Raw genomic sequence first — 139,751 nt, forward strand, 5'->3', positions numbered from 1 at the left:
TTGAGAAGACGTTTGCAGAAGAGAGTGCGAGCAGCTGCATCCGGCAAAGCCTGGGAAGCGCTGACGTTAGACCTGGTTCTTTCATCCCCCACGGGCACCGAGCACCCTCCATGTGTCAGGCCTCGGAGCTCGGGTAAACACACACGCTAGGCCTCAGCTTGGGGCTGTCCCCACAGGGAGGACCCGGAGAACGGAGCTGGGATTAGGGGGGTCAGTGGGGACAGTCAGGACTCAGGGTTCAGAGTCCAGACAGGCGAGCAGGGACTTCCTCACAGGACTGCGGGCTTGTGGCTTCTCTTACCAACCCCAAACCTTGTCCTCCTTGTCCTGACTTGTCTCCCCCTGCCCTCCCCAGCCCCCCAGCGGCACTTGCCTCCCTGACTCGCTACTTCCTGTTCCCAAGGCCGTGCTCAGAGTGAACCAAGGCTCAGCAGACACCCCTGAGGGTGGGCGCACCCCCCCCCCCCCCCCCGCCCAGAGCCTGGGGCTCCCCTATCATGAAGGCTGGACCAGGGCCCTAGACTCCCAGGGCGGGAAGCTGGAGGTGTGGCACTGTGGGAAACGGCGGTGAGGGAAGGGCTGGGAAGGAGATTAAGAGCCGGGACAGAAGCACAAAGATTAAATGGCAGGGGAGAAACCAAAAAGGTCTCAGAGACAGAGAAGGCAGCGAGGAGAGACAGGAGAGTCTGAAGAGAGGGAAACTGAGGCAGAGACGGAGGAGGAAAGGCAGAAACCGGCCGCTGGGGAGCTAGCCGGGGCAGACAAGCTAGAGAGGAGGCGAAGAGGGACACTGACTGAGAGACAGGACACCACGGACATAGACTGCAGCACAGAAATAAACAGGGGGACAGAATGACCCACAGACAGATGGAAATGAGGATATTCAGAGAAACAGGAGACCGGCTGGGAGACGGACAGAGACAGAGACCAGGAGAAAGCAAGAGCCCGAGGAAGAGGGGCCCCGGGAGGGGGACAGTGAGAAGCAGGGACAGGGCCTGAGCGGGGAGGGAGGGGCTCAGCAGGGCACCCAGCCCAGGAGCCGAGCAGAATTTGAGCTGCAGCACATCTGACATCTGACTTAAAATACCAATATTCCTTGGGGCGCCCGGCGGGCAACGTCAGTTAAGTGCCCTGACTCTTGATTTCGGCTCAAGTCATGACCTCCTGGTGGTGAGGTTGGCCCCAGGGTCCCGCTCCGAGCTGAAGAGCTGATGTGAAGCCTGCTTGGGCTTCTCTCTCCCGCTGTCTGCCCCTCCTCCGCCCCAGAGAGAAGACGGCTGAGTGAGAACCAGGAAGCGAGTTCTCCCCAGACACCTGACTTTCCGGTGCCCTGATGTCACGCTTCCCAGTGTCCAGAACCACGTGTGATAAATATCTGTCGTTTATAAGCCACCCAATCCACAGGGTTCTGTTATCGCAGCCCGAACAGACCAAGATGGAAGCTGACTCCCTGTCCCTTTGGGACCCGAAGAACCTACCAAGGTTGCTGTGCTTTTGAAAGCAGGACAAAAAATAAGTCAGTGGGAGATCGTTCCCGAATTATGTTACACAAAGAGGCTTTACGTTAAGATACTTTACACAATAAAAGAGATAGCCACGAAACAATTAATAAAATGCTCCCTACAAAAGAAGAGAAGATACCAAGATGCACGACAAGAATACTCCTCCACTTATCCTGCCATCCACTCTCGGGAGTGAGAGGTCTGCAGCAACGAGTCTGTGTGCGGATCAGAAGCTGAAGCCCGATTCCTGGGAATTCCCTCTTTCCAAACAAGCTCCGTTCTCCTGTCCAGAGGACACGTCCGGGAAGGAGGTGGCCGCGCAGGGAGTGGCGAGGGTCCGGGCCCTCAGTCCCCACCCCTGGCCTGGCTCCGCTGTGCCAGCCCAAACCAGGTCTGCAGCTGCTGGGAGATGCTCTGGGGAGGGGACAATTCTGGAAGTCAGACTCCGGCAGTGGAGGGCAGGGGCAGGCAAATTAACGCGCAAATGAATGCGACTAACCCAGCGCGACCGCCCTCTTACCTGGCGCCCCCGGCGGAGGCTGGGGGAGTCTGACGGCCTCTCGGGGGCCATGTCCATGCAGTGGGAGGCTCCGGGGATGAGAAGGGCCGACGCCGACGGTCCCGAGGCTTGTGTTACGCTTAGCGCGTGCCAGGGGTCTGTGTCCCCTGGAAAGAAAGGAAGGATGGCGTGCCGCGCCGGGGTTAGGTGCCCACCTGGGGCTCAGGTGCTGAGGGGCGCTCACCATTAACGAACAGCACCTGGGTGGCCCCCGGGGTCTGGCCGCCGTAGTAGGAGTTGGTCTGGGTCACGGCCTGGGCTACGGAGGAGGTGGAGAGCCCGAACACCTGCTGGCAGAGCTCTAGCTGGGAGGGCAGTGCCGGGACCCGGGAGAAGGGGCAGCTGGGGTCCTCACAGGTGACATCTGTGGGGGGAGACATCTGTAAGTGTGGGGCATACAGCCTTTAATCCTCACCATAGAGTCTCCCCTGGTGATGACCCAAGCAGCCCCATACCCTCCCTCCAGTGAGCTCACAATGCTGTCAGAGAGACCCCACCCACCCACAGTGACAGCCCAGACTGGTCATGGCTGGGAGGGAAAAAGACCTGGGGTGGGAGGAATCCCAGTTGGCATGAGAGGCTCCAAGACAGGAACCTGCCAGGGATAAAACCTTACGGAGTGAGGAAGACAGAAAAGAAAAAGCAGCCTAAACAGGGGAAAGAGCAGGCGCACAGGTCCAGAGAGACAAGGGAGCGTAGGAACTTAAAGCACAAATTGGACCACGTCTCCCTTGCTTAAGATCCATACCTCCCCAGTGCCCCCAGGCTAAATCTAACTCCCTCAGCCTCACATTCAGTCATTCCTTGCTTCACCAGGCATGGAGCACCTACCGTAAGCTCACATACATGGTGACCGGCATTGGGAACGCAAGACGGTCCCAGGCTCTGTTGTCACAGAATAATTAGTACTTAGGGAGTACTCACTGTATACCAGTGTTGTTCTTAGCATGCTACAGATATTATCTCCTTTAATCCTGGAAACAACCTTATGAGAGGCACTACTGTTATTCCCATTTTACAGCCGTGGAAACTAAGGCACAGAGAGAGAGCTTAGGTTATTTGCCCAAGATCACATAGCTATGAAATAGAGCTGGAATCTGAACGCTTTGCTTTAAACCATATCCTCATCGCCTGCGGGAGATGGGAAAGGATTTGAACTTAACTCTGGAGTAGGGGACCCAGATTAGCAAACAAAATTACAGGATGTCCAGGTAAATTTGAATTTCAGTTAACAAATACTTTTTTTGGTACGTCTCATGCAATATTTGGGACACACACTAAAAAAAAAAGTTTTCTCAAATTCACATGTAACTGGGCATCCTGTATTGTATGTGGCAACCCTGCCCAAGGGTCACTGAGAAGCCATGGGAGGAAGGACAAGGTCATATTTAGAAAAAGCTCTCTCGGTGAGGAAATTGGATTGTAGGGGTGAAATGAAGGCCTGGAGACCAGAGAGGAGGTGGGGTCAGGGATCCAGGCAGGAGGGGGTGGGGGCCTCTACCAGGGTGGCAGAGCTGGGAATACAAAGGGGGTTGGGGGTGAACCGGAGGGCTGTCCAGGATGAAGAGTGGGCAGGACTCAGTGGCTGACAGGCTATGGGACAAAGGGAAGGAGGCATGTAAAATGTGCTAGGGTTTCTAGGCCGGTGACTAGGGAGAGAGTGGGGCCACTCCTGGGACAGGGACACATATCACTCATGTGAGGACTGTGTGCATGAGGGATTCTGGCACACTCTAGTACAGCTATGTACCTTCCAGCCCCACACCTATGGGTAAAACCAGGCCCAGCAGTGTGGCCAGGGTCCCATGGAAATGGAAACAAGTCCAGACCACGTGTGAGACAGCCTGTCTGGGCACAGTGCAGAATGTACGTTTCAGGGGTGAGGGGTGGGCGGGTCACTCACAGAAGCCGAACTCAGTACAAGTCTGGTACAACCACTGGCGGTCGCCCACACCGGACACTTGGGACTCTGTGACCTTCAGCTGTGCCACTGTCTCTGCTCGGGAAAAGCTTAGACACCTCTGGCCCAGGCTGTGTATGACGACCTAGGGGACAATACACACACACACACACACACACACACACACACATTACTCCTGTCCCTGAGAGTCAGGGCCCACGGCCTGAAAGCATACACAGGTCCCTACAAGTCAAAGGTCAGAGGTCAGAAGAGCTACAGAGTTCTCCTGGGAGTCGGGGGTCAGGGCGAGTGGGTGCCTGGGTCCCTGTGGGTTAGAGGTGAAGGCACTAGGTGACTGTGAGACCCTGGGCATGTGACCATCTCTTGGAACAGCTGTTTCTAGCCGTGGATCCCGAGGCTGGAATCCCGGTCTCTAGGGACGCTATGTCCCCAGGGCTTCTTTCTTCCGTCAACGCTACCGGAGCACCTGCTGTGCGCTAGACTCCGCTGCAGGCCCGGGAGTGGACCGAACAGGAAGCGCAAAATAGGGACCGGTCGTAGTCGCTAACACCTGCAGAGCGCGCGCTTGCCCTGACCCGCTTCTCCGCACCTCCCCCGGCCCTGAGGCGTCACCCCCGCTTCACAGACCGGGAGACCAAGGTCAGAAGGGGTCACGCCCACCGCAGGACACGCGGCGGAGCAGGCGCCCCGCCGGCGGACTCTCCCAGGCCGCTCACCTGCACTGCCCGCCGGAGCCCGCGGTAGGGCGCGGAGTGGCTGCGGTTGCCCCCGCCTTGCAGGAGGAGCCCGCACAGCCGCCGCACGCTCAGCGGCGCTCCCGCCTGCGCGTCGTACTGCGCGGCGCCCCCCACCAGGGCCTGCAGCGCCCCCAGCAGCTCCGCCCGGTCCTCCGCGCGACCCAGTGGCGCGCAGGCGCCCAGCTCCGCCCGCAGCGCCGCGCGAGCCGCCCCGCCCGCGAGCAGCCGCCGCTCCACGTCCGCGAAGGCTGCGGCCGCCGCCGCCCGGCACTGCGGGGAGCGAGGGGCCGCATTGGCGAGGACTCGGGGTCCTGGGCCTCGCCTTTACCGGCCCAGGACCCCGAGTCCTTCCCCCCAGCGCCCCACTTCCTCAGAGGTCCCGCCCGAGGCCCCGCCCCCTGACCGTGCTCCACCCGACCACCTCCCCGGGACCCGCCCCTGGAGGAGCCTCGCCCTTCTGATAGGGTTGTCCCCTTAGGCCCCACCCCGCGCCCAGTCTCGCTCTCCTGATAGGGTCGTCACCCCGGGCCCCGCCCCACGCTGAGCCTCGCCCCCTTTACGAGGTGGCCCCGCCCCGCGCTGAGTCTCTCCCTTCTGATAGGATTGTCCCCCCGTGGTCCCGCCCCCAGTAGAGCCTCGCCCTCCTGATAGGGTCGACCTCGCCGGGCCCCGCCCCATCCCACGTCCCCAAATCCGCCCACCTTCCCGGTCTCGGTTCTTTCTCAGACCCGGCCACCTTGCCAGCTTCCCCGGTTTTCTCTGCCCCCCGTTCCAAGTTCTCCCGTCCCCATACCCCCGCGGACTGGCCCCATGTGCTACCTCCGGGGAGCCGCCGACGGCCGCGCTCGTCAGGCTTCGGGACACCACCTGTGGAGGGAGCGCGGGAGGAGGTTTCAGGGGACTCCCTGCACCAAGGACCTCGCCCCCCGCCCCGCACCCGCCGCCCGCCGCCCTCACCTCGTTGTACTCGGAAAAATCCAGCACGGCCCGCACCGGAGCAGAGGAGGCGACGGAGGCGAAGATGAGGTGGGGGAACTGAGGGAGGACAGCCGTCGTCAGCCTGGGGGGCCCAGGCCCTAGGACCCCGCCCCCGCCGCCCCCGTGTCACCGCCCGCACTGCGGTCGGGGGCAAATCCCTCCCCTCTACACGTGGACCCTGGAGACGACAGCTTGGGGAAAGCCCTTTGGCGGAGCTGCCCTCCGCCAGTGTGTGGGGGGCGCCTGGGGGGCGGGGGTGCCCTTGCCGCCTGAGACCGGGACCCACCCCAGCCCGCCCGGAGAGTCCCGGGGACCTTGAGCCGGGCCCAGGCGGCCAGTGAGCCGGCGTAGGAGCCTCCAAAGCAGATCCAGGGGCTGGAGGAGGAGACGTTGAAGAGGCGGCCGAGTGCGAGGCGGGCGGAGGCCACGTCAGCCAGCCTAGGGGCAGCGGGGAGGTCGGTGGGCCCTCCTCGCCGGGAATCCCCGAGGATGCACCCCCCGCCTCTGCACGGGCAGGGGTCCAGAGACCCGAATGGGGCGGGGGGGGGGGGTCTGGCCAGAAGCCCGGGCTCTTGTCACGGGTGTGTGTGAGCCTGATCTCAGCAAGTGCCCACCTGGGCCAGAGGACCACTCCCCCCCCCCACCACCGCCGCCAAGCCTCCACCCTCTTCACTGCGGGCTATAGGGGGGAGGAAGGGTCTCCTAGGCAGCGCGGGCAGAAACCTGGGGGATACGGGGAGGGCTGGGGCGCTGGAGGAAGAGGAGACACCGTCAGAAAGGGACATGTTGCCATGTGGCTACATCCTCTTTTCTAGGTGTTTCCGTGTCTTCCCGGACTTTCCGAAGCAGGCTGCAGTTAGTGCCTTCCTAGGGCACTTAGAACCCCGTACAGCTTGTGAAAACGTGGGGAGACAGAGAAGTGTGGAGGCACAGAGACAGAGGTGGAGATAGAGATGACGGAGGCGAGAGTGAGATGGAAAAACGCCGAGACTGACACAGCCGGAGACCAGGAGAGGTAAGTCCTGGGGCCGACGGCAAAGCAGGTGGGACGCACTGGGGTCTGGGAAGAGCGTCTAGGGAAGGAGGTGAGGGAGACAGCCATACAAATACGGGGGGGGGGGCGCTCCCCGCAGAGAGAAAAAGGCTCAAGGCAGCAATGTGCCTGTAAGCCTTCACAGCAGCAAGGACGCGGGCGTCGCTGGAGCCCAGTGAGTGTGCCGAAGTGGGGGCCAGAGAAGTAACGGGGACCCAGAGCCAGTAGGACCTCGTGGCCCCCGTGAAGGTTTTGACTTGACTGTGAGGTAGGTGGGAGACCCTGGGAGATGTGAGCTGGGAGAGGGTGGTCTGGTCTGTGCTCTAACAGTCACTGTAGCTTCGTGCGTACAGTACACTGACGGGCTCAAGGGCAGAAACCGAAGACCAGCGGGGAGGCTGTGTCATCCAGATGCTGCTGGTCTGGACCGGGAGGCTGCAGTGACACAGGAAGAGATGAAAATGTGGCCGGAGAGAAAGAGAGGGAGGGACAGGGACCCAGGGACAGAGAGAGAATAAGACACTGAAAGAGAGAAGGAAATGTGGACCAGAGACCCGGAGGTCGACCTTGGGCAGTGGCGGAAAGCCACACAGATGCAGAGGTGCCCGGATACAGACGGTCTCAGCGCCATGACCCCGAACACTCCCCCACCCTCACTCACGCGTGGCGGCTGGACAGGAAGCGGAGCTGGGCCACGTCCAGGCCCCCGGCAGGTATACTCAGGCCATAAAATCTGTGCTCCAGGCCTATCACGAGGGCCCCCCAGGCTGGGGCCAGGGCTGCGGGGTGCCCTGTGAAGAGTGTCCGGTTGGGGTGATGAGGGAGCCCGGGGCAACCTGAGGGCAGAGTGCGGCCTCAGGGCACCCCCACCCTCAAGGTGGGATCTGTGTGATAGTCCCTGGACGCTCCAGGCTACCCCAAAACAGGAAAGGACAAAAAACCAAATGGTTGAACTGATAAGCGTCTCCACCAGTTTAGGAGAAAAAGGCAACCCCATCAATAGCCTGAAGCCCGGCAAGTCCCTACTGTCTTATGTTAATGCTTTGCTAGAGGGAGAAACAACCTTAGCTTGACCATAGCTGGGCCTCCAGTAAGTCTTGAGCTTGTGAAAGTCTCTTTGGAAACTTCCCTTTTGACTTTACCTCCCCCAAGTCCATGGCGTACAACCAGCCCTTCTACACGACCCCAGTGCAGCTCTCCCCGCCCACGGGTCCTGTCCCCGTGCTTCAATAAAGTCACCTTTTTGCACCAAAGACATCTTCAACAATTCTGTCCTGGCCGTGGGTTCCGGACCCCGCGAACCTCACCATCACCCCAAAACTTCCTCAGGGGGTTACAGCCCTCCCGCCTCACCGCACCACAACACGGGGCGCCCTTCCCGGCCCCCGCCAGCTTCCCAGCCCTGCTTCTTACCTCTCGTCACTGAGCCAGGCCTGAGGCTGCCCTCGCCCCCCAGATGCAGGAACACGGGTCCATGCCGGCTGGCCCAGTGTTGGTCATTCACCCAGTACCGCTGAGAGGTGGGGTGGAGAAGAAGATGAGGATTGAGAGTTCTGACCTGTTCTTTATTCCCAGTTTGCTGCGGTCTCTTTCCCTTATGGGTCTTCCTTATATACTTAGTAGTGTGTGAACTCGGCTTGTGTAGTTATGTTCCTTTCTCTCCTGTTAGTCTCTTCAGCTAGAATGCAAGGTCTGTAGGAGCAGATAGTTCATCGACGTTTTTACCCTTGTGTCCCCAGGGTCCAGGACACTGGCCAGCGGCGGGGGCCCTGGCTGTGTATGGAAACGCTAAGCCGAGGATAAGTGACGCGTGCAGACCAATTTGGGAGCAGGGCCTAGGGGAGCCGACCTGCACACACTGTGCACACAGGAGGTGTGAAAAATGGGGCAAGTGTTCATCCATCAGATCCCTTCCAGTTCCTCTCGTGAGGTAGGTCTGCCTCCAAAGCTGGTCCACACTTCTGCTATGTATTGAGCCCTACATGTTGCTGGTGGATTTGCTGTTCAATCTGAAGGACAGGGAGGAGGGGGTCAAAGATGGCGCCTGAGGGACAAGGGAAGTGGAGGCTGAAGAAAGAAAGGGCGGCCCGGGGATCAAGGGCACACTAAGGACCAGAGGGGCTGACCGGAGGCCACGGGGGCACGGGCAGCGGGCACAGGATGAGCCCGTGGGGCCCAGAGACTCAGAGACTGAGGGTAGAGTTGGGGGAGAAAGCGTCAGCCTCGCCTCCCCCCTCCCCCTGGCCTCACCTGCAGGAAAGATCGCTGGTCGGATGTGTTGAAGGGGTCCAGTGGCTGCTCCAGCCAGCCTTGTTTTGGGGGGACCAATGCATTTGGGCCGAAACCCAGGCCCAGGCCGGAGCCCTCCTGAAACCGCTCAATGTGCTCAGCCAGGCGCCTGAGGAGGGGGGCTGTGGGACACAGACGGGGAGGGAGTCAGCCAGGCCCCCGCAGGAGCCCCTGCCTGACCCGCGGCCTCTTCCTACCCGGAGCCGAGGACCCCCAGAGGGAGAGCAGGAGCAGAGGGCCCAGCCGTGGGGGGCCAGGCCTGCCGGCCATGCTGTCCGCTCCTCTGCGCTCTGTTCCCCCGCTCACTCAGGACCTTTATCGTGTTCTGGGGCTGGACTTTGAGGTTGTGGCCTTTCACTGGGAGCTCGGGTTTCTTTCCAGATGCCTCTCCGGGGACAGGCGTCTGTGAGAACCAGTACAGCGGGGCAGGGACGCCAGAGTCTGTACACGGGGCCTGCGGGTGTGGTGCCTGAATATCCAGTTTCCCTCTCTGTCCCGTGACTTTCCATCCAGCCATCCCTCAGGCTCCCCCTCTCTATGCCTTAGTCTGCGTTCTGGCCTCTAGTCTCTGGGTCTCCACGCAGGGACCTCGCCCTGCCCCCTCCCTCAGCCCCTTGGTCGCCCCGCTGCCCCACCTCGCCCTCTCTTTGTTCCTCGGTCCCTCACCCTCTGTCGTCTTCTCTACTTGAGTGACTCTCTGTCCAGGTCTCACCCTGTCTGCTTCCTAGTCTCCCCGTCTGTCTTATCACCTTATCACTGCCCCCCCCCCCATCCCCTGTCTCACCTCTCTTAAAAAAGCCTCCTTTGGAGAAGAAGAAGGATTTCCTTTAGTTTTAAAGAGACACAAGCACGTCAACACCCTTTTTACCCTTTTAAGTAAAAAGGAGGTCTGGCCAGGTGGCTGGTTGGCTCAGGCAGGCAGAATGTGGCACCGACAGCCCGACGTCCGTGGGTTTGATCCCCAAACAGTCCAGGAAAGGCATCCGTTCTTGGGCTGGAAACAGCCTCTCCAACATAAAATTGAGACTAAAGTTGACTTTACTTCCTAATCCTCAGCAGAGACACCTACCTTCTTTGTCCCCCTTTCCAAGGGGGGTGGTGGGGGGGGAAAAACAGCAACTTGAGAAAAAGTAGCTTAAAGCCTTGAAACGGAAATTTCAGTAAAGAGAACCAGGGCACAAAGCCAGGGGTTGGCGCTGGAGAGACATGTGACCATCCGAGCGCCCTTGTCCCTTTCCGTGTGGCCCTTCTGTGCTTCATGTACCTGATTGTGCCTGCCTCTCTGCGCTGCCTCTCAACACTGTTGAAGTTGATATTTCTTATTGTTAAAAAATCAAGTTAGACACAGTGCATACTTTCCTTTTTAAAAAGCTGCCAGTTTGCTTCCACCAGAATTTCCTTCCATGGAAACAGGTTTTGTTTTGCTTTGTTTTGTTCTCTGGATCTCTAAGACCAACAACAGTTTTGAACATACAGCAGGCATTCGGTAAATCTTCGTGGAATGAATGTATGAAGCTTTTCCATCAGAGGGTGTCGGTACTTTGCCGAATCTGGTTAACACACGCTACAAAGGAACCGAGGCCTACCCGAGTCACTGCTTATGACAAAACCGTATGGTTGTGAAGGCCACACCGCCGCATCCGACACCCAAGAATATCAGCAATGGAAAATGAATCAAAAATGTAATCCCAGCAAAAAATGAAATTGAGGTGTTTGAGATTCGATGAAGGGGCTTTCTCAAAGGATGGTGAAACCACCACCCACTACTTGAAACACAGAGCCAAAACTCATTTGGGGAGGGAGCTGGGTTGGTAAGGCACCGGCCCCTGAGAGAGCTGAGGGGTGGATGATGTTTTGGGGGAAGGGGCTCAGGGAAGCGAGGATGTGCTCGGCTGAGCGGGTTGACCGATCTGTGGAAGCATGACTGTTTGGGAGAGACTGGTTGGTGGCGCTCAGGGGCCTGTTTGTTGGAGCAAACCCGTGTCTGACTGGCTGACCTTCCGAAGGCAGGGGTTGACAGTGATCCATTGCCTTGAAAACAGTTATCGCTGATAGATTGAGTGGGTGGCTGCTGGTCTGGCTACAGAATAATCAGTCTCTGTTTTTTGGAAGTTTGTTTATTTATTTTGGGAGAATGAGAGTGTGTGCCTGCGTGAGTAGGGGAGGGGCAGAGAGGGAGGGAGAGAAAGAGAACCCCAACCAGGCTGGGCACTGTTAGCGCACAGCCTGACAGGGGGCTCGAACTCACAAACAGTGAAATCATGACCTGAGCCGCAATAGAGAGTCACGTGCTTAACTGTCTGAGCCCCCCCCCACCCCGCCCCACCAGGGGCCCCGGATCAGTCTTTTTCTAAGTTTGTGATAAGTTTATGTTCTCAACATTTACTTCGACCTAATAGCAACATTTCTTCTTCCTTCCTTCCTTCCTCCCCCCCTTCCCTCCTTCCTGTCCCATCTGTTTGTTTATTTTAATATCCAAGTAATGTATAATAAAAACGATTTTTTCTCTGAGCCTCTCTATCCATCTTGGACACAGTGACGAGATGACCAGCAGAGGTGGAGTTAAGGACACCGTGAGGCATGGGGGGGCTTAGGAATGCTGTAAGTGGCAGGGATGGTCATGATCGTGGGGTGGGTGGTGATGGAGTTAGAGTGAGAAGCTAGACTACGTGGAGCACATGACCAGGTTAAAAAAAAAGGCGATTTTTATTTTGACCTTTTTGCATCAAAATAACTGGAAATAATTCATTACTGTGGTGGGTTTATTGCATTAACAACCCCAGCTCTTCTCCCCTCCCTTTATTCATGGTGTTCTTCGTGTGCCCTTGTCGTGCCTTCCCCCTTTCTTTTGGCCGAGCCCTGTGACCGATGTTGGCCAACGCAGTATTAGCAAACTTGACAAAGAAGCTTCTTGAATATGCCCTTTACTCTTTCTGCTTGCTTGTTTTGGTTCCTGTTTTTTTTTTTTTTTCTTTTAAGTAGTCTTTATTTAAAAAAAAAAATTTTTTTTAACATTTATTTATTTTTGAGACAGAGAGAGACAGAGCATGAATGGGGGAGGGTCAGAGAGAGGGAGACACAGAATCCGAAACAGGATCCAGGCTCTGAGCTGTCAGCACAGAGCCTGACGCGGGGCTTGAACTCACGGACCGCGAGATCATGACCTGAGCCGAAGTCAGCCGCTTAACCGACGGAGCCACCCAGGCACCCCTAGTCTTTATTTTTTAGAGCAGTTTTAGGTTCACAGCAAAATTGAGTGGGAAGTTCTCATATACCCCCTACCCCACCACACACACAACCTCCTGCACTATCAATGTCCCAAATCAGAATGGCACATTTACTACAACTGCTGAACCTACAGTGACACATTATTATCATCCAAAGTCTATAGTTTGCATTTGGACTCCCTCTTGGTGGGCATTCTGTAGCTTTTGGCAAATATGTGATGTATGTCTACCATTATAGTATCGTACCGAATAGTTTCACTGCCCTAAAAATCCTCTGTGCTCTGCCTGTTCCTCCCTCCATCCCTCCTAATCCTGACAACCTCTGATCTTTTTACTGTCTCTATAGTTTTGCCTTTTGCAAATATCACAGAGTTGAATCATATAGTGTGTGGCCTTTCCAGACTGGCTTCTTTCATTTAGCAATATGCATTTAAGGTCCCTATATATCTTTTCATTGCTCAATAGCTCATTTCTTTTCAGTGCTGTATAATATTCCATCGTGTGGCTATACCATGGTTTACTTATCTCCTCCTGGAGAACATCTTGTTTCCAAAGGTTGGCAATTATGCATAAAGCTGCTATCCACATCTGTGTGCAGGTTTTTGTGTAGGCGTAAATTTTCAACTGATTTGGGTAAATACCAAGGAATGTGGTTGCTGGATTGCTTGGTTGCTAAGAGGATGTTTAATTTTGCCAGAAACTGCCAAACTGTCTTCCAAAGTGGTTGCATTCCCACCAGCAACATTGTGAGAGTTCCTGTTGCCCCACACCCTCCCCAGCATTTGGTGTCGTCCGTGTTTTGGATTTTGGCCATTCCAACAGGTGCGTGGTGGTGTCTCATTGTTGTTTTTATTTGCATTTCCATGACGACATGTAATGTTGACCATCTTTCATATGCTTATTTTTTTCTCCTATGTTATCTGCTAGGAGTTTTATAGTTTTGTGTTTTACACTTAAGTCTATGATTCTTTCTTTTTCTTTTTTGCATGTGGACATGTAATTGTTCCGGCACTATTTGTTGAAAAGGCTGTCTTTTATCCATTGTATTGTTTTTGCTCCTTTGTCAAGGATCAACAGGTTAAATTTGTGTGGGGTCTGTTTCTGTATGCTTTATTCTGTTTATTCTTATCCATTTATCTGTTCTTTTGCCAATAACACAATGTCTTGATTATTGTGATTTTATCATACTTCTTGAAGTCAGGTAGTGTCAGTCCTCCAACTTTATCCTTCTCTTTCAATATTGTGTTGACAATTCTGGGTCTTTCGCTTCTCCATATAAACCTTAGAATCGACTTGTTAATATCCCAAAACAATTTGCTGGGGGTTTGATTGGGGTTGTGTCGAATCTATAGATCAAGCTAGGAAAAACTAATATCTTGTCAGTGTTAAGTCTTTCTATCCATGAACATGGAATATCTATTTAGTTCTTTGATTTATTTCATCAAAGTTTTATAGTTTTTTTTTTTTCCTTGAGAGAGAGAGAGAGAGAGAGAGAGAGAATATGAACAAGTCAGGGGGTAGAGGGAGAAGGAGAGACAGAATCTCAAGCAGGTTCCATGCCCAGCACAGAGCCTGACACAGAGCCTGATGCAGAGCTTAATCCCACAACCCTGAGATCATGACCTGAACTGAAATCAAGACTCGGATGTGTAACCAACTGAGCCACCCAGGCGCTTTTGTACTTTTCTTCACGTATAGACTTTGTACACATTTTGTTAGAATTGTACCTAAGTATTTTATTTTGGGGGTGTAAATGTAAATCACATTGTATTTTTAATTTCAAATCCCAAATTTTCATTGCTAGTATGTCGGAAAATGATTGACTTTCGTATATTAACCTTGTATCCTACAACCTTGCTATATAATTGCTTTTTAGTTCCAGGAGGGATTTGTTTAGTATTTTTTCCTGGTTGTTTTTGCCTTGAGAACTTGCTTGGGTTTAGCATGCTGGAGACTATGAGATGTGTGGAGATTGTCTGATTGTTTATTGTTCACCAGATATGTGAGTCAATCCAGCTGGGACCTTAAACAGTCTAGTCAGTCCTGACCTATATTAGTTAACCACAGGCTAGTGAGATAAATAGATTCTAATTATTTTAAACTACTGAATTTGGTTAGTTTGTTAAGCAGTAGATTTGTGGCAGTAGATAAGTGTTGTGTACATTAAAATAGCATTCATTTTACTCCAGCAGAACTAGCCTCCTTGGTATTCCTTAAATACACAAGGTAAATTCCGTATCAGGCTCCCTGTGGGCACTCTATCCTCTGTCTGGAATCAATTTACCTAGACAGCCCCAAGGATCATTCATTTTCTTCCTTCAGATTTTTTGCCCAAATGTCACCAATAATCCATTTAGAATTTGAAAATAAAAATTCACCCCTAATGTCCTTCTCTCAATTTTTTTCCTTAGCATTTATTGTCACATTGTATTGCATTTTATATGTAACTTTGCTTTTAAAAAATTTCTGTAATCCTGCTGCTAGAAAGGGAAGAGATTTCTATTTTGTTCATAGGTGTTATCCCGGTAACGAATAGTGTATGACACAGTATATGCGTTCAATACATATCGATTGAATGAATGAGTGATTAAGTTCTTTGTTTAAAGAAAAGAGGACATAGGCTTGAAGAGAGGGGGTGGAGAAAACCTCACCTTAACTCCTTCCATCGCCTTTCCCTCCTTTTAATATCTAGGGGCTAGATGAAGTGGAAATTACCTAAAGAGGATTTTAGGGTAAGATCATGTATACTCTAGCTGGAAGGGTCTCTTAATTTAGCAAGATCCATTGAGGGTCTAGATTAATCATCTTGATGTCATTCAAGGGCAGTAGTTCATTGACCTCTATGCTGGCAAATAGGGATTAATGTGACTCAGTAAATCAATGTAATTTTCGCTTTGAATCTATTATGTCTGTGGCATTATTTTTGCTCTTTCCAGTTCTAATTCCGCCCCCCCCCCAAAAAAAAATCCATCTAAATACGTGACCTATCTAAATACGTGAATCATTTTGGGGCAGAGATTTTTATGGAGGATCAGGTTATAGGTCTCCTCACAGGTCACGTGCCAGCCCACGGATTGGCTGCCTTTGAGAGCTCTGACCTGGAAGTTGAGCGTCAGCATTACACGTGACAAAACATGGCTGTCCTCCAAGACCATGTAGCACTTTCGTGATTGCGGGCTGATGGTGGAGCGGTACCTATCCAATGAGACTGAAGACGTGGCCAGCTAGTGGATTGCTAGTCAATTACTCAGAGGTGGACATCTCATGGTTTCTTCAACTCTTTTAAATGTTAGCATAGTTCCAGAACCAGTCTTCATATATCTTTGTCCTGAAAAGGGAAAATAACAGAGAAGAGAAAGATGGAATCAAAATCTACTTGTGACCTGTTGCTATTATCGAACTCTGGAATATTCTTCAGTCTCCTCAGGGAAAGGAATTTTTTTGTACTCCTGTCAAAATTTTTTTGTACTCCTGTGTTTATATATATACACACACACAATGGAGTATCACTCAGTCGTCAGAAAGAATGAAATCTTGCCATTTGCAATGATGGGGATGGAACTAGAGTGTATTATGCTAAGTGAAATAAGTCAGTCAGGGAAAGATGAATATCATATGATTTCACTCATACGCGGAATTTGAGAAACATAACAGATGAACACAGGGGAAGGGAGGGACAAATAAGAAAAGCAGAGAGGGAAACAAACCATAAGAGACTTTTAAATACAGAGAACAACCTGAGGGCTGCTGGAGGGGAAGTGGGTGGGGGGGGGGTGTGCTAAGTGGGCAAGGGGCATTAAGGAGGGCACTTGCTGGGATGAGCACTGGGGGTTGTATGTAAGTGAAGGATCACTAAATTCTCCTGAAAGCAATAAAAGATACAAGTTAGCATGTCTAAAACAGAACTTCTGGAAAGAGCCTAAATGTCCATCAACTGACGAATGGATAAAGAAATTGTGGTTTATATACACAATGGAGTACTACGTGGCAATGAGAAAGAACGAAATCTGGCCCTTTGTAGCAACGTGGATGGAACTGGAGAGTGTGATGCTAAGTGAAACAAGCCATACAGAGAAAGACAGATACCATATGGTTTCACTCTTACATGTATCCTGAGAAACTTAACAGAAACCCATGGAGGAGGGGAAGGAAAAAAAAAAAAAAAAGAGGTTAGAGTGGGAGGGAGCCAAAGCATAAGAGACTCTTAAAAACTGAGAACAAACTGAGGGTTGATGGGGGGTGGGAGGGAGGGGAGGGTGGGTGATGGGTATAGAGGAGGGCACCTTTTGGGATGAGCACTGGGTGTTGTATGGAAACCAATTTGACAATAAATTTCATATATTGGAAAAAAAAAACAACAACAGAACTTCCAAGTTTTCCCTGTCCACGCTGCTCCCTCCCGACGCCCCCATTTCAGTTAAGGGCAAGCCCGTCCTTCCAGTTCTGCAAAAAACCTTCAGGGTCATCGCCGATTCTGCCTTTTCTCACTCTTCCCATCCATTTCCTCAGGGATTTCTCTCGCTCTACCTTTAAAGTACAGACCGTAACGACTTTCCAGCAACCCCACAGCCACCATGCTGTCCAAGCCACAGTTAGCTCTGATGAGCCGCCTGATGACAGGGGCTCCGTAGTCTCCCATTCTCTTCTGCATGCAGAATATTCTCCACAGATCTGGCAGAGGCGTCCTTCTAAACACTTACGTCGTGTAGCGTCATTTCAATGCTTAAAACCCGGCGCCTTCCTATTTTATCCGAGTGAAGGCCGAAGTCCTTAAACAGCGGGCTAACAAGGCCGCCCTTGACCTGTCCGCTCCTTGCTGCCCCCTCTCCGTCTCCTGGAAGTCCTCTCCGCCGGGCGCCCTGCTGCGGTTGTAGGGGGCTTCTTGATCCCCCCCCTTGCGTGGAGGAGCCACACTCCCCTCCCAGGCCTATCCCCTCCGGTTTCTGCTCCAGGCGGATGCAGACGCCCGCCCCGCTGGACAGCCTCCCTCCTCCCCCCACCCCCCCACCCCCGCAGGCCCGCAGAATCTTCCCCCACCCCGGTGGTGAGGATTCAACAGTGTCTGGTTGAACAAGGAGAGGAAGCGAGGCTCAGCTCTGGGCTTGTTTCTAATATAATTCTTGTAATTAAAAGTTCTGGGCTGCAAAGAGAGCACAAAGATTTGAGACTGGGTGGAAATGTGAGTAAATTTAGGTAGACGATTTCTGGAACAGAACTTGGGGGAAAAAGAAAGCAAGCCCGCTGTTTCCGCCCGGTTTCGAACCGGGGACCTTTCGCGTGTTAGGCGAACGTGATAGCCACTACACTACGGAAACCCGCTGGCTTGTGAGCTTTACTTTCTTGAATTGGTTAAATTTAACCTTAAACTTAGCCTTCCCTGGAGGCTGTACTCTGGGTGGAGGCAAATGTTTTCCACTCCACACTTTCCAGTTCTTTGACCCCACAGCGTCTGCACTGGATAATTCGGAGCCAGGCCGGTGTTACCCCAGGGCCCAGCTACTATGCAGACACCTGGCGGGGAAATCCTGGGCCGACTCCTGGCGGTGTCCTCATCTGCCATTGGCTCCTGCCTCTGACCTTGTAAGACGCTCTGACCTTCACCTCTCCACGACTGAACCGTGTCCGGTAGGAGCCGGAGCCGACTGGCGAGAGGACGCTCGTCTCCGGCCACGGTGGCGTCCACGTGGCCAGCACGCCCGCGCTGTGTCTGAACCGCTGGGCATCGCCGCGCAGCCATCGGTCCGGGACAGGCTGGCCTCGCTTCCGCCGACCACCTGGGAGAGACAGGTACCAGACGTCGTCTCTGTTGCCAAAGGGGCAAACGGCCCCACGGCCTCCTTGCTCTGTGGAGCCGAGGGGCCTGGAGAACTGAGATCCCATCAGACACGACATCCACCTGAGCGCTTTTCCTTCGCGCTGGAGGCCTGTCGGGATCCTGGCGGTGAGCTTTGTTAGACACCCGCTTTAAACACTCCCGAATGAGACACTTTACCCAGGTTTGAAAACAAAAGACAGGGCAGTGTTCGTGCAAAGATGTACAACAAGAAATACATCGCCTGGATGGGCTTGGGAGAGTGTAAACACGAGGCAGAAAAAATTAATCCGTGGACTAATCAGCAGTGAGCTAATATGTAGATCTATTTCTCCCACTATGGATTTATTATGGTTTCGTGCATATATTGGCAGCTTCCTCATGCATAATTATCTCAGCTTAGCTTTGTGAACCATATCCAGCGGTTTTTACCGAGCCTGAGGAATGTTAATAAAAAGTTCTCCTAAGTATGGTTATGGCTTTCATCAAAGAAAGACATATTTAATCAGCTTAGAACTGAAATGTAAGTTCCCCAAGGAAAAGGATGTTTTGTCTCTTGTACCCACTGCTTTATTCCGAACTGTTCAACAACGCCTGGCTGGTAATAGGGGTTCAATTGATGTTCCTTGAATGAGTGAATGGATGACGGATGAATTAATGAATGATTAAGCAGGACCAAGTAAAAATCAAGAATGGAATTTCGGACCTCTAAGCCTAACTTCTCTCCCAGTGTATTCTAAAGAATGGGCCTTTCACACACATGCCAGATGAGATGCTTTTAAGGTTCCTCAGCACTTAGAATGCCCTCCTCACTTGGCTTGTGATTAGACCGTCCTTGGACCTGTTAGCTGTAACCAATTTTTTTTTTTGTCAGCTTCCTGCTCTTTCTTGCATTTGTGCCTGTCCTCAGCAACGACCTCATGTCCTAATGTAGTGGCTGTTACCTGTACTTTGCCTGAAGAAGCCTCAGTTTTGTTCCCCACATCCAAAATAAACCAACTGCTGATTCCTTGTCCTGCTTTTTTATTTCATAACAGAGAGTCCAAGCTATTATTTTACAGTCTTTCCCATCCAGGGGATGTCTGCTCCACTGGGCTGCAGGGGTCTGGGGTCTGGCAGACTTTTCCATTTCCTTATTTCTTTCTGGCTACCCTAAGGATAGCCACCGAAAAAGCATTTTCAACAAAGCCTGAGCACCTGCGACTGGCAAATACTCTCAGAATACAGAACCAGGGGCACTGATTTGGGGGACAATTGTAGAAGCTATGGAGATATAGATGCTGCCAGCTTTAGTTCACAAAGGATAGCTACACCAGCATAAGCTTCCATCAGCAGGACGCGAGGATTATTCTGTCCTCGTTCCTGCGGTAAAGAACACATGCGGTTTTCTGATTTTTCACACTTAACATATGTAGAGTCAGATCTCATTTTATTTTGCATTTGCATACATTACTAGCAATATTAACTGTTTAATATCTTTGTTAATCTTTTCAGATTCTTCTTTAGCTTGGCTTTGATGAGCACCCTGTTCCTTTTTTTTACCCATCATATGTTGAATTTTCTGTCTGATTTTGCTGATTTCCACGACTTCTTACTACATAATATAGAGCAGTTTTATTTTTAAAAATTTAAAAGTTTATTTATTGATTCTGAGAGAGAGAGTAAAAGCAGGAGAGGGGCAGAGAGAAGGAGAGACAGAATCCCAAGCAGGCTCCGCGCCATCAGCACAGAGCCCAACGCAGGGCTTGAACTCAGGAACCCTGAGATCATGACCTGAGCAGAGATCAAGAGTCGGATGCTTAACCAACTGTGCCACCCAGGTGCCCCTAAGCTGTCATTTTTAAATGTCTCAGTTATCTTTTACTTTAGTCATACCTGTCCATTTACTGTCCCATTGTGGCCTTCGCTTGAACATTTGATTTGGATGAAGTAAACCATACCAACCGTTGACGCCTTTGCGTTTTTTTTTTTTTTCCTTAAGTCCTCCCTGACCTCCAGGTCATAAAGACACTTTTCTACATACATTTCTATTAATTTTTACCTCTCACATTTAGGTATTTACACTCTCTAGCTAAGTATGTTTTATAAACCCTACAGACAATTCTACTCTGTGTTAAGAATCACAATAATCGCGGCAACAAAAGCAAAAATAAACAAGTGGGACTACATCAGATCAAAATCTTCTGCACAGCAAAGGAAACCATCAACCAGTCAACAAAAAGGCAACCTATGGAATGGGAGAAAATGTTTGCAAACCACGTATCTGATATGGGGTTAGTATCAAAAAAATTATAAAGGACTCATACAACTAATAGCAAAAAATAAACAAACACGCACACACGCACACACACACCAAACAATCCCATTTTAAAATGGGCAGAGGATCTGAAGGGCCATTTTTGCAGAGAACACACCCAGACGGCCAACAGACACGTGAGAACGTGCTCACTCATCATCAGGGAAATACAAATGAAAAACACAATGAGATATCACCTCACACCTGTTAGGATGGTTATTATTAAAAAGATAAGAAATATCAGGTGTTGGTGAGAATGTGGAGGAAAGAAAACTCATCATGCACCGTTGGTGGGAATGTAAATTGGCGCAGCCCCTGTGGAAAACAGCACGGAGGGTCCTCAGAACTGCCGCGAGATCCAGCAATTCCCCTTCTGGGTATTCATCAGAAGAAAACAAAAACACTAACTTGAAAAGATAGATGCATCCCACGTTCACTGCGGTATTGTTTACAATAGGCAGGATGGGGACACAGCCTAAGTGTCCCTCGGTGTGTGAACGGATGAAGACAACGTGGTAAATATACACGAGGAATATCGTTCAGCTGAAAGGAAGAACGAAATCTTGCCGTTTCAGACAACACAAATGGATCTGGAGGGCATTATGCTAAGTGAGATAAGTCAGAGAAAGACAAATACTGCATGACCTCACTTATGTGCGAAATCTTAAAACGAACAGGCAAAAACAAAAACAAAAACTTGAGTTCATAGATACAGAGAACAGATTGGCAGTTGCTAGGAGGTGGAGGGTGGGGGGGGGTGGGCAAAATGGGTGAAGGGGGCAAAGAGTACACATTTCCAGTTATAAAAGAAATAAGTCATGGGGATATAAGATACACCACGGTGACTCCAGTTAACGATACTGTATTGCATGTTTGCAAGTTGCTAAGAAAGTAGATTTCAAAAGTTGTCATCACGAGAAAGAGAATCGTAACTGTTTGGTGATGGACGTTACCTAGACTTATTGTGGTTATCGTTTTGCAATGTACAATATTTAATCATTAAATTTTACACCTGAAAATAAGGTTATATGTCAATTATGCATCAATTTAAAAAATTGGCAACAAAAAGAATCACAATAGTAGAAAAATATAAAAGCCCTCGTGTGTGCCAATGTGTGGGAACCCCTTTCTCCGACATGCCCTTTGTTGCACCCACCACTCACTCTTCCCAGTTCAGCTCTGACCCAGGCACGGACTTGGCATTGACCCAGCCTGGATCTCCCTCAACAGGCAAAGGCAAGAAGCTTCTAGGCCATCTCTTGGCTCGCTAGCACAGAGTATCTAAAAGGCCAGAGACAGAGCTCTGAGCTGATGGGCCAATGAAATGAGTGACACATTCCTTTCTCGTGGCTTTACCAGCCAATACGGGACATGGTTTTGAACTTGGTGAGCTCTGTGCATTGCCAGCAAAAGCTGGACTCTTTCTGCCTCAGTGGTTTCAAGCCGGAGGAGGGCGGTGCTTAGACCTTTCATGCTTGTGTGGTGCAGCTGACAATCTTCTCATATTGCAGTTTTTTCTCCAGGTAACCAAAAGAGCACAGGAGTATTTATTATGGTGGCTCTCAATAGGTGTTTTATGATGTTTGCACATTAATTCTATTCCAAACCCTACATCAGGATTAATTTCATCTCTGATTCCGGAAGCCTTCACAAACTTTCAAGACAAGCCCCCAAGTCCCCATCTGGAACCTGCTTTAATGAGTTCTTAATCAGCCCACTACCTGAAGTGTCTTACTGACTTAGTATTACGTGCACCTGGCTCAGTGCCTAGTGCACAGTAGGTACTCAGGAAAGAGACTTCATCAGCGGAGAGTTGGAACTCTCGGTTAAAACACTTCCTTTATTAGAACCAATGTCACGTATTAAACTCCAAACTCCATGTGTATGCGGTAGGGTTTTCTAAACTTACTCCAAGGGTAGGTTGTCTCAATATTAACTATTCTCTGGTTCCAGACCTGAAACCCTCACCTGGACAGTTAGATCCAATGGGCTCGGAATGGGGGCTGAGATTCAGCAGGCAAAACAGTGTTCTCTGATGAGTAATGAAAAGTACAGATACCACCTTTGTAGAGTTAGAGACATAGTTCACGCAGCTGCATTCTCCTCATTCCTGTTCTCTTTGGTTTTCTTTCCAAATCCACTAAAAGAAGGGTCTTCTCTTGAGCGTAAGTGGTGACAAAGCGAGTTGAATCTGATGAGTATTCCTGTAGCATCCTGTGTTTTTTATGTCATAATATTTCTCATTTTGATGCAGGTCCGTGAGATCAGGCATATTTCAGTCTTTCCCTAACACCCGCCGTAATGTATGGTACAAATTAGTGATTACGTAATAGTTGTTGAAAATAAACATTTTCATTAGTTTTCTTTTACCCCCAAGAAGCATTATAAGGAATTGTTTCCTCTCGGCATGTTAAAGCCTGGTCACAGATTTCCCAGGTATATTCATAACTTTCCAGGAATTAGCAATTCTAATTAATTCTAATTCAGTAATTTTGACATCAGAGTTTGCATGTGCCACCGGGATGGCCGAGTGGTTAAGGCGTTGGACTTAAGATCCAATGGGCGTGTGCCCGCGTGGGTTCGAACCCCACTCCCGGTATGCATACTTTATGCGAGATAAAAATTCCCTCCTGGGGAGTCGGTCCAGTATTGCAGCTGGGTCTGAGTTTCTATTATCCAACTTGACACACTCTAATCAGTGGATTCAGATAACCTACATGTGACGTCATCGCTGACATGTTGGTGTTAAAATCCACTGTCTCGTTACCCTGTTTTCTAGGTGTTCCTTTCCTTTATCTTTCTTCCTGTCTTTGACACTTCGGAGCACTCTACGTGATTCAATTTTATCTTCATTATGGCCTTACTGTTTGCCTTTGAAGACAACCTTGACTGGTTTCCCTGGGGTTTCCTGCACCCAGCTGCAATGAACCCAGGTCCACTTTTCAAATGGCATCATGCTGCTTCTCGAGGGGCTCCGAGTTTGCAACAGCGGGCTCCTGGCTCCTCTCTCCTCTGTTGTGTGTTCTCTGTCCCACGCCTTGGCTCTCCCGTACATTCCACAGCTCATCAGCACGATTGCTTTATGCAGCCGGTGGTATTTAGAGTGATTCAAATTGGGAAAAAATATTCCTTTTATGTACCTTCTTCACGGGGTAGCCACCTCCTTGGATATTCACTCTTTCTTGTGTCTCTGGGCTCGTATTCCTTCTCCCTGAATTCCTCCTTCTCACGACGCCTCCTGTTGCGCAGGTCTGCTGGTCATCCGCCCTTCAGATTTTGTGTGTCCGGGCAGACCTTAATGTCTTCTTCATGGTTGAAAAATATTTTTTGCGTGATAGAGAATTCATGGTCAAGAGTTTCTGTTCTTTTGGGGTTTTGTTTGTTTTGTCTCTCATCACTTTCAAGTGTCATTCCCTTGTCCTCTGGCATACTTAATTTCTGGTGAGAAGTCTGCTGTAATTTTTATCTTTTTCAGCTATATATAATATGTATTTCGTTCTTTGACCGCCTTCAGCTCTCTCTTTTATTTGTTTTCAGCAGTATGACTATGCGGTAAATAGAGTCCCTCCCACCCCAACCAATATAAAATGCTTAGGGTTCTCTGATCTTGGAGCCGGGGTTGGATGAATTTCATTATCTTGGGAAAGTACTCAGTCTTTATCTCTTCAAATATTTTTTTCTATTTTTTCTCTCTTTCTTTGCCTTCTGGGATTTCAACAATAAATATATGAGACTATTTGGCATTAATCAATAACTCTTTAATGATCTTTTTTTCCCAGTCTTTTTTTCTTGGTGTTTCAGGCTGGGTAGACTCTACTGACCTTCCTTCAACTGCCCCTCAGACCAGAGTCTCCTGGGGAGACATTAAAAGCATTCTTTATCTCTGTTACTGTGTGTAGGTTTTTTAAAAAAATATTTAGCATATGTATTTGACTTTTAGTTTCCAACAATCTACTGAAATTTCTCATCTGCTAACGTACGTGGTCCATTTTTCCACTGGAGCCTTTAACATAATAACCATGAGTACCTGAAATTCCCTTTCTGACAGTTTCATCATGTGAGACACATCTGAATCTCATTTTGCTGCTTTTTCTCTTGGCAGTGAATGGTTTCTTCTCGCTTTTATGAGCATCTCATAATTTTTCACTAGCTGCTGGACACAGTGTTAGGGCTGTAGCCAGTGAGGTTAGTAGTATCTAAGCTGGAGACTGATATGTCCCTTCTACTAGGCTATTAATGTGTCAGGTTGAAATTGAAGCAGGAGTTGAGATATGTTTGTATTTTATCATTGCTATATTTTCCATCAGAGCACAACCGGCTTCAAATTCTTTTGGCTCTTCTTTGGGTTTGGGGTGAGGCTTAATTTCTTGCTTTTTCAATGTTTTTGCTCTACCCTCAGCTGTATGCCTTCTCTGTACAAGTTTCAGAGAGGGCTTCTCTCCTTGGGTTTCTTGCCTTCCCCCAGCGCTACACTTCTGTTTCTTGATAACTAGCGCTCGCTGGTCTAGGGGGTCGTGTGGGAGGCTTGAGCCCCAGTCTTCTTGTGCTCTGTGATCCTGGGGCTCTGGGGTGTGACTTTCTCAGTCAGCCTGCTCGCCCCCCACCCCCCACCCCCCACCCCCCGCAGCTGACATTCTCTAATATTCTGGGCCCAGTATGGTTTTCTGACACTCCCCCGGGGCAGAGATTTTTATTCTTTGATGCTTTCTTTAGTTTCTAACCGTGTTTGCTGTTTCTCTGTCAGTGTTTAGGAGTTTTGCGGTTGCCAAAATAAAAGCCCGGACTACTGACGGAGGCTTTCTCTGCGCTCTTGCCGTGCCCCCGAGAGTGCTCCGTGAAGTGTGGGTAACAACCCCCCCCCCCCCCCCCCCCCCCCCCCCCGCCCATCCAATACACTGGTCCCAGGGGTCCCAGCCCCCTGCTGGCCAACACTTGGGTTTCAGCAATTCACTACGAAATGATGAATTTTAGCTGGACTTTTCTGACCCTCTTGCCTGGAGGCCCCATCTTCATCCCACTGCTTTTGGGTGAGACAGTGCTCATGTCCTATCTCTGCTGGAGGCAACTGTTTTCCCTAGATTGCGTACTATCTGGTCGCTCTGAGACCTCAGCTCTTCATGGATTCACAGAAACTTATAATTTTTTTAAATGATCTGGATTTTTGGTTGTTAGATTAGGAGCAACAGTCTTTCCAGCTCTATTCATGTTAAGTGAGGGCTGGAGTCCTCTAGGATTTTAATCTGAACATAAATGACGCCATACTATTCATTGCCTATGATATTATTGTACTGATCTTTTGCGAATCCAGCATGATAAGAAATCACAGTAAGTCAGAGATAGATCTACTTATAATGATGGCGTGGTAAAAATGAGCATTTGATGTCTCTCTATCCAAAAATCCACTAAAAAAAGAAAGAAAGGGGGGTGTTTTTTACAGCAGAAACACACAAGGACAATCATAGGAAAGTAAAGGGTGGCACCCAAGTTTTGAAAACCAAATGGCAGAAGGACTGGTGAGATACACGAGGAAAGGTTTGTTTTAAGCCAGAATTGGGAAAAGCTGAATAAAAATACAACCTCTCTTGTGAAAACTGACCTCCTAAACTTAAAAAATTGGCAGCTGCAGGGATTTATATGTAGACAGTGAAAGTAAGAGTGAGAATAGAATTTGGCTGAATGTCACTTGCAAGGAATTTAGAACTGCAGACCCTCTCCCTCAATTTCAAGATATGGCGGGGGGGTACTACCCCTCCAGACTGTGTCGGGACATCTGGAGGATAATTTCATTGAGAAAAACAGAGGCTCACCTGCCTGGAAGACACCAACAAATTGGAAAGGTGTATTCCATGGTACAAACCAATGGAATTCTATCTTATCTTGGCTCCGATTCATAGTCAGGACTATCCTATCCTGCAGCACACTAGAAGGTTTGTTTCTGAAAATCTGCCCAGCCCGCTTACGGACGCTGACGGGGAAGTTTCCCAACCAACTGGCCCAGCCATATCAACCGAAAATGAATTTCCCCTTTAAGAGCTCCACCAAATGCTCTGAGCTTCTGGTCAGGCAGGAATTGGAGGGAATGGGCCTAGATACTGCCTACTAAGTAAGGGTGAAGGTCTCAAGTTACACCTGGCCTTCTCCAACACCACCTTCCTTGCTGGTCAAAGGTGGGGGTCTGAGCTGTCCACTGGGTCCTTTCAGATGGTGAACGGGAGGGTGGGGGTATTGGGACAGTGTTTCCTGCGGTGTGTTGCTGGAGTAGAGTTTTCCTGTCTGAAAGTTGTCTGTCTTGCTCAGCTGCTCTCTTCCTGATCATTTGGCTAGAGAGAGATGGCTTTCCTGTAATTTCCTGGGTGATAGGAGTGTCTTTGGTCCTACTGAGGTGCCTCCGGCTGGGCTCCTGGTGGCTCCCGGATGAGGGTCACCAGAAAGACCAAGCCATGATTAGAAGCTGGGAATGCTCAGCCCTGCCCCCAATTCTCTTAAGAAGGGAAAAGGACTGAAAATGGGGTGTGTGATCAATCACATCCACATGATGAAGCCTCCATAAAAATCACCGAAGTGTAAGATTCAGAGAGCTCTAGGTTGGTGAACTCAACTCACTCAACTCACTTGAGTTTGTACCTCAGTGTACTGGGAGGGTGACCTCCCCCTGGCTCCCCAGGGACAGGCACTCCCGTGCTTGAGATCCTCTCAGACCACACCCCACGTCTCTCCAGGTGCCTGCCCAAGCGTTTCCTTTATCAGACCCTTTAATAACCTGTTAGATGTGTGTAAGTGTTTCCCTGAGCTCTGTGAACTGTGCTAGCAAATAATGGGAAGGCGCTCATGGGACCCTCCAATTTGTTGCCAAGTTGGACAGAGTTGTGGGTAACCTGGGGCCTACAACTCGCCTTTGACATCTAAAGTGAGCACAGTCTCGTAGGACTGAACCCTTAACCTGTGGGATCCGACACCAGCTTCAGATAGAGAGTGTCAGAATTGAGTTACACCCAAGACATCCAGCTGGTGTTGAATTGCTTGGTGGGAGGAAAAACCCCACACATTTGGTGACCACAAATGTAAAGTGTTCTGTGTAAGTTGTAAAGGAGACACGCAGGAGAAAAACAGTTTTTTTCCCCCCTAACACACTTCTCAGCCCAAATTCCTCCTTTTATTTTTTCCTTTTTTTAATTTAAATTTTATTTAGTTAACATGCAGTGCCATATTGGTTTTTGGAATAGAAGTCAGTGATTCATCACTTACATACGATGCCCAGTGCTCATCACAACAGGTGCCCTCCTGATACCCATCACCCATCCGGCCCATCCCCCCCCCCAACTATCTCCATCAACCCTCCGTTAGTTCTGTATCTTTAAGAGTCTCTTTATGGTTTGTTTCCCTCTCTTCTCTCCCCCCCGCCCACCACTTCCCATCTATTCATCTGTTTTGTTTCTTAAATTCCACATATGAGTGAAATCATACGGTATTTGTCTTTCTCTGATTGACTCATTTTGCTTAGCATAATACACTCTAGCTCCATACGTGTCATCGCAAATGGCAAGATTTCATTCTTTTTGACGCTGAGTAATATTCCATTCATCAGCCAACGGACATTTGGGCTCTTTCCATACTTTGGCTATTGTTGATAGTGCTGCTATAAACATGGGGGTGCATGTGCCCCTTCGAATCTGTATTTTTGTATTCTTTGGGTAAATACCTATTAATGCAATTGCTGAATTGTAGGGCAATTGTATTTTTAGTTTCTTGAGGAAACTCTATACTGTTTTCCAGAGTGGCTGCACCAGTTTGCATTCCCACCAACAGTGCAAGAGGGTTCCCGTTTCTCTGCATCCTCGCCAACGTCTGTTGTTTCCTGTATTGTTATTTTAGCCATTCTGACAGGTGTGAAGTGGTATCTCATCGTGGTTTGCTTTGTATTTCCCTGATGGTGAGTGATATTGAGCATCTTTTCATACGTCTATTAGCCGTTGGATGTCCTCTTTGAAAAAGTGTCTATTCATGTCTTCTGCCCATTTCTTCACTGGATTATTTGGCTTTTGGGTGCTGAGTTTGATAAGTTCTTTATAGATTTTGGATATTAACCCTTTACCCAGTATGTTGTTTGGAAATATCTTCTCCCATTCCATAGGCTGCCTTTTAGTTTTGCTGATTGTTTCTTTCTCTGTGCATAAACTTTTTATCTTGATGAAGTACCAATAGTTCATGTTTGGCAAATTCGTCTTTTTAGACAGCTTTTTGAAAAGGGATCTGGGCCTTAAAATGTTTTTCCTTGTAGAGGCACTGAAATTTTGACAGTAGAGGGCGCTGGAGAGGCACTGCAGGAGGAAGAGTTTTGCTTCAGTTCCTAAGTTCCTACAGCCCTCAGCCTCTTCCAGCTCTATTGTACTGACTTCCAAAAAAGTGAAGGAAGGAAATTGGATATTCACTGATCCATTTACAAATAATTATTGGACATCACATATGGTGACTACTCCAGGATACAAAAAGAATTAATTGTAGTTGTGGGGATCATACAAAATCAAAAAGGGTTTCCGGTAACTGCTGGAGCTCTGATTACAAGCTCTCAAATGTAAAGTCATAGATCAAGGACAAAATATCCAATTATTGCAAACCAAATCACTGATAATCTCATTGCATCGGGGAGAAGCATTGTCGTCAGATGAGAATTCTGAATTTTTTGCTGTCCAGGTAACAGTTTATGGTGGTTCAGTCATGTGCTATGAAGAGTGATTTTTCATGGAACTTTTTACACATGCCACCCAGTCTTCCTGGCTCTTCCTTGAAAACTTCTGTTACTGCCACCTTCAGAAGTTGCATCTACGCAGTAGACGTCAGGCTTTGTCTTCCTCATTATACAGCAATTGATTAACTCAGGTTTCATCAAGTATAAATCCTACAAATGGTCTTCAACAAAACTAGGACTAACATTTTCCAGATGACGAAGCCTGTAGACAGAACCTCACCAAATTGCCATCCACAATCTGTGTACTAAGCAGGCTCTTTAACCAGCCCTCTTGCAAAGAAAAAGAAAAGCAGGTAAAGAAATATAGTAACGAAAGGGTTTCGCTTTCACGCACTAGAAATTGCTTTTGTAGAAGAGCACATTCATTTTTTGAAGTAAAAACCAGTTTCTTTGGAATGTGACACCCCCCACAACCCTGGCAAAGTGATGGCACTTTACTGATATTACCACATCCATAACCACAAGAAGGTGTGGGAGTTAACAAATGCCATGTAATAAGTAATTTTAATTTTCCAAGTAGCCGTATTTAAAAAGTATAAATAAACAAGTGTGATTGATTGTAACGTTTTTATCCCAAACATTATTCCATTAATAAGGAATTGCACATTCTTGCTTTTTTGAATTAAGTTTCAGAAACATGTGCTAATGGCTATTGTTTTGGACAGTGCAGCTCTAGAACATTCTGAGGGAAAACAAAAAACTTTTCTCTTCTCAGCAAAATAATCTCAGCTGATGCTTTTATGGGGAAGAGGAGTTCCCAACCTGCAGATTAGAGAAAAGAAAAGAAAAAGCCTGTTTCCTCCTTTACGCCCAATAGTGTGATTATTCTACGAAAGGCCTTTTTGTTTGTTTGAGGGGGAGGTGGAAATAGACTTCTTTCTAAAACAAGCCACCACCACCAACATGAAATAAAGTATTTGGTGATAGGTACACGTTTAGAACAAAATCTTGAGGAAAACGAAAACTGAGGATGGAAACGATCGGTTCCCTTAACGGTAATTAGCTTGGTTAAAGCACAGCGGAATAAAGCCGAAGTGGGGATTTTCATCTCCGTGGAGGAGCTCTATTTTTCTTTTTTCCATCCTCTGGTGGATGGATGTCCCCCGTCGGTGTTGGCTGCACAGAGCGGGTAGAGGAGGTGCCACTGCAGGGGTGGTCTGCGGGACGGTCGCGCGCGCACCTCTCACTGACGGGTCCCGGGCTGCACCCCAGGAACCGGCGTGGAATCCGGGGAGCGAGACGCAGAAAGCCGGGTTTTCCCCCTTCCGTGGCTTTCCGGCGCGCTAAACTTTGAGGAGCACCGACTCTAGAAGCTCCCAACCCCTTAGACCATCCGTCCCTCCTTCCCGCCTTGTAATGCGCTTCCAGCCCGACGGCCCGTGTACCTGTCGAAGGAGGTCTGGACGCGTGGCAGGGTCATTCTCCGCGCCAGCACCCGTGACGGCGCACGCCGTGCCACCGCGTTTTTGTGACATAAATCCGTGCGTATCCGCAAGCCGAGGTGCCCGTTGCTTGTTTGCGCCTTCCCCGCCCGGGCTTGGGCCTCTCCCCTGCCCCGGCTGCGGGGTCGAGCGCGGGAGCGCGTGTTCAGGGAGGCGCACCTGTTCGGGGAGACCCCGCCCAGGGCCGCCGCCCCCTCGTCTCCCGACCCCCTCCCCTCTCTCTCGTCCGGCCCCCTTCTCGTCCGTCCCGGACCCTCTGCGACTGCAAACAGTTCCTCAGTCTCAGCCTGCCGCGGTCAGGCGGCCGCGCCGTGGGTGACCTCGCGGGGCGCGGCGGGGACAAGGAGGCTCAGTCGCTTTCGTGCGTGTTCGGGGCGGGGGGACCTTTGCGGAGAACGCAGAACTGAGGGTCCACGGGAGGCTCTGGTTTCGTTCGTCCGCGGCCGCGTCTTTCTCGGTTCCACGTGTCTCCGGTTGACGTCCCTTCTCTTTCCTCCGGGGGCCGGGGACGAGGGACAGAAAGTGTGCAGGAGAGAAAGCCCGAAGAGGGAGAGCCCTTGCCCAAATGGGGGACAACCTAGTGAAGAAAATACTGGCCAATTTTTATTTTTTGACACTTCTTTGGTTTTTAAAAATTAAGGTATAATTCACATACCATAAAATTCACATGAAAGTGCACAGTTCAGTGGTTTTTAGTATATGCAGACTTGTGCAACCATCGCCATTATCTAATTGCAAAACATACTCATCACTCCCAAACACATTCTGTCCCTTTCCACCCGGTTCCCCAGCTCCTGGCAGCTACTAGCTCTTTGAATGTGCCTGTTCTTGACATTAAACAGAAATGGAATCATACAGTAGGGCCTTTTGTGTCTGGCTTCCCCCCCCCTCCCCCCCCCCCACTTAGCATGATGCCTTCAAGGTTCATCCAGGGTGTAGCATGTACCAGAACCTCATTCCTTTTTATGGTTGAATGATATTCCTTATTTGATCTTTGAGCTGTCTTTCCAAAGATCCTTCAGTCAGCTCTCTCAGTATCAGCAAAAGGAAGCAGGTGAAGAGGAAAGTTGAGAGGAGAGACAATTCCAGCATCCATTCAGACTTGTTGGAGAGCCCCGACCGGGTGGCGTGGCAGCACCACGTGAGCTCAAGAGCCAGACCAGAGCAAGTGCCTTCCAAAAGACTAAAAATCTGTTTCTCTTACCCACTTGAAGAACTTACAGAAAGACATTCTTACCAAAACAAGGGAGGAAAAAAGAGAGGAGGTACGAGCCAGCCAGGAGTCGAACCTAGAATCTTCTGATCCGTAGTCAGACGCGTTATCCATTGCGCCACTGGCCCCCTCGGCTGCTGTGGGTCAATTATTCATTATTCATCGGAATCGTCGAGCACGCAGTTGCTTCGTGATGCAGGCAGAAGTGAGTTGAAGAAAGACCTGTGGACTCCGGCAAAGCTGACTGATGGGGTCTTTGTGGTTAGCTTGTATCCCCTGAAAATAGTTGCGTGTATGAAAGGGTTTTCTGCCTCGAAGCATCACGTATGTGACAGGATGACTGGTGTTTGCATTTTTCCATCTACGTGCTTGCCTGTTTCTACTTGTGAATGTTCCGTCAGCTTACGCAGCTGGTTCATGGCTCCGTCAGCCATCTCGTTTTCTTTACGTGCTTAACACTGATGCTCTGTGTGTGGCTCAGTCGTAGCGAGCCATATGACGTAAAATTTTGATGCCGTGAAAAACAAAGTGGAATAAAATACCTTATTTGAGTGATGAATCATATGTTTCCACCTCACCCTCTGAAGACCTGTAACTCAAGACAGAGAGATACTTGCTGACTCTATGCTGAGAACAGACATTCAGAAACACCCACCCTCCCCAATTAGGCCAAAGGCCGGCAAGAATTCAACAAAGGTAAATGTTTTCAGAACCAGATTCACACAGAAGCTTCGAAGTTTGGGTTTACAGCTATAAAGTGAAAGAATACCAGTCACCATTACGTAAAACAGCTGGGTATATTAAAGGGCTCGATATAGGCGAAATAGACACGTGGAAATACCAAAGTATTTCTAAGTGAGGGTGGTTCTCTCCCCTGAGAGCCAGAAGCATGGGCGCCGGGGTCTCAGGGTGCCTTTATGCAGACACCTGGCCCACTGGGTTCATTGCCTTGGCCCAGTTGTCACTTTCTCTTTGCTTCGATTTCCTCGTTTCTATATGATGTTTTAGAGGGCAGATGACACACACTCATGGATATTTCTTTTTTTAAATTTTTTATTATTTTTAAATTTTTTTAAAAATTCACATCCAAATTAGTTAGCATCTAGTGCAACAATGATTTCAGGAGTAGGTTCCTTAGTGGCCCTTCCCCATTTAGCCCATCCCCCCTCCCACAACCCCTCCCGGAACCCCCAGTTTGTTCTCCATATTTATGAGTCTCTTCTGTTTAGTCCCCCTCCATGTTTTTCTATTGTTTTTGTTTCCCTTCCCTTATGTTCATCTGTTCTGTCTCCTAAAGTCCTCATAGGAGTGAAGTCATATGATTTTTGTCTTTCTCTGACTAATTTCACTTAGCGTAATACCCTCCGGTTCCATCCACGTAGTTGCAAATCTCATGGATATTTCTGATCCTAGAGCTTTGTGTTTCCCACCAGCCTGCGTTAGGTCCGGCCCCTTCCCTCCACTTCCCTCCCCTCCCCTCCCCTCCCCTCCCCTTCCGTTTTTTCAAATACCAGAGAACTCTTTAAGGACGTTTACCTACATCTCTACTGTCAGCACAAAGACTTTTATTCAAGAGTTTTAAAAACAAAATCTCCTGTTTGTCTTTGCCCCTGGGGTCTGCCTTCGGATTTTCCAATCTCACTACAAAGCAAGCGGCTCTTCTGAGCGCTAAACCTCAGGCTCCGCTTCCTGGGTCCGTGGAAGCGGTGCCCGCACCCAGGGAGAGATTCAGGGGTGTGCGGCTCAGGCTCAGACGAGCACGGGGACTGTAAGGGTCCCAAACACCTGAGTGGTGCCTAAGCCAAGGTGGGGGGAACAACACAGCCCTCTGGATAGGTAGCTCCCCGCTCCCCTCCTACTTCTCAGTTCGTGGAATAAGATGAGAAGCTGAGAAGACTGTGCTTTGTGAGAATTTCATCCTAGAACTTGGATAGAAAAAGCACCACAGAGCGCTGTGAGCAGGACTTGAACCTGCGCGGGAGACCCCATTGGATTTCGAGTCCAACGCCTTAACCACTCGGCCATCACAGCCTGGCACGCGGGCCTTCGTCTACAAAGAAACACACATTCGTGCAAGGCCCTGACTGCTGCAGTCTGGTTGCTTCTGCGCCTTTGGCCTATTTACTTTGAGTGGACGCGACAGGAAACCGTGCCCAAGCCCCTGCATCAGGCGTCTCCACTCAGCACCCCCAGCCGCCTTCACCTCACCCCCATCCTGCCAGGCCCCAGGCTGCAAAATCTCACCTCTTGGAGAGGAGGCGATCTTCCAGCATCGCAAGAATCCTTGATTTTCAGACTTTTTCTACAGTCTTCATGGATTGCCTGGTTGGATTCATAGCTGGTAGGAAGTGAATTAGGGAGCGGTATTATTCATGCCCAACCTCCTATTTAATCGTGCTCTCCATGGAATGTACTCTGCCTTGTTGCCTGGAGGGCAATCTGACGGGATCTTACCAACATGTCAAACGCCCACACCCTCGGGTCCAGCATTTCCACAAATATACCCCGTAGACTTGCACACACGACAGACCATATTGTGCTGAAGTTTATTCTCTGTGGCATCAATTGTAATAACACGATTGGGAAAAACCTAATTGTTCAGAATTATTTATTTGGATAAATTATGGCCTAACTCCACAGTGGAGTGCTATGCATATTTCGAAGAAAACGAGAAGGGTCGTTATGTACAAACACATATTTTAACATAAAAGCGACGGTCAGAGCAACCTGCATCCAGTGTTACCATCGGAAATCTATTTGTGTTAGAGCATACATAGATTTTACACAACACATCCCTCAGGATGACAGTAGTCATTTGAGGGGCTCATGGGCAGGAGGCAGGAGGTGCCCACAGGCCACTTTAGGCTTTGACGCACCTACTAAAAAAAATGAAAAGCTCAAGAAAACACTACGAACGAGGAGGTGGGGGACAGAATTGTTTTTCCCAGAGGCCTCCTCTGGAAGGGTGAGTGGGCCTTCCCTTCTGGAACTCAGCGATCGAGGGCTCTGAGGGAGGCCTCACCCGGAGCACCAGAGGGAGCCAATCGCCATTCCAAGTCGGTTGAGGAGGCTGGGGCCACGGGAAGAGGGCTCTGGAAAGTGTCCTAGGGGCACGGACGCCTGGAGTGCACACCCTGGTTTCCAGGCCCGCTGGGGAGTGGTCTTGATTTGCTCTAGGTGTTCCGGGAGAAGTGGAGAAGTCCTGTCTCCACGGTGCAACCTTGGACTATTTTTTCCCAATTCACAGGGTTCAAGTAGCTTAAACTTCCTCCTCTGGGTCTGGGAGTACAATTTCAAATATCTGTAGGGTGCGTGTGCGTGCGTGTGTGTGTGCGTGCGTGCGTGTGCGTGTATTTTATTTTTGCAGAGAAAGGAGTATTTTCTGTCTGGGCCTGCATGCAGTTCTCCTTACAGCGTAATTTCCAGGAGTGGTTTTCACTGGGAAATCCTCTCGTGGCAAAGAGCACTGAGTGGAGGAACTGTGTGGTGGCAATCTCCAGTCTCTGTCCCCAGCTTTGCCATTTAACCAGTTCACAGCTCTGCAACAGACCCAGGACCAACCCAAGGCTGGCCACGGGGCAGTTTCATTGGTTTAATTTTCAGGGCCTTTGGCAGAACCCTTTGGAGGCTCAAGTTGTCTTGGGACGAACACGGTGGAATCCAGCCACAATTCAAGTGTCTTTTGAAATGTCTGTGGTTCTTTCTCAGCTAGATCTTGATTTTCCCCTAGTCCTACTCTGCCAAGGAATTCAGATGTCCCTGCAGAAAAAAAAACAGAGAAAGGAGGCTGTTTGTTAAAAAGGACCCATCCACAAGCTGTCACTGCTCACCCCTTCCTTCCTGTCTCCTCCCCGGGAGTTTAATTTCCAAATTTCTCAGACTCTCGGTGTCGCCGGGAACCTGCCGTGTTCTTGTCAAACTCAACGTCCCCCAGGAGATGTTCATTCTCTCTCCTCCTGGACTGACTCCCCAGCCCAGAGTCCTGAGAAGCTGAGCGGGTGTAGATGCTGCTGAACTGGGAAACAGTTGGAAGAGAACGTACTGGTAAATTATCATAATTTTCTTTAAAGCATCTTTGATTTTAAAGTTTGCCAGAGTCCTGCTCAGTCAACTTCCTTTCTCAGTTTCAGGAAGAAGGGGGAGAAGGAAAGAAATCTTAGAAGATGGCTCCTTTGGTGCCTCTAAATGTCCTCAGCTGACAGCCGAGACCACTGTGGGACAGTGGGTCCGAATGCCTGCAGTCAACTCAGATGACTTCCTCTCAAGATGTTTTGGTAACTCGTTTCAGCGTTAGTTTTAGCGTCACGGTTCAGTATCACTTCTTTGGACGATGTAGGAAGAAAGATGTTTTTCACAAGAGAAAGGAAAGAAAACTGAGGCGGCCAGGAGTGGATGGTGACTCTAGCCCGACCTGTGACCCCTCGTGTCACTGGCCACCGTGCCCAGGAGGCTCGCATCAACTTATTCTGCACCAAACCTATTTGAAGTCAGAAAAGGAAGTGGGTGTGCAGGGGATTGTTGTGGACTATGCGTGTTCCTCCCAAATTGGTGCCTTGAACCCTAATCCCCAACAGGGTGATGGTACCTGGGGGTGGGGCCTTGGGAGGTGATGGGGTCACGAGGGTAGGGTCCTCAATAAAAGAGACCCTGGAGAGTTCGCTCACCCATTCCTTAAGGTGTAGACACAGAGAAAGACTGCCCTCTATGAGCCAGGAAGCCAGGAAGAAAACTTCACCAGATTCAGAATCTGCTCCTGCCTCGAGCTGGGACTTCCCAGCTTCCAGAACTTCGAGAGGTACATGCTTGTCGTTTAAGCCACCCAGTCTATGGTGCCTCTGTTACAGCAGCCCGAGTGGACCACGACTGGGTTGGAGACACAAAGGAGGCCCACAAGACCGAGCCAGTTCTGGAAAGGCACACCCGTTCGCCTTGTGGTCGGTTTGCAAAATATACATTTGCCCCAAATGTCCATGTGTCAAACAAGAATCAGCTTTCAACTTTACGGCATGGTAATGTGGGTGAAGGTCTCCATGCCTAACTTAGGCCGTGGGATCGGAGTGTTGATATGCCCTGAGGTGGGGTAGACAGGGGTGCTGCTGGCTGAACCAGCGGAAAGTCCACTGCTTCCGGCGGGTTCGACGGTCAGGCATAGAGAACACAGCACCAGCCCTGCCCGTGGCTGCACACTAGGTGCCCGCGTTAAATTTCTCCACGGATGAAATGGCGTCTGGAATCGCACGCGCAATGGGAACAACCCCTCGACGACACTGACAGTAGCTTCTGTCACCCTGCACGAGCGACCTCTCTTCTACGACGACAGATACAGATACAATCACAGAATAGCGAGACGGAGGGAGTCTCTACCCTGTAGCTTTCTAGTCCCCGATGTTGGCACTAACCTCTGTGATCCCTGCTGTTGCTTCACTGTTGTCATCGTTAGAGGAGTTTCTAGTGGCTTCCACTTGGCCTTTCCTGCCATCGTAGCATTCACTCCATGAGCCATGGAAGTAATATTAAAGTTACCGCCTGGAATTAGGGAAATGGGTTCAGGGAAGGTTTCGGGACCCACCATGCCCACAGCGAGACAGATGGGAAGCAAGACTTCACTGAGTCCCTGTCTTGCTCGGTGGGCAGCCACGATGCTTTGTATCTCTAGGAATCAATGCCAGCTCGGAGCCATTTTCTAGCAATCCCCAAAATCCCACTTCCTTTTCCCTAACGCACAGTCACTTTGGTAAGTGGACACAGGTCCTTTTAGGAAAGGCTCGGAGGAAGAACAGGAGTGTACATTTTTGTCTATGTGCCAGGGGTGTTTCTCAAGGGACACTGGACTTCTCTGCCTTCAAAACCGGCTCCCGTCTGGGAGCTCATACAAACCAAGTCCAAGGTCTACGTGCGTGCGGGACTGCTTTCTGGGGGGACCTCTAGGCCCGTAGATGGCCTTTCCTCTGTGCACACTTGGAGAGAGATTTCCAGTGTGTCTTTGTCTTCAAGCAAGGACACCAGTCCAGTTGGATGAGGACCCCACCCTATGACCTCATTTAACCGTATTTACCGCCTTAAAGTGCCTGCTTCCAAACACAGGCACATTAGGGGTTAGGGCTAGAACATGTGGATTTTCAGGAGACACCACCGAGTTCGTGACAACACCCATCCAGTCTTTGGCAGTTTATTGCCAACATTTGGCCCCTGTCACCCTGGGCTCCAATCATCTCTGGTACATGTGGGGATTCCAGGTCAGGGTCAGCAAGGCCCCCCTGTCATTTCTGGCCTATGAGGAAAAGCCACCCGAGAACAACTCAAGGATCCTGAGGCGCTCCTCATGAACTTACTTCTCACAACCGGGGTGAAAGTTAGTTCCCCCCGGAGAAGCCCATGACAAATTCCTTCTAGAATTTCAATCTTCTTAGGCCTTGGGTTTGCTCTCCATACACGGAGGAAATACTGATGTTTCAATTTCATTCTGTTGGTTCACCCTACCTTTGGGTCCATACATTAATCACGTATGAATTATAATGTTTTAATTAATGAAAATTTGGAGCTGCTCCCAGGCCCTTGAGTTAAAACACTGAATTGGATACCTGTGCCAAGTAAGACTGTGTCGGTGAGCTTGTGTGATGCAGCTTTATTTTCCTGCCACCTTGATCCCGTCCACTCGAGAGCCATTCCCATTCAAACCTGCCAGGGTCCTGGCAATATAAACTGGGAAAATCATGCAGTTATTTTGATGTGTGCCACACCTCCTCATGGGTCACACTTTGTACTTGACCCTCTGGGGTCTCAGAAAAGGAGAGAGGTGGTCGTGACAGATCTGGGAGAGTATCAGCCGAGCTTAGCAAGACAAGGAGCTCAGAGAGGCCATTACGAATACCTCAGACAAGAGGACACTGACCTTCAGGTTGGGGTAGGAAGCTTCTACCAGTTACTAGGGGATTGTAATCTGGAAGCGGGGCACAACGTCCCTAAATATGGGTGAGAGATGTGATGGTTCCCCCTTCTAAGCTTATTTCATTCCAGAAAAAAAAAAAAATCAAGTCTTCGATATTTCTAATCTTTAGCAAAATCTCTGACTCAAACGCAGACCCACGTATCACTAAATTATTATGCAATTTACTCCTTGCCTTTTTCACTATCCTACCCTTACCCATTCCCCAAGACAGACATTTACCTTTTACCTGAGTCGGTTCGTTTGTATTTGAGTCCGTTCAGCTTTTAACAGTGAACTTAGAAAGATTTGTTCTCGGGCTGAGAACATGGTCTCATCAAGAGCAACCGTGGCATTACATTTTGTGGCCAAATATTGCCCATTTGGTTGGCATAATAGCGTGCGTCCAGTTCAACTGTGATAGAGCGTGAGACCCAAGGGCGAGATGACATAACCTAGAGACGCTTGTCTCTACCAGCTGTAAGTTTGGGCAAGCGACAGTACAACAAAGATATCGTGACTCTATGACTCTGTAAAGAAGACTTATTACGGACTCCGAGTTCCTTGAGGACAAAGACTTCTTGCATTTGCATTCCGCGCCTGGGATGGTGTTCCCTAAACATTTCACCTCCTTTGTGGGTCCCAGAAGCCTGGTAGCGAGGTGAAGCCACACGACTACTTCTACTCAACTCACCTGCAAAGGAAGAGGCTGGGGCAGGAAGCGTCCGTGGCTTCTGACCATCTCCTGTGCTCAGGCCGCTCAATCCTGGTTCCCAGAGTCATTTTCTGTCACCAAGAGAGGCATCCCCATTGCAGGGACAGAGAAACAGGTGTAGACAGCATGGGGTGGTCTTGAAATCAAATTCTCCAGTTGTAATCATTTCTTAATAGGTGGAAGTCAGATCATTATGCTGTACACCTTAAATTCATACGGTGCTGTATGCCAATTCTATGTCAAAACTAGGAACAGTTTTTAAAAAATAACAACTTATTAATTCACCCCCCGCCCCGGAATTCTCCAGGATGATGCAAGAATTGGGGTCCTGGGTGAAGCCTTTGTTTGGTTATGGCGGTTTTCTTTTTTCATAAATAGAAAGAAGAGACAGAAATGCACCATAACAACAAACATTTCCTGGACAGGCCCATGCAGGCAAAAAAAAAAAATCTTAATTATGTGCAGTCAGAGGCACAAACACGTGAGACAACCTACAGCCGTTTCCGTAGTGTAGTGGTTATCACGTTCGCCTCACACGCGAAAGGTCCCCGGTTCGAAACCGGGCGGAAACAACCATTTTCTCAAAATACGCTTGACTTCCGGGAATTCCAACTTCCTTATATTCACAAACAACATAAAAACCAAAGGGTCGCCCCTGCCGCCTGCTCCCCTCTGCAGCCCAGGGGTGAGCACTCCCGGAAAGCGGGTAAGAAGGGGCCGAGTGGGTGTCCAAGGTCGTGCGCGCCCCGCGCTGCACCTGCTGCAGACCTGGCGGCCGGTTCTCTCCCCGGGAGCCCTCTCCGAGCCCGAGGGCGCTCTGCCGCGCTCGGAGTATTTGTCCCGTCCCTTCTCAGCACTTGGAGTTGAGTGTGCCCGCGAGGCCAGCTTGAGAGGGCCGACCCAGGACAGAGCCGTGCCAGGTGGAAACGAACAAACATAAACCTGAAATACAAACTGAATACTTCCAACACATGTGTATTGTTACATTACCATAAAAATATGAAAAACAAGTGTTTATTTGAAATTATATTATTCTATTTGCTGCTCTGTTACCTGAATACTGTTATTTAATCAAAACAATGGGACCAGTTAAAAGTGGCAATTGGTAGTTAACAGCAGGACTTAACAAATATACATGTGAGAAAATATAACAATAATTTTATAATGTTTCTGTCCTCTGATAGAGAAACATAAACTTCTTATGGGGTATTTAAGTTGTGCAGACGATGTTATTGTGTATGCATAAGATACATACGTGTAATATTTTTAAAAAAGATGATTACAATAGGACAAATTAAGCAGATGATCTATGTTTAATAAAAACTAACAACATGTTTGTTTTTTTTCCTGTCCCATAATTCTGTAGGTTATTTTTACTCTTTGTTTCCTGTTCCAATAATACTTCACTGAACTGCCTGCAGCCTTTAGGACATTCTTCTCTTCTTTGATGTAGTGGTGAAGACCGGTTAAAGAAAAATCACTTTGACGTGCAGCTCTGTTCTTCTCAAGCCCACATCACACTGTCCTTTGTGTCAGCTCAGTGTGAAGACATCCAACTAAATATCCGCTTGATAAAACCGAGCCTGGAATCCTTGGGATTTTACTGAATACCAATCACAGGTTCCTGGACAGGTGGGAATTCCTTTCCAGCTCTCCAAAAGCGTCCACCTACTTTACAGCTTGTTTGCGTTGACCTGCTGGTTCTCATCAGGTTTTTCACATCTATCATATCATATCATATCATATCATATCATATCATATCATCTCCACGTCAAAAATTTCTACACAGCCAAAAAATCTCATTGTTTCTGCAAATTCTGAGAAACTGAAAAGTGGGCAAAACCCTGATGGATGAAGGCTTCACTATCATAGTGAATAAACCACGCCCCTGTGAACAGGAGACATGGTGTACGGGCTGCGAGGGACATTTAGCAGGTATCATCTTTTCGTTGTTTAATTTTTTTAATGTTTATTTGTTTTAGAGAGAGAGAGAGACAGAGACAGAGCATGAGTGGGGGAGGGGCAGAGAGAGGATCCAGAATGCGAAGCAGGAGCCAGGCTCCGAGCTGTCAGCACAGAGCTGGACGTGGGGCTCGAACTCACAAACCGAGAGATCATGACCAAAGCCGAAGTCGGACGCCTAACCCACTGAGCCACCCAAGCGCCCCTCATCTTTTCGTTTTCTTAAAATTTTTACAACTTTAAGAGACAGAGTGGATGAAGGGCAGAGAGAGCGGGAGAGACAGAATTCCAGGTAGGCTCCGTGCTATCAGCGTGGAGCCTGATGGCAGGACTCGAACTCAGGAACCGTGAGATCATGACCTGAGCCAAAACCAAGACTGAGCCACCCAGATGTTCCCTTTTCATTTTCTTTGGTAAGAAACTTGTTGGCTGAATTTGCCAAAATTTACATTTGTGCTGTCAGCTGAATATGCAGATCAATGAACGAAGCCTAATTTTTATTTGGGCAACAGATCATGAGGTTACAAGTGATGTGGGCCATTCTGACTAGTGGATCCAATAACTGGGTATCTTTGATAGGACGGGGACGAGGAACTATTTTCACACACAAAAAATTACCGAGACCGGGAGGGAAAAATCGTATTTCATTCAAGGAGAAGCACGTAAGCCAAGAGCTGCATCTCTGAGCGTCTTGGTTTCGTTTAGCGATCATCTGGGAGGATGAAAATTATTTACCGGTTGTGACTGTTAATTTTTATGTTTCAACTTGAATGGGCCATGGTGCCCACGTATTTGGTCAAACATTATTCCGGTTGTTTCTGTGAGGATGCTTTTGGATGGGGTTTACATTTAAACTGGTGGGCTTTGAGTAAAGCAGATTGCCCTCTATAATGCAAGGGAGTTTTGTAAAATCAAGTGAAGTCTTGAGTAGAAACCAGGGCTGATCTCCAGTGGACGAGAGGGAGTTTTGACACTACGGTGCCTTCGGATTTCATCTGCAACATCAGAACTTCCCGGTTTGCCAGCAGATGCCTTTGGGCTCCAACTGTAACCCCTTCCTGGGTCTCTGGTCTGCCAGCTCCCCTATCAGATTTTGGACCCTCTCAGCTGCCACAATCACGTGAGCCAGTTCCTTACAATGAATCTCTTTCTATATATGTAAACGTCCTCCTGGGTCTGTTTTTCTGGAGAAACCTGACCAGCATCCCAGTCGGTATTTTAAAGTATTGAACTTTGCAGGAGTCAGTAAACGGCACCTGTTGCAGGTTCCACAGCAGCGTTCTGATCCAAGTGGTCTTTGGAGAGGTGGTCGTGCTCCCCCTGTCCACGCAAATAAGGGGTGTCTTTAACAGCACAAGACAGTTCACAGTCAAAGGTGCCAGTCAAGGAGCAGCAGCGTCTCTGGTGTTGGCGGGCGGAGCGGGGGGGGGGGGCGAGGGGCGGGGGGCGCGCAGGAACCTCTGTCCCCTCCTTCGGCGGTTGGAAGTCGCTGCCCTTCCCTGGTGGTCTCCGTGGAAGGCAGCTTGGGAAGGGGGTCCGTGGAATATTCGTATTCTCAAAGGGACATAAGAGCTAGAAAATCTAAGGCGCACTGATGGAGAGGAGGAAAAGACTAAGGGATTATTGCAGTTCATAATAATGACGTCAATCTCTGCTCCAGAAATCTTATGTTTGCTATCACAGGATATACACAAACACCTGTAAGTCCATGTAGGATAATAGAGGCATAATACATGTATAGTGTAAATAAATAGTAATATGCTATGTTATGAATTACATATAAATTATATAAGTATCTTATTGTAGTCTATTAATAGCAATAATAATATAAAAGTTAATCAGAATTTCTGGGAAGAAGATGTACTTATCTCTGTCCTGTAGTTGCTAAGTGTAACCAACCCCCCTGGACATTATGCATAAAATAAACCTAAGAACCTGAAAGGTGGAGAAAGGAAGGAGACTGGCTAGGGACCCTGGGGCCAGAAGAATGACACGATGGCAGGCTCCCTATTTTTGTCTCACGCATCCTAGACTTGGAGCTAAATAAACCGGAAGCCTGAAATACCAGTGGGCACATACAGAAAATTCTAACAAAATCTGCCCTCTCCGGCCAAAAGGCCATCAAAGGGACAGCCTAGCAAGACAAAACACTTGTAGACAATAACTGCTGACCTCTAGCCACACATCACATTCCACTGTAGCCTTACCAGTGCCTGGGGCAGCAAAGGCCAAGCAGGAAGCCAGGACTTGTACCCCCCACCCAGCAGTGTCTCTCCCTCTCCCTGCCTGCTGGGGTGGTGATAGAGGAACCCCGTGAAGAACGGGACTTTCATCATTGCCCAGTGGTAACTGGGTCCTGCCTCCATCCATCTCGGGGCCAGTGGAGACCGCATGGGAGCCAGAATTCTCACCACCTGCCAGCAGAAATAAGACGCTCCCTACCTCTGGTGTCAGTGGAGGCTGAGTGGGGGACCCTGGACTTCTGGATTGCCCGGCTGGCAGTAATGAACAGATGTCCCCCCCCCCCCCCCACCTCCCTTGGGGGCAGAGAAAGCCAACTAAAACAGAGTTTAAATAAGAGCCAGAGTCTCACAACACAAAGCACATTAGGTCCAGACATTAGTTGAAAAACCACTTGTCAAACCAAAAGCTGGAAAAATCTCCAACTGTGTAAAAGAAGACATTCAGCAGAGCGAGTCCAATAACAAGATGTAAGGGATTCAGGGTTATCCGACAGAGATTTTAAAGCAGCCACCTGACAATGCCTCAGTGAACAATTATGAACATGACGGAAACAAATGAAAAATAGGAAGCTTCAGGGAAAAAAAAATGAAAGGAGTACAAAATGAAAATTGTAGACTCGAAAAGCTCAGTGACCAAAATAAAGATCTCAGAGCCTGGGCTCAACAGCAGCACGGAAGGGACAGAGGAAAGAGTGTGTGAACTGGAAGACAGAACAACAGAAATGACCCTTACCGCAGCCCCAGCCAACGAATACGCCATAAATCGCTAGCGGGAATGTAATTCAGCCACTCTGGAAATACACTGGCAAATCTTTAGAAACTAAATACAAAATCACCATGCGACCAACAAGGGCTCTCTTTGGCATTCATGCTAGAGAAATGGAGACTTATGTCCACAGAAATAACTGTGTAGGGGAGGAAAAGCAATTTTCCCTCTACCCTTCTAGATTCTTGGCTGAGACCTCCCTGCAATAAAGGACAAATTAGCAAGAGAAAAAGAATAGAAGTTTACGATACGTACGTCTTCTGTATACGTGGTAGTGACACAGTTTTCCCGGGTCTCTCCCATGTATGCAAGAGGTGTATATGTTATCAAACTTCTGTTTCTTTTACTTCTGTCAGTCTGTCTTGTATAATGGTGGTGGGAGGGTCTCAGCCAAGAACTGAAAAGACTAGAGGGAAAATTATTTTTTCTCTCCTTCGACTGTATGTGAATGTTCACACCAACTTTATTCATGATAGCCAAAACCCAGAAAAAACCCAGATGCCCTTCAAGGAGTGAATGATGAACCATCTATACAATGACTCAGCAATAAAAGGGAATCAACTACTGATACCTGGAAGAATCTGCATGAATTTGCAGTGAATTTTGGAGTGAAAAGAAATTCCCAAAGGCTATATACTATATGCTTCCATTTATAGAACATGCTTGAAACGGTAAAACTATAGAAATGGGGAATAGATTAGTGGTTGCCAGTGGTTAAGGAGGGAACGTGGGTAGGAAGGAAGTGGATGTGGTTCTAAAAGGGCAATCTGAGGAATCCTTGGGCCGTTGAAATATTCTGGATCTTGAGTGTTTGAATGTCAACATGCTGCATGTAATATTGTTTTGCAAGATGTTACCATTGGGAAAAACGGTAAAGGGCACCTGGGAACACTCTGTATTATTTCTTACAACTGTATATGAATCCACATCGATCTCAAAAATAAAAAAAAAATTAATTAAAAAACAAGTATTTAACACTTTCAGATCTCAAAATGTTTTTTATATTGTTTCACTTGCTCTCAGCCTTTGTTAAGTGTTTTTTTCTTCTGCTCATCTGCTTGCTGTTGCCAAGTGAGCTCTCTTCCTCCAGGATATCATCTGGTTGCTTCCTGGGTAAAACTTTCACGATAACCAGAATCTAATGTGCAGCAATTTTCACAACCGCGTCCACGTCCGGTCCCACCTTTACTCTTGATAACCTCCTATGAATTCCTCCCCCATCCGTCTGCACTCGACTGGGCTGATGTGGAACCTGACCGCTCTGTCTTCATTCACAACCAACCTGTGAGTCCTCCTTCCCTCCGCTCAAAGTCGCTACGCTTTGTAGTGTTAGGTCATGTTGCTGATGGCATTTTTCACATCTGGGTACCAGGAATAAGTAACCAATAAACAGAACATGAGTACTCATTTGCTGTCCCGAAATGATCATTTCAGAGACAGGTTTCTTTGACTTACTGCTCAAGATGCCTTCACCCGACTTTTGTGCGAGCTTTGGGTGGACGATGGGAAATTGCATGGCACTTCCAACTTCTGTTAGGAATGACTTAAGGTCTCCCTGTCCCCGTGGCTTCAGAGAGATTAGTGCACAGGAGAGAATCCTAATGCGAGCCGCCAATTTATATAAATCATACCAGATTTGTTTACTTTTCTTATTTTTCTCATGTTCCTTAGAGGTCAATGCTCACATTTGTGGGAATTTAGGCTAAGCCATGTGAAAAACCCTGTGAAGACATACTAGAAATCTTGCCTAAAGCTAATTTGAATATGTGTTCCATTTCCTTCCTTGAGGTTGAAAGAAGAAATTGGCCATTCATTGTCCCATTTGCAAAAACTGGTTGAACAGCAACTTATTGTAGGTACAGTGGGTGCTCTGATGGTGGTAAAAGGAAGCAAGAAAAGTCAAGGAGATGAGGTAGAAATAGAATGGTAACGCAGCTGACGGCGCAGAGCCTGAAGCAGGGCTCCAACCCACAAGCCACGAGATCATGACTTGAGCCAAAATCAAGAGTTGGATGCTTAACCGACTGGGCCACCCAGGCGCCCCTCAACTTGTTCTGATGCCTGCATTCAGACTCCAACTGGCCTCCGCAATTTATTAGTGGTTACAGAATGAAAATCCTGCACTCCACAGTTTCCAAGAGCAAATTGAAGGTACCTTCTTGAGGCCACACTGGGAGTGATTTTTCATACCGACTTTTACATAGACCAACCCTTCCCATTAGCATTTCTCTACAGAAGACCCCACGGTCATCTCCTGACCTCAAAATCCTTCTTTCCCAGTTGACTTCAAGGTTCACATTTTCCTCCGTTGCTTGACTTCTAAACTTGAGCATTCCATAGTATACTCTGTCAAGCTAATCTTCAACATTGCTGGTGACAATACTCTCCAAAATTACAGAAAGAAAGGGAGAAGGGTTCTAACACAGGATATTATTCTCTTTAACCGGATGTGCTATGAACCCAAAATACGGAAGTTTTCTGTGATGCACAGTTTAAGAGCTTTCACTGGGCAACGCTGCTAATCTGTCCTGACCATTTGCATAGAAAGTACATCAGCGTCAGACCTGAAGAACAAGAGAAGATCCTTCTTAAGGTAAAACAAAGATACTGCCTATGTGGGAAAGACCTTGCCTGCACTTAGACAACTAACCATATACCATGGGTGTTACTATATTTGAAGCTCTGGGAGGTGGGGAGGAGGGACCATGTGTGTCTTTGGGCCATGTCTGTGGGCTGCCATCATGAAGACTAGACTGGATCTTGGCAGGATATCCATAAACATTTGTGAAATCAGTGAACAATATTATAGGTAACTTTCTGAAATGTATCCTAAACTCCACATGATGCAGGCCCTCCCAGGCACCCAGAAATCTCACCCAGAAGTCTAAGTAAAGCCTGGCAACGCACCTGTAAGTGGTCAGGCACTTCACTTCTGGAAGTTTCCATGGCAACATGTATATATTATTTCTAATTTTTCCCAACTTCAGTATAAGGACAATCATGGCTGTCTCTTAATATCCATTGAATAAATGATGCGTGATGGAAAGTTCACTCGTAACAACACGCAATCATGTGGCACAAAGCAGGCCCTCAAATGATTCCTTTCTTTATTGAGAGTGGCCAGGCTGTTGCCATATATATTTTAAATGAAGTCGTTTCAAGGATGACAAAGCAATTTTGGCACAGAAATCTAGGCATGTTTGGTCAGGCTATGCAAAGCTGCCAGTGTCTCCTTTTAAACCCGCTAATTAAAGCAAGCCCATAGTGTCTCCTTCTCAGCCTGCTTATTAAACAGGCCCATAAACTGCAGAACATCAGGTTTTCTGAGCCCGTCAGGGAGTCAACGATACAAAAGAACCTGAGGAGACTAAACTCCAGAAAGAGGCCTTTGCAGGGTAAAAAAGGCCTCTTATCCCTGGCAGATGGGCAGAGGCGCGAAGGAAAACTGTGAACACCCGATCAGGAGAGACTGGGAGAAAATCTAAGGGATTTTTAAAGTTTGTTGGTGGGCTTGCTTGACCCAAGCGGAGAATTCCACGTAGCCAAAACCACTGCCAACTGTCTCTGTGGGAGAGCAAGCCAAAAAGGGGCCGAGGGAAAAGGCTAGAAAGTGGAGAGAAATATCCACTGAGGCCCCCCTGCTCGGGGCAAAGCCTCTAAAGTCAGAGGGCAGGGCAGGAAAGCTAAGGGCAACCGATCCGAGGCACTTTGTATTAAACAAGAGCCACGGCTGAGAGCTGAGAGAAATCTCTCCAAGGCTCTCTGGAAGGAGAGAGATCTCCCAGGCACCTCTCAGGGTTTGGAAAGCCAGGGGTGCGGTAGTAAAGCACAAAGAGAAGAGAAGGGACCCCGCAGAGCAAAAAATCCTGGTTTTTCAATTCAACGTCCACTGATTCTTTACTACAGGACGAAGCAAATGAAGACAACTTACCAGTTCATGTGGAGGATGCGGATTCAAAGGTAAAGAAATGCGCCAAAGATAAGGAGCATGCTCTCACAGCTCTTATTTTTAAAGTAAAAACAAAATTTATAAATTGCATGATGGAAAGTAAGTAGTTGATCCGCCTTGTTGAAAGCTACAGCTCTCCTTTCTCAGACAGAAAAAAAGAAAAAAGTGGCTTTTGAGTCTTACTCGGATACATGTGTGTATAAAGTGGGTCAATGAACTTGAGAAGCAACAGAGAGTAGGAAGTTAGAAGAGAAATGGGAGGGTCGTAGGGTCCAACAGAGAAAGGAGGACAAGCAGAGGGTGGATCTGCGGCTGCGCGGCTCCCTGACACCTGCCGGCAGGTGGATCCGGCCGCGCGGCCAGGCGCGCGCTCCGGGGACAGAGGTTTCCCGCCTCCCTTCTCGGAGTTGATCCACCCGGGCCTGAGCTCCTCTGCTCTCTCAGGCCCAGCTAGCGGCCCAAACTACGAACTCGCCCTGGTCTCGACTTCTTTTGTCATGGATTTGGGGTGTCAGTTCTCTGGGGACGGAGAAGGGTCGGAGGCTCTCGAGAGGGGGCGGTGCCTTCCCGCCGACGCCAGCCCAGCACTCGGGCGCCACCACGCGTCCCGCGGGCCGCCCTGCAGCTCCGGCTCCGGGACACCGTTTCGGACTCTGGGCCGCGCGCCGCGGGGTGCGGGGTCCCGGGCCCCCAGGGTCTGGGCGGAGCCGACCTGCTCCAACCGTTCCCGGGAGCCGGGAGTGTGCGCTGCGCGGCGGCGGCTCCGCGGCCGGCCCCTCCCGGGCTGGGTAGGAGAGAGGAAGCCCCGCTCGGCGCCGTCTATGTGCTTCTGCAGTTTGGGAAGGACCGGGTTTTCCCGGGAAGGAGCCCGGCTCAGCTGTGTCGACCCTGGGACGTCTCCTTTCCCTTTCCTTCTAGAAGAAACAGCGTGTCCTAGCCTTCCGTAGGGAAAGGCGCTCGTCACCGTTGGTTCGTGGTGACTTTAAAGTACGTAAGTAAAGCGAGCCCGCCAAGGCGGGCCGGTTAGCTCAGTTGGTTAGAGCGTGGTGCTAATAACGCCAAGGTCGCGGGTTCGATCCCCGTACGGGCCACGCTGTGCGCTGTTTTTCCTTTTGCGGTTACCCCGTCACGTGGAATCTGCAGCCCTACAGCCCTACGGAGAGTTCTACGCCGCCACTGCCGAGCGGTGCTTCTGGAAGCCTTGTTTTTGTGAAAGAAGCAATGGCGCCCGAGAGTCCGGCTGGAAGGGCTTGTAAAGGAACGGAGGGAGGGAACGCGGGGCGGTAGGGACGGTCACAGGGCCTGCGCCCCTCGGGAGACCCTGCCCTGCGGCAGTCCGGGCTTCCGGAGGCGCTCGCCGCCGCGGCCGCTCCCTCCGTCCGGAGTGGGGGCCGCCCCGGACCCCCGGAAAGAGCAGGAGCTCGGGTCAAGGCCGCGCACGCTCGGCGGGCGCGCGGGAAGCCTCGGGCCGCCTCGGGTCCTAGCGCCCGCCCGGTCCTTTTCCGGAGGTCCTGCCCCGGGTCCTAGCGCCCGCCGATCTTTCCCGGAGTTCCTTCCACCTGCTTCTCCAGGCCGCTGGCTCTGCCCCGCTGGCCGCCCACGTGCTCTGCGCTTCCCCCTGTTGCCGAGTTCCGGGCAGCCACGAAAGTGACATGAGCCATACTGATTAAATAGTAACGTAAGCAGGGCCTGGAGCGTGGGGCCGGGGACGTTAGGAGATGCTCAGTGAATCCCAGAAAGCGGGGCTTCGTCTGTGTGGTCAGTGCTGCATCCTCTAGGTCAAGAACAGTGCCGGGCGCAAAGCTAAAGGCTGAAAAACCTATTTTAAAAAACTAATAAGGAATATTCAGTACTTCATTGTATGTGAAATACCGCACCCACAGATGTGAAGTACGAGGACTCGACAGGCCGATGCTGACCTGGGCGGACCTGCGCTCGCCCACAGCCTGCGAGGAGACTCAGCCCCGCGCCCACAGCACGGAGCCCGGCCCTTCTACCCCTTCCTGCGAGCCTGATGAGCCTCCCGTCTGGCTCGGGATAAGGTAATACCTTCTCGGATCAGTAACTACATGGGCTGTCTCCCCCGTGGAAGGAAGTGCCACCCTCACTTTCTTGTATATTCTCCGCAGCTGTAAATATGAATATGCATTTCTCTCAGTGTGGCATAGAGTGTTACATTGTGCGCACTGTTTCGCATCCTGCTTTTTCCTACTCTCTGTGTCTTGGAGCATCTACACAGAGGCGGCACACGGCACAGCCACTGTTATACGCTATTAGGACACAGCCTATTTTCAGTCGAGTTGGTCCGGCTGGCCAGAAGCTGAATGAGAACTTTTCAATCCATTTCCCCCCTGAGTCGGCAGGTACACAAGCAGGGCTGGAGAGAGGACGGGAAGAGGACACCTTTCTTCCATTTTCTGTGATAATGTGGATAAAACACTTTCTGTGCGAAACCGTAGGATATTTCAAATAGTACTGAAGTAAGAGCTCCAAACACACCGTTGATCGAAGGAAATTTTGTGTAGATGTGTTCAAAGGTAATTTTCAGGAAAAGGTAAGAGGATGAGTCAGATAGATACACAAATGAGCATGTTGCTAGACAATAGGATATTTTCAACTGTTTCAGTTCACAAAAGTGAAGTCTACTAAACTGTTACAACTCCTAGCATAGATCCTTAAGAGGAAAGAGAAAGGGCTTCTTTGTAGATCCAGAAGGTAGAATCCTATAGCAGCTTGCACACTGTTCCAAACAAAGACTAAGTCATCCCTCAGTCAGTCCTATGTAATTCTTGTTCCACCAGATCTTGAGTTAACAGGGTGTCAGGGTAAATGACAACGTGTTTCTCTGTTTCTATAGGGAAAAGTGCCCTTGTCTCCCCTCCCTGTGCTATGCAGGGTCTCCGTGGACACCTAGTCAATCTGAGTCTTTACTGGAATCTTCAGAATAGAGATAGATATCTCTATGGATTAAGTTCAGTCTTCAGTGTTTACAGTGTAGAGTATCTCTAAGGCTATGGGCCAGATAGCCTCTAGATAGGTAAAAATGTGCCTCCAGGATTAGCTCAGGGGTCCGTCATGAGATTTCCGGGAGACCGTCATAGGGTGCAGCCACTGGCTTCTCAAGGAGATACAGAGAAGTTCCTATTCTTTCTTCAGCTTTACTATAAACAAGGAGTGAGGTTCTGACATAATTTTGTTGTCACTTTGGTGCCGCCATGTACATAACGCGAACACTTAGTAAAGTGTGTTCTCTCTCTTCTCTGATCAGGAAGCATCTTTCTGCTGGCCGAGTCCCTTCATCGCCCCGGCACAGTTTCCAGAACTCAGGGGGCTTCTGGAGCAGAATTCTGGAATTCCGGGCTCGGTAGGATGGTTATGGGCGCAACGTTGTTGAAGCCACGCCATCGGGAGTCTATAGCCAAGCATATCTGGTGGTGTGGTCTTCTCCTGTGAGGCTTTGAAGACTTGTGCTTTGTTGAAGATAAAGCTGGCCTGTGGCTGATTGCAGATGCTTTCAGGGAAGTGAAGTAAAACAGAATGACTATGTATAGGTGTCAGAAGATTTCAAGGGGCCGTAATTAATTTATTACTTAACGATTTTCAAAAGCAAAAGATCTGGTGAGAATTCATAACGAGGAGACTGCCACTAAGGAGTTTCGGTTGTTTCTGTGATACAAAAACGAGATGAGAAAGCCAATCCAAAATAAGTTTTGGACAGGGGTGCCTGGGTGGCTCTGTCGGTTGAGCGTCCTACTTCGGCTCAGGTCATGATCTCACGGTCTGTCAGTTCGAGCCCCGTGTTGGGCTCTGTGCTGACAGCTCAGAGCCTGGAGCCTGTTTCAGATTCTGTGTCTCCCTCTCTCTCTGCTCCTCCCCCATTCATGCTCTGTCTCTCTCTGTCTCAAAAATAAATAAACGTTAAAAAAATTAAAAAAAAAAAAGCAAAATAAGTTTTGGACAAAATAGCTACAGACATAGTGACCTACCATATGTTCAAAGGAGATAGAAAACACTGCATGGGATTTATAGCAGTGGATGAACACAATTTCCGCAGAGAAAAAGTCTCGAAACAGACATATAATAATCCTGAGACCTAATATGCTGCAAATATACAAATCACATAGTAAGAATAATATAGCACCAATATGAGACAGTTGTGGTAAGTCTGGAGTAAGTTCTACATACTTCTACATTAATTAGACTCCACAGGCAAGTGATGTAAATCCCATTTGAAATTCAGAAGCCCAGAAGATGCCAGATTCAAGTTAAAGAAGTAAAGTTGCGACCAAGTAAACGTTTAAAAAAACAGCTAAAATTATGACTGACTACACTTCACTACTGTCGTCTAATATCAGAGAAAACAGCACCAGGACTTTCTATGTTGATAGAAACATGTCATGGGCAGTAAGAGCACTGATAAGTCTCCAGGAATTTCCCATTCGGTGTACAATTTCTGAAATATTTATATTAACGTTTTAGCCATGCAAATCTGACTTAGGGAAGCCTAGGCCTTTCTCCTCCTCCTCCTCCTCCTCCTTCTTTTCCTCCTCCCCCTCCCCCTCCTTCTGGCATCCCTTCTGATTTTCACCTCTTCCTGTGCAACTCATCAATAATAGCATATCAAATAGCCCTGGTTCTCTTCACTATCTGTCTTTTTGCAAGGGGACAGAACGCATCGTTAGGATTTTCCAGGCACCTTCGGGGAAGTCTCAACCACAGGTGTAGGTGGAAACAGTACCTTGAGAGTTTTATTTGACATTTAGGATTCGATTTGGGGAAGGCAAAGGTTAAAACCGATCAGAACATTTGAACACTTAGGAGAGGAAACAAACCATGATTGCTGGAGAAATTACGTGGTTATTGGTTTCAAAGTTACAATAAAACAGTTAAAACTAAGCACAGAAGGTAACATGACTGTAAACGACGTTATTCCTATGTAAAAAACCTTTGTTTTCTTCAGGAAGGCCGACACAACCAGTGTAAACTATAAAGGTTATTCTGCTAAAAAACAGAATATTTGCTCTCGGAGAAGGTTACACAGGGGAAACAGAAAGAACCGGTCATTTATGGGTGAGGGCACCGAGCAGTTAACCAAAGGAACAAACACACCAAAGTGAAGCAAACCTTCCGAGACTTTGGTATATTCCGTGGCTCTTCAAACTCAGGTATTCTAAATGGAGATAAATAAAATTAACCTGCCAATTTTGCCCATCGTTATGTTCTTCCACACCCTGGGACAATCTGGCACTGTCCTGGCTTCAGGAGTCCACGAGGTTGGAACTGATTTCACACTATTGCCGAGATGTTACCAACATGGGTTGTGTCCGACTGTGCTATCTCCACATGCGCTAAGAAGTACGATTTTTTAAACTGCGTGTTGGGATTGTTTGTAATGGAACAAGCCTTTCAAGTCAAGTTCGTATTTTAGATACTTAAACCTTCAAGACGTAGTTTATTCAATTGCTTACAGTGTTTTTCAACTGCAGCTTTCCAGCGTAAAGGGCCCGTGAAATCCCAGGCTTCTGACCTGCCTCCCAGGGGAACCGACTGGAACGCTGAAGAACGAAACAAGAAACAGGAGGCTCTCGCGATGTAATTGATCCTCAGCGTGAGAAGTGTTCTGCCCGTTCCAGAATGTACATGTTAGGTAAACGAACAAACAGATCCTTAAAAGCCATAGTTCAGGATTTGATTCACAAATCTGTTTAAAAACCAAGGCCGCTGCTGGTAAACGGTCAGATATTCTTATTTCCAAATATTTTTCCTTTCGTTTGAGGCCTTTTTGTTTGTTTATTTTGATCTGTCTGTCTTGCTTTCTCGGATCCGTTCTAATTGTTATCTAAGATTTCCTGTCCTCTATAAAAAAAAAAAAAATCGTCACTGAATCTGTTATCTTGCAAACCTTGAAACGTTGGCATCCTGTGTTCTGTGTCGTCTTCTGTCATTCCTCCTGACTTCCTGCCTCCTCCTGTCCTAAATGTGGCAAGAGAGAGAGGAGAGACGATTCCATTTCCTTACCCATCAATCAGGCCGCGAGTGGGGTCTGCGGATGAGCTAATACTGGAGGAGGCCTCCCTGTAACTGTCGTGACTTTGGAGCATCGGACAGTGTTACGTGGGCAGAGTTTGGCCCTCGGTTTGTGAGTTTGACTTCCTACTTCAGACACGGAGTGTTCGGGGTCACTTCCTGACATACCTGTGGCATATCTGTCCCTCCCCGCCCAAGTTTCTGGTAGGGAATGGGCAGGAGTGACACTAATATGTGATGTCTGGGTTCCCAAGGTGTTTTCAGCCTCCACTGGATCGGGTTCACAAGCAGCAATCCTGCAGAATTAGAGGTACTCGAGGCTTGTGACTGAGGTGGGAAAGACGGTGCCCCGCTGCCTCTCTGAGGTCTTCGCCGAGACCCCGGTAACGAGCGAGTAAGAAGGAAAAACCGACCGAAGTTTGTTAACCCGTTTGCCCCGGGTACAGGTGGGGACACCCGGGGAGAACAAGTAACTGTCGCCGTGGCTTAGAAGTCCAGCTTACGCGGCATCTTCAACAAAGAACAGTGGATTTGTGGTGAAGTCATGGGACAAAGGAACGCGTGTCAGGCCAAGGGCGGAGAGACAGGCCAGTCAGTAAAGTTTGTTATTTGATTTCCAGGCTGTTGGGGTCTAAGGTTGTCTGGGGGTGAACCTCCGTCTTTCCCGGCAGAGAGGGCACAAGGGCCTCTTGGCAAACTTCTGTCCTAATTCCTCCCTCTCGCTTTCAGCTCACAATAATCCTTGTGCCCAAGTGGCATATCTGGGGGTGGCCTAGTCCGCCACCTTTGCTGTCTTGTTTGTTCACATTCCTTTGGAAGTTGGGAGGGGGGAACTGCTATGAATAAACGATGAACTCAGGGTTGCTGCGGTGTGAACGGGACGCCGGGCGCCGGGCTGGGCCGCTTGCGCTAGGTGAAGGGACAGTGACTCTCAGGGGACCCCAGTCAGAACCTTCGAGGTCTCTACATAAAACGGAAAAGCCCAGTGCGCAGGCCAGGGCTCCGTAGATTCAGGAAGGCGCCGGTCTGTTTGTGGTTTATTTCCTCCCCGAGCTCCAGTCTCTCCCCTTGCCCAGAGTGTGCGTCTGATCCACAAAGGCGGCGGTTCCCGGGCCCGCACAAAACCAAAGTGGCGAGGGTCCAGGTCTGGCCGCTGTTCTCTTACTTGATCTCAAAAAATAAAATTGGAGTCTGACTCAAGCCAGACACCCTGGCTTATTCCCTGCCTGACACGGACAACCACACTCCCTCAGCTGAAGATGTCCCAGGTTCAGAGATCTGGGACCGAACCTCCAAGCCACAGTGTGGCGCATTGCTTTCTATCTCTACCGCAAGGCACCTGTCACTCAGTTCTTAACCCAGTCTTACCTGCCATCTGCAAACCCGTCACCTTCTATCAACTACAGAAACCTTCCTCATTTTCCCTTCACCCCAGGCCCTCATAATGGGATGGCAGTGACCTGGCAAGAGACTCTCCTCGCCTGGAATAACAATTCAGCGCGGGCTCACCCGCCACACAGATTCTTTAATGCCCCTCCGACATATTTAGTGGCACCTTCCACTATGGAAAAACAGAAAACTAAACAAAGAAGGCCCCGCTGGGATTCGAACCCAGGATCTCCTGTTTACTAGACAGGCGCTTTGACCAGCTAAGCCACAGAGCCCCTTTTTGAGTTTATGTTCAGTTATATCATATTTATACCGTTTTCTGTGAGTTGTAGCAACTTGTCAGAAACTCACTTGATTTTGTGACCGAGAGACGATATCTGTGTTTCCGAGCTTGTACTTAAACGGAAACCTCCAACATTTAAAGAAGATGCATTCTTCAATGCAAGAAAGGTTTAAGATTTTTCAAATTAAAAATGGGTTAAATTCCTATTTCATGGCGACTCTCGCCATCTAGAGGACGTGTTGGTTATTGCAACACATTTTAATTTTGTTTCTTCTTTAAATCCTTTGTCCGCAATCGGGAGTCACTAGCCGGTCAAGCCCTTTTCTAGGTATGGGCTATAGAACAGTGAACAAAAAATAGACAAAACTTTCTTTTCTGACAGAATTTGTGTTCTAGAGGGAGGTGAAGAAAACACGTTCCAACGATTTGCCCCAACCCCTACCCCCCCACCCGCCAGAGAGACAAGGAGGGATGTAAGAACGAATCCGACTACTGCCAGGTTACAAACCCACGGGGCGACCTTCTGAGCTGATTTCCCGCACTGGAGCAAGACTGTCACGCGTCCCTCTGTTATATCTAACTTGGCTCAGGACAGCAAGCAGAGACGAGCACACACCGAGGCAGATTTGGGGCCGCCCTGCTTCCAGCGTGCCCAGACCAGCCACTGTCAGGCCCTTTCTTTCCAAGACAGTCTGGACCCCAACAGATCTGTTGCTCGGTGGGGAGTTCTGCAGGAGGACACTTTACTCCTGGCACAGTCTCGTTCCGTTCGCGGATTGACCCGCTGGGTTAAAACCGCCTTGGTCTCTGTCTTTGTCAAGACAGAAGGACTGAGAAGAGGGTACGGAGAAGGAGAAATCGGGGCAGAGTGTGACAGATAACCCCCACGGGATGCTGTGGGATCTGGGCTTGGTGCAGGGTGGGGGGGTCTTAGCAGAGTCACATGACCTGTCCTCTGACAGGTTCTGCGCCAGGTGGACGAAAGCAGAAGGGGACTGTGGCACCTGGGGCCCGAGTGCGGCTCAGCGTGGAGAGAGCAGGTGGGGCCGTCATCCTGAGACGTTTAGATGCTGCTTTGTGCGTTCTGAGCGACAAGGGCATGTGCGTTCCTGGGCAGCCACAAAGGACAAGACGCTGCAGGGGTGACAGATCACTTCGGAGATCTCCTGGGGACAGGCAGATCTCTGTACACCTGCTTTCCTCTGGAAGCCCCGCCCCTCTGGCTCTCTTCCCAGCCAGCCTAGCCTGTACCTAACCCGGTTGGCCTTTTCTTGTGTCGCTTGAGGGTTATGCTTGCCCTTGGTCCCCAGGTCCTGCTGCCATTCCTCTCCTGGTACCAGCTCGTTTGTTTACGGTACGGCCATTTTGAGGTGTATTTTTTGCAAAGTTGAAATTCCGTGCACATATGTTACACATTTACATAAATGGCATATTATCTAGTTTTATGCCTTCCAAAAAGATTATGACTAGGTACGCCAATTTGACAACAAATTATGTTTAAAAACACGTACTGACCTCAAGATCCGTCAGAGTTGTCCTGTGCTCCGAAGTCATTGCTTCTAATGCCGTATAAATTCCCATAGTGGGCGCTCCCACTGTCTCCCCTCTTCCGTCCCAGTGATGGACTCACCCAGGTTGCCTCCACTGCCCCCCGCAGGCCCCCCCCCCCCCAATTCCAAATAACACCGCCTTTTCATCCACCCCCTTTACATACGTGGTGGAGGGTTTCACTGGGATGTGCGTGTAGGAGCAGAATGGCTAAGTAATCCCAGCGTGCTCTCCAGTCCACACTCCACCGCTGTGCGCGCCCCTTTATCCTGGTCTCGACGCTCAGCACGAGTCAGCTGTCTACTTTGTAATCTAATATGTGTCGAGCGATGCGTCTCATCACTGTTGCTTCGAAGTTTGCCTTTATGTTTTCTAAAGATTTGGAGCATCTGTTTATATGTGTGTTGGCCATTGGCATGGACTCTTATAATCCGCCTGTGTTCTTACTGAGGCTGATGGACCCTTCATGTTGATTCGCAGGGGCTGTGTGGTGTATCGTGGGTATTAGACCGCTGTGAATCTGGGATCTGGAAAGATCATCCACTGTTATGTTACCCACTGGCCTGTTGATGGAGGAACCTAATGGCGGATCCTTATTTTGTTAAGGGTTTGTCTTTCCCCCTGCCCCATGGTTTGCCCTTTTGAGGTTAGGCTTAAAGGGCCTTTCTCTGTTACTAAGTTAAAAACTGTTCTCCTCTCTAAACAAAAAAATGTGTCGATTTTCTTTTTCACGTTTGAGACGTCGATCCATCTACTTTTCTAGATAAGTGTACTGGTTTTTTATGACAATCTGTTGGAATTGTGTCTTCCGGTTCTCAAGAGTTTTTTGGTTCGGTAAGGGTGCCCAGCAGGTGAACTTGCTCACTTAGCGTCCTATGTTTCCTTTCCCTTAGCTGCTTCACGTTTTTTACGCAATTTCATATTTCATAAAATTATGTGTTTTTCCTGTTAGAACATATGTCTGCAAGGTTGGGGAGAATCTGATTATTCCCTAACACACAGTACAAGTCATAGCATGGAAAGAATACATTTTAGTTTATTTTTATTATTTTTTAGAAGTGTATTTACTTATTTTGAGAGAGAGAGGGGCAGAGAGAGAGAATCCCAAGCAGGCCCTGTGCTGTCAGCACATAGCCTGATGCAGGGCTCGATCCCACATACCGTGAGATCATGGACCTGAGCCAAAGTCAAGAGTGAGACGCTTAACCGACTGAGCCACCCAGGCGCCCGTGTAAAGAATATATCTTAATAAAACACTGTCTGAATGATATTTTATGAATTTCCCAGCAGAGAACCTTGCAAAGATTTGGTTTTTGTTTATATTCTTGTAAGCCTGGGCCTAAGTGGCGTAGAACTCTGACGTCAATGGCAGGCTCCCTAAGCTGAAAACAAGGATTTTGGTTCCTGGAAGAAAAAGACAGGAGGACCCCAGTTCTAAGTTGCTGTGACGGATGAGTGGGGAAGGTTCTGAACTTAAAGTCTGCGGGGGTCCAAGCCTTGCTTGTGGCACACAATCTTGTCTTCTAATTGATCCTTTTCAATACGGACTGGAAACCCCTCTTATTGGTTCCGGAAAACCTATGCATTTCTGTTTTTGTTCTCAGGCTCTTTGCTTATTTTTCTCTCTCCTGTAATCCTGCACCTTAGGACAAGAGCTGGGGGCAAAAATCCTGCTAGGCAGCATTTAATGGGGGCACGACTGGATCTTTGCATCGCGGTCTCCGCCCACCACGGATTCGGCATAACCGTCTCCAGTCCGTCAGCGTCTAAGTCTGCTGTAATTTGATTCTAAGCAGAAATGAAAACAGAAGAGCCTGGACAACACCAAGGAACACCCAGGATTACATGGCCCACACACAGCGTCCTGGGCCTCGTGGCCCTCACCGGTGACTTGACTGTCAAAAGGCTCCCAGCCCTTCACCGAGGTTCTGGAGAGTGGGGCCTGGAGTTTGCCTGAGACGGTCACAGCCGCATTGTGTCAGAGGAAGGGAGAGAGAGATAAAGAGAGAAAGATTGTGTAAGGGAGGTAAAATCTCTCTTCTAAGCTTTTAGGGTTTCTGGCCGGGCCTACATATTAAACTGATATAAAACAGGTTAATAGAAACACACATTTCATGAAGCAATTTTGACATGGGGGGGGGGGTGCTCACACAAAGTCTCAAAGCAGTTAGAGCCCGGTGCTCACGTGCTAGGTTGCAGGCACGTTGGGAAAGCCGGGCAAGAGAAGGGGTTTGGGCCTAGGGCAGTGAGCCGGGGCCAAGTGAGTAGCAGGTAAGGGTTGGTTTAACCGGGTTCGGTGCAGATTTCTCCTGGCCTGGTCTCGGTGATCAGAAGGGTCCTTCCCCCTGGGGCAGGGAGGGCGCCTCTCACCTGGCTCCTTCACCCCCTGCTCTCAGGAAAAAGGCAAGCGAGAGAGTTCTTCCTTCCCCTCCTGTTTTTCCAGCGCCTTTAACTCAGAATAATCAATATGCCAGACATGCGTACTTGGGGGTCGCGGCTCGAAACCAGGCGCGTCTTGAACCAGCGGAGGAACCCGGAGTAGCCCCGGCGCCCCGAGGGGGCACCAGTCGAGAACGCTGCCGCCCCTAGTTTCTTCTCGCGTGTTCCCACGGGACTTGGCTCGAGGATGTTTCAAGCTGGGGCGCGAGCGGGACGCGCCGGGGGGCGCAGTCCGGGGCCGCGACTCCCTCGGCGCGGACGGGCTCGTTCTCTTTCCGGGGCGGTGCGGGGGGCACTAGAAACAGTTTTCCTTCGACGTGTTTGCTCGGAAACTTTTGTATGGAGAGACCTGCAGGCTTCTGCCGGCTTGCGGTTCCATAGTGTAGTGGTTATCACGTCTGCTTTACACGCAGAAGGTCCTGGGTTCGATCCCCAGTGGAACCAGCTCTGGTGGCGCTTCTTTTCCGCGCCCGGTCGGACGCAAACCGAGCGGGCTTGCCCTTCAGTTTTAGCGGCTTTTTTTTTTTTTTTTTTTTTTTTTTTTTTTTTTTTTTAAACTTTAGGCTTTGACAGCGCCGATGGAAAACCAGAACCGCGAACCTCTCGGGAGATTCACCTTCATACATCACTCAGCTGGAGGCGGGTGCAGCAGCGTCAGGGGGTCCCAGAAAAAGAGTCTCGTTTCCTGCCACGTCCAGCCGCCGTCAGAGGCAGAAAGGAACCGGCGTCCGTGAAGCCCGAGTTTTCTCCCCAAGACACCGAGCGCCCGATGTGCAGGGATTCCTAAAACCGCAAACCTGAGCGAGGGATTCAGGTCAGCAGTGCGCAGCCTGGGCCTCCGGGCCGGGGCGACCCGCCTCCCGGCCGCGAGCGCCGGACGCGGTAGAGGGGGGCGGTTCTGCGCTGCAAACAAGGGACACCGACCTCCCGGGGCCTCCCGGACCGGCTCCAGTCCTCCTCCACCACAGACACCCGGAGCTGCCAGTCCCCTTGCGAGTGCTCTGCTCTTGACTAGGCATGGAGAAGCCAGCGTTGTTACGTATTTGAAGACTATGTTACAGAAAGGGAATAAAAGACGGGGGAGAAGAGCCGTGAGGATCAAGGCTACGATAGAACCATGCGGAGAACAAACGGATATGCCCAGAGAGGTGGGAGACCGCACTGAATGCCGAAACAGGCCTGTCGACACGGGGAAAGAGGCTTCTGTAAAAGAAAGAGGTATTAGCAGAAATGAAAAATCCACAAAGCGGATCATAAAGTGTGGTAGTATCCTGGAAGATCAAAAACACAGTGCTGAAGGAGAGAAAAAAAAAAAAATAAGTAGAGGGAAAGCCGAGGATGTGCAAAATTCAAGTAATATTACTTCTAGAAATAATAGGGAAAATGCAAGGAAGAGAACCCCCCCCCCCCCCCCCCCGAATCAGGCACATATCCCAGCCCTACGCAAAAAATTCTAGGTGGTCAGGGATCACTGAATATTCAGTACAAAGGATAAAAATAATCTGATACTTAACTACTGAGGAAACAGAAGAGAGCCTAAAATATTCCAGAGAGGGGGGGAAAAGAAAACACAAAGTGGACCCGTTGACAGACTCACTGACTTTTCAAGATTGAGGCCAGAAGCTAGAAGACAGTGAGGCAGCGGCTTCCAGTCTTCAAGACCAAATCCAGTCTAGATGCCACGTGAAACCCAACTATCCATCAAGTATGAGTGTGGGAGAAGTTTTCAAAAGTGCTTTGCCCTGTGAAACTTACCTTTACTCCTGCCTTCCCCAGGATCTAGGTAAAAATGAAAATGCAAGTCGAGAAACAGGGAGATACAGAAAGTTCCAGATGCAAATGTGAGGCAAGAGGGGGGTGGGATTGCGGGGGTTCAGGAAGGTCTGGGGAGGAATTCTTCCCGGAGGTGCAAAGCTGAGGGAAACTGGGATGTGGAGAGACACCCTCGAAAGAGATTTCAATAACTTGCGCGTGAATTTGGGGTTGAAATAAGACCTATAGAAAGCCGTGCAAGTAAAATTAAGGTCACTCATTCCTTGTGGGAGGAGCAATCGTGGTCTGTTAGGACGATTTCAAACTGGAAAGGAATATATAAGAATTGAAAAGGAATAAATAAGGAATCATCAGTTGCAGATAATATGATATTATCCATAGAGAAAAGAGAGGATCGAGGAACGTTTAAAGTCAATACCTGAGTTTGGCACGCTTGGTACTTACTGTGCGTAATTTTAATTCAGAAACATACAGAAAATAAGGCCTAAAAATTATACCCAAGAATGAATCCGACAAATTGATAATGTTTACACAGGAAGAGTCATAAAATATTATGGAGAGATATCAAAAACTGCTTAAGTCACCACAGAGAAACACTGTATCAAGGGGAGAAAATGCTTTATAAGGGAAAAATACGAAGTCTCTTTAAAATTATATATATTAAATGAGAGTTCCGTCAGAACTCCAACAGATCCTAATACTTGGAAGAACCGGAGAGATTTAGCCAGCTCCGTCATTTTTTAAAATGTTTACTTACTTATTTTGAGAGAGAGCGCGGGAAGGGGCAAAGAGAGAGGGAGCGTGAGAATCCCAAGCAGGCTCTGCACGGTCGGCGCAGAGCCGGACGTGGGGCTCGATCTCACGAACTGGAAGATCTGAACCTAAGTCAAGAGTCGGCTGTTCAACCGCTCAACCGACCGAACCACCCAGGCACCCACGCCAGCTAAATCATTTTTAAAAAGAAGATAAAGAAGGTAGGACGGCTTCCTCTTGTAAATACTAGATGTACCGGAAAGGATAACAATATGCATGCATTTTCGCAGAGATCGAGAAGTAAGCCAGTGGAGCAGAATGGATGGCACAATATCGAGGCCAATAATGAAACCATCATATCCGAGGTGGGCGGCAGGGCGGGTCCAGAGGGCATGTCCACTCTTCATTAAGTCTTCCTGACTCAATTACACGTGTTGGGGAAAAGTCCACACTTCAAAATGTACGTCGAAGTTCAGGATAGGCGGATCAAAGGCTGAAATACGAAAAGCAAAGCGTTTAGGCATTTTAGCTACGGCGGTGGAGGAGGATGGCTAACAATTCTGCCTCGGCCAAGGGACTACCGAGAGCTGTGAGGCAGATCCCACGCGAATCGATGTCTCTCTGTCCCTTGAGCCCGCTCTTACCTGTTCCGTTCAGCTTAGGGCCTGCTGCTGTCCCTCTCGCCTTCCAGCCTCTGTCCGGGGCAGTCTGTCCTGCCCCGGGCCTCACACTTAGAGGAAAGACTGGAGGCCGGGCCTTGGGAGGCCCGCGCGGGTGAGGTTCGGGTCAAGTGTGGGGCGGCCTCTGATGTGTCCGGACGCGGGCCGGGAGCTCGTGCTCACTGCCCAGCTGGTCCCCAGGCGGGACCTGTATGCGCGCAGCTCTCTTGCCCCGGGTTCTTTGTGAGGCCTGGCTATTCCCTTTTACGAGTCTAGCTAAAGCCTGCCTAGGGCCCTGGAGGAAAAGCCCTCCGCCTCTCCTCTTGAAAAGCTTTCCAATCTGTTAGCACGAAGGAGGCGCTGGTGCGGCCTACGTAGAGTCTAGAGTAGAGTCTAGAGTCGGCCTGCTGCCCTCTTGGGAGAAATGGCCCCTGCCCCGGGCGCTCCCTCTGATTTCCGCTCACAGGACAACAGAGCTTCTTGGACGTAAATCTTTCCTTTTCCCGATTCCCTGACTTGTGGCCACGCTTCCTCTGATCTGCCTCCCCCCTGACCTCGCTGCGTGCTTTCCCCGAACGTATATAACCTACTATGGCGAACGTCTTGGCCACGACCGGCTTTACCCGCGGCCTCGCCGAGATCTTGAAATAAACCTTAATCCTGAGGACGGACAAAGAGCTCTTCCTGCTCTTGGCTTCTCCCCATCAAAATGGCACGGCGCGGCGGTCAGGCCCCTTAAAAAGATGCTGACTTTGGCTCCAGTGTCCGCATCATCAGCACCGCGCGAAGCCCTCCCTCCGTGGAGGTCGCGACGCGCTTTCTTGATTTGCCAATAACGACAATGGCTCGTTGGGTCGCTTTGGGGTCTGTACCTCACCGAGCCAGTGCCACCACGCCCGTCACGCCCTTACATCTTCAGAACAGTTGTAGGAAGTGGTAATTCTCCTTCGCTTCCCTTGAGAGAGGAGGACGATGGGGCGCAGAGAAGTTTAAAAGCCGGATCGTGAGTGCCGTCGAGGAGGGCAGTTTCCTGTCTGCGGATGTGGCTGGCATGCTGTGTAGGCGGCTCCCAGACCGATATTCACGCCTACGTAAAAGGACTCCCTGGACGAGGCGGTTTTTATCACCCCCCGCCGCTCAGTTTAGACCGGATTTGCCACTGAGGTTCATTCAACGTTACACAATAGAGCCATGAGCAGAGCATCTAATATATCTAATATAACTCTAATATACATCTAATAGAAACACACACTGGTACCAGGTAAACATACGGGACACGCCAAGCAAGCTCTGGGCCTTTTGAGCAAATCACAGAGCGTAGGTCTTCACCCCGCACTCGCCTGGTGCTACAAGAGAGTTCGGGGCCAGACCGAGGACACCAACCCTCCTGCTACTAAGAGGTGGCCTCTGGGCCACAGCGCATGACCTACTCCTCGGGCCACTAAGAGCTGGAGAACATGTGTTCTGGAGAACTCCCGGACCAAGCCGTTGGTCTCTGTTCTCAACCAGTCTCCTCGTTCACCGGTGGCGAAAGAATCGACAGGAGCTGGTCCTTCTGGGTCCATACGCACTTGACCCCTGTCCTCACCATGTAAAACACGCGCTTGATCCCCGTCCTTGCCCCTGTAAGACTGAGTGGAAGTAACACACATAACAGAGAAAACTGAGTAGATGTGGTACGGGTGACCCTGGGTGACTGGTATGACTGCGGTCGGGCCACTGGGGCTGCCCGTGAGGTGACCCCGGCAGTACAAGAAGCCTCAGTCACAACGTCTCAGAAGCTTTGTGGGTGCGAGCGTCGGACCCTACGTCACCTAGACAGTTGGGGAAGGAACGGGGGCCACTGAAGCCTTAGGAAGGGAAAGCTTTTGGAAATCGGAGATCTTCATGCGGAAATTTGCTCAAAGCTGCTCCAAAAATATGACAAAATAGACAGCAAATAGTATTTTTTTGAGCGTTCAAAATCCACAAGGCCCAGGAGAGAGGAGACGCCATTTGTGGGTTGTCGAGCTCCTGGGAGTTCTTGGGGGTCTGGGGGTCTCCTTCGAGACACCTCCACCTCAGCTCAGCTCTCCCTACACCCGCCTGACCTGTCCACCTGCCCCTTTCTAAATCATTCTGGAAACGGGAGAGGCTAGAGGTAGGGGTTCTTCTTCTGAGCCGTATTCCCCCCCCCTCCCCAATTTTCTCCAGATGATCAGAAGGTCACAGTTTTTCAGCCCTGGCCCAGCCACCATACTCAGCAGGCGTGATTCATAATCAGGCCTTTGTCCCTAGGGAAGACCGCCATCAGCAACCTGGGTCTGCGTTTGGACAGTCATTTCCTCCTGTCGAAAAGGAAAAGGTCTCTATGTGTATTTTTGTCACTTCAGTTTCTTCTTGGGACTTGCAGCCAGTGCCCACAGGGCCACGGGACTTGGGCATGGTTGGGGAGAACAGCACTAAAAAGAGACAGGGATGCCTGAGGTCGGGCTGGTGGTGAAGGACACGGGTCTCAGGCGTCCCCTGGTCGCGATGAAAAAGGCGGGCACCACACACTCCTGCCGTGACTCGGATTCGAACCGAGGTTGCTGCGGCCACAACGCAGAGTACTAACCACTATACGATCACGGCGCGCCACCGCGGGCCACCCGCTCCCGGCCCGGCCTTCCTCCTTTGTCAGCAACGCCTACCTGTGTCGTCGGGAGACACCTGCACTGGGCCGTCCGTCCTTTTTTTTTGAATTGCTCACCCCGAGGACTGCTCCACCCTCCCCGCTCGGATGCTGTGCTCTTGGCGAGCAAACCGAAGGGGAGGAACATTAAGTTCCGCCACATGGACGTGGCCGACCCTGGCGGCCCCTCGCCGGGGGCGGGAACGCTCGCGAACGCACCACTCCCACGTCCCGGCCCACGCGGGTCTCTGCCCGAGTTTTACGACGCGTGGTCCTCTGCGCTCTGGCCGCAGGCTGGAGACGTGCTGCCTCGGAGAGAGGCATCCTGGGACCCCTTTGTGCCCCAACCGGCCGGAATCTGCGGGGCCCGGCGCGCAGTCCGGGTCCGGGGTCTCCGGAGCGCGCGGCTGGGTGCCGCCCGGTGCACCTGCCGGAGGTCGGGAGGGCCCGGCCGGCCTGGGCCCGCACCCCGCGCTGCCCGCAGGGGCTCCGGCCTCGTTCCGGCCTCTTCCTCCTGCCTCCCCGGCTGCCAGAACCGGGACCCGACTGCGCGCTGCCGGCGTGGACCGGAAGCCCCTCGGGACGGCCCTGCCCCCTGGCGGGCTGCCCTGCCCTCTGCCTGCTCTTCACCCGGTTGGATCCAGTAGCTTCAGTTCGTCCGGGAAGCTTTTCCTGACCTCCCCTCTCCTCGCGACACAGTCCTCCCAGTGCAGGTTATCCGTGGCGCACGGGGATGCTCCAAGAGACTCTTGCAAACCTCATGAAGAGTACTACACCCGGGGACTTAGAGTAAGGCCATGGCTTCTTCTAATGGCAACGATTCTTTATGTAAAAGTAGCCTCTGACACCTACTGAGCCATTATAGTTACTGAATGCGTGACGTTGGGACACAAAGTAGATATGTGTCCGCAGATAATCCCCAGGTGGTCTATGATCTACTGAATCATACAACTGGGTACTCACAGTAGCATCTTATTTGAAAGTGAAATTCTATAGATAAGACCAGAACTGAGATGGTCTGGGGTGCGTGTGTGATGCAGTCTGAACTCCTTTGGTATCTGTTCCTACTGCCTGGCTACGCCTCCTTCAACCTCCTTCAGTAAGGTCGTGGTGAACTCCTTAAGACCAGTTAACAGAGGATTGGCAATCATGGCCCGTTTCGATTGGCTTTGCAGAGCATTCTAGCACCAGTAGAACTGGATGGCTGTGCATTGTAAGTTACAACTCAGCCCAAGGGTAAGGGAGATCCTGTCAGCACAGCACTGGGTGTGCATCCGAATGTATTCGAGTCACCCCAAAGTGATTACCAGAGGGCTCCTCCCATGAAGGCTGTTAACCATCAGGTGGAAACGGTGACCTCTCTGTGGGCATCAGTTAACCTCTTTCCCCGGCCAAACAGCGAAGGCAAGATTCTCCCTGTACAGAGTTGGGCAGGTTCACATCAAACGCTCACCAACACCCAGCTGAGTGGGCCACCATCACTGCTGACTGTCCTGCTTGCCAACGGCAGAGGTCGCTGCTGAGCGTCCTTACCGGGTCACTTTCGGGGCTCCATCAAGTGGCCACTAGTTAGCGATTTGATTATACCAGACCCTTCTTTCACGGAGGAAGCACTGATTTTTCCTTACAAGGTAGACACCTATCTGGGGCCTGAATTTGCTTTCCTTGTTCATATGTTTCAGCTCCTACCACTATCCACGGGCCCACGGGATACCCTTCCCGTCATCATGGAACCCCAAACAGTGCCTCTAAGTCGGGCACATACTTTGAGGCAATGGCCTTGTACCCATGGTATTCACCGGTCATAACATGCACGCATCACCCAGAAGCTAGCGGCTTGATAGAACTGTGAAATGGCCTTCTGGAAGCTCATTATGCCACTAACTGAGATGAGGATCTTCAAGTTTTTGTCCTACAGGGTGTTCCTTCCAACCGCGCCTTAAAACAAGGGGCAACACAGAAAGCCATGCCCTCTGTATTCAGAATACACGGATCTGGGAATCGAGGCGTCAAGGTGAGAATGGCCCCTCTCATCATTACACCCGGTAATCCACTAGGAGACTTTTGTATCCCACCCCTGTGAACTTCAGCTCCGAGGGCTTGAAGGTCTTCATGCCCAACAGAGCAATGTGTCCAGGAGGGAGCATTGTCAGTTTTCAAATTAATTGATTAGTCAGTTTCAACAAATTTAAAGGCTGAGAACGGCCTCTGCGCATTTTAGTCTCTCCGTGCCACTGAACCAATAGGCAGAGAAAAGAGTTCCTCTTCTCGCTGGGATGATTCATCCCAATTTCCAGGAAGTAATTGGGTGTCTGTTATCCAATGGGGGCGAAAAAGATACTACTGGAACCGAGAGAAGCTTCTAAGTATTGTTTGCCACCAGCCCTGGGCACTAAAAACATTGTGGCGGAACAATTAAAAAAAAAAAAAAAAAAAAGACTCGCAAGGACATGGGTCCCACGGGAATAAAGGCGTAGATTTTACCCCCATGTGTGTAAGAATGCGGCTAAGGTGCTCGCAGAGGTCAGGGTGATAAGGAATGAGTTTTTAGAAGGAAGTGAGATGGCTAATTTAAACCTCCTGATCAGAAGCAGGATCCCTAGTAGCTTTGTATTCTGTCAGCTGATTATTTCTCACTTTTTACCCCAACACCTTCTAAGAAGGTGGTAACATGTTAAATTTAAGGTGGGTCTCTGAACAAACTGAAATTATCCGGTGAGCAGGCTGCCAGTTCACCCTCCCATGTTGGAAATACAGAGTTTTCCTGTGGGAAAGGACAAGAGGAAGTGCCGGGGAACAAAGGGAAGGGCTGGGCCAGACAGTTGCTCTCCCCTCCTTCACCGGCAGGGAGGCTGACCTCCGAATCGACCAATTCAATCTTTGCCCTCCGGCTTCCCGGCTGGATTTGGCAGTTTAGACAGAGGAAGGAGCACCCTTTGTCTCCAGATTCCCTTTCCTCCCATTGCCCTCTGGGGCTGGGAGGGTGGGGGGTGGTGACGGCCTCCATGGATTAGCTTCTCTGTCCCTTGTGACTTCTTAACGACTTGCTCCCTGCTCTTCACACGCCAATGAAACGATATCAAAGTATTCAGTCTGAGCGTCCTTTTTCTGGTGAGACACTAGCTGCCATACTGACCTCTTTCAGCTTACATGCTAGTGAAATTTACAGAGATTAAACACAAATACAAATAAGATATGTGTTTGTAAAATATGGTAATTGATAAGGAGTTTAAGAATCTGGTCTAGTAACAGCGAATGGCTGCAGAACGCGTAATATGGATCAGGATTCGGGGAATACCTCACCGAGAGATGATTTTTTTTATGAAAAATGACATAAAACAATAGTAGGATAATAGGAGGTTGGGGTGCCTGGGTGGCTCAGTCGGTTGAGTGTCCGACTTCGGCTCAGGTCATGATCTTGCAGTCCGTGGGTTCGAGCCCTGCGTTGGGCTCTGTGCTGACAGCTCGGAGCCTGGAGCCTGCTTCAGATTCTGTGTCTCCCTTGCTCTGACCCTCCCCTGTTCATGCTCTCTCTCTCTCTGTCTCAAAAATAAATAAATGTTAAAAAAAAATTAAAAAAAAAAATTAGGAGGTTATGCAAAGAGTGACCGGATGGACAAGCACTCTGGGCCTTGAAAACAGCACATGTAAAGGTCCTGAGGCAGGAAGAGCCATCACCTATTTTAGAAGCAGTAAACAATCCCTTGTGATTAGAGTGTTATGAGAAAGAAATAAAGCAGAAAAGAAGTCGTGGATGTAGAGAAGGCCGTGCATGGTGAACCCTTTGCTTTATGAGTGTGTGTCTGTTGTGTCTCTGTTCTCACCTCACGCTTTTCTTTGTATCCCGAAGGCTAGAAGACTATAGATTATATTTCTTGATTCCTTTGTCAGCAGGGTTCTGGGTAGTTTCCGCCAGTGGGAGGCAATGGGAGGGAAAGGAGAAGCCAGGAAGAAAGAATCTAGTTGCTTCTGGCAATGGTTCTGGTTAGGTCTTGAGTGGGGAGGTTGAGGGGGTTGGGGGGACAAGATCACTGTAACACAGCATTCCTTCCCCTGGGAAAGGGACGGAACAAGCCGAATACGATCTCTTTGTGCAAACTGATCTCCTGAAAGGACATTTTGGAAACTGACTAGAATGTTCAGAGAGGCTTCTGATTTATTTAGCGACAGTGCCAGGCCAAAGCAGAAGGGCCCGTCCCTGACAGGGCTTTCTAATTCTGATCTGATAATTTTATTAGTTCATAAATGTTTCAAGCAAGCAGAGTATGGGATGCAATGATTTCTCCACAAAGACACCAATTAGTTTCGCAATTCTACCATGAATATAATGCGGTTAGCTTTTGAGGGGTCAAACGATATTAATTTGCACAGGCAGTTTTGCCCTCAGAGTTCTTTTGGTATTTTCCTTTGTGTTATTCCAAGGGAGATCTGGGATCTTAAATTTATATGCCGATGGCCAGTTGTGAGTGTAGGTATCAGTCATTCTTGTAAATGTCAGAACTCCTATCAGGTGCTGAAAAGTCTGAATCATGTAGTTACTTTGGGGGATAAATATTAGATATTTTGCTTTGATATTAAACATTAGATCTGACCTTACAATTGTTCCCTATACCCCATGTGTTACAACAACTCCATCTAGTAATAGGTGAGATGAAGGAGTAAAGAATAGAACGAGGAAAAGAATGTATTAACTGTGATCCTCGTTTTCAGGAAACGACTACTGTAAACATGACTTGAATAATGAAATCTAGTTTTATTCTTCCTCATTTAAAAAAATATATTTATGAAGCTTGTTTATTTATTTTGAGAGAGAGCGGGCGCGAGCCCAAGCAGGGGAGGGGCAGAGAGAAGGAGAGACAGAATCCCAAGCAGGCTCCGCGCTGTCGGTGCAGGACTTGAACCCACGGACTGTGGGATCACGACCCTCTGGGCCAAGATCAAGAGTCGGACGCTTAACCAACTGCGCCTCCCAGGCGCCCCTCATTTGGCATTTGTTAATGCAAATCTGACCATCTACACGCTACTCCTCTGCTAAAATCTTTCAACATGTCCCTTCGAACCTTCTCAACCAAGGTTTGCACACTTTAGACCAAAGTACAGAAGACCAGGTAGTTACGAGAAGGGCAGTTACGTACGGGTTCTGTGTTGAGGTAGATAATATCTTGATTTACAGAGTTATCTTTTACCAATTGAGAATCTGATTGAATCACACTGTACTTTCTTGGCTTACGCCGTGGGAGCCTACACCATAGGCTGGCGGCTTAAATAACAATGTCAGAGCAGGCATTTAGTTCGGCTCTCACAGGAAGCCCACAGGAAGCCCGGAGGCCAGCACGGAGGAGGCCGTGCCCAGCTGTGGGGAAGGACAGAGGCCTGTCCGGGCTGCACTCCTGAGAAGCCCCATCCCACCAGACGGGCCCACGATGGCGGCGCCATGACAGGAAGCCCCTGGGCAAGTGAAGAGGAAAAAGTGGGAAACCAGCGTGTCTGTCCTTGAATTCCTTCTGACGAGACCAGGAACCTTCCGGGACTCCTTTGGGTCTGGCTTGAGTCGAGGCCCCAGAGCCCAGGGTCTCCCCAGTTTCCCCAGCAATACATTTATTTGTCGCAGTTCTGGAGTCTAGGAACCACAAGATCAAGGTGCCGGTACCATCAGTGTCGGCTGAGGGCTGGCTTCCTGGCTGGTAGAGGCCATCCTCTCACTGTGTGCTCACGTGATGTCTCTGTGGGCTGCGGGGAGGCAGGTGTCCTAGTCTCTCGCTCTTTTTTTTTTTTTTTTTTTTTTAACGTTTATTTTTGAGACAGAGAGAGACAGAGCATGAACAGGGGAGGAGCAGAAAGAGAGGGAGACACAGAATCTGAAACAGGCTCCAGGCTCTGAGCCATCAGCACAGAGCCCGATGCAGGGCTCGAACTCATGGACCGTGAGATCACGACCTGAGCCGAAGTCGGACGCTCAACTGACCAAGCCACCCACGTGCCCAGGTGCCCCTCTCTCGCTCTTATAAGAGCACTAATCCCATCCTGGGGATTCTACCCTCATGACCTCATGGGAAACCAGTCACCTCCCAAAGGTCCCACCTCCTAGTACCATCCCATTGGAGTTTAGGGTTTTAGCCCAAGAACTAGGGGGTGAGGGTGAGATACAAACACTCAGCCCATAGCTTTTCTTTTCTGGGTTGGAATTAGAACAATACCCACCTCATCTGTAGCCCAGAGTGGTCTGTATGGAATCTCCCTTCCATGTGCTCTTGAAAGGCTCCCTCTCCTCCCCTTTGGGCCTCAGCTGTTCATTCTGAAGCTTCCACATCATGGTGTAAGGCTGGATTATTTCCCAGTACCGGGAGAGTGGGGTGACTGGCTGGATCTGGAGGAAGGAGGGAGGGCCAGTGGAAGATCCTCTGTAGTCTTTAAATTGTTGTTTGTTTGTTTTTTTAAGTTTATCTATTTAATTTTAAGAGAGACAGGGAGGGAGGGGCAGAGAGAGAGAGAGACAGAATTCCAAGCAGACTTTCTGCTGTCAGTGCAGAGCCTGACATGGGGCTCGATCTCACCAACCATGAGATCGTGACCTGAGCCGAAGTGAAGAGTCAGATTCTCTACCACTCAACCGACTGAGCCCCCCAGGTGCCCGCCCCCCCACCTCCCCCCACCCTGTAGCCCTTATAACTGTTTTATATCACTTTCCCCTTGAGATGAATCAAGCATCTAATACAATCTTACGGGAGTAGACAACATTAGTAAAAATTTTTTAGAAAGTCTGTAGATTTTCTCATTTCTCTAAAAAGAAACCACATCCCTTTTGAATTCCCCAATGAAAGTAAAGAGGTGATACCAGCCATATGTGTTAAAAAGTAAGTTTTACAAACTCCGTCACAGACATTACTCACCGTCAGTGTTTACATGCATGTTAACGTATGTCAGAGACATACAAATGCGGGGCGCAGACCCCCCTCCGGGGAAGCCTTGCTGTCCAGCTGCAGAGCGAGTGCGGTTAGAACAGCCGCCGAGCAACTTCAGGCTTTGCCCGAGTGACAGGACCTGACCCGGCTCAAGGCCACGCCCTCGTCCAGGGCAGCCTGCAGCCCGCACAGAGCAAAGCGGGGACATGCACACTGGGCCGGGGGGATCTTCGCCCAGTGCGAGACATCGCTGACGGGCGGCTCAGGGGTCTGTGCCCCCACGTTTGTCTGGCCCGCGGCACGGTCTGACCCTCTGACCCTCTGTCCGGTCCTAGTTCCTCTTCCTCCTGTCACAGCTGTTGGTCCTTAATAACATCTTGTACCCCAAACTCCACCTGGGCAACCTCACCTGCGTTGCTCTGTCACCATAATGTTTGTCCTGGGCCTCTGGCATTTTATTATTGCTTTATTCAGTAGGGCTTCCGCGAGCTAAGACCAGGACTAGTGTGGGGGCCCCGGGAGGCCGCCCCAAATGGACCTCTATGGCGTATTGATTATTTTGAATGGGAGCTTCTTGGGAAGCAGCAGGTGCGAGGACCTCACACCATCTTCGGTCCCCCGGGAAGCAGGAAACATCTCCCTTAGGAAAGGTCACCTCCCAGGACGGAAAAGTAAAAGACCACTTATCACCAGAGAAAGTGAATTGAGAGTAACAAGCCTTGTGACGTCTCTCACCAATCGACTACCTCAGCCCAACTTTTACTTAAAATTTCTTACTAATTATAAGATTCCCAAACATCTGTTTTCTTTACCCTGTCAAATCCTCACTTTTTGTTTTTTTTGTTTTTTTTTTTGTCTGTCTCAAGTGTATGAAAATTGCCCGCTTTACAGTCTGTTCAAGTGTCAATTTCATTATTGGGCCTCCCCACGCTCGTCACAAAACATTTTTTTCCTCCTCCTAATCCGTCTCATGTCAGTTGAGTTCTTAGCCCGGCTCGAAGAAATCTGGACAGAGGAATATTTCTTCCTTCCATTCAGTAGCAAACAGATCTGTGTGTATTGAATTATAAACTGTGCGCTCTTAACATCGCTGTTTGTGACCACACGACAAATTAATACTACTTTTATGGTATCTCTCTTTTTTTTAAATGGGTTGGGGTCCACAGATTTTGACAACTTTGATTTGTATTATCAAATTGATTACCTCAGAGATCAGGATTGCTAGTGCTTTTGATGACTCATCCACATTCATCCACATACTACAAAGTCCTACGTTATGCCCCCCACCGCTTGCTTTCGTACCGTAGTCTTCTGGGCCTGCTGGCTGTTCCCAACTAATGCCACACACATGTTCTGTCTTAAGGCCTCTGCATTTTCAGTTCCCTCCACTTGTAATTCTCTTCCTCTACTATCTACCTGGCTCATCTCTTTTTTAGATGAACATGGGTCTCTGATCAGATACACCTTTAAAGAAGTTATCTACACTTACCTTCGATCTAAAATAGGGGTCCCCATTATGCTGTGTAGCTGCTCTATTTTCTGCACAAGGTATTTGACACCTAACCTATTGTATGATTCTGTGTTTGTCTCTTACTGGAGTAATTTCCACGGAGGCAGATTTTCTAGGTTGCATCCGCTATTGGGTCCTGAGCTGCTGGAAGAGTGAATCAAATGAACACATGGGCTCCAAAGAAATAGGACCAAGGATTTACCAATGTGGGATTCAGTAAATTCTGTGTACTTTTAACCAGTAAGTCAGACTACCTTCGTAATGAAATCTTAAAAGGGGAAGACCACCAAGAATTCCAGCACCTGAGAATTCAGAGCACTTAAGAATCAGTGTCCTTTTCCAGAACTCTTCTAGTACATTCATAGTTAAATTTCTTCTGGAAAAGTGGTCACTGCATCCAGTACTTTTGGCCGCCTAAAACTGGTAACGGATAACGTAATCAAAATCAGTTCAGGAATTTGCCTGACTGGCTCCATCTGAAACCTCTGGACAAGCCAGTCCTAAACCCGCTACCCCTTCTCTCCAGCTTGCCCTTCCTGTAGGTCAGACTACATGTAGTTATCGCCCGTAGAATTGACACTTCATCTCCCACGTGATTAACGAGGCCTTACAACAGTCACCAAAAAACACAGCAGATAGTGTGTACCAGCTTTCTCTTTGATGGCTTAAGTGGCTCTGAAAAGAGCCTTTGTTTGGCAACTTCCCTAACCTTACTGCTTATTTCGCCTTGTGGTGGCTCTCGGTCTTCTTGGGCAGCAGCACGGCCTGGATGTTGGGCAGGACGCCGCCCTGCGCGATGGTGACGCGGCCCAGCAGCTTGTTGAGCTCCTCGTCGTTGCGGATGGCCAGCTGCAGGTGGCGCGGGATGATGCGCGTCTTCTTGTTGTCGCGGGCCGCGTTGCCCGCCAGCTCCAGGATCTCGGCCGTCAGGTACTCCAGCACGGCCGCCAGGTACACCGGCGCGCCGGCCCCGACCCGCTCGGCGTAGTTGCCCTTGCGGAGCAGGCGGTGCACGCGCCCCACCGGGAACTGCAGCCCGGCCCGCGACGAGCGCGTCTTGGCCTTGGCGCGAGCCTTGCCGCCCTGCTTCCCGCGTCCAGACATGACGACCCCAGATGCACAGAGTGTACCTGATAGAGCCAGCACCAGGCCAGCACTTTTTATAACCCTATTGAGCGCGAAAAAGAAGACTTTGCATTGGCTAAGCTGGTGGCTTTATTTCATCCAATGAGAATGAAGCTTTGGGAGTCTCGCGTTGCGATTGGGCAGAACTAACTGCTGACGTCAAGTTGACCAGTCACCAATCAGACCCAGGACTGTAACTTGCACCTTATTTGCATAAGGGCTTCTACATAAAAAGGACAAGTTGCGCTTTGCCCGCAGTATAGTTTTCGTTTCTCTTCTCAGCGCGACAGGTCTTTTCTCGGCCATGCCTGAGCCAGCGAAGTCCGCCCCAGCCCCGAAGAAGGGCTCGAAGAAGGCGGTGACCAAGGCGCAGAAGAAGGACGGCAAGAAGCGCAAGCGCAGCCGCAAGGAGAGCTACTCGGTGTACGTGTACAAGGTGCTGAAGCAGGTGCACCCCGACACCGGCATCTCGTCCAAGGCCATGGGCATCATGAACTCGTTCGTGAACGACATCTTCGAGCGCATCGCGGGCGAGGCGTCGCGCCTGGCGCATTACAACAAGCGCTCGACCATCACGTCCCGGGAGATCCAGACGGCCGTGCGCCTGCTGCTGCCCGGGGAGCTGGCCAAGCACGCCGTGTCCGAGGGCACCAAGGCCGTCACCAAGTACACCAGCGCGAAGTAAAGTTGCCAAGTAAGAATATTTAACCCAAAGGCTCTTTTAAGAGCCACTAACCTGTCAATATCAGAGCTGTAACTACATGTTTAGAACCTAGGCTCTAGTTCAGGCGGTTTCTTTGAGGCAACCATCAGGATTCCATTGCAGTGAGTAATGCCTACTGTGCCCGTAACCGCCTCTGGCTGGAAGGAAACCGGATGTGCTGTGAGTTGACTCTTGCGGGTTTGCAGCAAACACTCCTAGTATGCCCCTTAACGGGAGAGTAACACAAGTTTGTATACGTGTGTTGTGTGAACTAAAAATGATTCCTGGCTGTAGCGCGAATGTGGGTCCTTTGGTTGTGAGCAAGAGTGGCTTCCTGTCGATCCTAACAGCCTATTGTCTTGTAACTTTTCTCCGTTAGGCGTTCTAATCTGCTTCTATTGGTAAATTCAGTCCCCACTGGTCTTCCAAAGCCAGACTTTTACCTCCGGTTATCGCGTGTCCTAGGCGGTACGATATAATTAGATACTGTGTGCCGGAGGGGACGTTAGATTCGTAGAGCAGTGCTTTCACCCAGCTTAGGGGAAAAAAAGTTGGCCTCTCCGGCCCATTTGGGGCCGGGACAGTGCCAGACCACCCTGAGGGAGAGAGGTATGCAAGGCAAAGATAAGCTTACCTTTTCTCCTGAGTAAAGAAATGGAATACAAGGACTCGCAATACTGTGGCTAGCTTACTGGTTTGTCATACTGCCAGAGAGAAGGGACAGGTGGTATAATGGGGGAAAATAAGGGCATATAAGTAACCGTTGGAATCTCGTGCCTCTACTGATTTGAGTAAAGTCTGTGCATGTGTTCGCCTATCTGTAGGAGAGCATTGATCTGAACTTCGTGAATTATGTGCTCTCCAGAGAGAACATGAAATCTGTGTGAATAGAGATGATAAAAGTGACTTTCTTAGGCCCACAATCGGCTCTACTGTAGAGGAGATCGGAATAACGATCAGATTGGGATAGTCACGAGCTGTCCCTGTACTTGTCCTGATACACGTCTGCCATTTCTTCATCATGGGACTAGGACTACAGCCGACTCTTGGTGATGGCTTCTCTAGCCGCGCTAAGCAGAGAAGAATGGTTAAAAACGTTATAGGTTCGTGTTATAGAATATATTTGTGACTTGGTTATTTGACTTGGCTGGCAGTGCCTTTATTTTGCCATTTTAAAATGAGAATAATAAAACCGATCAAGATTACGTGAGAGAGTCCACGGAAAGTATTTACCACAAATTGAAACAAATTATAGGCAGGATTTCTTCTCTTTCACTCTGACTTTTGTCTTTCATAATGGCTTGCAAATTTTAGGCATTCGGGCCATCAATCATTGCTTACTAAGAGAGTAGGACGATCAGTTGCCAGTAATTTCAGAAAAGTTTCCATCTCCAAGCCCAATAATGCCATGAGCAGCCTCTTTGAGGAACCGAGGGAAATAACTCCTGTACGAACAGGCATCATTTGCAAGAACTCCTAAGAATATAAACCCAACATTATTAGACCTGACTCCAAAATAGCCAAAAATCTTGTAAGAAAGTAAACAACTTTGTTACGATCAGGGAAATGCAATTTAAATACATGAGATACAATTTAGCAAATGCGGACAGGCAAAAATCTGGTCTGCCAAATGTTCCGGGGGGCGGGGGGGGGGGGGGGGGGGGGGTTAGCAGGAACTCTGGGCACTTGTGGAATATGGGAATGTAGCCCAAACTACAACCTTGAGAAGCAAGCTGCGCATTTCTTGTCAAGTTGAATATGCACAGATCTTGGTGAGCAATCCCACTCCTAGATAAGCAAGGAGAGAAGGCGTACAGCTGAGTACAATGCCCATTGCCGTGCTAGGTCATGGAGGGAAATACAGCAATTTAAATTTCCAACAGAGAAAGGAACGGATAAATCATGAATGTGGTCTACAGTGCAAGAGGACAGATAGATTTTCTCTTCTAGAGCTCTCTGCAAACAAGTTTCCTGTTAAGGGCAACATTACTTTGCTTGGCCTCTTCACGATCGGACATGAAGGGATGTGTTTAAAAGGTCTGTGTTAGCTTAGGTTAGTGTGGGCCTGGCCCTTAAGGCCGGACGCTTCCAGATTTTTCAATCTTTGGACTAAGCTAATGATCCAATAATAGCCAGATGCCGTGCAATGCCACCACGCAGTGAAAAGCGGTCGGGAGGCCCAGGTCCTATCCCGCTGGGTCTCAACTCCCATCCTCCGGCCACGTTGAACTCCCGGGGCAGAAGTAACCATTAAGCCGCATTTAAAAACGGCTCTATCGAGACCCGTTTATAGACAAGCACTAAAGCTCTTTTAACGAAAACTTGGGGGCCCTAAAAAGGGCCATTTTGGTAAGCGACGGGAACCTTTAAAAAACTTTAGCCCCCGAAGCCGTAGAGGGTGCGGCCCTGGCGCTTGAGCGCGTACACCACGTCCATGGCCGTGACCGTCTTGCGCTTGGCGTGCTCCGTGTAGGTGACGGCGTCCCGGATCACGTTCTCCAGGAACACCTTGAGCACCCCGCGGGTCTCCTCGTAGATGAGGCCGGAGATGCGCTTGACGCCGCCGCGCCGGGCCAGCCGCCGGATGGCGGGCTTGGTGATGCCCTGGATGTTGTCGCGCAGCACCTTGCGGTGGCGCTTGGCGCCCCCTTTGCCCAGGCCCTTCCCGCCTTTGCCGCGACCTGACATCTTCCGGAAGTCTGAGAGCAGAAGAATGCAGCCAGAGCGCGCAGCTCTCTTTTATAGGCAACCTCTGCGGACCGGAGTGAGAACCGGAAGGGCAGCGGCGGGAAGTCCGCCTGGGTTGGAGGAGGGACCTAAACCCGAGCCTCCTTTGTTCTCGGAGCGCTTAACACCCAGGACCCGGGCAATTTCCCCTCGTTCTCGTGTAGCGTGTTCCGTACCCCATCCTCATTAAGCAACGAAACTTTAACACTGCAGAGGATACACTTTAAAGAGCACAGGGAAGAAAATACTCCGTTTATGTCTCTACAAATATGCATGCATTTGCTATGTGTGTAAGACTGTGCATGTTGTAAGGTTATACGGGGGGAATAATGCTCCAAATGCTAACTTCCTAGATGTTGAACAAGATGTGCTAGTAAAACAGAGAATTTTAAGATCTTGCAGGTGTATTGCTAAATTCTCTTCCAGCAAAGGTGGAGCAGTTTTCAGTTTCAACAGCAGTTCCTACTACATTTTACTCATAATGAAGAGAGCCATTAAGATAATCTTAACTATAATAATCCAGACTTGGTTTCTTGTATAGAGAATTAACTTTTAAAAAGTTAACCAGCTAGCTAACCAGTAGGGCATATTATTTTCCCCACTGATTTGAGGGAATTAGTTGCTCATATATTGAATATTTCACTTAAAATTATTTCTTGAGTTTTCACTGTTCCTCTGATTAGTCTACTGGCAGTGCTGAAGGTTATATTTGTAACATTGAAAAATAGCATTTCGCTATACATTTATTATGGTAAATACTGTGTTTTCCTAACCTGAAAAATACTGAATCTCTCCATCCATCTAGGTCTTTAAGTGTATCTCAGTAGAGGTTTTTTGTTTTTTTTTTTCCCCCCTAGGTAATATATCATTTGAAAATTTTTTAAAAGCTCTCATTAATTATAAGAGCAATTAATTTGTCATTAGTGAACAACTAAAAATTCTAATGCAGGGGAAAAAAAGTACACTTTGGTCTTTCTACGAAAATCTTTATGAAAATATACTTAGCTGAAAAAATATATATACAACTTTACTATTGCTTAAATTCTGCGAAATTTTAACACTTTTTTCAGCATTAGCATGTAATCCCCTTGTTATCCAATGATTTTATTGCTACCCTTTATATCAATGAATTACTTTTAGCAAATGTTGCATTACAGTATTTCCAAAGTATTCCATTTAAATTTTATAAAAGAAATACACATAATTTTAAAATGTCATTAAGATATTTAAATTTCTTTTCTGCGTTTATGTGGCAATAAAAGAACACTTGCCCAACACTTGAAGAAACAAAACCCATTCAACCAGTGGGGGTATATTCTATATATTTTATAAAGGGACGGATAGCATAGGTTAGTTCAAGGGCAAATGCAAATAGGAAATAAGAGGCTTAATTTTCCCTGAGGGTCCTTCTATTTTCCTTTTTCTGTTTCAGAATTTCTTGCCTTTTTATGGCTAAATAAGTCTTTTGCTGGCCCCTTAACTCAGGGACTTTCCTCAAGGATCTTACTCTCTTTGAAAGGTAATCATCAGGGGAAACAGTCCTCTACTTGCCAGCTTCTTGAGAAGGAAAGGGACCCAAGTTCAGCTGTTACCTGCGTCCACACCGCAAAACCTATCTAATGTAAAGGGATGTACCCACTTAGCTACTAAATCTCACTAAAAAAGTGAGGTTTCTCTGTGCCATTGCAGTCTCTTTAGAAGACTACCTATGATGAGCATAGTATTCTGGCTTAATGTGTGTTGAATAAAAAGATTGTTTTCTTTTCCTTCTTTTTAAATTTATTTATTTATTTATTTATTTATTTATTTAATTAGAAAGCGAGAGCCAGAAGATAGGGTCAGGGAGAGAGAGAAAGAGAACAAGAATCCCAAGCAGGTTCCACGCTGTCAGCGCTGAGATGTGAGAACCATGAGATGATGACCTGAGTTGAAATCAAGAATGCTTAACCCACTGAGCCCCTCAGCGCCCCGCTCCTTTTGCTTTTAATTGTGTTTCTCCAACATGAGTTAATTGGAATACATTTTACAGACCCTACTTTCTCTACTTTAAAAATCAGTAAAATTCCCACCAACCAGTAGCCTCCCTCTTTGACTTCATGGATTTTTGCCTGGCAACGCACCCTGTTAAAGTTGGCAGTGGGCAGCGATCTGGAAAGTTGGTCAGGCTCTTTATAGTTTCCGAAAGTGATAGCGGAAGGTATTTATTTTTCTATAAACCTACAGTGTATTAGTTCATGAAAATATGATGCCATTTGGGCCATTTTCTCATACTCACTGACTTTTATAGATCAAGATAAACTTCATTCAAATCAAGGTATTTTCCTTGTACCTTTCACAGCTGAAGGGTAGCTGAGTGTGCCTCTTTCCCGTAAGGATCATTCTGAACTGATTATTTTTGCGAAACAGCAGATACAGGAGAATGTCTGAAAATAGAAGTTACTTTATTGTAAGAGATATTTACATTTTTAAAGGAAATCTTCATTTGTAAGTACCGGGAAGGAAGACTGGTACATAACAAGACAATTTTAATGGAAAAGACACGTACTTTAATGTGCATAACGAACCTTGGCAGCAAACTCAGTTAGTTACACTTGCCAAATACATCCTATGCCTAATGACTCTGTACCGTTTCCTTTAGGCCAAATCTCTCGAGCAGACTACAGCAATGGTTTCCCAACTTCTAGCCTTACTTCTGAACTTTGTATTCACAATACACTTGTGTTAGTGAACTTCCGGAAAAAATGTAGGTCGGGTTGTGCTACTCCCACGTTCGAAGCTTCGAATGGTAATTTCGGATGGTTTATACAACTCAGCTTGGCGTGATCTGACCTCTGCCCGTGACCTCTGCCTGTGACCTCTGACCACTCTGTGAACTCGCTTTCACCCCTTGGCCCCTCTGCTCTTGATCGTCCTTAAACATTCTTGATCTTAGACTTGATCTTTAAATTCCTTATCCTTTTTTGATCTTGCTTAAACATTTCGTGTAAATGACTGCCTTGGGTATTTGCGTTATCTTCTTAGAATACTTTCCCAAACGCACCTGTCAGAATGGCTAAAATTAACATGAATTAATTTCTGATAAGCACCAAAGAGGTATAATCTGTCTCAGGGGGCCTGTTCATCCTCCAAAGGAAGGTGAGGTAATCGGCATAATCAGACCCCCTGACTTTACCCTTAAGGGAAGGTGCTCTGGCCGGAAACAATCTTTTCTTTTCTTTTCTTTTGTTTATAACTTTCTTGCCCCACCCTTCTTCCTATAAAAACTTTCCATTTTATACAGTTCCTCAGATGCTGCCCAATTCATGAATCTTCATTTAACGAAGCCAATTAGATTTACTTGGTTGAAATTTGCTTTTTAACAGGTTATTGGCACAGAATGGGCTATTTAACTTCCAACAGTGAGTGTTTTAGGTTTGATGAAATTTGGTACTAAAACAATGTTGCAATCACCTTGAATATATATGTCTTTGTGCATTTGACCAAATAATCGGGACAAATCCATAAAGGTTCATCTTAACCAAAATTTTGACAGAGAATTTGGTCTTCTCATTCCTTACCAGATGAAAACTCAGCAGGTAAGTGGTGCAGTACTGGAGGAAAGTGACAATGTCACCAGAGAGGCCCCAAGACCTGACCTTTACTGCACAGCTGCTCGTACTGACGTTTGTCCCACGTTTTCCTTAAGCTCTTTTTTCCAGTGTGTGGCTTAATTTAGGCAAAAGACCCGAGGGGCATAGTATCCTGTGATGGAGTTAAGATACAATACTGAGAAGCATTGTAAAGAGACAGCTTTAGTTTGCCTTAAAATGTTTAGACATGTTCTCTGTGTATTACTTAGAAATACAATGCAGATTTAAAGTTTTTTTTAATTAAAAAAAAACCTTTTTGTTATTATTTTTTCAGACAGGGAGAGACAGCGTGAGTGGTAGACGGGCAGAGACAGGGAGACCCAGAATCTGAAGCAGGCTCCAAGCTCTGAGCCGACAGCGCAGGGTCTGACGTGGGACTCAAACTCACAAACTCACATGATCATGACCTGAGCCAGAGTCAGATGCTTAACCAACTGAGCCACCCAAGCGCTCCTCAGGTTTTTTATTAATACTGACCTAATTCTGTACTAACAAATACCAACAACATATTAGCATTAGGTATTGAAAGGTGGCAGAATAGGCCACCCCAGAATATTCCACTCTGGCATAAGGTTTATTTTCAGCTGAAGGCATTTGAGATAAAGCAGAGACCAGAAAAGCTCTTGGTCTTTCCCTTCTATCTCTAAAAACAGTAAGTAGATTTATCAAGACGTCTCTCCTTCCCTTTCTACCAGGAAGGGGAAAGGTTAATTCCAGTGTCACAGTAGGCAGTTAGTTAGGCTCTAAGAGGATGCCTGGAGGCCAGGGCGGAGGAGGCCGTGCCCAGCTGCAAGGTGGGTCAGAGGCCTGTCTGGCCACACTCCCCTGAAAGCCCCAGCACACTGGAGGGGCCCAAGATGGCGGCGCCAGGACAGGAAGCCCCCCAGCAAGTGAGGAGGAAAAGGCCCAAAACCCTGCTTCCAAGAAATCCCCGCCCCCAGGTAATCAATATTCCTCCTCCTTGTTAACCACTGTCAATAACTGACAGAAACCTCAACCCTGGTTCACACGTGCTCTCTCCCTCCCTTGAGCTCACCAGCTCTCACATCTCGAGGGTACCTCTCATCCACTGTGTTGTGTCTGCCCTTGAATTCTTTCTCATGAGGCGACCAAGAGTCTTCGGTGACATCTTTGATCTGGGCTTGGTCGAGGTCTTAGGGCTCAGGGTCTCCCCAGTTCACCTGGCCACACCAGTAGACAGCATTCGACCCTTATCAACGGAGAAGGCAGCAACTTAAATCTGCCTGACGGACTTCATTCTTGTTCTCCTGGTGACCTTCCCATAACTGACTTCCCCTCACCTTTTGTCTTCGGCTCGTGGGGGCCAAGGGCAGGCCGCTCCAAGATGCGCCACTGGGCATGAAGATTATTCTGAGCTGAAGGCAGTGAAGACCCCGCGGGCTCGGAGAAACTCTTGGTACTAACTACATAGAACAACCTAAATTGGGGGTCTTTCCCAGAACAGGGTTATTGGCGGCGATAAAGTTGATCTGAGTGACCCATCCATATGGCAGGACAAACATGGAATTAGCATGCTCCTATTGCCCTGTGAATGCATTCCTTCCCTTCCTAGTCCCAGACCTCTGCCCCCTTCTTAGTTCAGGGTGACATACATGCCTTGTTTGGCCTGGCTGTCTTTGGAATTTCCATGTCTGTGTGGATTCCCCATATGTATGCTGTTAAATTTGATTTTCTCCTATTAATTTTTCTCACGTCAATGGGATTCTTAGTCCAGCTAGAAGGACCCTTGAAGGGGACAGGAATTCTTGCTTCCCGACAAGCTGTAGACGGTACTTAAGCCGTACTTCCGAGGCACCTCTGGAGTTCATCTTCCCCAGTGTATCTCCTGTGTGCACACGGGGGACACGTCACAGAGACGGTAAGCCCCAGATGGAGTCACCTGTGCGAACCCCCACGGCAGCAAACCAAGCCTGAACGCCTAATCTGATCGGTTTCCCACCTTGGGAATGGAACCTTTAGCCACTCAAGGAGCAATTAACCTAGTCTGTGCTGGGGAGATAATCCACCAGTAGGCCCAGCCAATCCCTTTAGGAGGATGACCTTGACTGAAACAATGCACTCTTTGCTAATAATTTCCTTTTTCTGCTGCTTTCCCACCTTGAAAAGCCTTTCGTTTTCTATAGCGCAGCAGAACTCCTTTCTGTTGCTAGATGGGACGCTGCCTGCTCCAGGAATCATTGAAAAAAAGCCAATTTGACCTTTAGTCAGTTGAATTTTTGTTGTTTAACAACGTTTAAATAAACTTCTGTGTGATTTTCTCTTGGGAAAACTGTCTTCTATTGCAGGGGTCTCAGCCAAACACTCAAAAGCATAGAGGATAAGTTATTTTTCTTGGCCTATAATTAGAAGACATAGTTAAAGACAGAACAACTGAATAATGAATAAAATCATTTGGGTCACCCAGCTTCTAAAAATCCCATCAAAAGTCAAAAATATTTTACTATGGGGAGTGTGCACTTGAGGGCCCATCATTGTTAGATAAGTTGTCAGCATTTATTTTGATTCCAAAAAGTCATATTTACACTGGGATTCGCGGTACTTATATTTTAAGTACAAGAAATAGAAACAACTGAAAGGTGTGAATATTAATATGAGATATTAATAGACTTCGAGTGTTAAAACATTCCAGATAGGAAGGGGCACTTTCCGGGAAAAATTTAGTTACAGTTGATGAGGCGAGCTGAGGATAAAGTACAGGCCACCACACCACCCCTCCCCCCAGGTGGGACAAGTGTGATGTTCCTCAGATGCTCCTGGCCGCCCAGGAACAAAGGAAAGAGGTTTCAGTGCTGGCCATGGTGAATGTGGGAAACTAGGGCAAGTGAAAAATTAAATTCCTTTACTGCCTACAACCCATTGACAAGCCCTTGAAACCGGCGGAGTGACCTCAGCCAGGAGCTCAGCTGCCTCGATGATGGCACTTTGCTGGGGACAAAAGAGAACCTTAGCTTAACATTATCCCAACCCCCAGGATCCTGTAAATCTACTTTAACATGTAAAAACTCCTTTGGAAGCTTCCTTGATCTCAACTGCCCCAAGTATATGCTGGCAATCATACTCTAAGCTTATGGCCCCTGATACATATCTGAAGGGTCTCACGGCTGAGGTTTTACCAAACGGTGATAAATGGTGTTTTCCTCGCAACACCAGCCCCTCAAGGCCCCGGAAACCTTGCTTCCAAAATACCCTAGAGACTTACTCTATCCCTGACCCCCTCCCATCCTGAGGATCTATAATGAGCTACCCGTCACGACCCCATACAGCTCTTCCTGCCCACGGGTCCTGTCCCTGTGGTTTAAGAAAATCACGTTTTTGCCCCAAAGACGTCTTCAAAAATTCTTTCTTGGCCGTCAGTTCCGAACCACCCCACCACCATCACCCCCAAATTTTATCGGGTTGAAAAATAACGGGTAGGTCAACCAAATTTGAGAGCAAGTGCTTTTAACCTGGAGTCCATATACGCCACAATACCTCCAAGGAAAAAAAAATCAGGAGTCTGTGGATGGGGTGGTGGTGCTGATAAGGGGGGGAAGCCTGTGAGTTGGGATGGGGAAAAATATAGTTCGCCTCTGGCTAAACTTTAGCATTTCCCTTTATGACAATATTGGGCCCTCAATTTCAGTACCTGTGACTTTGTCACTCACTGGAAATCACAGATGTCTCCAAAAGACTGTATTATGGAACGTGCTAACTATATAAACACACTGATCCCTCCTACCAAATTTATTATTTTTTAAAATTTGGATAAGAAGTGGAATAAACATTTTTTTGCAATGTGTGCATTTTATACCCTTGAAATATTATCCTAAGAAGAATTTCCATAAATGTCATCAGGCAGCCAACGTCGTCCGTGACATTCAAGGAAAAAAGCGAAGAACGCTTTTCTCCCCGTTTTTGAGATGACATCCGTGACAGGGGTCCAGAGCACAGAAAGTAGGAGGCAAGACTGTGCCCTGGGCAATCAAAACCATTGAGAGAGTTTTCCTTATTTGGTGACAACAGGAACAAAAGTAAGTCGCGTCAATCAACGTCCTTCCACACCTAACCGGTCAGCTGGGCGGAGAGACCTGGGTCGTCGGGAGTCACAGCACACTGCGCACCCCTCCATTCAGAAGCAGTCCCTGGTCAAACCATACAATCCTCTCTTTATAGGATTTTCCTTACTCCACGCGGACCTTGAAGTCTGCAAGGCGGAACGGCCTGTGCGATTGAACTCCACTTTACGTGTCAATGGCAATAGCTGTGGGAACTAACTTAAAGTGGGACAGAAATAACTACCCGGAAGCAACCAACGGCACTGAAGATTTTAGGCTCCTCCCAAACAGGAGAAACATTTCTCGGGCTCCCGAACGGTGTCCTACCTACCAGCGTAATCCCAGTGTTTCATTCATTTGCCAACACGGAGGGGGCTGGCGAGGGCGGTGCCTCAAAACTTAGGTACTGTTAGGAAGACTGGACGTGGCGGCCAGCCTTGGGATGGCGCACGACAATCGGGCCCCGAAGCTCTCCGTTCGCCTGTAGGCGAACTGGATGTCCTTGGGCATGACGGTGACGCGCTTGGCGCGGATGGCGCACAGGTTGGGTGTCCTCGAAGAGCCCCACCAGGTAGGCCTCGCACGCCTCCTGCAGCGCCATCACCGCCGAGCTCTGGAAGCGCAGGTCGGTCTTGAAGTCCTGCGCGATCTCGCGCACCAGCCGCTGGAACGGCAGCTTGCGGATCAGCAGCTCGGTGGACTTCTGGTAGCGGCGGATCTCGCGCAGGGCCACCGTGCCGGGCCGGTAGCGGTGCGGCTTCTTGACGCCGCCGGTGGCCGGCCGCTCGCTGCGCCGTCCGCCCAAGTCAGGGAGGGCAACTTTTTTTGCGCCAAATTTCATTACCCGAAAAGCTACGTAAACAATGAAGGTACCGAAAAAGTCTATCCCCAATCACCGCCATGGGCTGAAATCTACCCCGCTTTGCACGTTAGGCTTTAATCTATGGTGTACTGCTTTTTCATCCCAGGACGGAGGATCGTGAAGAGTGACCCAATTTCCCTACATCTCAGTTTCCTTAAGGTCAAAGAAATGTTAAGTTCTTTCCCAGAAAAGATAGGTGGCCCTGAAAAGAGCCTTTGGGTTGGGACTCGACTTACTCGAGCTACTGTAAACTATCATACAGACCACTACTTGCTCTTAGCCTTGTGGTGGCTCTCGGTCTTCTTGGGCAGCAGCACGGCCTGGATGTTGGGCAGGACGCCGCCCTGCGCGATGGTGACGCGGCCCAACAGCTTGTTGAGCTCCTCGTCGTTGCGGATGGCCAGCTGCAGGTGGCGCGGGATGATGCGCGTCTTCTTGTTGTCGCGGGCCGCGTTGCCCGCCAGCTCCAGGATCTCGGCCGTCAGGTACTCCAGCACGGCCGCCAGGTACACCGGCGCGCCGGCCCCGACCCGCTCGGCGTAGTTGCCCTTGCGGAGCAGGCGGTGCACGCGCCCCACCGGGAACTGCAGCCCGGCCCGCGACGAGCGCGTCTTGGCCTTGGCGCGAGCCTTGCCGCCCTGCTTGCCCCGTCCAGACATTGCGGCTCAGAAAAGCTACACTGCGGTAACTGCCGAAATGAAACCGGACGGGGTAGCAGTTTTTATAACCCTTATTGGGCTTGAAAAAGAAAAGTTTTCATTGGTTAGCATTGCAGCTTCATCTTAACCAATGGAAATACAACTTTGGAATCCTTGTATTCCGATTGGGCAGAACTCACTCCTGACGTTGCCCTGAGCGGCCACCTATCAGACACAGGACTCTAATTTACGCCTTATTTGCATATGTGGTTCTATATAAAAGGGGCGCATTACGTCCTTCTCCTAGTTTTTCTTTTGTTTTTTCCTTCAGGAGTCTTGAGCTGTTCTGAGTCATGCCTGAACCAGCCAAATCCGCCCCGGCCCCGAAGAAGGGCTCCAAGAAGGCGGTTACCAAGGCGCAGAAGAAGGACGGCAAGAAGCGCAAGCGCAGCCGCAAGGAGAGCTATTCCATCTACGTGTACAAGGTACTGAAGCAGGTGCACCCCGACACCGGCATCTCGTCCAAGGCCATGGGCATCATGAACTCGTTCGTGAACGACATCTTCGAGCGCATCGCGGGCGAGGCGTCGCGCCTGGCGCATTACAACAAGCGCTCGACCATCACGTCCCGGGAGATCCAGACGGCCGTGCGCCTGCTGCTGCCCGGGGAGCTGGCCAAGCACGCCGTGTCCGAGGGCACCAAGGCCGTCACCAAATACACCAGCGCCAAGTGAACAGTGAGTTGGCTACAAACTGAACCCTAACGGCTCTTTTAAGAGCCACCCATATTCTCAAAGAGAGAGCTGCCACTTGCTTATTCTGTGCTGATCTTGTGACTCATTACAGTAGTTAGTCTGAACAATCCCCGGCTTTCCCTATTACAGTAACTAAGCGGCAAAACTAATACTGGGCCTCAGCCAAGCTCTGGGACTCCTGTGCAAAGGAACAAAGGCTCTGAGCTTGTCCCTCACTTAGGAGCTAGCTACTTTCAAAAGGGCTCTGTCACCAGTCCGAATAACCTTTAGAATTAAGTAAACGATGGAAGAGAAAAAATAAGCTGGAAGCAAATTCAAATACTCCCCAGTCACCCCTTGAGAACAGAGCTGGACTCGTGCCCAGGTTTCGGGGGTGGCGCCTACAGTTTGAATTTGCCGCCCTTCCTCTCTGCGCCCTGATTGGTTCTGGCATCTGAGACCCGCCCCCCTCCCCCCCTCCCTCCCCCCGACAGCCCAGCACACTCAGGCACCTAGAGTAAATATTCTCCGGCTGTCTATCCTGTTTTCATCCTCTTAAGCTTTCTAAACTTGTCAGGACTGAGGTTTAGTATTTCCTCTTGGGATTTTCGTTGGAGAGAGGAATCTTGAAGATGTTTTCAGGCTGAGAAGTACCAATGCTGTATTTCCAATTAGGCTGCCGCCGCTTTCCTTCTGCCATATACCCATATAATGGAAAATGTTACCATGACGAGACAGGGCTATTTGGGGGTTCGGTGAAGGCAAAGAAGCTTGATAGCATCTATCCCAGACTCTTGTAAAACGAGAATCAGTTTTTCTTTTAAAGTTCCTTTGGTTGGCGCTTAAATCTGCTGTTTGACATTGTTGGGAACCAGTAAGGAAAAAAAAAGCACGCTCCGCGTCAGTTAGGTTGCCACAAATAAGAACCAGTCAGCCAACAATGTGTCTCTAGATTATAATTCTTCAATATCTTGTGTCTCTTAGCTAAACAGCCATGATCTGTAAAGCATTTGGAAGCCTCCAGTCCAGCTGGTTTGGGGTTTAGGTAGTAGTTTTAAATGCATTTAATTGATATAAACAAATTACCCGATTTATCTAAAACGGATCTAAATTTAACACAGCGATAATGTCTAAAACAATGTTTTGTTAGATCCAATGTCAAATATAGGCTTCTCCTTTGTTGACTCGAATCCTACTCCTGGTTCAGTGCCCACGTCAATCTGACCTGCTCTCCGAAATTCCCTTTCCTTGTGCAGCATTTGGGAACTGCCTCCGTATAGTTCCTCATGCAGATCTATTTCAATTGCTACTAAGTGGTTTGCTGTATGTTTCCCCACAGAAAATGTGCAGTCAAGACAGGAAAAATAAAGAAGGAAGAAAAGAGAAAGTTCTTTCCTTCATCTCCACCCCACACTAATGATAACCGAGTACCTGGAAACAACATAATTTTTGTCACTTCTTCTGTCATATGAGCCCCCTGATCCTCTCCATTAATCCAAGTAATCAGATGATAATGTTCAAGCTAAATACTTTTTGTTCTTGTTGTTTGTGCTATAGGATACAGAAATGAGAATACAAAGCCCGAATTCGTGGAAAAAGCAGAGGGATTGGGACAGAGGATGAGTCGTAGGCAATAGTCCATTCCCAGATGAAAGTTTGTGAAAACTAAGTTTTTTTTGGAAACAACAAAGTTGAAAAGATAACCGGCCAATTTATCCTATTACTCAGAAAATTAAACTGCTTAAGCCATACACAAATCAGGAAAATAAATCAAATTTTCATCTGTGGAGTTATTTGCACCTGGATGGGGTCCCCTTATAAATAAGGCAAGAGTTTAATCTTTTGCTTGAAAAACTGTTACACTTTATTTATGTATTTATATGTACTTATGTATTTATTTATTTATGTTTGTTTATTTTTGAGAGAGACTGAGCACAAGCGGGAGAGGGGCAGGGAGAGAGGGAGACACAGAATCCGAAGCAGGTTCCAGGCTCCGAGCTGTCACCACAGAGCCCGATGTGGGGCTTGAGTCATGACTGGAGCCAAAGTCAGACGCTTAACTGAGGGAGCCACTCAGGCTCCCCTAAACTGTTATCACTTTAACCTACTTCTAACCAGCTTCAGAAGAATTGGTTCAAAGCTAACCTAATACAGTATGTCATTTACAAAAGTGTACATTGTACATGGTGTTATATCTTATCCCAAAATACACACATTTGTTGCTCAAATACTTATGACTATTTGGCCCATCTTCCCCAGAGATCATAAACCACAATGATGCCTTGAACATTGTGTTAGATGAACCGGCTGTTTGTAAGAAATCTTTTTTCAAGCTATGCTATATCAAATGATATTTCATGTTTCTACCGTGCACATATTTCTTTGTCAGCTAATCTACATCGGTTGTGGAAATCAAGGCACCCATTCCCCAGGGAGTTAATAGAGACACGCTGACAAAGTCCATTGAAAGATGCATGACCCTATATCTAGATACCTATGCGGATATCTGTTCTTCAACTCTATCTTTGGTACGTTAAAGCTCATTACATTATAACTTTTGTCAATTTTATTTTCAAGTTTTGATGATACATGGCAAATACCCAGTTCATAATAACCATATTTCCAAAGTATTGATTTGAACGACTTATGCTAAGCTTTAATTTCGAAGAACCACTTTTCCTGATATTGTCCCCAAATGTTGGATATGCAACCCTGTTTAGAGTCTGCATTCCATGAAGGCCTATGCCTTCTGCCCATAAGTCTAGAACGGAATTTTTGAATTTTAAGAACACTGTTTGGCATACCTGAAGCATTTGTTTTGCACATTACTAGTATTTTCTCCAGTCTTTGCAAATGTATTGCTTCACCCTCACTGTGGAAACGATACTATTTGTTTGACATCGGGACACCAGAACACGTTGTTTGTTCTTCTGCTATTACCTGTACACCATCAGATCGACAAAACTATGACGTATACATCGGTACTTGATCGTCAGGAGGGAGTGATACACGCAAGGCTCGGCCTGAGCAAGTGCTGAAGGAGGAAACTAATTTTTAGAGCAAGTAGCTCACACCCCAATTATTTCTACTTCTGAAACATAGTTATGCTTTTTGCTATTTTTCAATAGCTTGAGGACTTTTCCTATCAATACCTGATTGAGAAACACTACCTAGGTTTGAAACTAGGCCCTGCCACTTGAAATTTGCATTTACACATGACTTTAATTTCTGTCGCTTTCTTCTTCATTTCCAAAGGAGGATTTGGTAGTGCTTCTCGTGAATTAATATCTTCAAAAAAAAATTTTTTTTTGCCATTTATTTATTATTGAGAGACAGAGAGACACAGAGCATGAGCAGGGGAGAGGCCGAGAGATGGAGACACAGAATCTGAAGCAGGCTCCAGGCTCTGAGCCGTCAGCACAGAGCCCGACGCGGGGCTCGAACCCACAAACCGTGAGATCATGACCCGAGCCAAAGTCAGACGCTTAACCAACTGAGCCACCCAGGCGCCCCTTGTGAATTACTGTGTTAACAATGTGTTGCATATAGTAAGCCTTCAACATATTTGAGCTAATACCACTGCTAACACCAGTCAAAAGGGCAGTATTAGAACGAGTAATAACAACGTCCCGCTCAAAAGTACCCATGAAAGACAACAGAAAAGAGAGGAGAATGGCATCTCATTGTCTAGTTTTGCTGGAAAGAGAAATGATCTAAGATATCGAGCTAAACTGATGTATGTGTGTCTGGCTGGGCAAGGGTTTGAAGGGGACAAAAGTGGAGGTTTGGGGACAAATTTGGGGGACGAGTGATATGGATGGACTCAGAATGGTCCCAGAGTGTAAGAATGACGTTGGCCCTTGTGGATGCGAACCCACAGGTGTGTCCTTCCGAGGAGGCTATCGGTACTCAGGCATACGACAGCCACCATGTGCATGTCACAAAGTTTCTTTTTCTCAACACCCTTCCTACGGCCCAAGCAAGGTGGCCAGGGTGATGCTGCTGGAGGTTACCCACAAGCTCTTTGGTATAGACTTAGCTCACCAGAGTTGACCTGGATCCTGGCACTGCTAAGTGTCCCATATGCCGGGACCGCTCTTCTTGGATCCATGTTGTCACGGATGAGGCAGCTATTGGACTTCACTGACACAGACACTTACTCTAGATTTGGTGTGTTTCACCTTCTCTCATGCCGTCGCTGGCAAGATTATCCATGAACTTCCTGAATACTTTGTGCCTCTATCTCACAGCATTCAGGTCATTTTAGAAAAAGGGTAAGGCAATGGGAAGATGGCATGGGACTCACCAGTCTTCATGGGCACCACATCCTTCATGAGCACAGCCTTACCAATTACTGGGAGACTCTGTTAAAGTGGCATCTAGGAGTTTGGCAAGTTATTGGAGTGCCATTCAACTGGATAATGTATAGGTACCGAAGAGTGACAAATAGGCATAATTTCTGCCATTGCCAAAACACATTGGCCAAAGAACAAAGAGGCAGAAAGGGGGTAGTCCCTCTGCTCTTAGGGTTAATCACCAGCTCAAAAAACACCCACTTTCCATCCTTGCATCTCAGGGCTCTCTCTGTTGAGTTTATTGGATTTTCGTTTCTTTTGTTCTTAAAAGCTTTAGTACTCAAAGGAGGAATATGTCTGCCAGCGGAGACTGAGATCACACTGTTAAATTTTATTGATTTACAAAAAATGAGCCATTTCTGATATAAAGTAAAACAATTTTAATTAGATTCACGGACTGGCTTAAGAGACATATGGGAAGGGGGAACCTGGGTGGCTCAGTTGGTTAAGCATCCGACTTTGGCTCGGGTCATGATCTCACGGTTTGTGGATTCGAGGCCCGCGTCGGGCTCTGTGCTGACGGCTCAGAGCCTGGAGCCTGCTTTGGATTCTGTGTCTCCCTCCCTCTCTCTCTGCCCCTCCCCTGCTTGCGCTCTGTTTCTCTCTCTCTCTAAAAAATAAACATTTAAAAAAATTTAAAAAAAGAGAATGAGAGAGACATGTGGGAAGTCTTGAGGACTTTGGGCTTTCGGATTCCTCTGTTTCTCAATCTTGTATAAGTTTTTGTTTTCCTTCTTCCCTCCCACACCCTCTGTTTTTAGGAGGGACAGGCAGGTACCTGGGACAGAGAACGGTGGAGTGTTCTTTAAAAGGCCATCATAGGGGCGCCTGGGTGGCGCAGTCGGTTAAGCGTCCGACTTCAGCCAGGTCACGATCTCGCGGTCCGTGAGTTCGAGCCCCGCGTCGGGCTCTGGGCTGATGGCTCGGAGCCTGGAGCCTGTTTCCGATTCTGTGTCTCCCTCTCTCTCTGCCCCTCCCCCGTTCATGCTCTGTCTCTCTCTGTCCCAAAAATAAATAAAAAACGTTGAAAAAAAAAAATTTAAAAAAAAAAAAAAAAGGCCATCATAAAAAAGATACAATGGAAGCCGGTCGACTTAGTCTCAGAAGCCTTCAAGTACAAGTTAAACTACACTGATCTAAGTTACTACAAAATTCATAAGTACACAAAGTTTTAATAATTCTTACGAATGGGTCACTTGGTGAAACGGTTTTCAGATAACCGAGCTGAAAAAAAAAAAAAATTGTGCTGTCTACCCGGTCTCCTCCTGTGAGATTTCACGTGTGTAGTTGGCTATTTAACCTAATCTCTGGTGTTTCTTTCCTTCTCCTTTACTGTTTTATTCATGGTGTCTTGGTGCCACATAACTCTACAGGTGACACAGTATACATATGGCCTCACCGTGGAACCAGAAGAACAGTGGATTCGGGATTACGAGCTATTTTCTATAACTGAACTGATTCTGCCTCTGCTCTTAGGATATGACTGAGACATGCAAAACGAGAACATCGTCACTGTCATGGAAAAGCAATATGTGGAAAAGAGTGTATTTTGGTCTTTGGCCAAGGTTTACTTCTCAATTTGCACGAATTAATTGAATTTCTATGTAACCACAAACTTTTTCACACATTACTAAATATATGTAATAGAACCATATAATAACTGCTGTAAATATAATGGGTCAAGAAGAAATCCAATGATATCAGACCCTTATTTAAAGGCATTAAATGAAAAGATATAATACATTCATGGGCACGAAATATTAAAGATGTCAGGTCTTCTAAAATTGGTATTCACGGTAATTCCAGTCAAAATCCTAATGTCAGTTTTGGAATTTGGAAGCTAATCCTAACATTTATTTAAAGAGCAAAATGGTAAAAAAAAAAAAAAAAAAAATCAAAACAAAACAAAAACAAACCCAAGAAGCTCTCGATGAGAGGTAGAACCTGATGTGATAAAACACTTAGCTGATACTGGGTGGCAATGCACAGAGATGAACACATTTACCAACTGAATTAGAAAGCCAAGGATCGCATCTAATTTTTTGTTGAAATTTCACGTTAGTGAGGAAACGATAGGCTGCTCAAAAAAAAATTGATGAGTGCAGTTGGTTATGGGTGATTGTAGGAAGACCCCCTAAGTGTAAATCTTCTTTTAGAAGATCAGCTAGGAAAATATGATCTCCCTATAGAGAAGGACTTCTTAAACAGGAAACAAAAAGTACTAACCACGAAGAAAAGAATATTACATTATACCCCCTTAGAGGAGGCATTTTCTCTTAAGCTATTTTGCAACATCCACGCTTCTAGGCTCTTTCTTCCTTAATTTGGGAAGGAGAAAATATTAGTGAATGTCAACTTAAAATGAAAAAGGGGTTGAAAAGTCTGTGCTGAAATCTGACCTCGATCTCACCTGAGGTCAGATTTTTAGGTTCAGACCTTCTTTTCTTCTCTCTTCCCTTCTAGTTCCTAAGTGAGAATAATAAAAGTGTTAAGGTACCTTTTCCCAGTTTATCTATGGATGTAGAAAACAAATTTGTTTATTGTGTTAAAAAACTACGAGTTTCAGAGGAGCTTCAATTATAAACTTAAGGATTTAACTTTTTTCTCTTTTCAGATTTTTATTTAAATTCTAGTTAGTTAACATGCAGTGCAACATTGGTTTCGGGAGCAGGATTCAGTGATTCATCAATTGCATACAGTACCCAGGGCTCATCCCAACAGGTGCCCTCCTGATACCCATCACCCATCCAGCCCATCCCCCACCCTCAGTTTGTTCTAGATCTTTCAGGGTCTCTTAAGGTTTGTTTCCCTCTTTTTTCTTTTTTTTTTTCCCCTGCTTTCCATATGTTAATTTATTTTGTTTCTTAAATTCCACATGTGAGTGAAAACATAGGATATTTGTCTTTCTCTGACTTATTTCACTTAGCATAAGACACTCCAGTTCCATCCATGTCGTTGCAAATGGCAAGCTTTCATTCTTTTTGATGGCCGAGTAATACTCCATTGTGTATATATACCATACCCTCTTCATCCATTCATCAGTCGATGGACATTTGGGAAAGATGTTAACTTTTCACATGAAAACGTCAGTATTTCTTCTTATAAAATAACTTTTCTCCCCAGCACTTTTCGCAGAAAATGTCTACAAGCAATGACAATCCATGAGCAGTGAGAATTGCCATCACCCAGATTGTTTCTCAACCCTTTTCCGGAGAGCAAACTCGGCTAATTTGGACATTTGGATAAGGGTTACGCTTTAAAATAGATTTGAGAGACATAGCAACCAATGGAATCCTACTTCAGATAGAATAAATTATTGTAAAAAAGTATTTGAGGCAATTGAGGGGTTTTCTTTGTAAGCACTAGATATTGGATGGTGTTACAGATCATCACTTCTGAATTTAGGTGCGAGGATCTTGTGTTTTGTTCAACTCTGCATCTGTTGGGACTTTTGTGACAATATTCATGATTGACGTAATACGTGGTTTCTTTACACTGTCCCCCTTCCGCCCAGTGTAGGCGCGGAGAGTGACACCCTGTGGGCGAGACGCTGTAACTGAGGAGGACTTGTGTAGCTTCCATCCCGCCTCAGTCCCTCCCCTGCCTGCCTCTCCGACTTTTGTAAGAAGTCAGCCCGGTTAACGAAGCTATTTCTCTTTGGGACAAAGGGTGACACAGACAGCGACTCCAGCGACTGCACCGCAGGAACAGGCAGAGGGGTCGGCAAGCGGGGAGGGGCTCCCGGCCAGGTCTCCTCCTCCCACCCCTCCCCCAACCACCCCCGCCCGCGCCCGGGGAGAGCGTTGGACTCTGTCGGCACCTTGTGGCCATTTTGGGTAATGCAGCTAGAGCTTTGTTTTATTTCCGGTTTCTATCCGTCCGCTGCGAAGGTTTAATAATTGCTTATATAAAGAACACAAGAAAGAGCCCTGCTCCCACCGTCCTCCTCGACCGCCGAGCTCCCCCATCGATCACAAAGAAGCACGTTCACCAGTTTGGGGTGCAGCCATCTGGAACTTCTTTATACAAACAGAAACATCAACGTGTACTCTCAGCCCCCACCCCCAACCCCCCACGTTAACTCAAATGACCAGCGGTGATGTTCTTCTCACGGTTCTCCTGCCTACTTTTCTCATTATCTAGCTTGGAACTCTTTCCTTACTAACTAGCGCGGCTGAAACTTCTCGGCAGGTGCACCCTAGTGACCTGAGGCAGGTAACCTGAGACCAGACCTGTTCCTACACGGGAGCCCCTGCATGTGAGCCTCTCCTTCAGTTACCCATTTCTCGGTAAATCACTCATTCTCCTGGAGCCCTAATGTCACCCTCCCTCCACAGCGCTGCGGAGAACAGAGGCAAGAGGGAAATGACAGGTAAAATTCCATTTTTTAGTAACCTGCAGCCCGTTGGCAAATAGTTGAGGCAAATCCGGAGTAGAGCATTTCTCCAGGAACCCCCTCCTGTCCTAAGGGACAAGCTTAGCTTGATAACAGAAAGGCCTCTGGTATTTTAGGAGTCCTCTGTAGCACATCGCAGTCCCTCTGGGGGCCTCCCTAATCAGTCACTCCTTCTGACCCCAGCGCAGCTCTTTCTGTCCTGTCCCCGTGCTTTCATGAAATCACCTTTTGGCACCAAAGACGTCTACAAGAATTCTCTCTTGGCCGTGGGCTCCGGACCCACCACCACTCCAAAACTCCATCGTTCTGGGAAGCAGAGAGGAGTCAGACATCACCCCTGCTCTCAGTCTAATAGAAGAGACCAGAGGGGCCTTTACACTTAATCCCAGTAATCCTGCCACCAGAAACAAAGTGAGATGTTCAGGGCCTCCCTCGGCCCACAGCCCCCCGGCTCTAGTATCCCACACCACGTTTCCACTTACTCCCATTTTCTGTCCTTCAGGCCCCGTGAACACAACCTTGGAAGAATGGCCTCCTCCGTGCAGAAGGAGTAGAACCAGAGACCTTCCAAACTACTTTCGTAAACTCAGAAAGTATCCTCGCCGGTTTCCTTCTGTTCTATTCTGATAACAGGGCAGGTTGGTAGTTTACACATCGTGTTTGGACTTTCCAGCATGATTGATTCAAATGCCACTTTAAAATATTTTTATTTATGTGCTTGATTAAAAAAAAACCCATCTTATGTAAAGAAGTGACAAACTGGAGATGAACAAACCACAGTATATTTGAATTTATGACTTTGTATGTGAATTTAATATATTTTCATTAATTATGCTACGAAGTCAATACTTTAGGCGTTGTTGTTTTTGTTGTTGTTGTTGTTGTTGTTGTTGTTTTTGGTGTTTTTATTTATTGTTGAGACAGAGAAAGCAGGAGCCAGGGAGGGGCAGAGAGAGAAGGAGACGTGATCTGAAGTGGGCCCCACACTGACTGCAGAGAGCCCGATACGGGCCTCGGACTCATAAACTGTGAGATCATGACCTGAGCCGAAGTCAGATGCTTAGCTGACTGAGCCACCCAGGCGCCCACAAAGTCAGTACTTTCAAGTCTGTAATTTGAGCTCTTAGATTTCTTTATTGATTAAAAATAATATACACGTGATAAAATATTTGATTGACTCCTAGTGGCCCGGAAGAAATGGTGACAATTTAGGGCTGAAGTGTTAATTTGTGCTTTAAGAATGCTTACAAGACAATTTCAGGAAATGCTAACAATTTAAATTTCATACGCTTGGTTACTTTTCAGAGGCTTTTAGTTTGTTTGGGTATTATGAATATAATAAGCTCTATGAATATTTTTGTGTATGTATTTTGGTGAACTTATGCATCCACTCATTTCAGGCATATAATTCGGAGCAGAATCGACCGTTTATAAGGTAGTCATATGTTCGCTTGTCAGAAACGCTGACAAATATTTTTCCAAAATAGATGATAGAGACCAACTCAGTCTCCTGTGAGCAATATAAACTGATTTTAATTACTTCATATTTTTGCCTTTATCTTGTCAGGCTTGTTAATTTTTGTCCTTCTGGGAAGATGTACAGCGCTATTCTGTTATTTTAATTTTCAATTCTTTCATGAGTAATGATGTTATGTACCCTTTCATATGCTTACTGTACATCGAATACCATGTAGTGGAGATTATTAATATCTTTGACCATTTTTTATTGGGTTATTTATCATTTACTTATTGATTTGTAAGGGTCTTTTCCATATGGATGTTTCCATATGGACGTATCATGGACCCAACGCAGTTTATTAAAAAGACAATCCTTAGACCATTGCACTGAAGTGTTCTATTTGTTGCAAATCGGGTGACTGTATACATGTGGGTATATTTTTAGCCCAATACCAATCACCCTTATTACCATAGCTTAAGATAGGGGTTGATATCCAGTAGTCCCCCAAACTTGTTCTTCTTTTATGATGGTCTTTACATTTTCATAAGTGTTAGATTCGGGGAGAAAAACTTCCTAATTCAGGGGTTGGCAAACAGTGGTCTGTAGACTAAATCCAGCCCTTCGGCTGATTTTGGTAATAGCGTGTTATTAGAGCACAGCTACACCATTCATTCATGTAGAATCTGTGGTTACTTTTTCACTTCAACAGCAGAGGAGTGACAGAGACCCTACGGCCTGCACAGCCTAAAATACTTATTATTTGGCACCTTCAAGAAAATGTTTGCAAACACCGATCCTAACCCATTCTATGATGGGGGTATCATTTTGATGCTAAAACGAGGCAAATACATTACAAACAAAGAAAACTACTGACCAATATCCTTCATGAACACAGATGCAAAAATTCTAAGCGAAATTTTAGAAATTAAAATCGATTGATATATTAAAAGAATCATACATCATGATCAAACACCCCTGGTTTATCCCTAAAATGTAAGGCTGGTTGAACATTAGAAAATCAATCAGTGTAATACACTGCATTAACAAACTAAAAAAGAAAATACATATGATCATCTCAATAGATGCAGAAACTCATTTGACAATATCCATCTCTGATAAAACCTCTCAGCAAACTCTGGAACAGATGTTTTCACCCTGATAAAGGGCGTCTACCAAAAAACTCAACTAACTACATTCTTAAAAAGAATGATGGTTTCTCGCTAAGACTGTGAATAAGATTGCTATGTCTGCTCTCACTACTTCTATTTAATGTTTTATCGGAAATTCTAGTCAGTGAAATCAAGAAAAAGGAAAAAGAATAAGATAGAGAGAGACAGAGAGGGAGAAAGGCGGAGGGAGAGAAAGAAAGAGAGAAAGAGTCATCCAAATTGAAAAGGAAGCATTTGTACTGAATCTACAAAAACCTACTAAGACTAATGAGTGAGTTCAGAAAGGTTACAGGACGCAAAGTTAATATACAAAACTCAACTGTATTTTACTATACTGACAACAATCAGAAATTGAAATTTAAATAAATTTCATTTATTGTTTAAAAGAGGCCCAAAGGCAAACTGGTAGAAAAAGGATATCTTTTTTAATAAATGGAAAAATTCAATATACACACACACACACACACACACACACACACACACACACGCACAGACAACTTGGGTCCATAATTTGCAAAAACTACCCCAAAATCTATCACAGACTTAAACATAAAGCTAAAAACTACAAAACTCCTAGAAGAAAATGTAGGAGAAAATTTTGTGACCTTGGGTTAGGCAAAGAGTTGTAGACATGACATCAGAAATATGATCCAAAAAGGAACAAATTGACAAATTAGGCTTCTTTAACATGAACAAACTTTGTTCTTCAAAAGACAAGAGAATCCCACTGGGAGAAAGTCAAGTCACAAACTGGGACAAATCGTTGCAAATTCCCTTATTTGATAAAGGACTGTATTTAAAGCATGCTCAACATTTCAACACAGAGAGAATAAGGGACTCATTAAATAAATGGGCAAAAGAGATGAACAGATACTTTATAAGAAAATATGGGGCTGCAAATAACCACAGGGAAAAGATACTGCATATCATTAGCTCTCAGGGAAATGCAAATTAAAATCACAACCAAATACCACTACACCTATTTGAAAAGCTAAAGGTAAAAAGATTAATCATGCAAAGTGTTGGGAAGGACACGAGGGAACCAGAACTCTCGTAGAGTTGTGCTATAAATCGAAAATGGAAAATAATTTGACAGGGTCTTAAAAATTTAATCATATAATCTACGACATGATTCAACTATTGCACCCCTAGGTTCGTACTCAAAAGAAAATGAAACATATGATCATTGTAAGCATGGAAAGATTTTCCTTCTTTCCTTCTAGCTTCTTGGTCTCATCTGACAATTAAATTGACATGACACAGATTAACGGGAGAAAAACAAATTTAGTTTCATATGTGCGGGGGCCCCATAAAAACATGAGACTCAAGGACATGAGCAAAGCAGGTGGCTATTATACCTTGTAGACAAACAATACATCTGTGAAGAATTGACAAGACAGTTTGGGTTTAGGGTGGTTAAATTCGTGAAGTCACAAGATTTGTCTATACAGCCTCCTTGACCCTAAAGTCCCATCCCTGGGTCTTCTGCCCTTCTGGTACAGGGAGGTTGTCTTTCACATGGGAGATTTATTTCCTGCTTTCTGGGGGGAAAATGAGGGTCAGAGTGATGAAGTTTCGGAGTGGTGAGGGATTTGTGGGATCTGGAGCCGAAGGCCAAGAAAGAATTCTCGAGACGTCTTTGGTGCAAAAAGGTGATTTTATTAAAGCATGGGGACAGGACCCGTGGGCAGAAAGAGCTGCACTGGGGTCGTGACGGGTAACTCATTATGTACCTGCAGGTTGGGAGGGGGTCAGGGATAGAGTAAGTCTCTAAAGGAATTTTGGAAGCAAGGGTTCCAGGACCTTGAGGGGCTAGCTGTTGCTAAGGAAACACCATTTATTACCATTTAATAAAACTTGTCTTAAGACCCTTCAGATGCATATCAGGGGGCCATAAGCTTGGAGTACGATTGCCAGCATGTATCTTGGGGCAGCTGAGATAAAGGAAATTGATTTGCAGGCTCCTCAAGGTTGGGATACTATTAAGCTAAGGTTCTCTCTTTGCCCCCAGCAAAGTGTCATCGTCAAGGCAGCTGAGCTCCTAGAGGAGGTCACTCTGCCGGTTTCGAGGACTTGTCGATGGGCTGTAGGCAGTAGGGGAATTTAATTTTTCATTTACTTTAGTTTCCCCCATCACCGTGGCCAGCACTGAAACCCCTTTCCTTCATTCTTGGGCGGCCAGGAGTGTCCGAGGAACATCACACATGTCCCACCTGCAGGCGGGGGTGCTGTAACCTGTACTTGGCCCTCAGCTCGCCCCGCGCTCCCCCATCAGTGTTCTTCTTGAACCAGCTGCTTCTCAAGTAACTTTACTCAAAACAACCAATATGCCAAAGTGGCCTATTCTGCGACGGAATATTCCACTACCCTTCACCGTACAAAGATCTGCACACACATGTTCATAGAAGCCCTATTTGTATTAGCCCAAATCTGGAAATTGTCTAAATGGTCATCAATAGATAAATAGCTACTAAGTGAAAGAAGTCAATCAGGGAAAAAAACAAGTACCATATGATTTTTACTCGTATGTGGAGTTTAAGAGACAAAACAGATGAACGTACGGGGGAGGGGGCGGGGAGAAAAGAGAAAAGAGGGAAGGAAACAAACCATAGGAGACTCTGAAGACAGAGAACAAACTGAGGGTTGATGAGGGGAGGTGGGTGGGGGCTGGGCTAGATGGGTGATGGGTACTAAGGAGGGAACCTGTGGGAATCAGCCCTGGGTGTTGGATGCAAGCGATGAATCACTGAATTCTGCTCCCGAGACCGACATTGCCCTGTATGTTAACGAACCAGAACTTAAATACGATTTTCAAAATAAATAAAAAAATAAATAAATAAAAGATTCCTCACCTCCCCTCCCCCAAAGTGGTCAATAGCTTCCATGGGTGGTACATTCATGTCATGGAATTCTACTCGGCAACGAAAAGGAATGAACAGTTGGCCAACACAAGTGTCAGTTTCCTGCTGCGCCTGGGCGGGATACATGAGCCTTGTTAAGACAATAGGCCCCAGATGGAGTTTATGTTCAGCCTTGGATCACCAGACTGATAATTACAGTTCTAGCTCTCTCAGAGAATGGAATTGTAAACCAGTCCATCAGAAATCACCCGGTCAGCACTAGGTAGGTGGGTAATCTGCCTGACAGACCCCAGGCTTTTCTGCAAAGGAAAGTAACCTTGGCAATAACCAACCTGCTCTTCTGGTAGAACTTCCTTCTTCTCCCCGCTTTCTGCCTATAAGAGCCTTTCACTCTGTGTAGCTCCTTGGAGGTCCTAGAACTTCTGTCTGCTAGACTGGATTTATGAATCGTTGAGTAACGCCGACAAGATCTTTAGAATTTACTTGGTGGAATTTTGTGTGATGCCACGAGCTTAGTGTCTATAAATAATACACGTGTATTATCTCAGGATAGTAAATGCTCAGCTCCGGGAAAGACTTAGCCGCAGCGTCGGCCTAGCGGCTCCCAGGGCTTCCATCCAGACCCCTGCCAGCCTGCATTCTCATCGGGGAGCTTACGTAGCGGATGACAGTTTCCCCTCTGCCCTCCTAGGTGCTGTGGCTGAGACCCCACAGCCACAGACCTGTAACAGACCTGTTACAGACCTGTAACAAAAGGCAGATTCACAAGAGGAAAACAGAAGCTTAATAATATGTCTACCTCGTGTATGCATGGGACAGGCCCAGGAAAACTGAGCGAAACTCCCTGAAATGGCACCACCTTAAATATCATCTTCAGCTCAAGACAGGAGAAAGCAGTTGGAGGTTAGGAAGGCCAGTGAGGCGAGGTTCCCAGGAAAAACTGTAAAGGAGGGTGAGGTTGTTATGCAGATTTAAGTCAGCAGCTTTTTCATGGCTGAGAGTTTCTCTTCCTGGGACAGAGAGTGAGACATCCTTACAAATGGAGACCCATCAGGTCCCTGGGAGATGGAGTCAGAGGGGGCAGGAGAACAGTATTCTAGAAGGGGACAAAGAGACTTTAGGGGTGGGGGGGGGAGTTCACTATCTTGATGGGGGTAATGGTTTCATGTGTATACATCTATCAAAGCTCATTAGATGTATGCTTTAAATATGTGCAGTTTGGGGGGTCTGGGTGGCTCAGTTGGTTAAGCTTCCGACTTCGGCTCAGGTCATGATCTCACGGTTCATGGGTTCGAGCCCTGCGTGCTGACAGCTCAGAGCCTGGAGCCTGCTTCAGATTCTGTGTCTCCCACTCTCTCTGCCCCTCCCCTGCTTGCTCTCTCTCTGTGTCTCTCAAACGAGAGATAAAACATTAAAAAAATCAAAACAAATAAATATCCGCAGTTTGTCACATGCCAATAACGCTTTAATAAAGTTGTTTCAAACAAGTAAAAATGTCATTTTTCAGTCATAGTAAAAATATCATAGGATAGATCAAGTCTGTAATACACCTTTTTAAATTCAATCTGAAAAGCCCACAAATAAGGGACGAGAACTCTAGTTCACATATGGAAACGATGTTCTTGTGGGATTCTTTACCTCAGTGCCCGGGATTTGTTGTCTCGCCGCTTCGAAGAATGAAAAGGGGGAAACAAAATTGATGAGGGAGCGCGGGGCGAGCTGAGGGCCAAGTACAGGTTACAGCACCCCCGCCTGCAGGTGGGACATGTGTGATGTTCCTTGGACACTCCTGGCCGCCCAAGAATGAAGGAAAGGGGTTTCAGTGCTGGCCACGGTGATGGGGGAAACTAAGGCAAATGAAAAATTAAATTCCCTTACTGCCTACAGCCCATTAACATTCCTTGAAACTGGTAGAGTGACCTCCCTCTGGGAGTTCAGCTGCCTCCATGATGGCACTTTGCTGGGGGCAAAAGAGAACCTTGGCTCAACATTATCCTCCTGTGAGTCTACTTTAACATATAAAAATTCCATTGGAAACTTCCTTGATCTCAACTGCCCCAAGTATATGCTGGCAATCATACTCTAAGCATATGGCCCCCTGATATACATCTCAAGGGTCTCACGACTGGGGTTTTACTAAGCGGTAATAAATGGTGTTTTTCTCACAACACCAGCCCCTCAAGGTCCCGGAAACCTTGCTTCCAAAATTCCTTAGAGACTTACTCTATCCCTGACCCGCTCCCAACTTGAGGGTATATAATGAGTCACCCGTCACGACCCCGTGAAGCTCTTCCTGCCCACGGGTCCCGTCTCCATGCTTTAATAATATCGCCTTTTTTTTTTTTTTTTTTTTTTTTTTTGCACCAAAGACGTCTTCAAGAATTCTTTCTTGGCCATCGGCTCCGGACCACCCCACTATCACCCCAAAACTCCATCAAAATGAGCAGCAGACAAAAGTTTATTAGACTATAAGATGAGAAAGGGAGGATAGTAGGAAAGCTGTCTTTGCAGAGAGGGGACATTTGAAAGTGAATGCCCACGGTCTATAGGGGAGGGTCCTTGTTCTATAAGGTTCTGGCCGCCCCCTTCCTTTCCCCCTCGCTCCTTCTCAGGTCCTACCCTTATCGGCTTGCTCTTCAGTAGTACATTCATGGTACCATCCAGAAGCAGCCGAATGCTACCTCTTGGAAAGATGCCAGAGAAAGAAACAAACCCACCCTTGAACTGTGGCTTCTGGGGTCTGGTTCAGCTCCACGTTGAGCAAAACCTAGTATTTAGAATTAAGTCAGGTTTTTAAATCACTGATTTATTTTTGCAGTTCTAATCTGAAGTCTTCCTTATCAGAAAAACAAGTTAGAGGGGCGCCTGGGTGCCTCAGTTTGGTTAAGCATCTGACTCTTGATTTAAGCTCGGGTCATGGTCTCATGGTCATGATCTCACGGTTGTGAGATCAAGCCCTGCGTCGCCCCCCCACCTTGGGGTTCTCTCTCTCTCTCTCTCTCTCCCTCTCTCTCGACCTCCCGAAGTCTAGAACAATATCTACTTACCGCATGTTGGGGGTCACGCGGCGAATAGTCCCGGTTTCTGTGCTAGCCCAGAAGGTGACCTCATGCCCTCCTCCCGGGGAGAACCCAGGTCTGAAGACACCAGGAAAGGTCCTTGATGGTATGCAGGCGCACTGCAAACTCCCACAACCCACTCTGCTGTCCCTCCCACTGGAACCGCCTAGCGGAGGGGACCAGAGGTGACCAGCGGACCCGGGGCCACGAGGAGCTGAGATGAATGTCTGTGGTGGGCACATCTGGATGAACCCACGCCAGAGGCTCCAACGATCGCTGACTGTAGCCGGATCCAGACTCCTTCACAATAAAGAGGTAATAGACTCAAGCAAAGTAGAAAACAGTTTGATAATGACACTAATAATAGGAGTAAAACAGCATGGAAACAATCTATCATTGGCTTCGGTTCCTGTACTAATAACTTTACAGATACTAACATGTTTAATTCTGAAAAGGGCTTTTCTACTTTCCCCCCATTTACAGAGGACGAACCTGAAAGACAGAGGTGGCGGCAAAGAGCTCAAGGTCCTGCAGGCAGTAACGGCCGCAGAGGTTATTAAAAGGCAGCTCGAATAGCTTCACAGTCTCTGTCTTAAGCCCTCGTTTCGTGTTGAATCCTGTTCAGTTTCATGTGCGCCACAACACAAGATTTTTAAGACTTGAACTCAACTGAAGATTTATTATACGTTGAAGGGTCTTTACAAGGGGTTGGAACAGACGTTCGGGCAAAGAGCTTCTTGTTGGATTAATGCTTTTCTGCAGAAACATTTTCCGGTTCTGCCGAATCGACCCGACTCCCTGAAGCAGACGCTGAAAGTAGGAACAAAGACCGAGAACGTCGGGTACTAACACGCCCACCAGGCTCGCACGCTGTGGCCGGGTCACCAGTATCTCTCATTTCCCAGCCCCCTCCCGGGCTGCAAGGTCCCAGTCCAGAGAGGGGGGCGGACTTGCGAGGAGGGTGACGTGATCATCTGAGCTGCCCCAGGGTTGGCTACGGCTGCACTCGCGTGTCTCGGTGACTGACCTCGTCTTAACACAGGGAGACGTGGTGAGCTACGATGCCACGAGCCGTCAGCAGAGGCGACGTGTAAGTTGCAGCGGCCTCAGAAGCCTGCAGCTTCTCTCAAAATCCACCCAGCCCTTCAAGTTAGAACAGCGATCCCTCCCCTCCTGGGCGAAAGTATTGGAAGCTGCCTCTCCCTTTTAGGGAGCTGGGATGGGGTGACCACCTCCAGCATCCACAGGCGGCACACGGGAGACCCTGCTCATTGCCAGCATCCCCCTCGCTGGGATCTTAGCCCCCGGCCTCCCCGGGATCACGCTGGTCTGGATCCTTTGGATGCGGCTGATGTCAAGCCATCGAGGACAGGTGGAAGAGCCATCCCGGTTCTCCCTCTCCAAATGTCCAAAGGACAAGTGAGGCAGAGAATGTCAAACAGGGATCTTGAAGTAGGGACTTCGGGTGAAAGGGGCGCGTCAGTCGAGGCCGCTCCGAGTTTTGCCGCCGCGGTACCTGTGGAAAAAAGAAGGAAAGGTTTACCATCGTGTCAATGACAAGTGACAATTGTCTTGTTGCCAAGTGAGGCTGTAAGATACGCATAATACATACGGGACACCAGAGAGAATATTGGAACCAATGCATTGAAAGAGGTTACTAGACACAAAACACGGGCAAACGGCAATTGTATTTCCTCACATATTATGGTCACAGACCGAAAGATGATATTTTAAAGGGGTCCTTTCCTTTCTCCTCAGTTTAACCGGTGGGATCAACTGTATTTCTACCAACGTAGCAGGCTTTGCCTTTTTTGGCAACTGAGAAGAAAAGGTAAGTCGATGTGGACATGAGCGGGGTCCAGAGACCCCAAGACCAACACAAAATGAAAACAAGCGAAAGGAATTGCACGGCAAATAGCACGTGCTCCGTGAGGCCATCCTAGTCATAGCCACCTGGGACTCCTCCTCAGAGAACTACTAGATCAACGAAAAGGAAGGTTTCAAAAACGGCAGAAACTTGTATGGAAACTCAACGAAAGACACAGTGAGCACTGCAGAAAGGGGGGTGGGACAGCTTTGTCAGCAAAGAGGGCTGGGTTCATCGGGCAAGAAGAGAGAACAAGTTTGACAACGACCCCTCTGTGTCACCCTAGAAATTTCAGCTCAAAATGCAACGTACATGGAGCGTGAAATGAAAAAACAATCACCGTGAGTCGGAAGACGGAAAACCGGCGTCTATTTAAATTGTGATAAAAAAAAAAAAAAATGAAACCACTGACAGAGCGGAAACGGAAAAACGCAGTGGCAAGACGCTCACCGGCCAAAAAAATATCAAAAACACTCCCTAACCAAATAAAGGAAGATAACCCCACCTTTGCAAAACAGTCAAGACTTGGGGCACCAGGTGACTCAGTCAGTTAAGCGACCGACTCTTGATTTCGGCTCAGGTTAATGATCTCACGGTTTGTGGGTTCAAGCCCCGCGTTGGGCTCCATGCGGACAGCGCCGAGCCTGCTTGGGATTCCGTCTCCCCCCGTCTCTTGGCCCCTCTCCCTGGTCACACGCCCTCTCCCTCTCTCTCTCTCAAAATAAACAAATAATAAATCAACTTAAAACAGAATAGTCACGACCCGAAAAAGCACTTTATAAAAGCGAGTTTCCGACTGGACCATGCATATGATACAAGGGGACTCAAACTCAGTTGGCATGTTGGGTATTCAAGTACGAGTCACAGCGTGGTAACACTATATACACCAACCATAACCAAGGTGAGTGCCCTAACGGTAGAGACACGAGCACTGCGTGACGGGAGGTAGGAAAGCGACAGGCGGCCCTGGGCACTGAGGGCGTGGGAAGGATGGCAACAGCCACACTGAAACTCGGACACGTTTCGGATCCGTGACTCAGCGGCCTGAGAAGCTGCGAGCACATGGTATCCGGAAGGACGAGGACGTTTACAGCAGCGGCGTTGGCATAATCGTCCCCAAATTTGCCAGGGCCCCTGCGGGCCCCTGTTAGCGGGTGGACGTGTAGGAAAGATGCTCAGACGCACACACTGACGAGGCGTAACTCACGCGCAGGCCTCCTGCTGGTCACCATCACCAAGGAGGCAGGGTTTCCCGGGCACACGCTGTGTTCACACGCCACAGTGGGGCTCCTCAACGTCCCCGAAAACAGAGACAGGTCAGCGCTTTCTGGAGCTTAGCCATGGATGCTGGGGAACGGAGACTCTACTGACACCAGATCTTTTAAGTTCTTGGACCCGATTCCCGTGTGGGGGGCGGTGGCCCCCAACCACAAGCTGGTGTCCGAGAACTCACTCGATTCTGACAACATCTATGGGGAGACAGCATCAGATCCCACGGGTCAAGGGCTCGGTCCTATAAGACTGCCCCCAGCCCTCACTGCAGCTGCCAGTAGTAAGCCCCAGGGGGTTACCTGTGCCTCTGACTGCCTGGCTACAGATCGCAGGCTCCCAGGACCTCCTCCTCCTTTAATTTGCTAGAAGACTCCCACAGCTGAGGGAAACAGGCTTACCAGTTTGCTAAAGGATGTGAGAAAGGATATGAATCACCAGCCAGAAGCGCGAGGTATGGAGAAAGGGCAGGAAGCAATCACGGCACACGGCACGGCCCACATCTCCACGTGTTCACCAACCTGGAAGCATTTCAGACCCAGCGCTTCTGGGTTTTTATGGCGGTCTTGTCGCACTGTCCTGATTGACTAAGTCATTGGCCGTTGGCTGGTTCAACTTACAGCCCCTCCCCTCTCCCCAGGGGTCTGGGACTGAGCCCCTCTGATCACAGGGTCGGTCCTCCTGGCTACCAGCCCTGCCCTAAGTTGGGATCCAAAAGTCACCTTCGTTAACAGCAAGACACCCAGTTCACCTTTATGGCTCTGAAGCAGTTACAGGAACGGTGGATGAAGACCAAACGTATCGTTGTACCGAGGAACGCACCCGGCAGTGAGGATTACGCCATCAAAAAAGACTGAGTGTTCCATCACTATCCAGGATTCTTTCACTCTTTTGAGCAACATTTAGGAGTGAAAACAAGCTGACTGGAGGTTGCAAGTGAAGTATGACTGATCACTGAGCCAAGACAGGATGTATAATCCATAAAAAAAAAAAAATGCTTTGGCAAAGAGCCCGTAAGTAACACTTATTTCTGCATGGCATTTGCATTCTTTAGTCCCCTTTTTGTTTACCGTCTCACGGCCTCCTAAGATTTTGAGTTCCGTGAAACATGGCCCTTGTTTCTGTGACCTTTCATTTTAGCCCACGTCCAACAAATAACACTCAGCATAACTTTAAGTGGTTCCAGTACATGGCAGAGCCCTTTCAGTGTTTAAGGAGACTCCCCTTAGAGTCCTCATGAATGTTTTCTCTAAAATTTGCTGGGGGCTGAAGGGGTAGAAGAATTCTATTAAAGAAGGAATGGCGTGAGACCATTCCTCTGTCTTCCACACTGTCTACTTACTCTGTTTAGGTATTTACTTTTTAAACAAATACCCCCAATAGCAAACACATATCCCTCATCAAAGTGATTTCTAATCAAGTATGGAAAGAGTGCGAGAAGTAAAACTCACCTCTTACACCGAGGAGCTCTTTTCAGGCCTCCAACCCTAAAGACTGTGCACGTGAAGGCCTGCGGTTTAATGCTGCCTTTTTATCAGGACGGGCAAGATCACACCTTTACCAACGCCCTGCCACACTCTCTCAACTGATATCTCATTTGCATGGATTTCCATTAAACAAACCAATCGAAATAAGGCAGGACATTCGCCAGCCTATGTGAGACTCCAGAATTTGTGGATGGTGATTTGGAGGTGCAGCCCATAGTGCAAAATTTTACTTGGCACCTATTTTGTGCAAGAAGTAACTTTTTAATTAATGAATGAATTACCTTTTAATGTTTATTTTTGAGAGGGAGGCAGAGGGCAAGCGGCGGGCGGGGGGGAGCAGAGACAGGGAAACACAGAATCCGAAGCAGGCTCTAGGCTCTGAGCTGTCAGCACAGAGCCGGATGGAGGGATTGAACCCACGCACCAGGAGACCATGACCCGAGCCGAAGTTGCGTGCCCAACCGACTGAGCCACCCAGCGGTCCTGATGTAACTTTTTTTTTTTTTTTGAAGATGTTATTTATTTGGGTAATCTCTACATCCAGTGTGGGGTTCAAACTTACAGCCCCAAGATCAAGAGTTGCCCGCTTTTCCGACTCAGCCAGGCAGGTGGTCCATAAGGAGAAACTTCATGGTGAGTGGGGAAGACTGAAAGTGTATAACCGTAGGTAGCATGATTTCTTCAGGAGGAAAAATTGAGAAAATTATGTCATTTGTGTTTCTGAATTTCATTCTAAATCTGATGAAAAAACACAAAGAAGAAACATTAAAACGCACGTATTTAAAATGTTTTGACACATACTAACAAACAAGGATAGAACACAAAGGACAAACTAGAAAATATTTGCCTTATGTGAGACTGAAAAAAGTCAGTATTGATGATCTATAACAAATCTCTTCAGAAAATGTGCCGATACTCTGTAGCCATGAGAACTTCTGGGTCTTTTTCTCCTCGCCCATGTATCACTAAGTCAAAATAATTAATTCACAATTTTGTAACCCCTGGAGAGCAGGCAGTTAGTTAGGCTGTGAGGGGATGCCCGGAGGCCAGCACGGAGGAGGCCGTGCCCAGCCGCGGGGAGGGTCAGAGGCCTGTCGGGGCCTCACTCCCCGAGAAGCCCCAGCACACCAGATGGGCCCAAGAGGGCCGGGCCATGACAGGAAGCCCTGAGCAAGAGAGGAGGAAAAGTGGGAGACCAGCCACGCTTCGCGCCCCAAGCAATGAATGTTCTGTCCCCTAGTTAACATCCGGCAATAAAAGAAACCCAACCCCAAAGGCACAGCTCTCATTCTCTCTCTCTCTGTCTCTGTCTCTGCCTCTCTCTTGCTCTCATGTCTCAAGTGGACTTTTCACTTTAGTAAACTTTCCCACTGCTCTGTCTCTCTGTCTCTGTCTCTGCCTCTCTCTTGCTCTCATGTCTCAAGTGGACTTTTCACTTTAGTAAACTTTCCCACTGCGTCGCTCATCTGCTGCGTGTCTGTCCTGGAATTCCTTCTCATGACAAGACTAAGCACCTCTGGGGACTCCTCTGGGTCAGGGCCCGGGGTCTCCCCAGTCCACCGGGCAACGAAGGTTTCTCAAGAAGAGTTCATCATTATCAGTCAGATGATGGTCAGAATATGTTAAATACTCAGGCCCCTGTGGGTCTCCTTCGATTCATGGCTTTCATGCCCCCGTCTCTGGGATGTTTCTCCTGAACCCCTCGGTGACAGATTCTGTCCTCATAGTCTCATCTGGTTCTTTTCAGCACACACGAACGATGCATCAAATGATTCCGTGATTGCTCACGTAATGCTTCCCTTCCAGGAGAACATGTGACTCCTCTAAAGGTACGGACACGGTTCCTGACTCAGCAACAGGCGCCAGCATCAGGGAAGCAGGCACCTGGGCTTCTCGTTTGTTCCATACACCCCATCACAGCCGGGAACCAAATCCAGGGAGCCGCAGAGGCCTGTTCCCAACACAGTTCCTCTCACCATCTTCTCTGCTGGCTACAGGGATATGCTTATTTTGTGGCTATAGATGTTCATGGGCCGGTATCCTGGCATTTCGGCTCCAAAACCCACTGGTCCTGCCGTACCCCAGACTCTGTTCTGCACTCGGTGTCTTCTTGAGTGTGAGACTCTCACTCTCAGGTGTCCACTCACAGTGTGAGAGTCCCACATTAAGCAGTATCGATTAGTGGCATTTGTCTTGCCTTTGAGAGCCTACAAATGATCTCATATTCATTAGTTCACTTATCGCCTCCCAAATCCGACAGGTGGATAGTAGTTTGAAGATGAGAAAAACGAGGAGCCAGAAGCCTGGAATGAAAAGGGAAAAGACGCACGAGCGGTGTGTCCATAAAGAACGGTCATGTCCTCGGACCCTTTCCAGAAAACACACTGTCGCTCTACGCCGTCCCGTGCTGAGAAGGCAGTTAGGTGTGTGGAGAGGAATTGCTGGGGGATCAACAAGTCTTAGAAGGTTCTAAGGGAAGATCTTCCAGACCAGCAGAGACACACGATGGCACCGAGGTGCGGCAGCACCCAAAGCGATGGGTGAAGATAGTGACCACCTGGGGACGGGCAACAGTAAGAAATCACCGATTTCTGCAACTATCTGTGGACATTCTCCCCGCAAATCTGTAAGTAGACCAATCCCTGCACCCAGGTCAGAGAGTTCCATCGATTTCCTGAGCTGCAACCATAGAAACACTTACTATATTTCCACATTGAATGGACATTTAATGGCCACTGTATGCCAAGACCCCACAGATGTCAGGCTGACCGTGAGGGAGATAGGGTTGCCACACAAAACATTACAGGTGAATTTCAAATGGATGAATCATTTTTTTTTATTTCTTTGGTTAATTTTTTTTAGGTTTATTTATTTGTTTTGAGAGGGAGAGGGAGAGAGTGCGCAGGGGAGGGGCAGAGAGAAAGGGAGAGAGCGAATCCCAAACAGGCTTCACACGGTCAGTCAAGAGCCCGACGCGGGGCTCGGGCTCACAAGCTGCCAAGTTCAGGACCTGAGCCGAAGAAGCAAGACTCTTCGCTTAGCCGAGGGAGCCCCCCGGGCGCCCCCAGATGAATGATTATTTTTAAAAATATAAGCATGTTCCAAATATCGCATGAAATATACTAAAAAATGATCCGAAGTTGCAATTTAATTAGGCATTTCGTATTTTCATTCGCTGTATGTCGCAGTCCTGGATGGACCAGCTCTTGCTTCCTCAAGCCTTGTGGGGAGAAGTAGCTACATATATACAAGTGAAAAGGATACAGAGTCATTTCAAACGCTCACGGGTCTTGGAGGCAACAAAACAAGGCAAAGTCGAAGTTTTAAAGACAGGGGTGTGCGTGTGGGGTCTTGGAAGGCCTCTTAGATCCAATACCCAAAGGAGAAGAAGGAACCAGCCTCCTGAGACCCTCAGGGAAAGGGATAGCTTAGAAGCGTGGGTAAGGCAGACACTAGATTTCAGACCAGACGGCTAAAAATCCTAACCCCCCAGCCCAGTTTATCAGCTGGTGACCTTGGGAAAGTTTAAGTTCTTTGTGCCTTGGATTTATGAAATTTTACACGGAGACCACGATTGTATCAGATACTTTTTAATGAGAATGTTATCCACGTTTGAGTAGGAAGTGCTTAGCCCAGTGTTTGGCACACTTTGACCCTCGCTGCCTTATTTAGTGCGTGTGGGGGTGATTGTGTCATTTTGAATACACGTCTGCTTCTCAGACTATGTGTCTCTGGTGTTCATCTGTCTCTGTGCCACTCCAGGTCTGTGCTAGAGTTTTTGCCTTTGAGTAGCTGTATGTGTGGTTCATGTTGTGTCTCAACAGCATGAACTTGTGCCTCTGTTGTGGTCTGTGGGGGTCACTGTCTGTATCACCTACCGGAATGGACTTCCTTAAGACCCAGGACAGGGTTCTTACTATATTGTACTCAGGGTTCTTATGATATTATAATACATATGTGTGTGCATTATGTTAATCTCTATCACAACATATCAGGACTTCTCAACCTTGATGTTAGTAACATTTTGTGCTGGAAATCATTTGCTGTTGGAGAAAGTACCGAGCATTGGAGGGTGTCGGCAGCGCCTCTGGCCTTTCCCCGCCAGATGGTCCCTCTCTAGTTGTGACAACCAAACATGTCTCCAGACATGGCCAAACGTCCCCCGATGGGGAGAAATCACCTCTCACTGAGAACTACTTCCGCCCACCCTCCAGTCACGAGGGCCACGCCCGGTGAGCGGAAGCCTCAGCCACAATTGGAAAAAATGGACATGTGGGCCAGAGGCCAGCAGCCCCTTGGGTTTTGTTCTGCTAAAGTTCCAAGAAGTTTGCAATGAGCTTTGGGGAATGAGAATCTCCGTGAGCAAGATGCTCGTAGATGTCCATATCGAAGCAGCAACGGAAAGTCCACTAATTAAAACATAAGGCTCAGGTCATATACTTTTGTATCATCGATGTTCAGTGAACTCGTCCATACTTTCTAATCAATTTTATATCCGCAGTAAAGTGCATGTATCACAGAAAGCCTATGTAGTGAGTAGATCATTAAGTCTTGGAGGGGGAGAGGGTGCTCTCGGATGCTGTCAACAGATTTACTCAAAAGACAGCTTCTATGCGTAAAGCAAAGGTGGGTCCTCTGTTGTACCTGGCAACTGTCCTCCCTCCTCGACCCACTTCAGGGAGCCAGAAATTAACTAAGCGGTGACTCCTGTCCAGAATGTTCACCCGCACAGTAACAGTGCCTTTCAGTAGAACATTTTCTCTCTCCGATACAAAAAGCCTATCTCAGTTTCAACTTCCCCCACCCCGCTATTTCTTTCCCGAAAATTGTGTGCTGCGACGTACCCAGTGCAGACGGCGCATTCCCTGGGGTCCGATGGCCTGTATGCATCTCCTGATGGGGCCTCGGCTTTTCCTAATATGGCATTTCCCATAGCAAGACCATGTGCCTGTGATGTCGTCTTTTCAACTCAGCGCCCGCATGATGAGCTATTATCGGGCTTTCCATGACTGGTATATAAAAATCCACTGGATTTCAATGCTTTAATAAACAATAAAATTTCACAACCTAATAGCATATACAACAACATATTCATATACGCCATATTTTACAGCCTAATTCAGATACTTAAATACAAATACCTAAAGCATATCTAGTGAAATACGGGCTATATTTCTACGTAGACAAATCAGACAAGCCACTATTGAGATAAATTCAAGAAGACATACATAATTGAAGGGTCTAATATGTATCGTAAGATTCAATATTTTAAAGATGTCTATTGTATTCACATTGCTCTATAGATTCAAACATTATTAGCCAAAATTATATCAGCCTTCCCCTCCGCCCCCCCCTTTTTTGGGAGCAGACATTTACATAACGATTCTAAAATGTGTATGGAACTACAAAAAGGCAATTGAGAACAGGCAAATCTGGAATAGGAACAAGGGGTTGAGACTTGTTACAAAGCTCTAGAAATAAGACAGCGGAGTATGTAAAACAGACAACTCAAGAGTAGATTCCTGAAAAGAACCGCACAGACAGGGCCATTCGATGTCCACGGTAAAGGTGATCTGTTTGAATAGCAATATGACTATATTTATCTACAGGTGGATGATAGACCAATAAATAAATACGCCAATTGATTTTTCCTTCCACTGTAAATCGATATTCGTTCCAGGAGAGTTGCAGATCTAAATATAAGCGGTAAAACAGTACAGGCTTCAAGTGTTAATAAAGGGCCATCCACTTATTTGTGATTTCTAGGGAGCAGAATTTTTCACCGGTGTTTCGCTTCTCTCCTTCTCACCCTCTCCTTCCTCAGGGACCCGGAAGGAAGCCTTCCGCGGGCACTTTATTACTCACATAAAGTATCCACACAGACAATATTGACAGTCAAAGCCAAGGTGAAATTGCACGCACTCCTTCCCGCGCCCCCTCGCTAAAATACCTTCACCGACGAGGGTGGGATTCGAACCCACGCGTGCAGAGCACAATGGATTAGCAGTCCATCGCCTTAACCACTCGGCCACCTCGTCACCACGCACCACACTCTCCAAGTACTTTATTTCAGAGTTGACCCTCGGGCGCTCCCGGCTGTCCTGGACGCAGGGGATCCAGGAGGCGGCTCGGGGACGCCCGGGAGACCAGCTCCGGCTGCCACGCGAATGGACCACGACCGGACTGGAAAAGTCGCGACGCGAAAAGCAGGCTCAGCTCCCCCAGGAGTCGCGACGGGGGCGGAGCCGGGACGCAAGCACCTCGGCCTGGGCCTGGGCTCCCCCCGCGCGGCTGCCTGGCACCTGTCTGCGGTCCCCCCCCTGCGGTCCGAGGGCGCCACCCGCCCGAACCAGCCGCGGGCGGGGGCTCCCAGAGCCGGTCCCCCTGGTGTGGACCTCGGGGAGCCTGGCGAGTCCGGACTCCGAATTCGCGGCTAAGAAGACAGTCCGGAAGCTTAGACGACTGGGCCCCAGCGGGGTCGCGCTGCAACTCTACCCCGTGTCGTCACCGCCTGGACCCTGCAGGGTGAAACTGCGCAGGGCAGAGCCCTTCACTCGCGGGGCTCTCTCCCCGCTCATCCCAGCAGAGGAGCCGCGACTTCCGATTCCCCCCAAATCCCCGTGTGCTTCTTGGGTGGTCTTAGGGGGGACAGGTGGCCCGACTTGCGCCTGATTTCCAAAGGATGCGGTGCAAAAAAAAAAAAAAAAAAGTTAAAAGAGTCACTCCCAGCGGGAAGATTATTTGGGGAAGGGTGCAAAAAGCTTTTTCAACTGCTTTTTAAAAATTTGTTTCACAGAATGAATACAATGCACATAAGGGAACATGGGTAGGGCTTGATTATGACTAATCAGAATGAATCATAAATGCCTGGGGAAAGAAGGCTGTATTAAAGGTGAGTCTTGCCGAGGAAGTTTTCTAGAGCTGGCCAGGAGAGAGGGTGTCCTTCCCTGAGGACAGGGCCTGAGCAAAGGCCAGGGGGCCCACAGTGTCTAGATGAGTGTTGAGAAATCACTGTGGCCGGAACGCTGAAGCATGTGTGTGACCCATCAGGGAGAATCCTGAAATCTGAGCAGGAAAGTGGTCATTAAGATCAAGCAAATCAATCATACACTTCCCTCTGCCTTGTTTTCTCCGCTCAGTCCAATTCCCGAGTCGGTATCAAGAAGGATCTATTTCCCCTCTTTCCAACAAGGCCTTTTTCCCTCATGGGGTATTCCTCCCCTGCCCCATTTGAACCCGGATGGATTTTTTTTTTTTTTTAATCCACACCTTTGTTCTCGGCTTCAGGCTTATTTTTTAAGTTCACATCTTTTCCCATCAAAGTTAACCACACGTTTAAAAATCTTAAGTACTTCAAAAATACGTGGCCTTCTTCCTCATATTCCCCCCTGGGAGAGGGAAAGATTTTCAGCCATTTGGCTTTCGGTTTGTGGTGGTGTTTGCTTTTCCCGGCGTATCTCCAAATCGGATGCCACGGCAGAGATGGCTGGTTGGACATTTAGTAGGGCTCAGAGCCACCCACGAGACGTCCCCAATGCACAACTTTCCTTGACGCTAAGCGGGGTCATGTGACCAGTTTCGAAACCAGCGCGTTGGAGAGTCGGTGTCTGTGAAACGTGCAGGTTATGCCCAGAAGAGGAAAGGAACACCCTCCACTTCTCTCTTCCTACCACGTGTGCTTGCTGGAAGTGGCAACACCGCAGGAGAGAAGGAGTCACGAAACACGAAGCAACCCCGTAGGAAGGAGGGAGCCACGAGGTACAATACCGGAACCAACACCGTGGGGCCAGAGCGTCAGCCTCGATTGTACCTTCAGACGATCATGTGAGAGATGAGTAACGTCCGCCTCCTTTAAGCTACAGTAGGTTGAGGTCTTTGTTACAGAGCCAGAATTGTATTCTGACTGATACGGATGCTTTCTCTACTTACTGATGTTTCAAGTTTAGAATTTTCGATTGACTACTCACCATACAAAAAGGCTCATCTTGTTCCTCGCCTTAAACACCACCGTATAGGGATAGGCTTCCGATCCATCTTTCTTCCAATTATATCATAGTCTTTTTGAATTGGTCTTCACTGCTTGTTTGTGATGACTGGCAAATATTGTCCACTGTTTTCTTATGATATTTAGATTTTTTAAATATTTGGGTATTGGAGAATATCTTTTATGTTTCTCTAACGTTCGATTGAGTGTTGGTTGGGTATGGAATGCTAGGTTGGGGAAGTTTTTCTTTCCGGATTTTGAAAGCGTTCTCCGTTTTCTTCTAGCTTCCTGTATTGCTTTTGAGAAGTAAGAAGTCATTTAATTACTGATACTTCATTTGTAATTAGCTTTTTTCTCTTTCAGGATTATTTCTCTGTCCCCGGTGTTCCTAAATGTCTGAAAAATATGCCTTCGTGTGTTTCTATTTTCATTCATTGTTCTCAGAGCTCTATTACAGCATTAAATTTGCAAAATCATGTATTTCAGTTTGGGAAATTAGCTTGACTTTTTCTGTTTTGATTTTCTCACTTATGTGTTCTCTAGTTTCTTTCTTTTTCTTTTCTTTTTTTTTCTGGGACTTCTTTTACCTTGGATTTTAAACCTCCAGGGTGTTTCGTCTCCCTTTTTCCTTTTCCCCCACTTTTTAAAAATTATTATTTACACTCTTCTTATTTTTATTTAAAAAAAATCTTTTTTAATGTTTATTTATTTTTGAGACAGAGAGAGACAGAGCATGAACGGGGGAGGGCCAGAGAGAAAGGGAGACACAGAATCGGAAGCAGGCTCCAGGCTCCGAGCCGTTAGCACAGAGCCCGATGCAGGGCTCAATCTCACACACCGTGAGGTCATGACCTGAACCGAAGTCGGACGCTTAACCGACTGAGCCATCCAGGCGCCCCCGAAGGCTTACTACTTTTTATCACTAAATAATATTCCATTGTATGGATGTACCGCAGCTTATTAATTCACTTATTGAAGGACATTTTGGTTGCTTCCAAGTTTCCACAATTGTGAATAAAGCTGCTATAAGCATTGCGTGCAGGTTTTTGTGTAGGCGGCAGTTTCAACTAATTTGGGGGTCTCCTAGGGAACATGACTGCTGGAGTTTGCCTTTACGTATTTTACTCCGTCTTCTGGAAGAGAATTATTGCAGCTACTCCATTAAGTTTTTCATTTCTACGCTCACAATTTCAATTTTAAGAGGCTTTTGTAGCCAAGCTACTGTTTTCTACAGCATTCTTTCTCCCTGTAATAACTTTCCTGAGAAGGTTTCTTCTCTCTGCATAACATTAGCCTCTATTTTTTCTAAGTGTACTTTTATCCCTCTCATATTAGACACTTAAGTTTAGACGTCAGGTGATCTTTGGTTGCTGGGCATTGTTATAATGAGGCCCTAAAAATAAATGGAAACAGATTATGAGTCCAGCTTATTGACGATAGACTTCCCTGTAAAATGACCTGCCTGTGCCGTTTAGTACCAGACAGGATCTTTAACTCACCCTTCTTGGGATAATAAAATCCCTTGAAAAACGATTATTCAATCTCTGGTTTAGATGGCATAAACTGACTTCCTGAATCCTAAGAACGTTCTTGAAGGGCAAAGGTTGGAGGAAGTTCCTTTTGAATTGCAAACTTAATGAATGACACCATCTACTTCAAATTGTAAAATTATATTAAATTACAAATAAATTTTAAATTCATGTTTCCTGTGTAAAAAGAGAATATGTCACACACCACTTCTGAACGATGACCTGCGTCTTCAAGCCTATTGGGCCTTCAACTGATCAGAAAGGTAACAAAAGACCCAGTCTTTCAGACTGAGATGAGCGGGGCCAGTTGAGCCTTGAAAGAAATTGGAGTGGGGTGTGTGTGTGTGTGTGTGTGTGTGTGTGTGTGTGTTCACTTTCAGTTTGGGTCACAACACGGTTATTAGAAAGAAATAACTTAATTCAGCTAGCACGAGTAAAGTAAGTGCATTAATACCTTCCTCTCCATTTTCTTTTCTTTTCTTTTTTCTTTTCTTTTCTTTTCTTTCTTTTTCTTTTTTTCCTTCTTTCTTTCTCTCTCTTTCTTCCTTCCTTTCTTTCTTTCTTTCTTTCTTTTTCTTTCCTTCCTTCCTTCCTTCCTTCCCTCCCTCCCTTTCTTTCTTTCTTTCTTTCTTTCTTTCCTTCTTTCTCTCTTGTCTTTTAAATTTATGTTCATCAATGTACCCGAGCGTTTCAACAGTTCAGAAGTGAGCGCATCTCCTGGGGCAGAGGAGAAAGTACTGGTAAGTTTCGGGCATGGGGCAGGGGTTGCTCCTTCTGGTTTCTCTTTCCTGGAGGACAAACCCCGGCGGACAATATTCCCTGGAGCGGACAGGTCGGCCCTGGTTCTCCACGCTTCTATGGGAATGCTGCGCTTCGTCCCAGGAAGCGTGAACATGGTAAATATTTAGCTACTTGTGATGTGAAATTCCGTAGAAACAAAAACTAGTTTATTCCTTGTCCACCACTGCGCCCCCAGCACCCAGCACAGGTTGACCTGCAGTAGTCGCTGAAAATTCACTCGCGGAACGAATAAACGAATGAACAACCGCGGCAACGCAGGAAAAGAGCGGCAGGCGTCTCACGCCAGCAGCGGACCGGGGCGCCTCTTTGCTCCGCGCCCTGGGAGCGGCAGATACAGCGCGTCGTGGACGCTCATCCCGTTGCCAGGCGACAACGTTAAGTCACGAATTCTCGACTGCGCGCGCGCGGCGGAGCTCCGAGGGGACGCTGCTCGCGCCTCCGGAGCCGCGCCAGGTGTGCGCACGCGCGTGCGCGCCCGCCGCGGCCCCGGGCTCCCTCGGTGGCGGCGGACGGACCCACAGGGGCTGGCGGCCGGGTACCCCGTCAACGATTCGGGTGCCTCGCGTCCGGGAGATCCGGGATTCAGAGCCCAGCTCCTGCGAGAACAGTACCACTGTTAGCAAGGTGAGAGCCCGGTCTTTTTGGCAAGAATATTCGGGAAAATACTTCTTTTCCTTGATTCTCTGAATCCAATTGGTTGAAAAGGAAGCGGGCTCGTCCGGGATTTGAACCCGGGACCTCTCGCACCCGAAGCGAGAATCATACCCCTAGACCAACGAGCCGCCTACGTGCAGGGCCTCTCCATATTTTCAGATAAGAAGAAATAGAATCCAATTACCCTCATTCTGTTTACAAAGAATTTGTTCCCCGAAACTTAATTCCCCGCCAATCACCTACATGAATGAACAGTTGGAAAGGCTGTTTGTGTCAAAGGTCTGTTGACAGTTGCAATCACCATGACGTCACCTGGTGGTAAGGCTGGTCTGTAGGGAATTTGGACATTTTCTTTTTCCTTTGCTCTACTTCGCTAAACTATTCTAAGTCGTTTAACTCATTTCCATCTAACTTTGAATTAAGTTAGCTTAGAAAAATTCTTGTTCTGGAGTTTTCCTCTTCTCACTTCTTTCCTTTTTGAAAGTTGGATATTATCATTACCGAGGGGCTGCTAGACCAAAGCGTGTTTTTCAGCTCCCAGAAGTTCCACTGATCGGAGGTACATTTCTTAACATTAATGTTTCACGGGCACCAAGACGTTAGTGTTAGATGCGTTTATTAACTTACCAAAAACTTCTGGTTAAAGTCAAAGTTTACACTAGCTGGTGTATCTAAGCCACATTTTAAATCCATGTGAACCAACACGCATGCCTGGAACTAACACACATTTTCAATTTTATTTTGCTGCACTGAGTGTGATGCCTTCAGAATTAAAAACAGTTCCCTCATTAGGTTCATCCTTCCCGTTATTCTATAATTATTAGATTGGAAAAAGAAGCGATCATGGTACCAAGGAAGTAAGCGTCAGAGGGAATTTTTCTGTCTTCACACTTTCAGAGTCAAAAAGATGAGCCACAGTCTTCTTGGCTATTTAATCAATGCAACTATCTTTCAGTGACAACTAATATACATTTTGGGGCCTTATAATCACTTCTTAGGCTCATGTTACTAAATTTTTTCATCCTTTTTCCCATCTGTTATATGAGAACCACTCCGATGTGAGTTCTGTCTGTAGATCAATCTTTGACTCACTGAACCCAATTAAGTTTACATTAGGAAAGTACTCTAGTTTTGATCGGTTTTCTTATCTAAACAATACATTTGGACTCTTCTAAATTTCATGATACGCTGTAGGGTATGACAAATGATTTGAGGGGACACACAGAGGTAGTTGTTTGACATGTTCTTTAACAAGTGCCCTAAAAACTTGCTTTCTCATAAGTAAGACGGAGTGAGGACTGGACTTGGGTCCCCTCACCCCAACCACAAAATCCAGCATTTCTTGGCTGCCTTCACAGAGAGAAAAAGATATGCCCTTGAGTAGCGTATCTTGCAGGAACGCAGAGGCAGCATGCTCATTGAAAGGGATGTCTTGACTGTGAAGACTGGTAAAGGTGGGGCCAAACCAGTGCGCCCCAAGATGGACCACAGTGGTAACGTTTCACCCCCGTTTCCCCCTCATTATAATACTAAAAAAAAGGACTGCCCGAGGGTCGAGATTTAACATGCTAGAAGACGCATGAAGAAGCATGACCTTGACGCGTGCAGGAGCCAAGAAATCCCCTCCTCTATGTGATTAGAAGTCATTCTTTTCCCACCTACGCCTCTTTATAAAGCTCTCTCTGACCCCTCCTCAGAGACCCAGCCTCTCTTGTGCTCCAGCACAAGCCCCAACCAAACCCTGCCTGGATGGCGGCTTCCGCCTCTTGTCAATTTCTATTGTCTGGGGGGCGCCAGGGCCCAGTTAGGTACCATGAGTAGGCATGTTGGTCAAGGTATTGATTGTAATATTCGGTGCCCTAAAACCAGATTGTACCCCAAGCACAGGTCATTATGACTTCATCTGGTTTATGACTTTGAAACCTCTGTATTCTGCTAGAACTAAGAACAGAGCCCTTCAAAGATTTAACCCTTCAGTGCAAGTAGCTGTCTCCAAATTCTTTATAGACTGGCATCCCTGCTTGCTGAGTGTCTCACAAAATTTCCTCCTCTGAAAAAGGCAATGCAGGCGGATGAATGCTTAGTTTGTCTCCCTCTTGTGTCTGTCCTTAGCTTTAGAAGGTTTCGGCTTTTCAGTAGGATTGAGAGAGAGACGTTTGAAATGTCAGCTCCTCGGAAAGATGGTGCATCGACCCATCTTTCTTATCAGTGTTTTTCTGAACATTTTTCTCTAATCAAAGACAAGACCCAGGAGATGGCTGATATTCTTGTCAACTCTCACTCTTTATCTTCATCAGTTTTCCTGTCTTCTGTCTCCCAAGGATTCCATCTGATTTGGTAATCTCACCCTTTATTTCTGTTTGTCTACTCCAGTTCTTCCTAAAGACCCGCTAACAGGCCAGATCTGGAGAGAACGACAGGGCACCGATTCACCCCCTGGCCTGTTGCGCACACGGACTCCTCAGAGCTAGAACACTGCGCTGACCTCATTTTCTCCTGTGGACACGTGTCATAATTGTCCTTGGGGTTGCATTTCTTTCTAGAGTGAACTGGAACATACCTGTGACTCTTGGCCCTCTGGAATTACTCAACACCTTGGAAGGGGAGGGCATAGGATGTGGCATTCATGGCTGTCCTGGACAGTCCTGAAATCAGGCACTACATACCGCCCAGATTCCAAGATTACCCCAGGCAAGGAGCGAGGCTACCTCCAGGTCCAGGGCCGCCAGCTACCATAGACCCAAGGACTGGAGCACTGTTTCTGTAAATGCTGTCCCTCCACTTATTTTGTTCTATCCTTCTGGGCCTCGTTTGTTGTTGTGTTTCATAAAGTTATCTTAGTTTCTACCTTTTGATGCCTCTGTAATGCTTGCTAAGATTGTTCTTTGACTTAATGTTCTAGCTCACTCATTTGATCTTTGGGTATACTGCCCACTCTCTTATCTGATAGTCTACCGAGTTGTCGAAAAACTCATTCATTTCCCATCCATAGCCAGTGTCTCTGGCTGTTTCTTCTTCGTAACTGTTTATTCCAGCGTCAGGTTTCCATTTTCTTCCTTTGTGACTTACAGAATTTGTATTGTGTTTATTTCGAATCCTTATGCTAACATCGCCCACACATTCTGTCACCTCTACCATAGATTTCCTCATTATTGTCATTCTAAAATAGGTCTGGCACCCTGCAGATATCTTCTGCCCAGCCTCTGGACCCATGGTCACCCTTCACTGATAATGTTTGTATCTGGTAATAGGGGCAGAACTCCCTCCCTGATTGTGCCGATCCCAACGATACAAGGTGAGAATGCCCACGCTGCATGGTTTACCACGTAGACCACACTACCTCCCATTTGCCCCCTCCGCACAAGGAAGCCATCTACCTCTGCCTAGAAAGTTTCCTGTACCATCTGCTATGACACTGGTTTTTCTAAACTGTGTCCCAATCTTTCCTGGGATGTATGTGAGGAGATATTGTTTGGGTTGAGAGCACGGAGTTAATCTCCTCAGAGGTTACTTTGTCTGCCTTTTAAACATGGGGTTCTTTTTTCCACTGGATACTTTTTCCTGCGCTGTCGAAGATTAGTTGGCCATGTATTTGTGGGTCCGTTTCTGGGTTCTCTATTCTATTCCATGGATCTATGTGTCTATTTTTGTGCCAGTACCATACTGTCTGGAAAATTACAGCTTTGTAATGTACCTTAAAGTCCGGAATTATGATGCCTCCAGCTTTGGTTTTCTTTTTCAACATTTGGCTATTTGGGGTCTTTTGTGGTCCCATACAAATGTTAGGATTGTTTGTTTTAGCTCTGTGAAGAATGCTGGTGCTGTTTTGATAGGGATTGCATTGAATATGTAGATTGCTTTGGGTAGTATTGACATTTTAACAATATTCGTTCTTCCAATCCATGAGTATTTAATGTTTTTCCATTTCTTTATGTCTTCTTCAATTTCTTTTGTAAGCTTTCTATAGTTTTCAGTGCATAAATCTTTTACCTCTTTCGTTAGGTTTATTTATTCCTAGGTATTTTATGGTATTTGGTGCAATTGTTAATGGGATCGATTCCTTGAGATCTCTTTCTGGTGCCTCATTATTGGTGTATAAAAAAGCAACTGGTTTCTGTACATTGATTTTATATCCTGTGACTTTGCTGAATTCCTGTATCAGGTCTAGCAGTTTTTTGGTAGAGTCTTTCGGGTTTTCCATGTAGAGAATCATGTTGTCTGCAAAGAGTGAAAGTTTGACTTCTTCCTTGCCAATTTCTATGCCTTTTATTTCATTTTGTTGTCTGATTACTGAGGCTAGAACTTCCAGCACTATGTTGAACAACAGTGGTGAGTGTGGACATCCCTGTCGTGTTCATGACCTTAGGAGGAAAGCCCTCAATTTTTGCCCATTGAGGATGATATTAGCTGTGGGCCTATCGTATATGGTTTTTATTATGTTAAGATATGTTCCTTCTATCCCAGCTTCCTTGAGGGTTTTTATCAGGAAGGGACACTGTATTTTGTCAAGTGCTTTTTCTATATCTATTGACAGGATCATATGGTCTTATCCTTTCTTCTGTTAACATGGTGTATCACGTTGATTGATTTGCGAATATTGAACCAGCCCTGCAGCCCAGGAATGAATCCCACTTGATCATGGTGAATAATTCTTTTAATATACTGTTGAATTTGATTTGCTAGTATCTTGTTGAGAATTTTTTCATCCAGGTTCATTAGAGATATTGGCCTTTAGTTCTCCTTTTTAGTGATGTGTTTGGTTTTGGAATCAAGGTGATGCTGGCTTCATAGAATGAGTCTGGAAGCTTTCCTTTCATTTCCATTTTTTTGGAACAACTTGAGAGGAATAGGTATTATCTCTGCTTTCAATGTCTGGTAGTATTCCCCTGGGAAGCCATGTGGCCCAGGACACTTATTTGTTGGGAGATTTTTGATAACAGAATCAATTTCTTTGCTGGTTATGGGCCTGTTCAAATTTTCTGTTTCTTCCTGTTTGAGTTTTGGAAGTGTGTGGGTGTCTAGGAATTTGTCTGTTTCTTCCAGGTTGTCCAATTTGTTGGCATATAATTTTTCATAGGATTCTCTAATAATTGTTTGTATTTCTGTGGTGTTAGTTGTGATCTCTCCTGTTTCTATCATGATTTTATCTATTTGGGTCTTCTCTCTTTTCTGTTTGAGAACTCTGGCTAGTGGTTTATCAATTTTGTTTATTCTTTCAAAAATCCAGCTCTTAGATTCATTGATCTGTTCTACTATTTTTGTGGATTCTATATTGTTTATCTCTGCTCTAATCTTTATTTCTGTTCTTTTACTGGCTTTGGGCTTTCTCTGCTGCCGTATTTCTAGTTCCTTTAGGTGTGAGGTTAGGTTCTGTATTTGGGACCTTTTTTGCTTCTGGAGATAGGCCTTGATTGCAGTGTATTTTCCTCTTAGGACTGACTTGGCTGCATCGCAAAGGGTTTGGACGGTCGTGTTTTCATTTTCATTTGCTTCCATATATTTTTAAATTTCTTCTTTAATTTCCTGGTTAACCCAGTCATTCTTTAGTAAGATGTTCTTTAACCTCCATATATTTGGAGGCTTTCTAAGTTTTTTTCTTGTGGTTGATTTGAAGTTTCAGAATGTTGTGATCTAGAAATGTGCATAGTGTGGTCACAATCTTTTTGTACCTGTTGAGGGCTGATTTGTGACCCAAAGACAGTCTCTTCAGCAAATAGTGTTGGGAAAACTGGACAGCAACATGACGAAGAATGAACCTGGACCACTTTCTTACACCATACACAAAAATAAATTCAAAATGGATGAAAGACCTAAATGTGACAGGAAACCAGAAAAATCCTACAGGAGAAAATAGGCAGCAACCTCTTTGACCTAGGCTGCAGCAACTTCTTACTTGACATGTCTCCAGAGGCAAGGGAAATAAAAGCAAAAATGAACTGTTGGGACCTCATCAAGATAAAAAGCTCCTGCACAGCAAAGGAAACAACAAAACTAAAAGGCATCTGAAGGAATGGAAGAAGATATTTGCAAATTATATATTGGATAAATGGTTAGTATCCAAAATCTATAAAGAACTTACCAAACTTAACACCCAAAAACAAGTAATCCAGTGAAGAAATGGGCAGAAGTCATGAATAGACACCTTTCCAAAGAAGACATCCAGATGGTTAGCAGACACAGGAAAAGATACTCAACGTCACTCATCATCAGGGAAATACAAATCAAAACCACAATGAGATATCACCTCACACTGGTCAGAGTGGCTAAAATTAACAACTCAGGAAACAACAGATGTTGGCAAGGATGCAGAGAAAGGGGATAACACTCTTGCACTGTTGGTGGGAATGCAAACTGGTGCAGCCACTCTGGAAAACAGTATGGAGGTTTCTCAAAAAATTTTAGAGTAGAACTGTCCTATGACCCAGCAATTGCACTACTAGGTATTTATCCAAAGGATACAAAAATGCTGGTTCAAAAGGGCACATGCACCCCAATGTTTACAACAGCACTATCAACAATAGCTAAATTATGGAAAAAGCCTAAATGTCCATCGACTGATGAGTGGATAAAGAAGATGTGGTGTATATATACAATGTACTTTACTCAACAGTCAAAAAGAATGAAATCTTGCCATTTGCAACAGCATGGATGGAACTGGAGGGTATTATGCTAAGTGAAATAAGTCAGTCAGAGAAAGACAGATAGCATATGATTTCACTCATATGTGGAATTTGAGAAACTTAGCATAAGACCAGAGGGAAAGGGAAGGAAAAATAAGTTACAAACAGAGAGGGAGGCAAACCGTGAGAGACTCTTAAATACAGAGAACAACTAAGGGTTGCTGGGGGGGGCGGGTGGAGATAGGTTAAATGGGTGATGGGCATTAAGGAGGGCACTTTTTGGGATGCGCCCTGAGTGTTATATGTAAGTGATGAATCACTGGGTTCTACTTCTGAAGCCAAGACTACACTGTATGTCAACTAACTTGAATTTTAATTTATTAATCACAGGTTTCAAGTCCTAGATGGAGTGATAGCAGGTATCTCAATTACAACTTTGAATTGTTTTCCACCACTGAACATTCTAAGAGTTTTTTGAGACACATAGTGACTACAACATCATAAAACTCCAAGAAAGTAGTTTTCTTTCTATCCCTACTCTCACTTTGTATTTCTTGATTTTTATTTTGGGTATTCTTCAAGAAATGTACCCAGTCTCCTCTTGTCTCCAGCCTACTGTGTTACCACATAGCTTCCAAAAGTGGGTGATAAAGGTGAGAGGCAACAATGGAAAAATTCAAATCCCCCAAATGTATATCTTAAGGAATATCTTTAGAATTTTAATACTTTGCAATAATGGGGGCACCTGGGTGGCTCAGTCAGTTAAGCATCCACCTCTTGATTTCTGCTCAGGTCATGATCTTGAAGTTCGTGAGTTGGAGTGCCACGTTGGGCTGACAGCATGGAGCCCGCTTGGGATTTTCTCTCTCTCTCCCTCTCTCTCTGCCCCTCCCTTGCTCACATTCTCTCTCACTCTCTTTCTCTCTCCCCTCAAAATAAATAAAGTGTATAAAAAGAATAAATACTTTGCAGTAATGAATTGAGTGTTCCCATTAATGAACTTGGTGTCACAAAACTGTCCTTTCTCTTAATTACAAGTCCCAGCTTCTGCTCTGTATTCACACTGATTTAATCTGTTCCAAGATTCATGTGCATTTTGCTCTCTGGCACATAGTTTTACCTTAATTGTCCCTGGGCTGGCAGGGAACAAGGGACAAGGGTAGTCACTGCTAACCCTGTGCTTAGTTTGCCCATGAAGTCAGGTATGCAGAATTCATGCATGTTTCAGGGAAACAGCAGTTCATCTGGAATCAAACACGTGTGTTGGTGTTAGTTGGCAACCTCAAGAGCTTCTTGGGGACAATCTGAAACAGGGCCCTCTGAGGAGGGCAGGGAGAGACTGAAGAGAGAGGCAGTCCACTCCAGGTTGGTAGGTAGCAGTTCTAGTTAGCAAGAGAATTTACATACTAGGCTTGTCTTCGGTGGTCTGCGACAAGAAGATCCCTGCACCTGCCTGCCAAATCTTAAAAGTTTATATAGAGGTCCTAACTGGGTTCAGTCACATATAGTGTCTAGGTGGCCTCAACACCACATCACTATCTCAAAGCTGTGTCCTTGAGGCAGCTTCTGGAAACAGGGAAGGCAAACAGAACACATATTCCAAAGACAGGGGAAGGAGTAAGGAGCTCCCATCGCCAGGGTCCAGCTCACAAGTCAACCAGTGGTCACATCCTATCAATGACCTGCCCAACATTTGGGAAGAATCCATTTAATTAGAGATGGTAATGGTTCAACTTTCAGCTTATTGTCAGAATCGGGGTCCAGAGTTCTAATTAGTAAATCATGGAGTGGTCTTTATTCATTTCCATAAAATTAATGAGTGATTACGGGGTACAGACTGTGAACTATGTGCTCTGGTATATTCCTCCTGTTTTCCTTTGTAAAGGTCATGATGTCATTAGTATCCCCATTTTTCAGATAAAGGGTTTCTGAGATCTAGTGTATTTTACTGGCAACTTGGCTAAATTTTACCACTCAGGTTTTTATAACAGCCTGATATGGGTTATAATGCACTGAAGAAAAAGTAACTTTTAAAAAAAATTCTTTAAATGTTTATATTTGAGAGAGAGAAAGAAACAGAGGGCAAGTGGGGGAAGGACAGAGAGAGAGGGAGACACAGAATCCGAAGCAGGCTCCAGGCTCTGAGCTGTCAACACAGAGCCCTACACAGGGCTTGAACTCAACGAGCCATGAGATCTGACCTGAGCCAAAGTTGGACGCTTAACCAACTGAGCCACCCAGGTGCCCCAAGAAAAAGTAACATTAAAGAGAGGCAGAATTTTATTATTTTTAAGTGTATTTATTTTGAAAGAGAGAGAGCGAGAGAGTGTGTGTGTGTGTGTGAGCAGGGGAGGGGAAAAGAGAGAGGGAGAGAGAGAAAGCGTGAGCAGAGGAGAGGCAAAGAGAGAGGGAGAAAGAATCCCAAGCAGGTTCTTGTGCTGCCAGCACAGAGCCAGACCCGGGGCTCAAAGTCATGAAACCGTGAGATCACAACCTGAGCCAAAACCAAGAGTTAGATGCTCGATGGAATGAGCCACACAGGCACGCCCAGAATTTTGTTATTTTGATAAAAACACTTACGTGACACGTAGCATCTTCAGTCAGCAGCAATAGTCTCCAGGCATATGAATATGCTCAGAAAGAATTTCCATAGTCCAGGCATTTTAAGTTTTATTTTCACTGAGGTAAAATATACATAAAGAATGGGGCACCTGGGTGGCTCAGTCGGTTAAGCGTCCGACTTCGGCTCAGGTCACGATCTCACTGTCCGTGGGTTCAAGCCCCACGTCGGGCTCTGTGCTGACTGCTCAGAGCCTGGAGCCTGTTTCAGATTCTGTGTCTCCCTCTCTCTGACCCTCCCCTGTTCATGCTCTGTCTCTCTCTGTCTCAAAAATAAATAAATGTTAAAAAAAAATTAAAAAATATATACATAAAGAAAACCACATATAGCTTACTTATATAGCCCAATGAATCTTTACAAACTGTACATGTCTATAAAACCACCCCCCAGACAAAAGTGTAAAACATTACCAGACATAAGCCAGGAGTGTCTCCCATTTCTCCATTCTACTTGCTCCCAGAGAACTGACTGTCCTGACTGAACAGCACAGATTAGTTTTTCAATCCGCTGCCTGATGGCCCTCATTCTTCTTCCCTTCCAGCCATGCTCTCATCTAACTTCTTTCAGTGGGAAGATGTACAACCAGCCCCTCTTCTGTATCTCTCATGTTTCTGGCACTGCTACCAAAATAAATTTTGAGATTTAGATTATTTAATTTGAAAACAGTAAACTAGTGGAAGGGGAGATGGGCAGAATTATGTGATGAGTCCCATGATTCTTTTCTCTCTGGTGTGCAGACCTGGTGTAATCCTCTTTCCTAGAATATGGGCAAGACCTCTGGATATGGTGGGATTTCACTACTGTGGGGAAGGAAAAATTCTTCCTCTACCCTTCAAGGTCTTCCAGCTGGCTTAAGAGTTAAGTTGACGTGAGACAGATTAATAGGAGAAACCAACCACAGTTATTACATGTGCCTGGACTACCAATAATAAAATTAAGACCTAAAGAAATGACCAAGGCAGGCAGTGTTTATACTTTTTAGACAAAGAAATAATACATTTTTGAGTAATTGACAGGATAAAGAAAACAGATGTTTGGGAACTTTACTTAGTAAGGAATTCCAAGTGGAATTTGGGCTGAGATAGTAGATTAGTAAAAACATAACAGCTTTCTCTGCCGTTTCTACAGCTTTCTCCACTCTTAAATTTTCCATCTCTGGTGACAAGAATTTCTTTTTACTTCTTAGTATATGGCGGGTATCTTTCATATGAAAGATTTATTTCCTGCTTTCAGGGAGAGAGCAGAAGGTCTGAGGCCTATGCACTGTCTGTTTCTCTAATAGCTTTAATTCAAAACAATCAGTCTGCCATTGTGGTACATTTTGGGACAACCTGGCCTTGGCTCCTACACTACCATGATTGAATTATATTATATGACAAAATGGAAGTGATTTTTTCAGATGTAGTTAAGGTCCCTAATCAATTGGCTTTGAGTTAATAATAAAAAACGATAGATCAAGCCTTGCAGATGCTATCACCTTGGAGCCATCTGTGTGGCCCAGCCCATGGTCAACTCCACTGTGTTCTTCAACATCACCCCGGATAGCAAGCCATTTGGCTGTATCTCCTTCGAGCTGTTTACAGACAAAATTCCAAAGACAATGGAAAATTGTTGTGTTCTGTGCACTGGGGAGAATGGATTTGGTTATAAAGTTTCCTGCTTTCACGGCATTGGTTCACGATTAATGTGCCAAGGTGGTGACTTCACACGCTATAATGGCACTGGCAGCAAGCCCACTTATGGGGAGAAACTTGATGAGAATGTCATCGTGAAGCATAGGGATCCTGGCATCTCATCCGTGGTCCGCTGGACCCAACACGAATGGTTCCCAGGTTTCGTCTGTGCTGCCAGCACTGAGTGTGATGGTGAGCAGGTGGTCGTTGGCAAGACGAAAGAGGGCACGAATGTTGTGGAAGCCAGGGAACACTTTGGGTCCAGCATTGGCAAGAGCAGCAAGATCACCGTTGTCGACTGCGGACAAATCTAGTACATTTGACTCGCGTTGTATCTAAACTGCCAGACTGTTCCTTCTGTTGCTCAGGGGAGCAGTCCTTCACCCCCATCTGCTCAAAACATCCTACAATCTTTGTGCTCTGGCTGCAGTTCTATGGGTCCCCTAGTTTCCTAATTCCCCTCCAAGTCTAGCTGGATTGCAGAGCTACGTTTATGATTACAAAATAAAAACTAAACAACAACAACAAAAGAGAGAGTGACAGATTATCCTGGGTGAGTCTGACCTAATCAGGTGAGCCTTTTGGAAGAGGGTCCAAAAGAGACATATTCAGAGTAGGAGAGGCTCTCCTGCTAGCTTTGAAGAAGTAAACAGATATGTGAACTGCTTATGAAGAGGGTCACGTGGCAGGGGGTGTCCTCTAGGAACTGAGGGTCTGCGTTCTAAAACAACAGGAAACTGAGGTTTGCCAGCCATCAAGCGAGCTAGGAAGACCTCAGATGAGACCGCAACCTTAGCTGACATTGTGAATTGTGTCTGGTGAGACACTAATCAGAAGAGGCAGCTAGGCCATATTCCTGACCCTCTGAAACTATGAGGTAATACATTTGTGTTACTTTAAGTCATTAAATGTGTGTTCATTTGTTATGCAGGAATAGAATACTAATATACCAGACTACATGGATGTGGTGTTTTCTTGACTGAAAGTCATTCAAGTAGGTATTTCATTTCCCCTTCTGGAGAAAGAATCATCACCATATGTGACACTCTTGATATGTCCAGTATGGACAAAAAGTGGGGAAATGAACAGTGGTTTGTTATGGTGGGTCAATCAGTTGAGCCAGTTGTGAAATATTAGTTTTTAAGCTGTCACGGATACTTAAGTATTTGTCCTTGGCAATCTAGCCAAAATGGCCCATAGCTCTCATTTAAAACTTCTCTCACTTTCCAAAATCCTTCCTTCAGTTTGGTATCTGACTCTATTTTCTTCTCCTCTGTTCATGCTTGCACATTAGTTGTGTTTCCTTACATTTGCTCTATTGAGCATCATGGATAAGAATCATTCTTCCCACTTACTTGCTACACTACTTATTTGATAATTGGACATTCATTCATTTATACATGTGTTCAATAATTATGAACTTTTACTTTATTCCTTCAAGGAAATAAGACGGGATGAAAATAAATAAATAAAAGGGGTGCTTGGGTGACTCAGTTGGTTAAGCGTCTGACTCTTTTGACTCAGGTCACGATCTCACTCAATTGTGAGATCAAGCCCTGCGTTGGGCTCCACACTGTCAGTTGGGATTCTCTCTCTCTCGCCTTCCCTCTCTCTCTGCTCCTCCCCTGATCACACTCTTTCTCAAAATAAACATTTTTTTTTTAAAAAGAAAATAAGTAGACAAGAAATAAGATCTTATACTGTGTTCTTTTAAAATATCTAAGTCTCTTGTTAACTATCAAGTTTTCACTCCTCTCTTTTTATTTCTTTCGATTTATTTTCTCAAGAAAGAAGCACATTTGTGTATAGAAATTTTCACATCCCAATTTTACCCATTTCCACAGTGTCCTTGAATATGCTGTTATCCCCCATATTTATTGTAAATTCATAACTACCTATATAGCCTTCATTAAATTTGGTATGACACGAAGGGTCAGATTTTCCATTAGGGGCTGATGGTAGAGATGATCCAAATATGGTGAACATGACTATGGCAGTCCAAAATCCTATACGGAGCAATGAAAATCTTGGAATAGATTTTAGAGCAAGATAGCTTTTAGGGCAAAGCCACATGTATTTCAGAAAACATTTCATCTGTATTTTGGAAACAGTCCCAAGATAATTTGTGGCCCAAGCTGGCGATAGGTATATGGAAATGGATCTGAAGGGTGTAGGATCAAGGTGAAAAGAGTGTAAAGATGGATAAAGCCAAATGTATTGAGATAGACTCACTCAGCAGAAATTATGAATTCAATATTTTAGCCTAAGTGGCTAGGAATGGCTCAAACAGTTTGAAAGCTTGGATACCTGAAAGATGAACCCAAACATGGCCCATACTAAATGAAGCTGAAATGCCAAGAACTTCTTAATATGCTGTAGAGGAAGTTAACCCAAGATTTGAGATTATTGGGATTCTAAAGTATTTATTATGTAAGATCTGCTCATCCAAACCAGGAGGGTTCCAGAGAATATGCCTTTCACTAGAGCTGTGACAAATAATCATGAGTATAGCCCCAGCATCCTAGAAGAGCTGTGTTGAAGTTCTTCCCTACAAATAAGAAATTACATCAGAAGTTACTGTCATTGAACCGAAATGCCTAAATATAGTGTTAATAATTTGAATGCAGAATGACAGGTATGGACATTAATCAAATAGTCTGACTCACAGAGATCTTTGCCATTGACTAGTTGATTATGGTTCTCTAGAACCGATGTATGTAAGAGGTTGACTCAAGTCTTTCTTGATCTGAAAAAGGAGAAAAACTCCAGGCCTTGTGAGTACAAATCTGACTTGAATCCCTTGCACATCATGAATGGTCATGGATCCTTAACCATTCCCAGACTGGAACCAGTTCAGTCACCCATGGCACCTCTAATGATGGGAGAGACAGATCCCCAGGAAGAAACCCTACTACATTGCCAAAGAAATACACTGATAATCTTCCCGCCGGCCATCCTGAAAGGAACATTCAGTCATATACTATGGTAACTGTGTAGTAGATGAGGGACATAATCATCTTTTCAGAGATTCATGATCATTGGCTCTCAACTGATGATAATTCCCGGCGCTCCAAAGTCTCACTGGGGATCGCCAGTTAGAGAAGGAGTTTAGTAGGGTGACATGATCAATGAAGTTTTGTCTCAGGTGCACGGTTTCTTCTAAGAAATCCACTGTCATTTAAGAATCGTTGCTTTCCAGTGGGTAATCTATCATTTAACTCTGGTTACTTTCAAGACACTTCCTTTGTTTTAATCTTTACAAAAAAAAAATCTACAAATAGATATGTGGTATCTTATTGATTTCCTATGTAAATTAATGTAGAACCACATTATTTTGTGACTCTTTCATGGCATACTAGGATGAGACTGGTTTTATTGTGGCAGTGTGAGGGCACTAACAAACGTGTCTTGCAACAAGTCACAAATTATTTTCAAAACACATTTTAATTCATTTTTTAAAAATACAAACTCAAAGATTTAACAACTCGGAAAATATAGAAAGATGTAAAAGGAAGTTCCAGTTTTTGCTTCACTTACCCAGTTTCTCTGAAACCAGGTAACACTCTTTTAAGTGTCTTTTGAACTCTTGTAAAAGATGGAGATAAGGGCGAGTAAAAATATTACAGTCCATTTTTTAATACTATTGCTCTTGAATTACTATCTCTTATTAATTACAAATACACTTTGAATATTATTCCATAACAATACATTTTGAACTCACCTGTTCTTTCACAAGCTCAACAAAAATTCCTTTGTATGGCTGGATCCTCTAGGATACTTTCACATAGCCAGCAAAACAGCCCTTTTTGGCTAGATATTTTAGTTGATGTGTTTAAAAAAACACTGCAGTTTGTAATAGTTTTTAGGCTCCAAATCTCCTACGAGCAATATTTATCTGCTTGATCCTCCTAGAAGTTAAGCTTATAAGTCAAAGAGTAAGTACATCAGCTTTTTGATGGAATTTGACAGATTCTTCTCTTTCCTACAGGAAGCGTGATAGTTAAAGAGACATCTTATAAGAAAGAAAGTGGAATTGGCTAACTCTTCCCGAGGGTGGCAGGATGGACATGAGAAGAAGGCTGAGTCCCCAGAGGTTATTATAATCTCCTTCCTGTGTCAGCTCATGGCTACTAGTCACCAGCTTTGTTGTATAATACGATACTTTAATTTGTTTAAGCCAGGCTTCATTTTTTTTTTTTAGCGCTCAGCCATAACATGTCTTCTTTCAAACTTGCTACCCAAGGGATCTGTGAAAAACCAGGCATTTTTCAGGATTTATTGACTATGCCAACATCCACCCAGATGTCCATCTCTGTGAATCAGCACAAACGGGCTGAGAATTGCATAACCAAGAGTTAGAAATTCTTGAATATTCAATATGAAAGAAGCATTCTCTAAGGAGAAATTTAAGCCCAAAGAAAGAATACAATCTGTCCAATAAAAGAAAACAACGCATCAGAAGGAGAACACTGTGAGCGGCTCTTCTCTCACGGGGGGGGGGGTCTGGTGAAGGATCTTGGATTTCTGAAGGTAGAAGACTTGCCTGTGGTGCTTGTGGAGAAGAAGCACCATATAGGCGCTGGCCCAGCCCATGAGACTCAGAAACAAGAAATCCCGCAGGGCCATGAGGATGGGAAACGTCCACTTCATGACCTGGCTTCTTGGGAGGACGTAAGAGCAGCTATTTGCGTGGCTAGCTTGTGACTTGTTTAGGCTGCTCGTGTTTCTGACGTAGTAGAGTAAGTTCATGCTGACCAAGGAGTTGAGGACCCAGAAGAAGAGGCAGAGGGGAAGGATGTGCCTTGCGGATGCTGGCTTGAAGCCGGCAGGCATGGGGGCTCTGGGGCTGATGGTGGTGGCCTGGACCACGGCGAGGAAGCTGCTGGTGGAGATCGAAAGGCCCCGGGCCACCCTCTCCAGAAACACAAACGCTTTACAGCCCACGTCGCCTAGGACGTTTCTCACACCAAACATCACTATTGTCTTCAGCGTTACCTTGGACAAAAGTATCACGGTATTTGTAAAAGCCAAGTGGATGCTAAGAAGGTGTACAGATTTCGTCGCAGTGCCCGAAAAGAAAGCGCACATGTACTTCACAAACACAGAGATGTTCCCCACGATGCCGGGTCCGGTGAGAAAGAGAAAAATTGTTGCCCGGATATTGTTCAAAACCATGTTTTTGCTTCAAGGGCAGAGAAATTTGAATCCGGCAAGAGCCTTTCGAAGAAAGCTGTGGGCCCAGGCGGATCTGCGAAGAAAAATGCACATCAGAGGGCTCCTCCGGTGCACAGAGGACAGTCACGGTGTATGTGACAGAGCAGATTTCTGTCCGAAGAACTCTCTTCCTTTCCCCGTGAGTGCTCCCGCCGGGTCGTTCTATGTGGCTTCGGATGCGATCCTGAGAATCAGAATACAGAATCTGAAGTGGCAATCCGGATTTTGTTGTCTCGCTCCACACGGGCGAAGACAAACTACGTGCTCCAGAGTTTATGTGTCCCCGATACGTTCGATCCCAGCGTGTGCTGAGCGGAACTAACATTTCCCCCAACCGGACGTCCCCCTGTGCTTTCCAGTTCCTCGCGTGACATCACCATCAGCCACCCCCAGGAAATCTGGGTCTTGCTCACCGCCCCACAGCCCCACACGAGAGCCTGAAAACCTCCCGTTGCATCAGTGTCTTTTTTAGCTCCCACATTCAGCCTGTCAATCTTTCCCAGGGCCCGTTAGGTTCAGCAGCCACGGCAAATCTCATTCTGACGAGGATAACAATTTCCTGGTGTGCCTCCCGATCCAATCTTTATAGCTCTGATACACAGCCCCGAATACTTCCAGAGTTGTCTTTGAAAGCCCAGACTGAGTCTGTGACTTCACTGCTTGCAAGTTTTCACCGGGTTTTCCTAGTTTCAACATCAAATCAGACGGCGTAGCCTTTGGAGATGGGACCCCAACTTTTAAAGCCGGATCAGCCAGAGACGTGCAGACATGGTCTGTGGGCTGGACAAGCTCTGATCAGACCTGATGCAGTCTGGGCAGGCCCCAGGGTGGTTGGGGGGCGGGGGACCTTGGAATGCTGCCCGGCAGGGGGGCAGGGGTCTGCACAGGAGGTCTGAGTCCCGCTGAGGACACGGAGGAGACCCCAGGGGAGGCCTGGGTCCCTTCAGGGTGTGTTACCGGCGCCCCGGAGGGGGCGGTTAGGAGAAGCCAGCTAACAAGGAACTGGGTGCTGTCCTGAGACAGGGGCGGTTTAGGAAGTAGGGACTCCCAGGGGTGGGCAGGGTAGCCAAGTGGGCTGGGGCCGCTTCGGTAGGAAAAGAGGAAGCACAGCCACGAAGGGTGATGGCGCCAGTCACACTCGCTCAAGAGCCCTGGGGGAATCCGTGTTTGCAGGGAATTGAGCGGTCAGCTGTCCCGCGGCTGTCCTCCTGCCCTGGTTAACAAGGGAACTGAGGCGCCTGCTGTCAGTCCCAGCCCGCAGGCCCCCTTCGCGCCTGGGTGAAAATGCACGTTCTCGCCCCCAACCTCTCCCACCTCCCTTTTCACCCAGAAGTGGCTAGAACACTGCTGACAGCTTCCCCCAGACAACATAAACCAGGAGGTCTGACTGAACCGCGGGGCTTGCATGGGCCCTGTGTGCTTAGAAAGGCGCCCCACAGGCCTTCACTCTGCTCCCTACGCTCCCAGTCCTTAAGGGCTCAGACGACCGTGGCCCGGAAGGCGTCTGGCAGCACGAGCTGCCTGAACTTAGGCTTGTGTCCGGGTTTGGCACCAGGAGGCCTCACGACCCGGGGACCTCGGTCGTGGCCTTTGGGCCCCCGCGTCCTCCCCCCCACCCAGACACGTGGGGAGACCGAGGCCTGCGCCACGTTGTCGGAGAAAGCGTGACAGGATCCCGACTGCCTCGCACCTCGTGAAATAAACGGCCCACCTGATGGCAGGAACAGCACCTGAGCCAACCTTCTGGAGTCAGAACAGATTCACTGTTTAGTCAAAGCCCTGGAATCTGTTACAGTGACTGCACTCAGCACAGCTCAGTGCCCCGCCATGTCCTCATCAAAACCGTTTGGTTTTGCTTCTCTCGACCCAGAGTCTCCCAAGTTTCCAGCCTTCTTTTCATCTTCCCCAAATTTCAAACTCTGAATCAGAGTTGGGACCGGTGTCTGTGTCACCCAAGCAGCCGCTTCTCTTCGTTTCCGACCGAACCCTGGCAGAGGAGGGAGGGACGGT

At 47.3% G+C, this 139,751-nt stretch overlaps 6 protein-coding genes, 4 long non-coding RNA genes, 11 other non-coding genes and 3 pseudogenes across 26 annotated transcripts; 10 read left to right on the forward strand and 14 right to left on the reverse strand.

Annotated features, from left to right (window-relative positions):
• Positions 1–1,527: 1,527 nt before the first annotated feature.
• Positions 1,528–32,189, reverse strand: PRSS16 (serine protease 16). Its single transcript, XM_081795670.1, has 15 exons — positions 32,162–32,189; positions 17,842–18,020; positions 9,326–9,422; positions 8,981–9,141; positions 8,713–8,835; positions 8,144–8,375; positions 7,392–7,521; positions 6,012–6,135; positions 5,677–5,754; positions 5,539–5,586; positions 4,699–4,989; positions 3,965–4,106; positions 2,246–2,425; positions 2,023–2,168; positions 1,528–1,916 (listed from the first exon to the last, which is right to left on the reverse strand). The coding sequence occupies exons 1-15, from the start codon at positions 32,187–32,189 to the stop codon at positions 1,848–1,850; spliced, it is 2,028 nt and encodes a 675-aa protein (XP_081651796.1). The 3' UTR covers positions 1,528–1,847.
• TRNAV-AAC (transfer RNA valine (anticodon AAC)) lies at positions 17,489–17,561 on the reverse strand. The gene has a single exon. It is a non-coding gene; the product is annotated as a tRNA-Val (tRNA).
• Positions 22,871–22,953, forward strand: TRNAL-UAA (transfer RNA leucine (anticodon UAA)). The gene has a single exon. It is a non-coding gene; the product is annotated as a tRNA-Leu (tRNA).
• Positions 31,811–31,883, reverse strand: TRNAR-ACG (transfer RNA arginine (anticodon ACG)). Its single transcript has one exon. It is a non-coding gene; the product is annotated as a tRNA-Arg (tRNA).
• Positions 32,190–33,705: 1,516 nt separating the features above from the next.
• Positions 33,706–33,786, reverse strand: TRNAS-CGA (transfer RNA serine (anticodon CGA)). Its single transcript has one exon. It is a non-coding gene; the product is annotated as a tRNA-Ser (tRNA).
• A 498-nt stretch (positions 33,787–34,284) lies between these two features.
• Positions 34,285–48,566, reverse strand: LOC132666603 (uncharacterized). Of its 2 annotated transcripts, none has more exons than XR_009604723.3 (6): positions 48,298–48,566; positions 40,164–40,349; positions 39,375–39,466; positions 38,337–38,444; positions 37,155–37,281; positions 34,285–35,514 (listed from the first exon to the last, which is right to left on the reverse strand). It is a non-coding gene; the product is annotated as an uncharacterized LOC132666603 (long non-coding RNA). The 2 variants fall into 2 exon arrangements; XR_009604720.3 differs by having other exon boundaries at positions 38,337–38,457.
• On the forward strand, positions 39,895–39,967 carry TRNAV-CAC (transfer RNA valine (anticodon CAC)). Its single transcript has one exon. It is a non-coding gene; the product is annotated as a tRNA-Val (tRNA).
• Positions 48,567–48,570: 4 nt separating the features above from the next.
• On the forward strand, positions 48,571–59,656 carry LOC132666602 (uncharacterized). 3 transcript variants are annotated; one of them, XR_014137685.1, is made up of 7 exons: positions 48,571–49,302; positions 50,199–50,357; positions 51,584–51,837; positions 53,280–53,480; positions 53,802–53,962; positions 56,977–57,054; positions 58,043–59,656. It is a non-coding gene; the product is annotated as an uncharacterized LOC132666602 (long non-coding RNA). The 3 variants fall into 3 exon arrangements; XR_009604716.3 differs by lacking the exon at positions 56,977–57,054 and having other exon boundaries at positions 48,573–49,302; XR_009604717.2 differs by lacking the exon at positions 56,977–57,054 and having other exon boundaries at positions 48,573–49,302; positions 59,210–59,656.
• On the forward strand, positions 49,333–49,406 carry TRNAI-AAU (transfer RNA isoleucine (anticodon AAU)). Its single transcript has one exon. It is a non-coding gene; the product is annotated as a tRNA-Ile (tRNA).
• TRNAT-AGU (transfer RNA threonine (anticodon AGU)) lies at positions 55,933–56,006 on the reverse strand. Its single transcript has one exon. It is a non-coding gene; the product is annotated as a tRNA-Thr (tRNA).
• Positions 59,657–60,372: 716 nt separating the features above from the next.
• On the forward strand, positions 60,373–60,445 carry TRNAV-UAC (transfer RNA valine (anticodon UAC)). The gene has a single exon. It is a non-coding gene; the product is annotated as a tRNA-Val (tRNA).
• A 5,282-nt stretch (positions 60,446–65,727) lies between these two features.
• Positions 65,728–65,799, reverse strand: TRNAH-GUG (transfer RNA histidin (anticodon GUG)). The gene has a single exon. It is a non-coding gene; the product is annotated as a tRNA-His (tRNA).
• Positions 65,800–74,935: 9,136 nt separating this feature from the next.
• On the reverse strand, positions 74,936–75,377 carry H2AC12 (H2A clustered histone 12). The gene has a single exon (XM_060614562.3). It carries the CDS (start codon positions 75,353–75,355, stop codon positions 74,969–74,971), a length of 387 nt encoding a protein of 128 aa, XP_060470545.2. The 5' UTR covers positions 75,356–75,377; the 3' UTR covers positions 74,936–74,968.
• A 277-nt stretch (positions 75,378–75,654) lies between these two features.
• LOC132674945 (histone H2B type 1-K) lies at positions 75,655–76,099 on the forward strand. Its single transcript, XM_078446522.2, has one exon. The coding sequence runs from the start codon at positions 75,681–75,683 to the stop codon at positions 76,059–76,061; it is 381 nt and encodes a 126-aa protein (XP_078302648.1). The 5' UTR covers positions 75,655–75,680; the 3' UTR covers positions 76,062–76,099.
• A 2,326-nt stretch (positions 76,100–78,425) lies between these two features.
• On the reverse strand, positions 78,426–78,775 carry H4C9 (H4 clustered histone 9). The gene has a single exon (XM_078446523.2). It carries the CDS (start codon positions 78,765–78,767, stop codon positions 78,456–78,458), a length of 312 nt encoding a protein of 103 aa, XP_078302649.1. The 5' UTR covers positions 78,768–78,775; the 3' UTR covers positions 78,426–78,455.
• Positions 78,776–81,873: 3,098 nt separating this feature from the next.
• Positions 81,874–87,339, reverse strand: LOC132676741 (histone H3.1-like; annotated as a pseudogene).
• A 279-nt stretch (positions 87,340–87,618) lies between these two features.
• On the reverse strand, positions 87,619–88,054 carry LOC144616323 (histone H2A type 1-H-like). The gene has a single exon (XM_078446520.2). The coding sequence runs from the start codon at positions 88,009–88,011 to the stop codon at positions 87,619–87,621; it is 393 nt and encodes a 130-aa protein (XP_078302646.1). The 5' UTR covers positions 88,012–88,054.
• A 251-nt stretch (positions 88,055–88,305) lies between these two features.
• Positions 88,306–93,900, forward strand: LOC132677488 (histone H2B type 1-J). 2 transcript variants are annotated; one of them, XR_013555469.2, is made up of 3 exons: positions 88,306–88,727; positions 90,282–91,252; positions 93,841–93,900. XR_013555469.2 is itself a non-coding variant. In XM_078446521.2 (2 exons), exon 1 carries the CDS (start codon positions 88,344–88,346, stop codon positions 88,722–88,724), a length of 381 nt encoding a protein of 126 aa, XP_078302647.1. In that variant the 5' UTR covers positions 88,306–88,343; the 3' UTR covers positions 88,725–88,727; positions 90,282–93,900. The 2 variants fall into 2 exon arrangements, 1 of the variants encoding a protein (XP_078302647.1); XM_078446521.2 differs by having other exon boundaries at positions 90,282–93,900.
• A 238-nt stretch (positions 93,901–94,138) lies between these two features.
• Positions 94,139–98,321, forward strand: LOC132666604 (uncharacterized). The gene is made up of 2 exons (XR_009604724.3): positions 94,139–97,451; positions 97,978–98,321. It is a non-coding gene; the product is annotated as an uncharacterized LOC132666604 (long non-coding RNA).
• Positions 98,322–116,602: 18,281 nt separating this feature from the next.
• Positions 116,603–116,684, reverse strand: TRNAS-GCU (transfer RNA serine (anticodon GCU)). Its single transcript has one exon. It is a non-coding gene; the product is annotated as a tRNA-Ser (tRNA).
• Positions 116,685–121,382: 4,698 nt separating this feature from the next.
• Positions 121,383–129,213, forward strand: LOC132666606 (uncharacterized). 2 transcript variants are annotated; one of them, XR_009604726.3, is made up of 3 exons: positions 121,383–121,584; positions 128,817–128,887; positions 129,027–129,213. It is a non-coding gene; the product is annotated as an uncharacterized LOC132666606 (long non-coding RNA). The 2 variants fall into 2 exon arrangements; XR_009604725.3 differs by lacking the exon at positions 128,817–128,887.
• TRNAP-CGG (transfer RNA proline (anticodon CGG)) lies at positions 121,671–121,742 on the reverse strand. The gene has a single exon. It is a non-coding gene; the product is annotated as a tRNA-Pro (tRNA).
• A 3,145-nt stretch (positions 129,214–132,358) lies between the features above and the next one.
• LOC132666389 (peptidyl-prolyl cis-trans isomerase A pseudogene) lies at positions 132,359–132,841 on the forward strand (annotated as a pseudogene).
• A 3,178-nt stretch (positions 132,842–136,019) lies between these two features.
• On the reverse strand, positions 136,020–138,142 carry LOC144616252 (putative vomeronasal receptor-like protein 4; annotated as a pseudogene).
• Between the last annotated feature and the right edge of the window lie 1,609 nt (positions 138,143–139,751).

Source organism: Panthera onca, chromosome B2, assembly GCF_046562875.1.
Source record: "Panthera onca isolate mPanOnc1 chromosome B2, mPanOnc1 haplotype 2, whole genome shotgun sequence".
NCBI lineage: Eukaryota > Metazoa > Chordata > Mammalia > Carnivora > Felidae > Panthera > Panthera onca.

Excerpts from the sequence above, each read along its gene's own strand:
- PRSS16 (XM_081795670.1), bottom strand. The coding sequence starts at position 32,189 with ATGGCTGACGGAGCCATGAACCAGCTGC. Across the intron at positions 7,522-8,143 it reads GCCTGGCTCAGTGACGAGAG|GGCACCCCGCAGCCCTGGCC; the intron begins GTAAGAAGCAGG and ends CACTCTTCACAG. Across the intron at positions 5,587-5,676 it reads ATTTTTCCGAGTACAACGAG|GTGGTGTCCCGAAGCCTGAC; the intron begins GTGAGGGCGGCG and ends CTCCCTCCACAG.
- LOC132674945 (XM_078446522.2), top strand. The coding sequence starts at position 75,681 with ATGCCTGAGCCAGCGAAGTCCGCCCCAGCCCCGAAGAAGGGCTCGAAG.
- LOC132677488 (XM_078446521.2), top strand. The coding sequence starts at position 88,344 with ATGCCTGAACCAGCCAAATCCGCCCCGGCCCCGAAGAAGGGCTCCAAG.
- LOC144616323 (XM_078446520.2), bottom strand. The coding sequence starts at position 88,011 with ATGTCTGGACGGGGCAAGCAGGGCGGCAAGGCTCGCGCCAAGGCCAAG.
- H4C9 (XM_078446523.2), bottom strand. The coding sequence starts at position 78,767 with ATGTCAGGTCGCGGCAAAGGCGGGAAGGGCCTGGGCAAAGGGGGCGCC.
- H2AC12 (XM_060614562.3), bottom strand. The coding sequence starts at position 75,355 with ATGTCTGGACGCGGGAAGCAGGGCGGCAAGGCTCGCGCCAAGGCCAAG.